Genomic DNA, 120,000 nt, shown 5'->3' with positions numbered 1-120,000 from the left:
CTATTCTCCTTTCACACTTTCCTGTAAAATGTCCACGCCAGTTTTTCTATACGGCGTGGTGTTCTTTCTGACTTTTTCCTGCCGGCTTCGGCTGGAGGGTTTGGAGGGCGGGGGAGAGCCTTCTTCTTTGCTATCCTTATCTCATTCTAGTAGTTCAGTTACTCTTCTAGGAGCTGCCTAGCATGGGCCAACCGGCCTACTGCAGTTATCCTCTCTTCTTATGTTCTTATATACGGGGTGAACAAGGTAATGCAGATTTCGTTTGAATTCGATTCAGTTTCTTTATAGAGGAAAGCTGTGGAGATATGTAGGAAAAATGAAGGGTTATATATTCCTCTCTTATCCAGCTCCAGCCACGTCTGTGTAATGGCTTTGGTCCTACACCCTAGCATGGCTAAGGCCTCATTTTTCTTATATTCAGTACAACTACGATGACTTAAAGCTTCTCACTGTACTCTCTACACTTTTATGATAATAATGAACAGAAAATAATGTACTTACCCTGCTGTTCCGATTTGGAGTGAACTGGTCGCGCTTAATGGCACGTAGCCACGTGGAGGCAAGTTCTTTTTCTTGCGGGAAGGACACTTACTTTTGGTCCATTTTTATAATTTCCCTTACATCTGGGAACACAACACATGTAAGGCATTATTACCTTAATAAAACATACAAATAATATAAATATCAATATATAATAGAATGTTTTTCCGTCCTTATTGTTATTGAACACACAGCGTGACCTCTCCCGACCATAGCTGACCCAACACTACCTAGACCGACCTATAAGTACGTCACGGCTTACCGTCCCCCCCCACCGACGAGGCCTAATTTTAGAAGGCCTTGACCCCACCGCTCCCCTCCCTGCGCTCTCCAACACGGCCTTGATCATCAAAATTCTCAGACTCAATTTCTGGTCCTTGTTTATCCTGTGAAGAGACGCCAGGCATTCACCCTTTATTATTTCCCGGCAAACACCACCTCCACCCAGTAGTCCGCTTTGCTGCCTTTATCACACCACCCAGTATTCCGCTTTGCTGCCTTTATCACTCCACCCAGTATTCCGCTTTGCTGCCTTTATCACTCCACCCAGTATTCCGCTTTGCTGCGTTTATCACTCCACCCAGTAGTCCGCTTTGCTGCCTTTATCACTCCACCCAGTATTCCGCTTTGCTGCGTTTATCACTCCACCCAGTATTCCGCTTTGCTGCGTTTATCACTCCACCCAGTATTCCGCTTTGCTGCCTTTATCACTCCACCCAGTATTCCGCTTTGCTGCGTTTATCACTCCACCCAGTATTCCGCTTTGCTGCGTTTATCACTCCACCCAGTATTCCGCTTTGCTGCGTTTATCACTCCACCCAGTATTCCGCTTTGCTGCGTTTATCACTCCACCCAGTATTCCACGTTGCTGCCTTGATCGCTCCACCCAGTATTCCACTTTGCTGCCTTTATCACTTCATCCAATATTCCACTTTGCTGCCTTTATCACTTCATCCAATATTCCACTTTGCTGCCTTTATCACTCCACCCAGTATTCCACTTTGTTGCCTTTATCACTTCATCCAATATTCCACTTTGCTGCCTTTATCACTTCATCCAATATTCCACTTTGCTGCCTTTATCACTTCATCCAGTATTCCACTTTGCTGCCTTTATCACTTCATCCAATATTCCACTTTGTTGCCTTTATCACTTCATCCAATATTCCGCTTTGCTGCCTTTATCGCTCCACCCCGCTGCCCTTCAGACTCCACCTCATATTTGCCCTCCATCGCCGTAATATTCAGTCATATATTATTGGTAATTGACTTCGCATGTCTTGGTACATGAGTTGGTAATTATTAACCTCACCTAACCCTTTGAGTCCAGGGAAGTTTTTGCTACGTTCTGCCCAGTCTCTGACGATTTAGTACAGCATAGGACAGACTTTTGAATTGAAGAGGTTATATATTGGATTGATAAACACCTTCAGTATAAGACGCCTTTGTGAAGTTAAGTTAAATTAATTGGTAGCAGCAGAAATAAACCACCAAGAGAGAGAGAGAGAGAGAGAGAGAGAGAGAGAGTGAGAAATACTCTTCAGCTTAGTTGGCATATGAATTAATTATATAAACTGCAGAAGCCACACCTATAATTTAGTTGCCTACCTGCCTGCTTGCTTACCCGCCAACCTACCCTTGTGGACTGTCTGTTTTTCCTACCTACACCCTTCCCACCCTGCCTGACTTAATTCTCTTCTGATAACTTACTCTCCTGTTCAGTACCTACTTTCTTCCCATCCTACCTACCTGCCTACCTACCTTTTTAATCTGTGTGCTTCCCTGCCTACACCTTTCTCATCCTGCCTTCCTCAAGTTTACTTCATGCTTTAATGATATCTTTCCTCTGTGCCTTCCTGCCTACAAGCCTGTGTGTCTGCCTGCCTACCTGCGTGCCCTCCCTTCAAGCATGTCTGTTTCCCTGCATTACCCCTTCCCTTCCTGCCTGTCATGATTTAATGTGTCTTCTTGTCTCCTTTCCTACCTACTACCTACTTACCTGCGTGTCTTCTTGTCTCCTTTCCTACCTGCCTACCTACCTACCTACCTACTTACCTGCGTGTCTTCTTGTCTCCTTTCCTACCTACCTACCTACCTACTTACCTGCGTGTCTTCTTGTCTCCTTTCCTACCTACCTACCTACCTACCTACCTACTCTTTCCTATGTGTGTGTGTGTGTGTGTAGCCACATACTGATAAAAAAAAAAAATAGGTTACACTTTGTGTTATGAATTTATAGAGGCATTGGTATGACGTATTACATATAGGGGCTTTATCTTTGGGTAGTGTTAATCGTTTCCTGCTATGTGTGATTTTTCGTTTTCCCAGTGGTATAGTGATAACAAGGGAGAAGTGATCACTTAGCAAGTCTGGTGCAATTTCACATTTTCCCTCTAGACCCTGATCATTTAGAATCACAGCGTAGTCTAATCTCCCTCCCTTGATATGTGTCGCCTCCTGTGTCCCCAGTATTTTGGATTCAGGGTAATCTAATATAAACTGTCTAAATCTCACGCCATTAGTATTGGTCTTTCCCTCTGTCTCCAAATCTTTGTGACGAGCATTAAGGTCTCCAGCTACTAAGGTCATTTCACTAAAAACAGTATCAGGCAGAGAGCTAACGGCAAAGCAATTTTTAGAAACATACAGGTTAATTACGTTCAGCACACCCTCACTCAGATAAATTTTGACGGAAACTGACTCCACACCTTCACTCCTGTGGGGACACTAACAGCTCCGATGGAATGGAATTTCTTACGTATGTAGATACACCCCGTATACCATCACCCGCCATAAGTTGATACTTTGTATATCCACCGAGTTTAAACAGATTGCCATCCCTATCCCCCGTCTCCTGAAGGAGTATCACATCTATACAGTGATTTAAAATATAATAGTGAAGGTCTGTAATTCTATTTTTCAATCCATTCACGTTCCAAGATATTACCCTAAGTTCGCAGGGACCCATGATCCATAGGTGTCTCTAATACCATATTTGATATTTCCTCTAATTCCTTGGAGAACTTATCCATATGTTTATGCAGTTCCAGCCAACCTTTAAACACCTTACACTTTTTCTCATCATCCTGGCACGTTTCCAAAACCCTTCCTATACCTGCAACACCATTGGTCAGAACCTTGTGAGTTTTGAGCGTTTTCTCTTTTCCCCTTATTACAATTTTACGCTCTGGAGACTTTTTGGCGTGTTCACTCTCACTGTTGCTGTTTACTGTGTTGTCTGTGCTCTCACTATTGTATTCAGCATTTTCTGTCGGGTTCATAAGTTTATTAACTTTCTTTTCTAGTGCTTCTAGTTTTCTGCCCAGTTCTTTTATGTATATGATTAACTCACCATTTCCCTGCTGAGTGTTGTTAGGCTGTGGTGTTGTGAGGGATGGGGTGACCACGTGACTAGGATGTGGGGGTGAGATGTGACCTGTGCTGCTGGCAGGTGGGGCTATGTCGCCATCACACAGCTCGTCCCTGGGACCCCTCGAGGCATTCCCCAGGGGCGGCCACTCTGCCTCACCACCATCCCCATACACGTGAGGCCTTCCCACCCACGCCTGCCTCCCTGGTGCAACCTGGACCTGGCAGGGCTGTTTCACGTGGCCAACACCTCCATTCATTGATTCTCTCCCTCCCCTTGTCCTCTGCTCTGCTGTCCTTTCTTCCTGCCCCTCGGACCCTCGCGCCAGATAATTTGGTCTTTTTGGACACAGAGGAGACCTTGCATTGTGGTTTCCACCACGGTTACAGCACCGAGGTTCGACACGTGTCCCCATCTTGATTTTTTCTCCGCATTCGCTGGACTCGTGCTTCCTAGCGCAGAATCTGCAGCGTGTGTCCTCTTGGCAGCGCCAGGCCCTGTGTCCCCACCTGCTGCAGCGAAGGCATAATGCTGGTTCCTCAATGTAGGGCCGTAAGCTTCTGTATCCAGCACCCGGAATAAAAACTTGCCATGGGATGTCCCCTTTCATTAGGGCAATCACTTGGTTCTTCTCCTGTCCCTTGTTCATGTGTCGCTTGGCCCAGATAAACCTAGGGTCGTTCAGGAGGAATTCTGGGTCTAGTATTATGGGATATCTAAACACGATGACCTTGGTGCATCTCTCACTCTCTTCCGGAACCTGCAGTGTCACACCCTCAAAACCAGTCGTGGTCAGCATCTCCACTGCCTCCTGACTTCCTACTGTGACGTAAGGTCTCTGCCTACCTTCCTTAAACAGGACCTCGAACCGTCGATATGCAAGTCCAAGCTTCACCGTCCAGAGTAGTTTTTGGTGATAATTTAGGTCAGTGTTGGTGGGGAAGAGAAGCCTCACTCTATTCCTTGGGGTGGCCTCGTCACGGTCCTGGCTAGGCATTGCTCCTGACCCACGTGGTGTAGTCGGCTGCACTCCAGCTGCCTTCCCTGTATCACATGGTATAGTAACACCTCCATCTACCCCACACGACTTATTCTTTACCTTTTTGTTGTCTCTGTCCTCTTCTTCATCACTCGCTTCCCTCTCGCTGCCGCGCATCATAAATACATAAAGCGCTACATACATTTACAAATCTAGCTGAAAGACTTAAACGCATTATTATTATTATTGTTATTATTATTATTAAAGTATTTGTTTAGATTTTACTGCTTAATTCTCTGTCTGTCTGTCTGTCTCTCTCTCTCTCTCTCTCTCTCTCTCTCTCACTTCCTGATAACCCACGTTCACCTGTGGCTTCGTCAGCAGGTTAACCCACGTTCACTTCTCTCTCTCTCTCTCTCTCTCTCTCTCTCTCTCTCTCTCTCTCTCACACACACACACACACACACACACACACACACACACACACACACACACACACACACACACACACACACACACACACACACACACACACACACACACACACACACACACACACACACACACACACAGATGAGGCCCCAGATAAGGTCCACCACTTCACACTCATTGTTTGTTTTCACGTCTACACCAATGACCTTCTCTCTCTCTCTCTCTCTCTCTCTCTCTCTCTCTCTCTCTCTCTCTCTCTCTCTCTCTCTCTCTCTCTCTCTCTCTCTCTGTTAACCCAGTATTTCTTTTATCTGTTTCGCTGAATTGGTCATGTTCTCTCTCTCTCTCTCTCTCTCTCTCTCTCTCTCTCTCTCTCTCTCTCTCTCTCTCTCAAAACTTTACAATCACAACACCTTCAGTCTTTTCACCTCCAAGTAATTTGTCTTCCCTAAGGTCATTTTCGCTTCACCCCCCCTATAAATCTTGCCCTCCTACAGCGTCCCCTTCAGCGTCTCAGGCGGAACAAAGGTCAGGGGAGGCGTAACAAAGGTCAAATGAGGTCTTATCTAGGGTGGTGGTTGTCGGGTCTAAAGTAATAATGAAATAGATCATCTAAAGTAATAATGAAATAGATCATCTAAAGTAATAATGAAACTTTATCTAGCATTAGTAAGGCCACATAGATCATCTAAAGTAATAATGAAACTTTATGTAGCATTAGTAAGGCCACATTTAGACTACGCAGTACAATTTTGGTGTCCTTACTATAGAATGGATATTAATTCGTTAGAAAATGTACTGAGAAGAATGACAAAAATGATACATGACGTCCGGAACCTGTCATATGAAGACAGACTGAAAAGACTAAGTCTTCATTCGCTAGAGAGGCGTAGAGTAAGGGGAGACTTAATTGAGGTGTTTAAGTGGATGAAGGGTATAAATAAGGGAGATATCAGCAAGGTACTTAAAGTGAGCATACAGGATAGAACTAGAAATAATGGCTTCAAACTAGAAAAATTCCGTTTCAGTAAGGAAACAGGTAGAAATTGGTTTGGTAATAGAGTAGTAGACGAATGGAATAAGCTACCTATAGTAAAGTAGTTGCTGCCTCTTCCATTGAGAGTTTCAAGCATAGGCTAGATAAGCATATGACTAATAAGGGGTGGATATAGAAAAAAGAAAATCTTATAACCAATACTAATTCATAATTTTCCCTTTTCAGGTTACACTGTGATAGTCTCTATTCTCCTTTCACACTTTCCTGTAAAATATCCACGCCAGTTTTTCCTTTTCATGTTACACTATGATAGTCTCTATTCTCCTTTCACACTTTCCTGTAAAATGTCCACGCCAGTTTTTCTATACGGCGTGGTGTTCTTTCTAACTTTTTCCTGCCGGCTTCGGCTGGAGGGTTTGGAGGGCGGGGGAGAGCCTTCTTCTTTGCTATCCTTATCTCATTCTAGTAGTTCAGTTACTCTTCTAGGAGCTGCCTAGCATGGGCCAACCGGCCTACTGCAGTTATCCTCTCTTCTTATGTTCTTATACGGCCTGGTGTTCTTTCTGACTTTTTCCTGCCGGCTTCGGCTGGAGGGTTTGGAGGGCTGGGGAGAGCCTTCTTCTTTGCTGTCCTTATCTCATTCTAGTAGTTCAGTTACTCTTCTAGGAGCTGCCTAGCATGGGCCAACCGGCCTACTGCAGTTATCCTCTCTTATGTTCTTTCTCTTCTCTCTTGTACTGATGACCTCCGTAAACCCGGTATCCATATCTATTTCTTCCTCGTTGTCACCCAAGGGGGCCTCCCTTCCCTCGTTCATGGCCATGGCACTAGCCATTTCAGGGGACGTTGGTTTTGTAATGCATCCGATCAGTTTCAACTCAGTTGTTAAATTACTGTGTGATGAAGCGCTCTGGGAAGCACGTCTGCCTGCCGCGGAGGTCAAGGACAGAATGGGGAAGGGAGAGGAAGAGGGAGATTAGAGGGGTAGAGGGAGAGGGAGGAAAGGAGATAGAGGGAGAATTGGGGACCATGATGCTGCACTCGATAACTGTTGTTGCTGTTGGGCCTACTGTCTTCCTTCTCTAACGATTTTTCTTCCTATTGTTGTAAACCCGTAATAAAAACAGCGGAATTTGTCGACCGTGTACCATTTTCGTGCCGACATAACCATGAACACTGATCTTCATCCCGCATAACATTCGATGAAATTTCCGGCATGAACGAGTTAGAAATATATGTTGGTTGAGATGTGTCGATTCAGATCTTACGGGATTGAATGAGGTGGGTGACTTGTGAGGGAAGCCAGTTTTACACCAGGATATTATTAATTGTACCTCCATAACGGTTGAGATTTGGACTCATGTTGATGTAGCCTTTTTTAACGTAAAGTTAGTTGAAGAATAACCTCATGAAATTTGGTCCACTTTTCGTGGGACACCCTGTGTATTACACTTTCCTTCATATTCATTTGTGTAGTAGTACATACAGCGTGACTTATACACTGCACCCCTCCTGACACTCACCTGGCGGTATATTGTATGTTGTGGGCACGGCTCAGTCTGCTGGTGTGAGCAGCACACGCATTTTGGTTGCTTCATAATATCAGTAATCAATCCTGCAATTACGGTGCGTAAAACAGACGCCATTAAGCATGAAATGGATATCGTTATGGGAAGTATAAAATGATGCAGGGCAGACTGATCCGTCCCAGCAACACAGGAGAACAGTGTGGGTGTTGGCAGTGGGTGGGCAATCCAGGAACCATCCTGTATATATACTGTAGCAACAAAGGTGATGCCTTGGCTTAACAGAACAACACGACCTAAGGCGGTGGTCAGGAAAAGGTCGGGGAAGGGATGTTTTATTTGGCCAGGGTTGTATTTGTTCTGTTTTTGGTGTTCAGGTGCAAGTATAGTCATTTTTAAGTGGAGCAAAAGAGCAGTTTATATGTCTGTAAATTGCATTAGTTTTATTCTGCTCCCACTGTACCATTTTACTTTGCGGACCGGTAGCTTTACTGTCCTCTCGTCACCCCTACCCCATTCTTTTCCTTCCTCTTCCTACCCTACCCACCCCGTCTCTCCTCCCCCATTTCCCCTCCCTTCCTTCTCTTCTCTTTCATTCTTGTTCCCATTTTCCTGTTCTCTTATCCCTTGCTTCTCCCTTCCCTTCATTTCATTTTCCCTTTCCCTCCTTTTTCTTCTGTGTTCGTCTCTTCCTCTCGTTTTTCACACTCATAATGTTCTCCTCATCTTTCCCTTTCTTCTTCCTTCTCTCTCCCTTGTCACCCTCCCTCTCTTTTCTCTTCCCTCTCATATCTTGTACTCTATCCCTTCCCATTTCTTCCTACCTTCCCTCACTTTCTCTGTCCCAAATATCCACCCTCCCTCTCTTCCCTCCTTTACCTCCCCCTCATTCTCTCCCTTTCTTCCCAAACACTTTCCTTCCTTTACCCCTTTTCTTCCCTTCATCTTACTGCCATCTTTCTTTCCTTTCCTTCGTCCCTCTTCTTTCCTTCACACTTCTTTTCTCTTTCTCACCCATTGCTTCCTTTCCTTCCTCCTTCATCTCTTTGCCACCATTTGCTCCCTTTCCTCCCTTCCTTTTCTCTTTCTCACTACTTGATCACATCTCTTCCTCCTTTCGTCTTCCTTTCAACTGAAGGCCTCGATAATAAGGTTGAGGGAAACATGTCGTACATTGCTCCGGCAGCGAATTTTAAAATATGGCCAAATTTGTGCATGAAAGCATTTCCTCATATATTTACCATGTTATAGTCCTACACCAATTATATGGGGTGTTTATTGAATGGTAAATTGTATGCAGAAGTTGATGCCATGGAGATGATGGCTCCTGTTTTACTTTTCTAATGTCAGTTACACACCAATAGCATGATTGTCAAAGGCATTTGAAAAATTTTGTGATTTGAGGAAACTACATGAAAGTGCATAGAAAAATTTATCTCCGAAACCCGGAAAACGTTTTTCTGGGAGAAGTTCACGGAATCCCACCAGATGGCAGGACCAGTCAGTGCACTGGCCCATTACCGTGGAAGTCTCTATAACCATCTTCTTTTTCTTTATTTTCAGTTGCCATGGAAACATCCCCCTTCCTGCATACCCTTCATCTCTCATTTTATTTATTTGTTTATTTTTTAACACTTCTTTGTTATAGTTTTTAGTCGTCATGGAAACCGCCCTCCCCATTCTCTCACGTCTGTTTTTATTTATTTTTGGCAATTTTTGGGTAGAGAAGAGGGCTTATATTATTTCGCTGTGTTTTTGGTTTCCTTAGCAACCCCCAGCCTCGTCACCCAAACCCCATTCACCCGACCCTACCTGCCGGTGTCGTACATGCAATTTTCTAAGCGTGATGATGATTTAGTCTGGGATTTTTAACTGGATATTATGGGATTTTTAACTGGATATTTTGTGGCTGCGAATAGTTAATGTGTGGTTGGGTCAGGGATGCTTATACACTTCATTAGGCCACGTGTATACATGTCAGCTTTGCTTATACACATCATTATGCCACGTGTATACATGTAGCTTTGCTTATACACTTCATTAGGCCACGTGTATACATGTCAGCTTTGCTTATACACCTCATTATGCCACGTGTATACGTGTCAGCTTTAACAGTATGTATATTTCTAGCATAGTTATCAGGAAAACACGTTTCATTAGTATTTAATAATTACGCCAGAAATTACATTAACATTCCTTTACTTTACCTTGGCCTAGATTTTCGTCCTTTTTGCAGCTTATTTCACGTAGCTCAGTGATAGGAAAAGACAATGCTACGGCTCAGTATCCATTCCATAGCACTTCTTCATGACAAGCATCATATTGCAATGTTAATCTACTGTTACAAATCAGCAACCAAGATGGGGATAACCAAAATAACAGCCAAATTTAAGGTCCGTTCGTTTCGAGATGCCTGAACACACTGCGTTTGAAAGACTGGAGATAATAGGCAGTAGGAAATACAGACAGAGGGAGACGGTTCCAGAGTTGACCTGTTCCATAAACACAAAAGGAAAGCAAACGAGAAGGATAAATGGAAAAGTAATGCCGCCATCTTTCTAATATACTGTAACAAACTGCTTCTTCCTTTATAACCATTGCATCTTCCTTGCTTGCTCCCTTCCTTCCTTCGCTGTTCCTTCATCTGGGTTTCCATTCGTTCCTGTCTTCATCTCCCCACCAGCATTGTCCTGCGAGGTGTCTGAGTGGCATGCAATTTGCCTGGTGAATGCTGACACGCCGGGCAGCAAGGAGCAGAAGGAACGGGGGGATGGAAGGAGAGAAAGGAAAGGAAAGAAGGGAGACAGGGAAGGAAAGAAGGATGGAAGGGAATGTTTGAGGTGAGGAAAGGTACCCACTAAGTGTGTGTGTGCTGATGGAAGGGAAGCAGAGAGGGACGGAAGGGAGGGAAGGAAGTGACAGTCTTCACTGAAGTAGGAAAGGAAGAAAGGGAGTGTATGAGATGAGAAGGAAGGGTGGAAGGAAGGAGGAGAGAGTTTAAAGTGAAGGAAGTAAGGAATGGAGTTAATGTCTTAGATGCGGAAAGGAACGGCAGGTGGATGGATGGACCCTACCCAGCTCCTACCCTCCTTCTACATCCTCTCCACCCCCACCCGTTTGCCTTACCCGCTGCCTCCCCCTCCTCCATCACCACCAACGCGCACTACTCGTCTGCGGTCCTTGCCCTTACACCTATCCCCATCCTACTTCCCCTCCTATAAAATTCCCTCCCCTATTTCCCTCCCACATCCCTTATCACCCCCTCCTACCACCCCCTCACCCCTACCGCTTCTTAAATCTCATCTTTTTACCACCCCCTATTTTTCCTCCCTTACCCCCTTCTACCTCCTCTATTCCTCTACCCCCACCTATCCCCTCTCCTACCTCCCATCTTTCCGCACGTCCCCATCCCTCCTCCTCCCACCCTTCTTCTTCATTGTGCCTGACGAAAAACGCCTCGCATTACCTGAAGACAATGGCCAAGTGGATCTCTGGTACCCTCCCACTCCCACACCACCCCATACCCCTACACCCACACCCTACTGACCCTCACCCTCCATCCTACAGTCTGTCTCACACTTACACCCTTCCACCTTTTCACACCCACGCCTCTCCTCACACCCACGCCTCTCCTCACACCCTCCACCCTCCAACACATTCCACCCACACAACCCAACCTCACACCCATACACCCTTCCTCTTAGTCCTCTTCACATCCAGCACCCCACACCCTCAACCACACCCTCCCAGAACCTTGCTCACACCTGCACCTTCCCCATGCCTCAGTTCCACTAAGATCACTACCCTTCAGCTTTGCCTTAAATCAACACTGGTTCTGACGTCATTTTTCCACACGTTCTCGTTTAGCGGGCAGGATGATAGAAAACGTCATGTTAGTACAACTAAAGTGATAGATATGGATATAGCAAGAATACGTATGAGTAATGAATTAAAACCTATCCAGATTGATGTGAACGAAAGTTAAATGGTTAATGTACAAAAATAGATTTTCAGTACTTGCTGAAAGTATCGAAATAAAAGACTAATAAATTCATCCTCACCTGTCAAATAATAGAGAGAAACTATCCATATAACTATTACATTCATTTGTCTATCCCTGCGCGATAAAAGTATGTATATACAGGTAACTAACCACAAATAGATTACATCAGTTTATCATCTAATCCGTGAAGTCATGCTGACCATCATACTATGCCAGACTCGTTGGCAGTTCATTTACACTCGATTTACTGCCAGAATTGCTTCTGCTTCCTGAACACTTTTAAGTAAATGTGACTGCAAGTGTCTGGCATTTGCCTTGTGAGCTAAATAATAAAGTTGCAACAATACTTCCGGCCGGGTGCAGGTAGACTGGTCCACGACGTATTCTTCCTTGTTTTACCTGAGTGTATTATACACAAACGATACATTTTCAACGACTTATCTATGATAGATATACAGAATAATACATGTTAATGCCTCCGAACCATGCCAAAATCTCCTTTATTGCACAAAATCAGCATAAATGGGTAGCGTGGAAATTTTCCACACTGATGTTGAAGGACGTCCGTCTCTTCCACGTGTAGGTACGTCGTTCATTTGTTTTTCCGCAATAACGGACGATTTCCACGAAACAACAACCCAACCACTCTTATTCGCACCTTGCATCCACATCCACACTCTTACACCCACACCCCGCCGTAACCCCGCCATCTTACACTCTTCCTCACATCCTCCATCCAACATCCACATCACTTAACTTCCCTTCTCTCACCCAATACCTACCTTCCTCGTGCGCTACACTTGGCACTTAATCTGCACCTTCCATTCTCTCCACAACCACCCACCACTCACACCCTACGCCACCCTCCTCTCACCTTACATTCATTGATACAGAAACCAAACTTACGGCTGTACGCTCAATAATTTAATTGCGAAAGGGAAGGAAACCCGTAACTCAGACTGACAGTTTTCTGGTTATTAGCCTCTATCAACCTCTGTTGCAAATTACTAAGTGTAGGTATAGAAATTGCCTAGTAACTATACTTTCGTTACAGAAATTGCCACAAAACCTGGGGTCTTGCCTTCACCTTTGCGATTTAAGTTTTAAGCATGCGGAAATTAGACCAACGATTAAAACCACGGAGGGAACATTTCCAAGAGATTTTGATTGAATTATCAAAGAGGAGCGTACGAATGGATATAATCCTGAACACAACATTTGAAAGGCCTTGATATTATGGATATTGACAAATACGTAAAACAGTTCTCGGCACCAGCGATGATGGTTTAAGAATTACTGACCAACATTTACAGGTAAATGAAACAATGAATTTCTCAGTAAAATAGACCTGTAAAAAAATCGACCACTGAACCAACTTTCGTTACAAAAACATTGGTTACTGAAATCTGGCAGTCAGTCAGTCCACCTGCTGCCTTGCATTCCCATTTTTCATCCAGTTTTTTTTAATCCCACTGGAAACAGTCCCCCCCCCCCTCCTACCCACTGTTCCTTACTTCCACCCTATATTTGTCACTCCTGCTGTCCACCATTTACTTTCTGCAACTTCCCTCCATTCACTGTTTGTTGCCTTCACTTTCCATCCTCTACCTCCCACCTTTACCCCTTGTGTCCGGGCTCTTACCTCCACTTTCCATCTCCCACATCCCTCTCCGCATTACCTCCAGTTCTTCTCTTGTTACCTCACCCATTTATCTCTCACGCTCACCCTTACGACTGGACAAGACGTGGGATGTCTAGTTGGAACAGTTACGTGAGAGAGTGACGATTAGCAGACACCTTCATTTGTTTCCACAGTCTCTCCCCTTTCCCATATGCCCCTCTCCCCCCCCATTGCCCTCCACATAATCATCTCCCGCTTTACTCATCGGATTATCCCCTACATTCACCTTTCTCATATATTTCCCTGTCCACCACATACATCCACTTCTGCGTTATTCACCTGACTCAGGCCAGTCATGCTTCATCTTCTCTCTTTTTCCATACATTTACCGGTTAATTTACAACATCCTTTAACTCTACCTTCCTGTTTGCCCAACTAGTGATTTACCTGTGTACTGTATTTAGTTACCTATCATCCTACTTACCTAGCTACTCACCTACCCACCTGCCTGCTTACCTACCTACTTACTTAGCTACTTATCACTCATTCCCCCGTACTACTCATTTTCCATATACTTTACCTATCTGCTAGTATATTTACCTACTTATCCCTTAACAACTCATTTACTCATTCACACTGCCCACCTACCTATACAGTCTACTCATTTATTAACTTCACGACATCCATCTACCCTACCACCTCTACCCACCTGCTGAATCGGTAGAGAGGCGATGGACCCAGGTTCGAATCCCGGCTGGGGCAGGGAACAGTTTAAGGATTTGAATTTCATAAAAGCAGACTTTCATGATCTACCAGATGACCCGCCGACATGTCATAAAAAGTACCCCCGCTAATACCAATACACCAGTCCTGTATGAGACAGCCCTAGCATGTATTCAATATGGACGGTGGGTGTTAGCGCCGAAGTGGTGACATGTAGAGAGGTGTATGGTATGTAGGAGGACTACTGGGCCTTGAGAGCAGGCTGTGAAGCCTATGCCCAGAAGTCAGACACATAAAAACACACACACACACACACACACACACACACACACACACACACACACACACACACACACACACACACACACACACACACACACACACACACACACACACACGCATCTACCGACCCTACCCAAGCATGGACCTTGTACATGCAAAACAATACAGCACATCCCTTCTCACACCTGACCCACACCATAACCCTTACCCACACCATACCTGTTACCCACATCTTACTTCTTACTCACACCTTACCCACACCACAACCTTTACCCACACCACACCTGTTACCTACACCATGACCCTTACCCACACCACACCTGTTACCCACACCTTATTTATTACTCATACCTTACCTACACCATAACCCTTACCAACACTACACCTGTTACCCACAACATAACCCTTACCCCCACCACAGCTGTTACCCACACATTACTCACACTTTACCCACATTTAATTCCTAACATTCATCCCACATTCACTCTTTACGCATAATTACTCTCGTTTTACTCATACCTGACTCATATTTACACCATTCTTACTCGTTACTAGCATTTCACCTATGCAAGCCCTGGCCAGTCCTACATACACCCACCCTGTCTACTGTATGTGTACGAGTTGTCACATTAACTCACTCACCCATCAGTTCATCCAGTACGTCGATCAAGTATTCATCTGACCACCAATCATCATCAGTTTATTCCTACCTAATTACTCGTTCAATCATCCAGACCCATCCATCCATCCTTGCATCCATCCATCAGTAAGATTTGCATAATTATTCATCTCTTCCTTCATCTGTCTTCACTACTCGAATGACTCTAATCTTATTCGAGTTTACATTCCTATCTACTCATCAGCCTACCTACCCACTTAGCTGTCTGTCTGTCCACCTACATACGTATCATCCTGCCTGCCATCCTGTCTACTTACCAACCAATCGTACTATCTACCACTAAACCTACTTTCCTGTGTATCTGCCTTGTAATGAGACAACAAACCACAAAATTAATAAAATTGGTACTTACGTATACCAACAAAGGTAACCGGATTATATTAAACTGCATTACTTAATTACACATGAATTACATAACAGTGATGAATAAAACTGATTAATAATTACATAAATCTTACTGATGCAAGCATTGATGGATGGATGGGTCTGGATGATTGAACGATTTTTTTTTTTTTCATCCACAATTGACTATAGTCTCACCAATCTAAAACCAAGGTTTGGGTGGTGTCTGGCGCTGGGTGCAGCCATGCCATACTTCCTAAACGAGCGATGAGTAGATTCTGTTATATATGTAATAGGCATCACAGATAGGTACACACATACTAATACAATATAAACGTAAGTATTCTAGCATATCAAAGGAAGGTAAACCTGTAATGCTTATGGCTCTTGTACATCAATAAAGAAACGTGGCATACATATTTTACAGTGTTGCTGAAAAAAAATGTAGTTACTTTTACCGACTTTCACGGTAGTTCTAAGTTGGGTAAGTAATGTAACAATTACGTGTATAATATAATTTGAAGGAATCAGTAGAACATACGCTATTTTCTTAATAGAAATAAATAAGTTAAAACACTCACGAGCGGCAACATCCAGGCCCATACTGGGAGTTAATCCATTGGAGGGAGATTTAAGCTTCTGCCAGGTGCTTCCACTATTCACTTTCTATGTTGATGTAGACACAATGGCAGCTACGCCAACTCGCTCGCATCTACATAGTCAAGCCAAAGAAATGGCCTTCAAAGTAAGCCAGTATTTTCTGCAGGAGAAGCAATACGGAGGATTTTTCGATGATGTTTCAAGGGCAATTCATCGAACAGATGCAGCAACAGGACTTAGCAATACGCAGAGAAGCAAGAGATAATGAAGAAAACAACTCTCCAGAATTTACGTCTCCCAAGAAAAGGCAACGTGTAAAACCAATTGCAGACTTTTTTGATAACTTCAATGAAGATGTGTTACGCAGAACTGTTTTAAATTTCTATGACAGAAAAGAAATCCCTACCCTTGAAAAAATCCACGCAGAAATGAAGAGTAACCTTTCTTACCCCGGCGGCCGTGAAACTTTAAGAAAAGTTATGAAGAAAATAGGATTTCGGTACGCAAGCGTTGATGGACGGAGATTTCTAATGGAACGCAGCGACGTAACCCCTGCCAGGTGCAAGTTTTTGAAAGAAATGAAGGCACTTACAAGCTCTGACAAGACTATCGTCTACTTAGATGAAACTTGGATAAATCAAAACCACACGGTTTCTAAGTGCTGGGTAGACAGCACCTCAGGAAAAGTCAGTGCGTGGTACCGGATAGGGAAAGGTGGCCGCTGGATTATTCTGCACGCCGGAACCAAAAATGGATTTGTTCCCGAAGCTGCCCTGATATTCCAAGCAAAAAATGTCGGTGATTACCACGATCAGATGAATGTCGAGACATTCGAGAAGTGGTTTCAGGTACAACTGTTACCTAACATTCCTCCCTCTTCAGTTATTGTGATGGATAATGAATGCATCCTATCACTCAAGGAAAAAGCATAAACCACCAACAGGTTCCAACAATAAAGCAACGATAATAGAATGGCTGGAGAAGAAGGGGATAACAGTACCAGAGGGTCTCCTGAAAGTGGAACTTATGGAACTTGTGACTCGCCACATCACTGCTGCCGATACAAATTACGTCATCGACAAGACTGCCTCAGAGCACGGCCATCGAGTTGTACGCCTGCCTCCTTATCACTGCCAGTATAACCCAATAGAACTCATATGGGCTCAGCTTAAAGGCTATGTATCAAAAAGGAATACATTCCGGAATGCCGATATGAAGCCACTTATTCATGAGGAAATTGAGAAAATTACACCAGAAAACTGGAGAAATGCTGTTATACACGCAGAACAAATTCAAACAGATGATGCAAAAAGAGATGTGGCAATTGAGAATTTCATTGATTCTTTCACTATCACTCTCACCTCTTCTGATGAGGAGGATTCATGCTAATATCTTACATGCTGTAAGAGAAGAGGAATAGGCCTATCGGGGAAACCTCTTAAAAAAAAAAAAAAAAAAAACGCGCCGTGACTTTTACCTCTTGGGTGGTGTGGAAAGCAAGTCTAAGTTTTAATATGTAGAGTGTAATTTAAAGGCTATAACCAGGTAAAAAATCATAAATTATATGAGAAAGAGAAAATGCGATTTTTAAATTCATTATTTTGGTTATATTTATAACTTAAATTAGTTTGTCTTTACACACACACACACACACACACACACACACACACACAGAAGTGGGTGAAGTCATGTCAGGCCAGGTGGCGAGATGTGAGCGGCGAACTCTAACGGTGTCAGGTCAGCCACTAGCCAATCAGAGTATAGGAAACAAGGCAACGCTGTACGCCGGGAAATCCCCGGCTGGACTCCACCCAAACCTTGGTTTTAGATTGGTGAGACTATAACAACCTTTATGATGGGGTGCGTAATGCATTAGACAAAGTAAATCGCAGGAGAATACGACCCCCAAATCCTGAGAAGCTAGACGTTACGTAGTCAGTGTCGACCAAGCTGTTGAACGGGGAGGGGGGTTGTGATTGTGTGCTACGTTTTCCACTGTATTTTATAAACTGAAGAGCATCATAACTGTCCAGAGGGGAGGGTGTAGGCTACTCTGTGTATTTCTCCACTTTTTTTCGTCGTCAGTGGTAGGGTGCAATATATTTTAATCTCCTCAGTACGATGACTTCTTGTTTTACCCATGCGTCCATGGATGCGAGGCCTGGGGGAGGGGGTGACTGGTTTACGATTGAAAATTGAGAGGAAGGATGGGACTGGAGTGTACAGGTGTTGTGATGAGGAGAAGTAGATTGAGATGGTTTGGGCATGTGGAGAGGATGGAGGATGACAGGTGTGGAGGGATGAGAGGTGTGAATGAAGAATTGAGAGGAAGGATGGGACTGGAGTGTATACGTGTTGTGATACTAAATTGTGATGAGGAGGGGTAGATTGAGATTGTTTGGGCATGTGGAGAGGATGGAGGATGACAGCTGGGTGTAGAAAATATAGTGCCCTGGTCCGCTGTGCAGCTTACGGATGCAAAAATGGGCACAGAAATTCATCGAAGAGATAGCATTCGTTTTAAAGGCAAGAAATATATCTTGTTGCTAAGTCTATAAGAGTACTGATGAACACTACACTTTTTACACTCGTGCAACATACGATATATTCGCATCGCGTTTAAAAAATTCCAAGGTGCAAAAAATAGGTGTTCAAAGACTAGAGAGAGAGAGAGAGTTGTAATATACAGTTACAGACATCGATGTCAGTGATTTATGTATATACCATCGACCTCAGATTTATCTTTGTTATCATAATTAAGCAGACAGTAGGTGAAGGAGGTTACAAAGAAAAAAGATTTAAAAAAAAAGTGTATTACAATGCAGTAACCTATGACGTTGTTTTATTGACACTCTTGACTAAATGTATCCCATACAGTTCGTAGGGCTTGGCAGAAGATATCATAATCTATATATATTTTTGTACTGGGATATGTATTTATACAAAGGAGCGGCATTGGGACAGCGAAAACAATAACGGTGGAGGCTGCAAGTGCTGGTGTTTCAATATGGCCACCGTAAATTACACACTCGCTGCGGAACCTCTCCATATTATAGAGGTCAGTGGTCGGCAGTGGGTCAAGTTCTGCTAATTTTAAATCTACCCATACATCGCATCATTAATATATTGCATGAAGAAGTAGCTAAAAATCGACAGTGTCCCCTAATAGATACAGTAATACATCTTTATTATTAAGTTATAATTAAATGATTGAAGATTTTATTGAACTCTATTTTCTTCCCCTCCCGTCCCAGAGCCATGTTTGAAGGTAAAGCTTCTCTCGTATTTACTGACTCCTTTTCCTGTTTTTGTGCATTTAAAGCTGATGTGAATGCTTGTAACTATTACAGGAATCATGGGCAACATACTGGTGTAATTGTATCCATATTTTCGGTATGATTTGAAGACTGGATGAAACATATGCCAGGCTTACACTAGGTAGGTAAGCTTATGGCGCTGTCAGGATGTACTTATATTTTTTGATGTTGGAGGGATGCCTTCATGTGGTAACACTGATATTACCGCGAAATGGATCTGCCATTATATAATTATACGCCCCACAGTCCTCTCCCTCACCCCCAAAAAGAGGATGGCGGACGGCAAGAGGTCAACTTTGGCTGGCTGATACCATAGTAGTTCTTTATCTATCTATCTGTCTATTGCCAGACGCCTCAATCCCGTTCGGGGTGGCCACAAACAAATCGCCTCCACGTCGCTCTGTCCCCCGCTATTTCACTGCCCCGCTCCCAACTCACACCCCCCTGTCTCATATACCTCTCCACCCCATCCCTCCATCTCATCCTCGGCCTCCCCCTCCCTCTCCCCCCCTCCACCTCACTCACATACACTCTCTTCGTCAGTCTTTCACCCTCCATCCTCTCCACGTGGCCAAACCACCTCAGTGTATTCCTCCTAACGCTTCCTATCACATCCACACCACAACGCTCCTTTATATCCTCATTTGTCAGCCTGTCTCTCCATGTGACTCCACAGGCTTCTCTTAAATGACTCATTTCCACTGCTCTCACTCTTGACTTGTGTCCTTCCAACAACGTCCAAGCTTTACTACCATATGTTAGAGTTGGTATCACAATACTGTCACGTAGTAACTTTTTCACTTCCATGCTCACTTCCCTGTTTCTTATCACTGCATTCAAGGAACCAGCAACCTTTCTCCCCTCCTGCACTCTTTCAAGCACTTCACCCTCCAAACCTCCATCCTTACTCATCACACTACCCAAGTACTTAAACGTACTCACATTTTCCAATTCCTCACCATCCAATCTCGCTGTACGTTCACTGACTTCACCTCTCTCAAAGACCATCACTTTACTCTTCCCTACATTCACCTTTAGATTCCGTTTCTTACACACTCTCCCAAACTCATCCACCAAGCCTTGCAGCTCTCTTTCGTCTTCACTCAACAACTCAGTATCATCTGCAAACAACAGTACAGGGAGTTTCCAAACACTACCCTCTCTCACCAGGGCCACTCCATCATCCACTACCCTACCTTGTACCTCTTTTATTACCCCATCCATGTACAGATTGAACAACCATGGAGACAAACATCCCTGTTTCAACCCAACCTTCAAAGAGAAAAATTCACTCAGTTCACCATCCACACGCACTGCAGCCTTAGCACCATCATACATACTTTTCACAGCATTCAACAACTTCCCATCTACTCCATATATTCTTAACACTTTCCACAATCCTTGTCTATCCACCCCGTCAAATGCTTTCTCCAAATCCATGAAAGCCGCGTACAACTTCTTTCTCTTCTCTAGAAACTTTTCCACTAAAGATCTGAGAATGAATATCTGATCTACACAACCTCTTCCCTTCCTAAAGCCTCCCTGTTCTTCTCCAACTAATTCCTCTGTTCTTTCTCTAACTCTGTCAATAAGTATCCTACCATACACTTTTCCTATTATACTAAGAAGACAAATGCCCCTATGATTACCACACACTTCTTTTTCCCCTTTTCCTTTGTACAAGGGAATAATTATACCTGACTTCCAATCCTCCTAGACTCTATCTTCCTCCCAGGCCAATCTGCACATCTTCCACATCCATTCTACTACTATTTCTCCCCCATGCTTCAGCATTTCACCACACACTCCATCAATTCCTGGGGCTTTCCCCAATTTAACTTTCTTCATTGCTTCCACAACTTCTGTCCTACTGATTTCTTCCTGTCTTCTCACCTCCCTCCTCCTCCCAGCCATTCCCCAGCCACTTATACTCGCATTACTTCCATCCTCTGTGTTTAACAATTCCTTAAAGTGTTCTCTCCATCTGCTCACTTTTTCTCCCTTCTCCACCAGAAATCTACCATTTTTATCTTTCACTCCCCTGCTAACTTCACTTCCACCCTGTCTTACTCTTTTCACCTCTTTCCAGAACAGTTTCTTACAGTCCCTCCACTCAAGTTCCTTCCAAATTCCTCATCCGCTCTCTTCTTACTCTCTCTTACTAATCTTTTCGCCTCTCTCTTCCTTCTTTATGACTAGTTTATATTCTACCGATGATCAGTTTCAGGAGCAAAATAAATACATCATTGGAGAGAAGTTAAATCTTAGGGGTGAGTGGGATTGAATGCTTCTGGCCTCTGGTTCCTTCTGGGAAAAAAAAAAAAAAAAAAAAAAAAAAAAGCTCATGGTGCATATTGGCTAGTGGATGATTATCCATTAATGACAGGACTGAATAATCTAGTCCAAAGCGTCTACACTCCTCTCCCTATGGCCAAACCATCTCAAAGTATTTATCTGAACACTTTCATTCACATCCATATCAATACCACAATGCCTGTTTGCTTCCTCTATTGTCATTCTGTTTTTCCTTGTAACTTGACATGCTCTTTTCAGATAACTGTTTTTTCACTATTTCCCACTGCACTCACCCTTGACATGTGTCCTTCCACCAGGTGTGAGACCAGCTTGGTAACCCTGGGGAGGAGTCAAGCACTACCCAAACTTGAATGAAAGCTCCATAGTGAGAGGGGAAGATCCTGCTGCATCAAAGGATCCCAAACAAATTGCCAAAGCATCAGGATCCTAGGGACCAGCAGCTTCTGTAAACAGGGCTGAAGCTGTTCAGCATCCTACCTAGATATCTCACAAACACATCAACCTACACTGTAGAAGCCCACAAGCCGAAATTGGACACCTTACTGCAGAAGATCAAAGACATCACCATTTCCTTCATACTACATCTGGTCTCACTACAACAGGCTGGAGTACATATGCAAGAACTGTGGTGGATGCAGTGGCACAACCTTTAACTGAGGCTGAGTGGCAGAGATCTCCACAGGATGTCACAAGGTAAGGTCCAAGCTTCACATGCATGTGTTAGAGTGAGGATCATAGTACAGTACTGTCATGCAACAATTATTTTTTCTCTCTTTTTTTTCTTTCTCTCCCCAGGCTTACTTCCTCATTCTCTTTGACTTTCTACTGCCTCTTATTCACCATCAGCTTTGTATAAACAATGTCGCTTATCAATGAAAATCCATGTAGGGTAATTTCCTTGGGTCTGTTTTGTTGCAGATCAACTGTGCTGCAACATGCTGTCACATATAAAGAAACAGACTGTCAGAAGTATAAAATAAATTGTATTTTTGCAAAGTATACGGATATTGTAATGCTGTATGGTAGTGAGACCTGGCCAGTATTGTATTGAAAGGCAGATTAATTCAGCATATGGTGAAAATTCTTTGTCTCCTTAATCATGTAAACTCTAGCCAGTGTATACTGTTGCTATGTGGATTTTGTTCTTGTCACGCCAGGTTCATCCAACATGTAAACCTGGTAGACTGCAGACTGGATTTTTATTATTATTATTATTATTATTATTATTAATATTATTAAGGACATCTAAATAATAATAATTATCATTATTATTGAAAACATCTTGCATTTGGTATTGCCAAGTTATTTAACTCATGTTGTCTCCAGATGATAATGTTCTTGCTGCCAACAAGCTACTTTTGTTAATCAAGGTTTGAAAGGAAAGAACTAATGTATAGTATATTTTCAGGTGTGTGAGTTGACTGAGCCATGGAAACCGCCTACAGAGAGGGAGCAGGGGGGGAGAAGAAAGCCAAATTAATACCAACCAGCTGCCACATAAATACCAGACAGCTGCCTGGACAGGAAACCAGAAGTTCCCTTTCTCCTACGGTCCACCATCCTCCTCATTTGGCATAGGGAGTTGAGGGAGAAGGAAGGGGAGACTGAGGATGGAGAAGTATATGAGAGGGGGGGGAGCAGTGAAATGGCAGGAGACAGGGTGACTTGGAGGCAATTTGTTTGTGGCCACCCCTTACAGGATTAAGGCGTCCTGCTATAGGTAGACAGGTAGTGTAGATTTATTCAAACCAGAGACCAGTATCTCATTTTGGTGTGTGTTTGATTTTTTGCTGAGCAGATAGATGATGATTGGATGACATTTGTATGGGGGAGTACATGATGAGGGTTGACAGCACTTCTTGCAGGATTGAGGAGTCTGGCAATAGAGAGATAGACAGATAGTTATTCGTTCTATCTATTTATCGCCAGACGCCATAATCCCGTACCTATTCATCTGACCATCTATCACCAGACGCCATAATCTCATATCTATCCATCTGTCTCCTATCTATTGCCAGACGCCATAATTCATTACCTATCAGTCTATCGCCAGACGCCATAATCCCGTATCTATCCATCTATCTATCTATCTATCTATCTATCACCAGACGCCAAAATCCCCTATCTATCCATCTGTCTATCTATCGCCAGACGCCATAATCCTATATCTATCTATATATCTATCTATCGCCAGACGGTATAATCCCTCATCTATCTATATATTTATCTATCTATATATCGCCAGACGCCATAATTCCGTATCTATCTATCTATCTATCACCAGACGCCTTAATACCATACCTATCTATCTATCTATCGCCAGACGCCATAATCCGGCAAGGGGTGGCCGTTCGTCTCTTGAGTTAGTTGTTTTACTGGGAGGGGCACTAACCCTTCGCCAACCCACTTGTTGACACTTAAGGAACACGTATGGGTTGGTTATGTGGTTACCACCCAGCGTTGTAAATGGTTTCCTGGCTTACAGGAAACCATTAGGCTTGTCACTCAATGTAAAGCCTCCTGAAAAGGAAAGAGGAGTAACAAAAAGTGACAGGAAAGATGGGAGAAATAGGAAGAGAGGAGGACAGACAAAGAAAAAGAATGATAAAGGTGAAGGAAGAAGTAGGCAGCACTACATCAAGTGAGTGGATGCTGGTGAGAAATAGAAAGAGAGGAGAGCAGACACAGAAAAAGAATGATAGAGATAAAGGAAGAAGTAGGCAGCACTACATCAAGTGAGTGGATGATGGTCGCCACCTTGGAATCATATCCATTAATCCTTGAAGTAGTCGGCCACCTCCGATATTTTGCTCAGTTGCCGCTGTGTTGGTCTCTTCATTACCGTATGTGTTGTGTGTTTGGCCTTCTCATGTTTACATTGAGTGCGGTAGGTTCCTCGTGCTCCATCACCTGTATGGTTTTGCTGAGTGACATGTCTTGGTGGTGTGGGGTAGCCAGATAATGTCACTCATCATATCATCAGTCATACCTTGCCCCGGTGTTCTTTTGGCCCCTTGCACTGGTACCCTAAGTGCACCAGTGAAGGGTGTTGCCAGGACTACCCTTCTTCATCACATCAATACACTCCAGTCCCATCCATTCTCCCAAACCATCTCAATCTATCCCTCCTCATCACCACACCAATACACTCCACTCCCATCCTTCCTACCAAAACCATCTCAATCTACCCCTCCTCATCACACCACCAGTACACTCCAGTCCAATCCTACCTCTCAACTCTTCCGTCACAAACTTAGCCCCCCGCCTCCCCCAGGCCTCACACTCAGGGACGCACTGCACATTCACCTAATCATTGTCATTTCTGTACGTTTGAGTCTGTGAATGTCCTCTCTCTTTACTGCCCAGGTCTCACTACCATACAGCATTACACTCCTAACACATGCCACATACAAAGACCCCTTAGCACGTAGGGAGAGACCTCTCAGTGTCAGGAGAGGCAACAACTTCCTGAACTTCTTCCAACCACTGCTCACTCTAGCCACAGAGCTGCTCCAGCCCCACCTCCAGCACATAACATATGTCCCAGATAACAAAACTCTTCCACACACTCAAAAAACTCACCAGAAAGTTCAGTTCTTTCACGCCTCACAATCTCCACATAATAATAATGATAATAATAATCATTATCATCATTATCATCATCATTATCATCATCATTATCATCATCATCATCATCATCATCCAGACCTCCTTTACCACCCTACGGCAGGGTGAGAAGTAGCAACGTCCAGACAACCTAAGTTTGCCCATTTCAATGGACCACGCTTCCATTCACTCATTAGTCAAGCCCCAGGAATCCTGGCTTCATCAGATAAACCAAAAAAACTTTCACCACGTTCTGTAGCTTCTCATATACCTATCTGATACAGTCAATCAGAACGCTGTCACGTTAAAATGGGGTGCCAAATTCCTGGTTATGCACTTCTCACAACATTCATCCAGCCAGGCTCACCGACTTCCATACCTCTCATCCCAGCACACTCATCCACCATATCTCTCCACCTTCTCCTTGGCCTACCTCTCCTCCTCCCTCCTTCAAATTAGCTCAGATATACCTTTTTCGCCAATCTATTGTTATCCATTCTCTCCACATGACCATACCATCTCAGTACACTCTCTTCGATTCTGGTGTCCACCGACTTCCTCACTCCACATCTTCCGCGAATCGTTATTTCGTATCCTATCCACTCTCTGTACTCCACATACATTCCTCAGCAGTCCCATCTCCACTGCTCTCACTCTTGACTTTTCATTTTCATGCCACACCATGCATCATCAGCATACAACAAATTTGAGATATTCCATCCATCACCATTCATTACCAACGCCATCCTTGTCCCCATTACTCGTGGTTTCACTTCTCTCATCACCCCATCCATATATATATTGAACAACCATGGGGACATCACACACACACACACACACACACACACACACACACACACACACACACACACACACACACACACACACACACACACACACACACACACACACACACACACACACACACACACACACACACACACACACACACACACACACACACACACACACACACACACACACACACACACACACACACACACACACACACACACACAGGTGAATGGACTCAGTGATGCTCGGAAAAAGATTAATGCACGCAAGCATTTACGTATGTGGACATGTAATTTCTCTCTCTCTCTCTCTCTCTCTCTCTCTCTCTCTCTCTCTCTCTCTCTCTCTCTCTCTCTCTATGACGCACCCCCCCACACACACACAGACCTGCACATAGCTGCACTTCCACACAGCCACACCTTACAATGTATCCAAAGTCACATGCAGTACAACATGGCATAGAAGACCCCGGTTGTGATATGATTACCCCAATGAATCCTACAACATACTTTTTTATTTTATTCTTACTGTCTCAAGACGATTTTATTTAATACTAAAGATCTGTGGCAGTGAAGGTTAACTAAGATATTATTCCTTTCGCAGGGGTAACGAACGGCCAGTAACAGGAGCAGCCAACAGAGAGCTATGTGGCATTTCTTTACTGCAGTGTGTCACCATATCCCGCCCCACACCACCACACATCCCCGCCAGTCCCTCTCTACTCACCAGTCTTCGAAACTACCTAACATTGTCTTTCCAAAGCCACGAAGTGTAGATGTTGATACAAATAAACGTGAAATCCATTTATGTCTAAGTTTCTCTCCTCATCAGGGCATGTCATCAAATAAATAACTGGTATCTTGTGTAATTACCTTTTTTTAATATTAACTAACAGGAAACTCCCAGCCCAAAAGCAGTCAAGATAGAGGGTTCTCAGCCTCTACATCACTTCAAAATCTCTTTACCTAAAATCTCGTGGCCAGTGACATGCAAGATTTTCGCATAATAATCTGTACGTAGAGCGAATAACATGCTAGTTTATGGAATACAGGAGTCTGCCACAACTCTCCATTTGGGGAAAAGAATGGTTAAAGGAAAAAACATAGACAGAGGCGAATGGGAGAAGGCTGTGGTATTAGACTAATGGGGGTACTGTTGATATTTTCACTGCCTTTTTTTCTTATATACAGAGTGAAACTAAAGCTTTATTAATCCTCAGATACGCACATCATTGTTAACTGACGTGATCTGGTACGAGTATGGCTGAAAACAAAATATGTAATCAGAAAAGCGATCAGAAAAAAAAAATCTTTGTTTCTGCTACTAGTGGATGTTATTACAGTCAACCGAGAGAGCCCGATGAAGCTATGTGTTTGGCCAGGTTTATATATCAATCTATCAGTCTGTCTGCCTGCCTGACCGCCTGCCTGTCTGCCTTTTCTGCCTCCCTGCCTGCCTGCCTGTCTGTTAGCAAGATTATAAGGAAAAGACAGCAGATTATCTTATTTCTTTATTTAGATTTTGAATTTACCGTTCTATACAAACTCATACGAACTTGGGAACGTTGTCGCTGGAATCCAAGCAGGAAGAGTCAGCGGACAGTGACTAATTTTTCGCAGTTGCCCATCCATTTTACTGCTTTCTCTGAATAGGCCCACCCCGACTTAATCTGTTGCGTCACAAAAGGTGCGCGGGGAAGTCAAGCGAGCAGATCATCTCTGTCATTAGACTTTGAGTTAGGTTAGGATGAAGTAATTTTTTTTTTATAGCATTCAGTAAAAGGTCAGGGGTACAAGACAAGGATAAAGGTTCAGTCAGTCGTCATGTCCGAGTGAGAGGCTCATCAATTTCGAAGCATTGTGATGAACAAGCAATAAACAGTAGGTCAGAAGTAGACTCCGTGGAGAGAGTGCATCAGTAGCCTACATAACGTCTACGCGATTATTTTATTTTCTGTTATCATACTTCAGAACCACAGGTGTTTAGTGATAAAGTGGACGGGTGTTTCAACCGATTGTGTGACGCGAGTGTTGTTGGCGTCACTTCATAAGCTGGTGGTTAGATTTTGCTGGATTTTCCCGCCATTGTCCTCCTGTCTGTGATCTGTCGCCTTGTTCCCACTGCACCCACCAAAGGTATGCTGTTTGACTTTATTAATTCTGTACCCATTTTACTCAAACTTGGCCTAAAATTATCATCTCTCCAACTTGAATACTGAGTTGTAGCAATAGATTAATATTAGAATATGTAAGTCACTAAAAAGTGCCATTGAAGAGGAGCCGTAGCGCTGCCCTTTTCTGTCAATGGCCCATGTGAAGTAAGCAGCAAAAGGACGAATATCTGGGTCAAGTTACCCTGAAAAAAAGTAGCATAATGCAGGATACTATGATATTCTAGGAAGTTGTCGACAGTTGAGAGTTGTTTGTGGTTTGCAATAGCGAGACAGACAGAAAGACACACAGACAGAAGACAGACAGACGCATGGCAAGGAGACAGGAAAGGGGAGAAGAAGCGTGGCGTTATTTTGAGTGAAGTTGACATCATTGCACATTAAAATATATTTGTGCCGCAACTTTAATAGCATGTCTTCTTATGTACTACCAAGGTCCTTTGACGAGTAGTGAGGTTACACACACACACACACACACACACACACACACACTGCAACCACATCAAACTATACAACCCCCACCCCCCCTCCACTCACAACACATTCACTTAGACACACACACACACACACACACACACACACACACACACACACACACACACACTGTACACCGCTCGCTGGCACAGTGGTAGCGTTCTCGCTTGCCATCTGGTAGACGGGAGTTTGCGCCTCGCTCAGGTTGCGAAAAGTTTCACTGACGAAGTGGGTGGTTACTGTCCCCCTTGAGCAAGGGGACGGGTGTGTGCTTGTGTGAAGGTCACAGCCTTGCCCTTAGATCGGACTATATGAGCTCTCAGCTCCCTTCCGGGAGGGTAAAAGCTGACGATCACGACCATCACGTGATCCTGACCGACCCGGTGAATTACATAAGGCCACACCGTCCCACACAGTACTGCACTTACACACATACAGATCCACGTTACATAGCCATATCCCCATGGACACACACACACACACACACACACACACACACACACACACACACACACACACACAATGCTCTCTAGTGGAACTTGCTAATGGGGTAATGTGTGTATGTAACTTTGGTGGTGTGAGAGGTTGCCATGGTAACACTCAGGCACCTCCCACTAGTGAAAGATTTTCTTAACGGTATATTTTTGCATAAGGCTGGTTAATATCGTTTTGTACACACACACACACACACACACACACACACACACACACGCACGCACACACAGTAAGTAAGTAAGTAAGTAAGTATTTATTGACCACAATATCCAGTTACACATACAGGATTTCAAGCAACAATAAACCTTAACATGATAAGCAGTACATCAGATATTAGCAAACAATTATGGTCCACAAAACAAGCGAAGTATTAAAGGGTTGATCAGTGCATCTATATAGCCTTAATGAAAGATGGAAATCATTACACTTCTGATTAGAAATGTAACTACAATGTCACCAATCACGTTTTTTACGAAAAAAATTTCCCAGTGATATATCATGGTTAGAATAAGAGCATACAAAATGAATTAAATACACTTTAAATAACATAGGTTATGGTAAACATTATAGTACACACTAGCCAAAACAGGAAAGGACCTTATACACTATCTCCTCAATAGGAAACTGAGCATCGTCACCAATGATTTGACTCCAGGAAGTAAAGTTATATCTTGTACGTATGTGCTGAGTCAGTGGACACACCTCCAGTACATGCAACTCTGTTTGCACAGCACCACATGGACAGAACCGCTCTGCTACGGGGAGACGTCCCCGTCCACGCCGATTCCAACAGCCCGTCTCAATAGCCAGATTGTGACTGATTACCCGCAGCCGACTAAATGCCATTCTGTGTACCTCACTAGTTTTACCACGACATTTATAAATCTCGTGAACTGTTAAGGTAGGGTTCAACACATTATAAATTAGGCTTCTAGAAGATGTAGAGTTAGAAATTGATTGCTATAAAGATTCAGTGCCGACTTTAACATCATCAACAGAATTATTAATTAAACTCTTAATTTGTTTACTTGTTGGTGTATTAGCCGCCATGGTCAGCCTGACGGCGTGCACCCACGGGTCATCAGGCATACCGCGCGTCTCCCCCCACAGTCGCTGGAAAAGCTTCCTCTGCCTTGCTAGTACTACCGTAAAGATTTCAGTGGCGGGCACCCGAGTTCCACGTAACAAACGTCCGTGCACGCCGTCATACGAGCTCCCAGCAACTGTTTAATACCCCAATACAATTTTTCCATTGGCCTCAAGTTCCCATTGAACCAGGACTCACAGCCATATAGGATGGTTGACATTAAGGCTGTTTCAAACATTTTCTTTTTAACATAAAATGATATGTCTATATTCTTTTCCAAAAATGACACAAATTTCAGAATGTGGCACATTTTTGCTTGTGCGTGGGCGGTAATGGCGGACGACAGAGTCCCGTCGCTTGTGAACAGACTGCCCAGATACACATACCTGTCACACCACTGCACGACCATATCACCAACGCAGAATGGCCCACGATCGCTCACTGACGCATGGATTGCAAAGAACTTGGTCTTAATATTATTCACAACCATGCCATTATTTACACAGAACTGATTCAGAAATGTAAGTTTATGTTCCGCCCCGCGTCGCGTTGTCGAGAGAAGAACAGTATCGTCCATAAGGACAAGGAGATAAAGCCACTGTAAAAAACCATCTGGCCCACAATTGGACTTATCAACATAATCATGCTGTTTACAAAAATGATAAACAATAAACAAGATGTTGGGGACCCCTGTCTGACGCCGACCCTGGATGTTACAATGGCTGTCCCAATAATGCTCAAAGTAACCCCGTATATCGCCACCAGCGCCGCTAACATTCGCGACCCCAACTCACGTAACATGCGAAACAATTTGGCGCGGGGGACCCGGTCGTAGGCCATTGAAAAATCGACAAAGCAAACAAATAACTTATGCTTTCTCCTGCAGGCCAAATCAATTAACAGTCTAAGTGCCACCACATGCTCAATGCAGCCCTGGCCCTCCTGACTCCCTGCCTGCTCCCGATACGGAACAAACCACATACTTAACCGAGTTGATAGCACCATGTCATACAGCTTTGCCAAACAATTTATAGTATTTATACTACGATAATTCTTGGGTAATGATCTGTTACCTTTCTTAAATATCGTAACCACACGGGCCAACTGCCAGGATGTGGGATAAGAGCCAGAGGAAAAGACTGCATTAAACAACGCTAAAATAAAGTGTATCCACTGGTCTGGTAAAAACTTTATAATTCCTGGGCTTATCCCATCAGGCCCACACGCTTTATCTTGCTTTAATCTATGTATTTCTCGCATTACCGCATCAAATTCTATGTCATCATCAAGAACTGGTTTGGTTACATTTGTATTAAACTCAGTAGGTACTATAGGTTCAGCATCATGTGGGTTATATACCTCCTCAAAAAAGGCTTTGGAATCCTCATTTGTGGGTTTTTTATTACCGTCGGAATCATCACTATCACCTCTATACTCCCCACGCCAGTCTATAGCTTTCCACATACGCCTGTCAGCCATATCATTTAAGAGTCTCTCCCACCTGCTCACTGTGACATCCTCTGGCACAGTCACCTGAGCACACCGACTGGCACTAGCACACCTGTACAAAATATCGGCCATTTGGCTCACATTAGTATCAATGTCAGGATCAAACTGGGGAATATCGAATCGAGAAAGGTCCCCAATAAAGTTTTCGATGTGAACATCACAAAACTTTATAGGACGTTTTAACCGAGATTTCTTCTTCTTACAACTTCAATACAAAACTGCATGATCACCAAGCGAACCCGCCCGCACACCAAGGCACACCCTATCCACCACAGGGGGGGACAGAGCAACCGCTATGAGGGCGTGATCCGATGGAATATCAAGACCATTATTCACAGTGAAACTTTAAATGCAGTTTAAAATATTGGTAGAAGCAATACACACATCTACTTCAGGAATCCATTCATTATGTTTCTGTGCGTGACAAAAATAAATGGAGAGAAATTGTGAATGAATAAATGATGACGCAGCCCTGAGGGGATATTCTCCCGCATTTGGTCTGATTAGCTAGTCAGGTCAGGTGCGAGTAAGGGGATGGGTCTATTATGATGTGAAAGGGGTAAACCAGCTCTGCTGTCGGGCCCTGCTGCGGATGTCACTGATTGCACTGTGCATTTGACCCATGTGTGGTGTGGTGTGGTGCGGTGAGGATCTGTCCCTTCTCCCCTTTGGGGCTAAGATGCGAATGACTCTGTTTGAATGGATGAGTAAATGTGGAGTGTGTCGTCCTGTCTCGGCTACCTCCCTTTCCATGGGGGAAGCAGCCTAGGTATATAGATAGATAGATGTTTCCTATACGTCAGATTGCTCTTATAATGTTTTTCACCATATTTCAAGTTATTTACCACCACTAAATTTTGTTCTACACATACAGTAGTCATAGTATTTGCATTCTCATTAGGCAAATTAATTTGCTCAGGAATCTCAGGGTAGGTGAAATAATCAGATCCAGGGACAAGTAAATTCACTAAATACTTTGAACACCAGTACCAAAACGTGTGTTCAGGTCTCCCATTCGTAGAACATTACAATTTTCCTCTTTTCCACATATGATTTTCTCTTGTATATAACTGAAACTGTTAGGATTAAAGTACTGCGAATCTATAGGGGGTATATACACAAACCCCAAGAGCACAGTGCTCAATAGGGACAATCTGAGCCAAACTTGGTCTTTCATTTTACAGTCTACACCCATCACAGATGACTGTAAACAACGCTTTACCAGTACCACTGTGCCCCCTCTATGTCCGTCTGACCTCACAGTGTCTCTATAACAAACATAGCCAGGTAGAGAGATACGATCACTAGTTTTCACTTCATTCAACCCTATCACATCGTAATTCATTAACAATGCCAGTACAGTACATTAGGCTTTTCTAACTTTACGAACCCCATTGATGTTCCACGACATGATTGCAACATGTCTTCTTTGTGGTTCACCTAGACAGGAGCCGGCCGCCAGCGGTCGATGACCACCTGATCGCGATAAAGTTTCCTCTCATTCGTGTTCAGCCTGATCGTGCAGCCGACGTTCTCTGGTTTAGTCCTCTCTGCCGGCTCAACATCCCGCGCGCGCGCACGCACGCACGCACGCACGCACGCACGCGCGCACACACACACACACACACACACACACACACACACACACACACACACACACACACACACACACACACACACACACACACACACACATACACACCTCACTTAGCAACTTGTCGGCAGACGCGAATACATGATTTAGGAAGCAGCAAAGACAGCAACAATATTAATACTCGAAGGAAGGCCAAAAGCAGAGTACAGGAACCAGTTTATGTCAACGTTTCGCCCACAAAGCTTCTCCAGGAACATCATTACTGGACAACACTCCACTCCTTAAACAGACCCAAGCCTGACTGGTAGTGCAGGATTGTGTACTTGTGTTCTGGTCACCATTCAGGCTTAGGTCAATTTAAATAGTGAAGCACTGTCTACTGGTGTTGTTCCTGAAGAAGTCTTGGGGCAGAATGTTGCAAGTGGGATTCTGTACTCTGCTTTTGGTCTTTCTCTATATACAGCAGCGAATACACCATAATTTTACTGTTTATCTTCCTTATGAAAGCTTTCCCAGAATCCAGCTAAATGAAACGAGTATTTCCCCATCCAATTTTTATCCCATACTTCACACTCGGGACGATTTGCATCAGTATATGACCGATTCCCGCCTCAGTGTTACGAGTCCTTTGACGGAAGGTAATCGAATATTGTTTTTGCTGGGTTTTATGGGCCGGCTAAATGCCTCACACATAGTAAAGCCTCTAGTCATACAAGCCTCCGCACGCAACATACTGGTGAAGCACAAATGGTGATGGATTTCTGTAGTGAGAATGACGCCAGATCTAATATTAACCCTCTGCAGTTCGGGACAGCTCTAGTATTACGCAAGTCTAATTGAATGTTGTTTTTGCTCAGTTACAGTATATGGACCAGGTTAATGTCTCTCACATTGGGAAGCCTTAAGTCTTACAAGGTTAGGCACGCAACACAGAAGCACAAATGGTGATGGGTGTCTGTAGTGAGAGTGATACGTAAATATGTTATAATGATTCATCCCGTCAGTCTGCATTATGAACCGACAGGGTGATCACATATGCAAGTATGTCCGTGAGCAAAAGGCCTCCAACACCTATCTGCCAGTTGAGGAAATGGAAGGGTGCCACATGAACTAGTTTCTTGTGATAGCAATATGAAACACACAAGAGAAAGGTATCAGAAGGAACGATACTCTCATTTGACAAGAGTGAGAAATACGGAAAGTAGGACGCAAGGCTGGCAGAGAATTTTGACTCCACATGAAAATACTTAATATCAGGATTCTCTTTAAATGGCCGCCTTGGTTTGAGTTACCCTCAAAACAGATCACGAGACAAAAACGCTTTCACTGAGCGACCGTGGATCTCCAGCTGAAAGTATATTGATGGTTAAATAGTAGTGATATGTACGTTGGTCTGCTGTAACATCACATATTAGTTCTGTAGTGTGTTTTTATGAGCAAATTGCAAACACCAGTAGATTACATGACCTCCCCCCGTTCCTTGCGCGCGCACCCCCCCCTACACACATCTACACGCAAGCTAATCAGTTTCCACATCTTAAAGTTGTACAAACCTAACTACGCGCAAGATATACAAGGAAAGTTTTTACGAAAATGGTTATGGTCATCATCTTGCTCGTTCACTGGCGAGTTTCCTTAATTGGCCTCTGTCTGTGGTTTATGGCTTCTCTCTAGACTTGAAGGACTTGTATCTCAGTACTTGAAGCTTATTGATTCCTTGTTTTTTATACTGTGATAATTATAGGTCTTTCACAATAACCTGGCCCATTATTTTCGTCCTTCATACATATATCTCCTGGTCCATTTTCTCGTCCTTCATACATACATCTGCCACCCATTTCTGTATTACCTTCACCTTCACTTGGTAGATTTTTGTCCAGTATACCTACTTCTCCCCTTGGGGCTAAGATGCGAATGAATGTGTTTGAATGGATGAGTAAATGGGGAGTGTGTCGTCCTGTCTCGGCTACCTCCCTTTCCTTGGGGGAAGCAGCCTAGGTATATAGATAGATAGATAGATAGATAGATACCTACTTCGACCATCCATTTCTACTGTACACTCACTTTAAGCTGGTCCAAATTTACGTCTTCCACACAAACTTCACTTATCAATCATTCAGTCAGTCAGACAATCAATCTAACTGTCTACCTGTCTATCACCAGATGCCTTAATCCCGTCAGGGGTGACCACAAATGAATCACCTCCATGTCACCCTTTCCTCCTCCATATGGCGACCTTCTCTGCAACTCACGCCCCCTTTTCTCACCTCAACCCTTCCTCTCTAACTTCACTCCCCTCCACAGTTTCTCGTATTGAAACAGATCATTTCCTGACCTGAAGTTTCCTTGTCTTGCTTCACTCCTATCCAAAGGCCTCTCGTATTGAAATAGTAATCCTCTCATCTCAAGCCCTCTCCTACTTCTCTCGTCTCCAAAGTCTCTCATATTAAAGGCGATACACTTTCTTAGTATTCTGGTCCACCTCGGTCTCTTAAATTGGTCTCGGGTCCTCAAGGCACAATCAAAAGCTGTAGGTGTTTCGTCTGGGCAATAAAACGATTTCTTTGAGACTTCCCTTCCAGTTTATTGGCTGTAAAATCTACCGTTCTTGAGTTTTCGATGATACAATACATTTTGTGTTCTGGCATGACATGTAAGTTAATTGTGCATCTTTTTTTTTCTTTTGAGAGAGAGAGAGAGTGGGTGAGTGAGTGTGTGCGTGCGTGCGTCCTTTACCGCAGCATTTTGTAAGCAGAAAATGGAAAACTTTGACCAGTTCCCTTTCGGTACCTCAGTCCATGTAATAAGGTGCTGGAATTTCCTATCAGCAAAAGGCATGGTATCACTTTTCTCTCATGTCATCTCAGTTTATATTTTTATTTTTATATTTTCCTTTTCCCTACTTTCATTTATTCTTTCCCCCATTTATATCCTCCACACTCCTACCTTCATTAATTCTTTTCCTCATTGTAATTTCCCTTATCAGGCAAATCACTTAGGATCCTCGCAAGCCTGTACTTAGAGCCGGTAGCATCAGTGGTTATAATCATTCCAAGCAGGAAAATTGTACACTTGAAATACACAGCCTCTTCGACTTATGGTCCTCCTCATTATAAAGGGTGAGGCATAAGTCTGTAGGCATATGGAAAGGACACATCTGAGGTTATACTGTGTGTGTGTGTGTGTGTGTGTGTGTGTGTGTGTGTGTGTGTGTGTGTGTGTGTTCGTTATCGTGTTCGTGTTCTTGAGGCAGTTCTGCTTCATCACCAAACTAGCTCCCGTAACATCACTAACCAACACCGATGACTGGCACCTCAAATCACTACCTCCCTCTACCAGTGCCCAGTTATCAAGCCTCTTCCCGTGTATGTTGCTGAGAGGAGAATTGGGTGATATTTTTATAGCCTCGTGACTGACTTGAGATGGCACAGTACTCGTTATCAACAGTGTATCAGGCGCCTTGGTCATAATTCTTAGTTCTTTCGAAGAGATTACATTTAAACGATTCAGTTTAGGTTTAGGATGGACTAACTTGCCTACCTGCTTACCTGCCTGTGTGCCTGCCTGTCTGCCTACCTAATTACCTACCCACTTACCTGTGTCCCTGCGTGCTTGCCTGTCTTCCTAACTACCTACCTACCTGTCTACACACACACACACACACACACACACACACACACACACACACACACACACACACACAAAGGCTAGGGAGACATGTTTAAGGCTATTTAGTGATGAGATGAACCCCGTGATAAAACTAGCAAGGTTTTGTTTGGTGTGTCCTGCCCTCTGTTTCTCCAACCCACAAACCTGTTTATTTATTTCCATGTTAAGACAAACCCCCCATTTACCATATAATTATCGAAGTTCCTATTTATTCTCTTACTTATTATTTATCTTCTATCTTAATTATCCATAGACTACCCCAAAGCTGTCTCATTATTACCATACTAATCAGATCCACCTCTTTCTCAGACACTCTTTCTCAGTGTAATTATTTCTAGACTATCCCAAAACCAATTTATTCTCAAGCTCAGCTAAACCCATCCTTTATGTGTTAGTTTTATGTTTTTCCTTTTTAATATTAACTTGCCTTATTGTGAAACGTTTGGTGGTTATATAAGTGAAGACAAAGGATTAAGTAAGCAGTCCTAAACTCTGGTTGAGACAGAGAACGTTGATAAGGCAAAAGAATGATTATAAATGTATGTCGACCCAGCATCCTAGCCGTCAATTCTCCAAGTCTAGAGAGAGGGCCGAGGGAGCGCAGTGGTGAATGGAGTAAGTGTGGACCGCGAGTGAGCTAAGAGAGGACGGACGCCCCTGTCACTCCCTCCAGGGACAGAGTGTCGCGGCTGTGTTAATGGTTCGGTTCCTTACTCTCCTGCAGAAGTCTCACCTCGAAGCCTCCTTCCCCTCGTTCACAAGTCTCAAAAGCCTCCTTGAGCACCTACAGCAGTATTTTTCCCCTCCTGCAAAAGTCTCAAAAGCTTCCTTGAGCACCTACAAGTCTCATTCAGTGGCCTACTCCTCCTCCAGAAGTCTCAAAAACCTCCTTCACCCCCTGAAGAAGTCTCACCCAGTCCCCTTCCCTCCTGCAGAGGTCCCAGCTCAAAGCCTTATGGTTTACATGCAGTGTATTTTTCTGGAATAGAACAGTGAATTTACCTAACATTCTCTGAGTGTCGATGATCCTGTTAGCTCCGTGATAATGAGGGACGGCATCAGTGCTTAGGACGATTGTGTGATACCATTCCGGCAGAAGTAACTAAAACTCCATTAGTATATTTCTTTACAACGAAGCATCTTTAGGCTGGTTGAGAAGGTTGCAGAGAACCTTCAAGACACAGGAGGTTCACCTGAAAGGATAATGATACGATTCCGGCAGATATAAGGACAAGACACAATTTTTTCGCTACGACAAGAGTACAAGCCTTCAAGCTGGTTGAGAAGGTAGCAGAGAACCTTCCAAATAGAGGAGGTTCAAGTCCAAGGATGATGGTGGAAGAGATGAGACTTGGCGACGGAGGTAAGACTGAGGGAGATGGTGGCGGTGGCGGGGGTCTACAGGCAGGCCAGTGGAGCGCCGACCCCGAGACTGGGCTGGTGACACTGACGGAGGCGGCTCTGGCCAGGCTAATCAACGCTGACCCCATTGACAAGTGGTCTCAACTCGACCCACAGCCAATTGCAAGGTAGTGTGCTTTGAAATTGTCGATGATAGTATGATGATGGTGATGATGATGATGATGATGATGATAATGATGATGTGGACCTATAGCAATGACTAGTAACCAAGGAGACTCATTTCTATCTCTTAACTGAGGCCCACTGAATTTCACGCAACCACGACTTAGCACTCTCTTTGTGGGAGTGGTCTGGTTCCATCAGATGAAAACAAACAGACTATAATAACAAGAATAAACTTAAAAAAAAGAATGGACATCACCGGGATTCAAGGCATTAACCCGGGAAGATTTCATTCAGTAGCGGGAAATTCGCACGTGTAGTAACAACGTGACTGAATCTGGCACCTCCCCGGACTCCCAGATACGCTAGGATCACGTCTTTTCCGTTTTATTCTCGCTGGGCAGAAGAGAGCGAGGTGGAGGGGTGCTGTCAGGTGAACCCGTCTGACCTACGCTGAATACGTGGTTAGAAAGTCTCCATTAACCCCTTCTATATGCAAGCGTTTTTCAGTGTCGGTATATCGACCAGAAAGTCTCTATTAATCCCATCTACATGCAAACGTTATTCGGTATCTGTAAATTTGTTAGAAGGCCCCCATTAATCCTTTCTATATACAAACGTTTCTCGGCATCGGTATCTTCTTATCACCCACACGTTTTCATTCAGCTTAGACCAGGCCTCTTCTAATTTGTCTTCGAGTATTATAGTAAGATACCTGGATCTAGGAAAGGGTGGCTACAAATCTATCGTCTCCAGGTCATTCTATCCTTTGCCATCCCGCTTCCTTCTATCCAGTTTACACCCTCCTCACTCATCTACCTCTCCACCCAGCCCCTCCATCTCATCCTCGGTTTCTCCCACACCCCCTCCACCCTCACCCCACTCACATACTCTCCTAGTCAGTCTCGCATTCTCCATTCTCTCTAAAAACACCAGCACATCCACAGCGCCACCACAACGTTCCATATCTTCTTTTTTGTGCCACTCTGTCTGCAGTAGTGAAGGAAATAATGCTCAGACTGATGGGATTAAGGCCTGTATTCTCGTCGGTTAAGGTGGCTCCCTGACACCTTATCCATAGCGAATTATTTTCCATAGTGTGCCTTACTACTCTCCTGTATATTGCGTATATCTTTTAAACACCATCATGGAAGGCAAAAATAACATGCAAGGAATTATTAATGAGATGCAAGCAAAAATAAACCGGTAAGGAAAAGGTGTTAGGGAGCTTACTTACCTGACGAGAATACGCGACTAAAAAGATTATTCCGAATCCCAACTGATGCCAAACTCGAGGATGGACAGATGAACCCCCTGACTGCGATATGTTCCCTCCGCTAAGTATAAGGGTATGATGTTTGCCTCAGTGGAATACCTAGGTGAGTCCATGGCAGCGAGAAAAAGATACACACACACACACACACACACACACACACACACACACACACACACACACACACACTTAGGTCTGCTTGATCAACTCTCTGACCCTGGGGATGCCTTCTTCATTCCTTAATATTTTCTTCCAGTTTTATTCAACACAGGACAGACTTATAGAACAGGAAGAGATGACCCCTCCAGTACGACAGACCTTTCCTATGCTGAATAAAATCGTCTGGTAACAACAAGAATAAACAGGACGTCACCTGGATGCTGCAGCCAGGATTCAGTATTAAAATTGAAAGCGCAAATGTAAAGACAAGCTCCCTATTGGTTACGACAATTTTTGAAATACCTGATGAGGATAGGACACGTCTCACCTTTCCGTACCTGCAGTGAGGGATGTGGGCTAATCACCTTTAATTACAGGTGTCCCTTTAATTACCGTCAAATCATAGGACAGTACTTGACTTCCCCTTCGCGTTCCCAATTACAATACAATGGTCATGATCCTCTTTAACCAGAATTTACGTTTTTTACGCTGCTTTATTTTCTAACATAAAGCCTCTCCTACTGAAGGGATTATTCCAGCTGAAAAAAGCGAGAAACAAACAACAACTTTCCTAATAACATCCAGTAAGAGGCCGAGGTGCAATACACGCAATAAATCGCTGAGAAAAGGGAGCTCCGAAGTCTACACTGCAACCTGTAATATGGAACAAAAGGCGACACCACACTTACAAGCACACCAGGGAAATATACCGTAACAAGGGCTATACTGTAGACTAATGATGGTGGATTTTGGCTCGTACGCTACCACTGTCATTCAGAGTACCGTGAACTGGAATGTAGGTGACCGCGAAAAGCTTTTATTCGAGGTCATCCTTCCTAAGCTGAATAAAATCGTCTGGCGGTAACAAGAAGGAAAATTGAAGTGATGTTCTCGGAATGGTTATGACGGAGACTATATTGCTCTAGGGTAGAAGGGGCAAACTAATCTTTGCTCATCTATCTATCTTTCAATCTATCTAGGGTATAAGGAGAGATAGAGATTACCTTCCACTTTACGATGTGAGAAATGGAGCCTTCTCTCTCTCTCTCTCTCTCTCTCTCTCTCTCCACCAGCCAGATAATATGATGTACTCGTCCGTGCCAAGTAAAGACAAACAGCCGGGAGAAGGCCGGCCACCTGCATCACTAGGGTACTTTTTACGAGTTATTTTTAGAAGTTTAATTTATAGTTACCTTAAATCTCTCTGCTTCACATATTTAAACTGTGGTGAAAGCTGTTTTCCAGTGGTACTAGATATCTGCCAAAACAACGACAAATGCTGCAGAAAATAAGGGCCACAAATTTACCCTTGCCCTCTCGGATACGTTGTACGCCTAGTGACTGGACACTATAACTCGATCACGCTATCTCAGTCATCTCTCCTTTACTACCTTTTAAAGTTACAGACCGAGGAGAAAAGTTGACTTTTTTGCCTTGCAACAGGTTGCCGTCATCACCAAGAACTAACACAAGCACTAACGAACCCTTATCATCAGTAGTTCTGGCCAGTACTAGCAAAATCAAAGTGGTTCCGTGCAAGTCTCACCGTTCCCATCATCACCCAAGGACAGTACTAACACAGTACCTTGCTTTAAGCTCACATCATCAATATACTACGTTGCAATACAGGAAGGTTAAAATCTCAGAGTGGTGTGGTACGGGACAGCTAAAGTTTGCCCACATTCCCTACCGGTTGTGGCAATGTGGGCTGTTACATGAACTATTTCTATGTGATAGCAATAGGAAGTACACAAGAAAAGAGTATGGGAAGGAAGGATATTCCCTGTCTCTGGGGAGGAAAGAGAAATACGCAAGATACGACGTAATGCTGGCTGAGAAATTCCGATGAACTCTTGGTCATGGCTGTGCAGAACAAAATCATCAGTCATTATCATCATCATACACACGACCAGATTAAAGTGCTATGGCCAAATACCTTGCAACTAGCTATGGGTCCACTTAATGGGGGCCTTCTAACAAATTTACAGATACCGAATAACGTTTGCATATAGATGGGATTAATAGAGACTTTCTGGTCGATATACCGACACTGAAAAACGCTTGCATATAGAAGGGGTTAATGGAGACTTTCTAACCACGTATTCAGCGTAGGTCAGACGGGTTCACCTGACAGCACCCCTCCACCTCGCTTTCTTCTGCCCAGCGAGAATAAAACGGAAAAGACGTGATCCTACCGTATCTGGGAGTCCGGGGAGGTGCCAGATTCAGTCACGTTGTTACTACACGTGCGAATTTCCCGCTACTGAGTGAAATCTTCCCGGGTTAATGCCTTGAATCCCGGTGATGTCCATTCTTTTTTTTAAGTTTATTCTTGTTATTATAGTCTTTGTTTTCATCTGACGGAACCAGACCACTCCCATAAAGAGAATGCTAAGTCGTGGTTGCGTGAAATTCAGTGGGCCTCAGTTAAGAGATAGAAATGAGTCTCCTTGGTTACTAGTCAAATCTGCTCTCCAGCACGAATGCATAAAAAAATACCCCGCCGAAATGAAAGGGTTAAATTTGTTATCACGGAAAAGGAAAAAAAAAGTTTATAAGAGATAGTTTTCCACCGTTTAGCCGCAGTTCCTTCTTCCATGCTTAAAAAAATAAAAAAAAAGAATTGTCCCTCGGCTGAATAAAATCGTCTGGCGTTGGTCATAGAAACTGGTTAACTCCTTCAGTCCGATGACACAGTTTTATTTTAATTCTGTCTGTCTATTTCTGTCTCTCTGTGTCTGTCTTTCTGTCTCTCTCTCTCTCTCTCAAGACGATTTTAAACTTGGAAAAGACCCTTAGTGGCGAAGGGGTTAATGAAGGCTAGATATAACCCCTCCAGTTCGACAAATCCCCTTTAAGCTGGATAAAATCGTCTGGAGATTGCACGAATAAGATTACAGTACTCGTAGTGAAAGGGTTGTGTACCACATTAGCCACACCGCACACCCTCAATCCTCGAATTCTAGGACAGTGAATGAAACGAGCACTCCTCTTGCATAGCTTGGCCTGGCCAGTCGTCACTATGCCCGAGACTTCCAGCGACTCTGCTCGTGCCTGCGACCCGTTGAGGGGGGCACCAAACAGCAGATCCGTGCCGCCAGGAGCCACTTCCATCCAGGGAACCGTGAATTGGTTCAACGTGAGATCGTGTTACGGTTTCATCAAACGCCGGGACACTGGCGCTGATGTTTTCGTGTACGCTTCTGGGATCGTTGCACCAAATCCACGGCAATTCCAGCGCTCACTTGCCGAGGGAGAGACGGTGGAGTTTCGTGTTGTACAGGCTTCCAAGGGTCCCGAGGCTAAGGACGTCACTGGGCCGGGTGGTGTTGCTGTGCAGGGCTCTGCCCGTGCACGGCGGCGTCACCCTGCCCAGAGACGCCAGCCAAAGGGTCCTGAAAGTGCTGGCGACACAAACACACTCGTTGCGATGTGTATCGCGACGGCTGAGGCTTATAGTGGGGGTAGCAAGGCGGTTCTGGCTGTTCTCCTTCCTCAGATCTTTGAGGAGAACGGCCTTCCACGCCTTGCTATTCCCTGAAGCTTCACCCGCGATCCTCGTCTCCCCCCTCGTCAGGAGCGTCAGGCCCGGCGACAGCAACCACCACCACCTTGCACGACACCGCGAAAACGGCTGTGTTTGGATGCCCCTCTCAACCGGACGACTGGCGCCACCACCATTGAACCTTCGATCACCGACCCGGAACCGTCACAGGCCATGGATATTGAGCATGGGGAGACTGTCGTGGAGGTCCGCCTTCCTTCGTCAGGAGCTGAGGAGGAGCGTGTCTCGTCCCCCGTCCCTCTAGTACATCTGGAAGCAGCGGAGCCCTCCTCCGTGCCCTCTCCATCTGCTCCTGACGAAGTGGAGGAGCCTCTTCCACCTTCACCACCGCCTGCCGCCATCGCTCTCTCTTCTTCTCCCCCTCCACCTAAGGAGAAGAGGAAGAAACAAAAGAAGAAAGGGGGAAAGACCAAGAGCGACCCCTCCTCCGTTGCTCGCCGGATCGAGGCCCTCCTTCCACCACTCTCAGGGACTCATGATCTCGATGCCCGCACGGATGCGGACCTGGAAGAGCTACTCTTCTGCCTCACGGATCCAATCAACGACGAAGATACACTGCCTCTCGTCTACCAGACTTTGTATCAGAAGATCCGTGAGGCATACATCTCCAACTCCCTCTCTCCATCTGAGGAAGCCGCCATCCGTGAGGGCATCGGGTTTGATCCACCACGTGCTGCCCTCGTCAACTATATCGCCACCAGACTGCTCTCGTAACTGCTGAGCCACGCCTGATCTTGTCCTGCCTTGCTGCTTCGTCTTGCAGTTTTTGTCACCGCTATGCTCTCGTTTGAGAGCTACTTTATGCCACTTCTCTGATGGGCTCTATGTTTGCCCGTGTCCTCACCATGTTGTGAGGCAAATATCACAACAACAACAATGAAACGAGGTACACTTAAGATACATAAAAGTTCTGCCTGGTATTCTGCTGCTCCCACTTAACACTTAGAGAGAGAGAGAGAGAGAGAGAGAGAGAGAGAGAGAGAGGAGGGGGGGTGCGGGGGAAATCCGTCACTTTCCTGTATTGTATCAGAGGGAATGATTAGGGGGAGAAGCATACGAAGCCTCTCCCAGCTTAGGAGTATTAGGCAACAGAGGGAAGTAAAAAGTAGAAGAGATGAGGTGAAATATTGGGTGAAGTTTTTGTGTCTGGCTGTATAGTACTGTTACACAACTACACTTTCACACACACACACACACACACACACACACACACACACACACACACACACACACACACACACACACACACCTCAACCCCAGTGCCCTTTTATGCTCAGTGACCCGTACTTAGGCTATGGTGTCATGTGTTTACTTCTTTCCAGAGCTGAAAATATAGTCTGAGTATTAACCCTCTTATTCCCTGACATATTATTATTCTAGCTATTTCCAGACGATTTTATTTAGTTAAGAGGGTCTGCTTGAAGTGGCAGGTCTTGATATAACCCTTAAGAAAGCCACGACATGCCATGACCGGCACAACAGCTGAGCAGAGAAAAAATAATGATGCTCTGTTCTTGTCTAGCGGAAAAGTTTTGGGTGTTTCTCGGCTATACTTGGCTCTATGGGAAAAGAGAGAGAGAGAGAGAGAGAGAGAGAGAGAGAGAGAGGATACGAGGATGCAGTCAGAAATAGGAACAAAACACATCCAGTCACTTAAACCTCAGACAGAGTACCAAGTGGAAGGGACTCAAGTTTTAGGCCACATTACAAAACACACACCAAAGCAATGTACAGGAAAAAGCACCACTGGGCCAGAAAAACACTATACGAAAAACAGTAGGGCCTTAAAAACAAAAGACAACAAGGAGGGCAGGAGATCAGGCTGTGTTGATTGCCTTGATTGTCTCCTCTATCTGACAGAGCGTTGGACACTACGGGAGTCATTTCTGGTCATTGTCTTTTGTTTTGACTGTAACAGTGGGCCAAAACAATAGAAAAAACAACAGAGGATTATAAACAGGAGGCAGGAAGGAGGGCGGGAGGGAGGGCTGTTATGTACTGTCTCTTCCATTCAACACAACACTAGCAGTTGGACCTAATTATCTACGGGAGGATTCTCTCTCTCTCTCTCTCTCTCTCTCTCTCTCTCTCTCTCTCTCTCTCGTTTTTTGTCTGTACTACATTAGAAGGAAGCATCGTGCCGATTGTGTACCCAATTTTTTAACACGAGAGAGAGAGAGAGAGAGAGAGAGAGAGAGAGAGAGAGAGAGAGAGAGAGAGAGAGAGAGAGAGAAAGTGTAAATTTTTCCCTGTAGTACACATCTCAGACACTCCTAAATAAACACACACACAAACACACAAACTTATGTACACAGAACAGGCGAAACTTGGACTGTTACACCCGTAGACTTTCAGAGAGCATAATTTCTTATAAAGCGATTTCATGGGCGACCGAAAGTTAGGTTAGGTCACTTTGGGCAGGGTTTGGTCTGATTAGATAATTTTTGGTTGGGTTGGCTTCAGTTCGACTAGATATAGACGGATGAGGTTAGATTGCTTTAGAATACGTCGGTTTTTATAGGTTTTGGGTTGGGTTTTATTTGGTTGGGTTAGGCTGGGTTAGGTTCGGTTGGATTAGGTCATTTTAGGCTTGACTGGGTTGGGTTAGGTCAGGTATGGTATGGTTAAGTGAGACTGGGTAGGATTAGGTAGGGTTAGATGCGGTTAGGCTGTCAGAATTGGTTAGGTTAGGTATAGGGAGGTTAGGGGAAATTATGAGGTTAAATACAATTAGACTGGGTTAGGTGAGGTTAATTTAGATTAGGTTGGGTTAATTTAGGTTGGATTAGGTCATTCGAGGTTTGGCAGGGTTCAATTCGAGCAAATATTGATAATTTAGGTGAGACTGGGCTAAATTAAATCGGTTTAGATGTGATTAGGTTGATTTGGGTTGGTGAAGGTGAAATAGGTTAATTATGGGTAGGATTAGTGAGATTAGTACAGATTAGATATGGTTAAGAGGGATCCGTGCACCATAGCATTGTCCTTCTCTGGTCAACCTACATTTTCCTTTCACTTTTCTATACATATCTCAATTTCTTTTTTCGACTCATCTTTCCTTGTAGCCTCACTTCATCGTCTCGTTTCTGATTCCCATATTCCAGTCAAGTTTCATATCCTTTTCCTTTTCCCTTTACGTATTTTCATATTTTCATCATTTTTTTTTTTTACTCGTCTACGGATTATTTATATTAAACTTCAGTTCCTCACGGTAATTTCTTTCTCTTTCTCGTTCAGCCAGCCTTGTCGTCCCTCTGTTTTTATACTCACAGTTATACAAACGTTCCTGACTTTCTTCCCTCTCCCCCGAGAGGAGAATGGTGGACTGCTGGAGAAGCGCTACGTAAGCCTGTAATCCATCAGGAGCTGAGGAGGAGCGTGTCTCGTCCCCCGTCCCTCTAGTACACCTGGACGCGCGGATCCCTCCTCCTTGCCCCCTCCATCTGCTCCTGACGAAGTGGAGGAGCCTCTTCCACCTTCACCACCGCGTGCCGCCATCGCTCTCTCTTCTTCTCCCCCTCCACCTAAGGAGAAGAGGAAGAAACAAAAGAAGAAAGGGGGAAAGACCAAGAGCGACCCCTCCTCCGTTGCTCGCCGGATCGAGGCCCTCCTTCCACCACTCTCAGGGACTCGTGATCTCGATGCCCGCACGGATGCGGACCTGGAAGAGCTACTCTGCTGCCTCACGGATCCGATCAACGACGCTGATACACTGCCTCTCGTCTATCAGACTTTGTATCAGAAGATCCGTGAGGCATACATTTCCAACTCCATCTCTCCATCTGAGGAAGCCGCCATCCGTGAGGGCATCGAGTTAGATCCACCACGTGCTGCCCTCGTCAACTACATCGCCACCAGACTGCTCTCTTAACTGCTGAGCCACGCCTGATCCTGTCCTGCCTTGCTGCTTCGTCTTGCAGTTTTTTGTCACCGCTATGCTCTCGTTTGAGAGCTTTTTTTTTGCCATTCCTCTGACGGGCTCTCTGTTTGCCCGTGTCCTCACCTTATTGTGAGGCAAATATCACAAAAAAAAAAAAAAAAAGATCCGCCTTAGATATAACCATATCTCCATACACACACACACACACACACACACACACACACACACACACACACACACACACAAAATACTCTCTAACGGATCTTGCTGGTGAGGAAATGTCTTGATGTAAATGTGGTGGTGTGGGAGGTTGCCATGGTAACACAGTCACCTACAACCAGTCAAGTAAGGATCTTCTTAACGATATATTTTGGATAAGGCTGGTTAATATCCCTTTGAACACACACACACACACACACACACCTGCACATAGCTGCACTTCCACATATCCACACCTCACAATGTCTCCAAAGTCACATGCAGTAGAATATGGCATAGAAGACCCTGGTTGTGATATGATTACCCCAGTGAATCCTGGATCATAAGTCTTTTATTTTATTCTTACTATCTCAAGGCGGTTTTATTTAATACGGTAAATCAGTGGCAGTGACGGTTAACTAAGATATTAATCCATGCGCAGGGGAGACGAACGGCCAGTAACAGGAGTAGCCAACAGAGAGCTATGTGGCATTTCTTTACTGCAGTGTGTCACCATATCCCGCCCCACACCACCACACATCCCCGCCAGTCCCTCTCTACTCACCAGTCTTCGAAACGATCTAACATAATCTTTCCAGAGTCAGGAAATGTAGATGTTGATACAAATTAACTTGAAATACAATTATGCCTGAGTTTCTCTCCTCATCTGAGCATGACATCCAATAACTGGTATTTTGTGTAATTACCCTTTTCGTTATTAACTAACAGTAAACTCCCAGCCCAAAAGCAGTCAAGATAGAGAGTTCCCACACCCAACATCACTTCAAAATCTCTTTACCCAAAATCTCGTGGCGAATGACGTGCAAGATTTTCGCATAATTCTCTGTACGTAGAGCGAATAACATGCTAGTTTATGGAATACAGGAGTCTGCCACAACTCTCCATTGAGGATAAGAATGGTTAAAGGAAAAAAACGTAGACAGAGGCCAGTGGGAGAAGGCTGTGGTATTGGACTGTTGGGGGTACTATCGATGTTTTCACTGCCTTTTTTTCTCATATACTGAGTGAAACTAAAGCTTTATTAATCCTCAGATACGCACATCATTGTTAACTGACGTGATCTGGTACGAGTATGGCTGAAAACAAAATATGTAATCAGAAAAGCGACCAGAAAAAAAAAAAATCGTTGTTTCTGCTACTAGTGGATGTTATTAGTCAACCGAGAAAGCCCGATGAAGGTATGTGTTTGGCCAGGTTTATCTATCTATCTATCAGTCTGTCTACCTGACCGCCTGCCTCTCTGCCTTTTCTGCCTCCCTGCCTGCCAGCCTGTCTGTTAGCAAGATTACAAGGAAAAGTCAGCAGATTATCTTATTTCTTTATTTAGATTTTGAATTTACCATTCTATACAAACTCTTACGAACTTGGGAACGTTGTCGCTGGAATCCAAGCAGGAAGAGTCAGCGGACAGTGACTAATTTTTCGCAGTTACCCATCCATTTTACTGCTTTCTCTGAATAGGGCCACCCCGACTTAATCTGTTGCGTCAGAAAAGGTGCGCGAGGAAGTCAAGCGAGCAGATCATCTCTGTCATTAGACTTTGAGTTAGGTTTGGATGAAGTAATTCGTTTTTCTTATAGCATTCAGTAAAAGGTCAAGGGTAAAAGACAAGGATAAAGGTTCAGTCAGTCGTCATGTCCGAGTGAGAGGCTCATCAATTTCGAAGCATTGTGATGAACAAGCAATAAACAGAACGTCAGAAGCAGACTCCGTGGAGAGAGTGCATCAGTAGGCTACATAACGTCTACGCGATTATTTTATTTTCTGTTATCATACTTCAGAACCACAGGTGTTTAGTGATAAAGTGGACGGGTGTTTCAACCGATTGTGTGGCGCGAGTGTTGTTGGCGTCACTTCATATGCTGGTGGTTAGATTTTGCTGCATTATCCCGCCATTGTCCTCCTGTCTGTGATCTGTCGCCTTGTTCCCACTGCACCCACCAAAGGTATGCTGTTTGACTTTATTAATTCTGTACCCATTTTACTCAAACTTGGCCTAAAATTTTCCTCTCTCCAACTTGAATACTGAGTTGTAGCAATAGATTAATACTAGAATATGTAAGTCACTAAAAAGTGCCATTGAAGAGGAGCCGTAGCGCTGCCCTTTTCTGTCAATGGCCCATGTGAAGTAAGCGGCAAAAGGACGAAAATCTGGGTCAAGTTACCCTGAAAAAAAGTAGTATAATGCAGGATACTATGATATTCTAGGAAGTTGTCGACAGTTGAGAGTTGTTTGTGGTTTGCAATAGCGAGACAGGCAGAAAGACACACAGACAGAAGACAGACAGACGCATGGCAAGGAGACAGGAAAGGGGAGACGAAGCGTGGCGTTATTATTAGTGTAGTTGACTTCATAGCACATTATACTTGTGCCCTAACTTTAAAAGCATGTCTTCTCATATACAGCCAAGGTCCTTTGACGAGTAGTGAACTAACAGACAGACAGAAATACAGACACACACACACACACACACACACACACACACACACACACACACACACACACACACACACTGCAACCACATCAAACCATACACCCCCCCACCCCACCTACACACAACACATCCACACACACACACACACACACACACACACACACACACACACACACACACACACACACACACACACACACACACACACACACACACACACACACACTGCAACCACATCAAACCATACACCCCCCCACCCCACCTACACACAACACATCCATACACACACACACACACACACGCATTCTGGTATGGAGCTTGGTAGCAGGGAAATGTGTGTATGTCTGCGATGGTGTGGTAAGGTGGGCAGGTTGCCATGGTAACACAGACTCCCTGCACCAGCCAAGCTAACACCACGAGTATTGCCCACTGAGTCTCACACTTTATATAAAACATTTTGTACTCATATTTAATGCCAATATTGCCGTTTGTTCATCACAGTTTGGTAGAACATACTCGGATCTAATTTGTAAAAACGATCAATGAATATCAATGTTTTCTGTGGCAAGAAATGAAGTGAAAAAGGTGTTTGGTGGTGGGGTGGAGTGGGTGTCTAGCGGTGCATTGTGGTGAGACACAGATGCACTCACAGGCACATATTTACACACACACACACACACACACACACACACACACACACACACACACACACACACACAGTACTCTCTAATGGAACTTGCTGGTGGGAAATGTGTTTATGTTACTGTGGTGGTGTGGGAGGTTGTCATGGTAACACACAGACTTCCTTTGCAATTTATTTTTTAATCGGGCTGGTAAAGAGAGCTGTATAATCATGAGAGTTAATAGCGACAGCATTAACACTCTCAGAGTAGTATGACTCACTCTCAACTTAATGCTGTCGCCAAGAAGTACCTGGAATAGAATGCCAGAGTTACCCCTACCATGGAAGGGCCCTGGTACCATCTAGTGGTTGTAAAAGTAGCTGGACAAGTTTCTCGTCTTGGTAGGCGTCGCTGCTTGGCTACTTTTGCTAGTGGCCGTATGACAGTGGAAGGACGAGGGTGTGTGTGTGTTGCTGTTGCATCATTCCCCTGAGGTAAGTGTTGGCTATTTGCTGTTTTTAGCCATTAAGGTGACTACATTAGGACACAAGGATATCGCACTGACAGCCAGGAAGTATCATGGCCAAAAGAAATAATACCTATGAGGCTACTAGACGTAATTCTGATGAGACAAGGGGGATGTTAGTGTGAGGGAGATGAGGAGGCCTTGTAGTCCAGTGCTGTCGTTTTGTGGAAAATCGTCTGCTAATGTGGAAAAACAAATGAACGACGAGCATGGATGTGGGCAGGCGGACGTCATTCCACACTAATTGTTCACGTTATTTTGTAGGAATAAGGGGGATTTTGTCATGATTGGGAGGAACTAACATGTATTGTTATTCAGACCCTTCACGGTTAAACCAACGAATATGTAGCGTTTGTCTATAATACTGTCAATTAAAACAAGGAAGAATACGTCGTGGAACAGTCTACCTCTACCCACCCGGCGATATCATTAAGAAAAAAAATAATTATTATTTACAAGACACGTTGGGTCTGGTTAGTACTTGGATGGGTGACCGCCTGGGAACACCAGATGCTGTTGGCATCCCTACGTGTCAAGTGGGGTTGGTGGAGGATTAGTGCCCCTCCCTGTAAAACAATTAACTCTAAGCCCTTGGCCACCCCGTTTGGGATACATGGCGTCTGGCAATGAATGAATGAATGAAGACACGTGCCAACCATTAGCAGTGCACACTTACTTTGTAATATTAAAGAAATACCGAAACAATGTTGTAAATCGTGTACAGTTGATATACTAGAAAACTTGGATGTGGATAAACTTACTTGTCTCTTGGCTGGTTATTAATCAACATTTGCTGACTTATTAACTCTCTTAATCATTTAACGTCCTTACACTTGAATCATAATAGGTCTGACATCATTAATTATACCCTATCTTCCAGTATTCACAGTATACCAAATTTTCTGGTAGTTATACCAACAATACATCCTCTGTCATCCTGGTTACTAAACGAGACCGTGTGCAATAATGACGTCACAACCAGTGTGCAATTGACGGCAACTCTGCCTTGTACCGCCTCAATGTTGGTGTCTCAGCACCAGTGAAATAGCAGTGTGAGTGTCGTCCTGTTGATTCTCATGCCGATCAGACTGGTGGACCAGGTTTGCCTGCCCCCTTGTCCCTGTCCACCCAACAGTACAGTTTGGCACCTGAATGTAAACTGATAAGTGCGATTCAGATTTCAGAGGGACAGTGTGATGGAAAAAAAATATTGTATGTAAGTTATTTTGTTCTGAAGCGCGCTCATGCACACACACACACACACACACACACACACACACACACACACACACACACACACACACACACACACACACACACGTACACACACACACGTACACACACACACGTACACACACACACGTACGCGTATATTGTGGTGGTGTTCCTTCATTTTACCAAGGCCGAGATAGTCGTTTTTTTTGCAGCTTATTTGTGGTAGTTCAGTGAAAGAAATAGACAAACTTACAGCTCTACATCATTTCCATACCACTTCTTCATGACTAGCACCATTCTAGTGTTAACCCATTGTCACAACACAAAATTTAAGAAAGAGATTGCAATTTTACGTCAAGTTAGAGTGAACAGGGTATAGTAGTGATGCTGCAACACACGTATATTTGTCCTCTTGTTTACAGGTCAGTCCACACGCAGTCCTTAGGTCACGTCTTCCACAGAACAGGTAACGGATGGACAGCCAGCGCAACTAAATGGTAGACCAGAGATGGAGTGAGAGGATGAGGCACACAGAGAACAAGATAGAGATGATACTCGCAGATCCACCGAGCTGGGACGGAACGAGTTAACAACCAAAGGATCGGAGTGGAGACAGGTGAGAGGGGTCCTTATCCTGCAGTGGTGTGTCACAGGCTGATGATGATAATGATAATGATGCTGATGATTATAATACAGCTACTACTGGCGATAGCGGTGAGGATTTAACCTATGTACGAACTAACAGAAATGGGATGAATATGGTGATGATGATGATGATAACTGTGATGTTGAAACTCCTGTACCAATTAACTAAGCTGGGATTATTGTGATGATGATGATGATGATGATGAAACTATATACTCGATGAAACAGCTGGGATGATGACAGTTATGATGATGATGACAGTGATGATGACGATGATGACGATGATGTGACTCCTGTACAAATTGTTCAATTAGATTAGAAGGCAGTGATGAATATAATGATAAAGGTGATGACTGATGTAACATCTGTTCCACATCTTTAACAGTGTTGGCATGACAATAACATGCTGCTGATGATGATGATGATGATTAGGACGACGAGGAAGATGATGATGATGATTACCACAACGAAGATGAAGACGACAACGACGATGATGACGACGACGACGACGATCTTCAAGTCACTGGCTGTCACATCCTCCTTTCCTTTTCGTTTAACCTCAAATGTTTTGGTGACTGGGCATGTGTGTGTGTGTGTGTAATTCACCGGGTCGGTCAGGATCACTTGATGGTCGTGATCGTCAGCTTTTACCCTCGCGGAAGGGAGCTGAGAGCTCATAGTGTCCGATCTAAGAGCAAGGCTGTGACCTTCACACACGCACACACCCGTCCCCTTGCTCTAGGGGGACAGTAACCACCCACTTCGTCAGTGAAACTTTTCGCAACCTGAGCGAGGCGCGAACTCCCGTCCACCAGTTGGCAAGCGAGAATGTTACCACTGCACCAGCGAGCTGTGTGTGTGTGTGTGTGTGTGTGTGTGTGTGTGTGTGTGTGTGTGTGTGTGTGTGTGTGTGTGTGTGTGTGTGTGTGTGTGTGTGTGTGTGTGTGTGTGTGTGTGTGTGTGTGTGTGTGTGTGTGTGTGTGTGTGTGTGTGTGTGTGTGTGTGTTGTTGTGTGTGTGTTGTTGTGTGTGTGTTGTTGTGTGTGTGTGTGTTCATGCTTGTTTATGTACGAGTAAATCTTGGATGATGAATCTATAGTCAGTTACATGGCATAATTATTTTCACACATTCAATCTTTAATTTCAAGGTTGAATTTTAGGTCAAAATATAGGACCTTTTACCCATAGAGTTACGAGACACTTAAGCAATATTCTGAAAAGCTTATTACATCCCATAGATCACATAACAGGGTTTGATAAGTCACTGATCACCGTCTCTTTATGTATCGTTAGGAAGTGGATGAATATGAGTGTTTGATATAATACGTATATATTGGCCTTAATTTAAATGAAAGAATTAACCTCACAGAATTATGCTCTTTTAATTTTAAGGATACAACACATGATTTTCTACATTTTATCACAGTAGCTCTAGGACCGGCCCTGCCCGTCTGCTTCTCACTAACCATTTTCGGATGAGAGGTGTTGTACTCATATAGGCTTTAGTGATTATAGTGAAGCCAAGTTACGTTCTACCAGTCCCACACATTGTCACACACCATCACCCTCTCACACCACACCATACCATACCACCCTCCCACACCGTATCACACCACACCATACCATACCACCCTCCCACACCGTATCACACCACACCATACCATACCACCCTCCCACACCGTATCACACCACACCATACCATACCACCCTCCCACACCGTATCACACCACACCATACCAGTCTCTCACACTACACGACACGAAATCACACTCTCACACCACACAAAACCACCCTCCCACACCATACCACACCACAAAAAATCATCCTCCCACACCACACCACATATAAGCACCCTCCCACACCACACCACACCTCACTACACAACTCTCCCAACACCATAGCACACAACCCCCCCCCACCACACCACACCACACCACACCACACCACACCAAAGAGATTAACCTGAGGGGCCTGGAGCTCCCGCATCTATTAATTCTGAGCTTGTTTCCAGGTAACTCCACACACACACACACACACCTCAGGTGACGTCTTTCACAGAAGAGATAACAGAAGGACAGCGAGCGTAACTGAATGGCAAGCCAGAGATGGAGTGAGAAGAAGAGGTGCACAGAGAACAAGATGGAGAGATCATATGATGCATATCTACCGAGCAAGGACGGAACAAGCTAATAATCAATGGATCAGAGTGGAGAAAGGTGAGAGGGTCCTTATCATGCAGTGGTGTGTCACAGGCTGATGGTGATGATATTGATGATGATAATGATGTTGATGCTGATGGTGGTGATGCTTTAACATCTCAACGTATGAAGTTACAGAATGCACAGTGAGGCTGCATAGCCAGGAAATGGAGAATATGAATGCATTTAAATATTTATGTAATGTGATGAATATGGATGGAAGATTAGAGGATGACGTGACTGGAATGATACGTCAGGGAAGGAGGGTTGCTTATTCTCTAAAAAGCAGTGGTTAGGAAGAGGGAACTGAAGATGAAAGTATGAAAAAAAAAAGGGCACTGCATGCTGTGATTCCCACTTTAAAGTATGGAAGTGAAGCTTGGATCTTGTTGAAAGGACGCAAGTCAAGAGTGAGAGCGGTGGAAAAGAGCTACTTGAGAGGAGCATGTGGAATTTCATAGAGAGACAGACAGACAAATGGGCAGATGAAGGAGCGTTGTGATGCTGATGTGGATGAGACTGAAAGCGTTAAGAGAAACACTCCGAGATGGTTTGGCCATGTGGAGAAGATGGCGAATAAGAAAATGACTAGAAGAGTGCACATGAGTTAGCTGGAAGGATAGAGGGGGATGGAGAGACCGACGATGAGATGGAGGGAAAGAGTAGAAACATATGACTGGGATACTTGAGCTAAATGGTAGAGGACAGTACATCATGAAGGCGATTTGCTTGTGGTCACCCCTTACGGGATTAAGGCGTCTGGCTATAGATAAACAGATAAAGATAAATACAGTAGGCTAGATAGATAGGTAGGTGATGATGATAATATGATAATGATGATGATGATGAGAATGGTAATGATAATGAGAATGACGGTGTAAATAATGATGATGATGATAATGACGACGACAGCTATGATGATGATGAGGAGGAGGATATTGATGATGATTTTTGTCGGCAGGTGGAAGGACGAAACAGCAGGAACTCTACCATCGGTCCAAGCATCCACGATTCCACATCCATCCATCCATCCATCCATCTTGCTTGATGTTAAAAGCTAAGTCTATTTAACCTAAGTAGTACCAATTGCTTCTTCATAAGCTTTCCAGCTGTCTGAACAGATCTGCAGTAGCTTTTAACTTCTAGAATAACTCGGTTCTGGTGCTCAGTTTGGTGCTTTTATTTTCATTTTATCAGAACTGGCGCGGTAAATTTTGAGAAAAGTCCCTCAAGTAACTCCTGTTATTTTTTTACTAGGTTTCTAATGCTGTCCATAGATCCGTTGTTGCTTTAATAGTTTCCTAGACAACATAGTCTTGGCGCTGTTCTCTGCCACCCTATTATACCATGTCCTATAGTGTTCTCATTCGCTTGCTCTCTACGCTCACTCGCTTGAACAATAAGTCACTGAAGAAAAGGTGGCATAAAGCCCCCTAAGCCGCCACAGTATTATTACCCTCGGTATGCAGTCCGTTCCCTGCGGCCTTGTAACTTTGTGTACCCGAAGCACTTACAAAATAACTTGCAGTAATTTTCCTTTCGTAACTATACTCGTTTTACTTTAACTTGGCCTGAGTTATTGTTGTTGTTCTTGTTACATCTTAGGCTCCTCTGGATGTGAACCCAGTGCTATGTTGAAGGACTGTATGTGTTGTGGTAGTGTGGTGCAGGGAGTGAGTGGGTGTGCTGTGGTGTGGGGATGCCACTTTGCAGTATGAGCACAGGGGATTGTATGTGTGTTATATTTTGTGTTAGTATTGTAGCAGGGAAGGTTGGTGTGCTCGTGTCTCTGGGTTCGGTAGTGTCTGAAGGGTGTATGGCTGGTGGTGGCACATGAAGGATGCTGTTTGGTAGAAAGTTTTGGCTGGCTGGGGTGTCTGCCTGTTTATGTATGTGTTTGGTATAGAAAGTTTTGGCTGGCTGGGGTGTCTGTGTGTTTATGTATGTGTTTGGCAGAAAGTTTTGGCTGACTGGGGTGTCTGTGTGTTTATGTATGTGTCTGGGAAGTGTAGAGTCGGGTGGAGGAGGGGATATGTTGCTAAGATAATCTGTGTAGTGTTGGGTGGTTGTTCGATTTTGTTTCTTTGTGGAGAGGATGATGCAACATAAGGTTACAAAGGTGGGACGGATCTTGAGCTGAAGTGATGAACTGTGTGCCTCTCATATTCACTTGGTCTCTGACTGAAATTAGTTATGTTTCTTGGTGTAGGCTGTCAGTACATGTGGTCTTAGTGTCTTCTGCTATCAAGGTATTGTTTTCTGTTCTTTAAAGCTCCTTCGTGTTTGTGTTGGGTAAGATTAGGGCTCAGCTTGTGCAACAGCAATTCACGGTTCTTTTAATGTATTACTTATAAGTGGAGGATGGAGTTGGGATGTATATGAGAGAGGGTGTGTGTGAATTAGGGGGAGTGATGCAGAATGACAGGGGACAGGGTGGCATAGAGGAGACTTGTTTGTGGCCACCTCTTACGGGATTAAGTCGTCTGGCTATAGATAGATGGATAGACAGATAGCTTATAGTTTCCATACAGTTTGCCGAGTAGTAGCGATAGTTATCACTAGAATATGATGTTAGTCACGAATGAGTGCTGTGGAAAGAATGTGGGGCTGTAGTATTGTCTACTTCTGCTACTGATCTACCTGATATTCTGGTATGCTTTAAATAAAACTCTGTGCCAAGTTAAAGTGAAAGGCGTGTATGTTTGTGTAGCAGGAACAAGAGACAAGGAGGTATTCTGTGGCCTGTTTTCTTTGTGCTTCCTACAAGACACAGTAATAGTTATGACGGGGCATTGGTGGCAAGTTTGTGAGTCAGCACACACTTACGGCCTCTCATTATACAAGGTGGTCCATATATTACGCCACCCAGTTCTTGTGTGTTGCGGTCACGGCTCAGTGAACATTACCAGTGTCTACCCTGCATCATTATCTATTTCCCACAACCCTCTTCAGGCTTAGCTTTATAATATAGGCTTTAATTTAGGTCCACTGATTGCATGGTGGAGAATTCCCATAACCTTTTTTATGCTTACCTGTATATCATTGTATTGTATAATCTTTTATGTCCACGATCACAAGGTTGAGTAGTAATTTGGTGAAGCGATCAGAATGTCTTAGCTCATCACAAAAGCCGTCCCCAGAGCACACAAGGCTGCAGAGCGCAATATACTTATCACCTATATTAAGTCAAAGCCACAGTTTAAAAGGTAATGAAACAAGACAGAAAATTTAAGTTTTCATTATTAACACTTCAGTATAGAATACATTAACAGAGACAGCAATATAAAATATGCATTCAAAAGTAGCATTTGTCCACAGAACATCCTGGAGGGGAGCGACCCGACTTGCAAGGCAGATCACACCATCACCACCAGGCTTCTCTTGGTAGGTCAGGGCAGATCACCAGCAGCAGCAGCAAGTCATCTCACGGCTGGGAAAGACACGACACCCTGCCGCCGCCGCTGCCGCTGCCGCCGCCGCCACCACCACCACCACCACCACCACCACCACCACCAGGCATCTCAGAGTAGGGGAAGACACCACACCACCGTCAGGCTTCTCACGGCAGGGCAGATCAAACTTCAGCAGGGTATGACAAGGGTGGCAAGGAAGCAGGGTCAAGGCAGCAGACTCCAGCACGACCTGTGGACCAGATGTGTATTAGTTCAAATCAGTGTTAGCTTTAGTTATTTAATTTTCTATCTATCTCTATCTATTGCCAGACGCCTCAATCCCGTTTGGGGTGGCCACAAACAAATCGCCTCCAAGTCGCCCTGTCCCCCGCCATTTCACTGCCCTGCTCCCAACTCACACCCCCGTCTTTCATATACCTCTCCACCCCATCCCTCCATCTCATCCTCGGCCTCCCCCTCCCTCTTCCCCCCTCCACCTCACTCACATACACTCTCTTCGTCAGTCTTTCACCCTCCATCCTCTCCACATAGCCAAACCACCTCAGTGTGTTCTCATAACGCTTCCTATCACATCCACATCCACACCACAACGCTCCTTTATATCCTCATTCGTCAGCCTGTCTCTCCATGTGACTTCACAGGCTCCTCTTAAATAACTCATTTCCACTGCTCTCACTCTTGACTTGTGTCCTTTAAACAACGTCCAAGCTTCACTTGCATACGTTAGAGTTGGTATCACAATACTGTCATGTAGTAACTTTTTCACTTCCATGCTCACTTCCCTGTTTCTTATCACTGCTTTCAAAGAACCAGCAACCTTTCTTCCCTGCTGTACCCTTTCAAGCACTTCACCCTCCAAACCTCCATCCTTACTCATCACACTGCCCAAGTACTTAAACGTACTCACATTTTCCAATTCCTCACCATCCAACCTCGCTGTACATTCACTGACTTCACCTCTCTCAAAGACTATCACTTTACTCTTCCCTACATTCACCTTTAGATTCCGTTTCTTGCACACTCTCCCAAACTCATCCACCAAGCCTTGCAGCTCCCCTTTGTCTTCACCCAACAACACAGTATCATTTGCAAACAACAGTACAGGGAGTTTCCAAACACTACCCTCTCTCACCATGGCCACTCCAACATCCACTACCCTACCTTGTACCTCTTTTATTACCCCATCCATGTACAGATTGAACAACCATGGAGACATGACACATCCCTGTTTCAACCCAACTTTCAAAGAGAAAAATTCACTTAGTTCACCATCCACACGCACTGCAGCCTTCGCACCATCGTACATACTCTTCACAGCATTCAACAACTTCCCATCTACTCCATATATTCTTAACACTTTCTACAATGCTTGTCTATCCACCCTGTCATATGCTTTCTCCAAATCCATGAAAGCCGCATACAACTTCTTTCCCTTCTCTAGAAACTTTTCCACTCAAGATCTAAGAATGAATATCTGATCTACACAACCTCTTCCCTTCCTAAAGCCTCTCTGTTCTTCTCCAACTAATTTCTCTGTTCTTTCTCTAACTCTGTCAATAAGTATCCTACCATACACTTTTCCTATTATACTAAGAAGACAAATGCCCCTTTGATTACCACACACTTCTTTTTCCCCTTTTCCTTTGTACAAGGGAATAATTATACCTGACTTCCAATCCTCCAGGACTCTACCTTCCTCCCAGGCCAATCTGCACATCTTCCACATCCATTCTACTACTATCTCTCCCCCATGCTTCAGCATTTCACCACACTCTCCATCAATTCCTGAGGCTTTCCCCGATTTAACTTTCTTCATTGCTTCCACAACTTCTATCCTACTGATTTCTTCCTGTCTTCTCACCTCCCTCCTCCTCCCAGCCATTCCCCAGCCACTTATACTCGCATTACTTCCATCCTCTATGTTCAACAATTCCTTAAAGTGTTCTCTCCATCTGCTCATTTTTTCTCCCTTCTCCACTAGTAATCTACCATTTTTATCTTTCACTCCCCTGGTAACTTCACTTCCACCCTGTCTTACTCTTTTCACCTCTTTCCAGAACGTTTTCTTACAGTCCCTCCACTTTACACTCAAATTCCTTCCAAATTCCTCATCCACTCTCTTCTTACTCTCTCTTACTAATCTTTTAACCTCTTTCTTTCTTTCTACATATAACTCTCTCTTCCGCCTCTCAACTTCTTCCACGCCCCTATTTCTCATCCATTCATTGTATGCTTTCTTATTTTGTGCCACAGCCTGTCTCACCTCTTCAGTCCACCACGCCGTTCCTTGCACCCCCCTCCGTCTTCTCTTCCTTCCACACACCACATCACATGCTGCACATATTTCTTCTGTAAATATCCTACACACACCTTCCACGTCTCCCATCTGCTCCAATTCATATTTGCCCAATCGTTCCTCTACTTCTCTCTTATACTCTGCCTTTTTCTCATCCTCTTGTAACCTTTCCACTCTCCTTGCAACTACTCCTTCCTCTCGTCTTTCCCTTCTTCTGTTCCTCCATCTTACTTGAATCCTAATTCTGGCCACCACCAAGTAGTGGTCAGAAAGTCCACTCCCCCAACCTCTATACACTCTTGCATCCTTTACACATCTTCGCATCCTTTCATCCACACACACATAATCAATCATTGCCTTCCTTTCATTCAGTTCACCACCCACCCTTCTCATCACTCGCCATGTATACCTGTGGATCATTTTATGCCTGAAGAGGGTATTGGCTATCACCAACCCCCTCCCAGCACAAATGTCCACTAACGCACTCCCATTCTCATCTATCTCAGCAGGCACACCCCACTCACCAACTATTCCATCCACCTTCACATTCCCAACTTTACCATTCATATCACCAATCAAAAACACTCTCTCATTCCTTCCAAACTTTTCCATGCACACTTCCACATTTGTCTAGAACTCTTCTCTCACTCTTATAGCACGATCTTGCGTTGGTGCATACACACACACAATCGCCCACATTTGTATTCCAACTTTCAACTTTACCCACACAATCCTTGACGCAACTGATCCATACTGTCTTATGCTACTCTTCCATCTTTTACTCACAACTATACATACTCCTTCCTTTGCCCTCTCATTCTCACCTACTGCACATATACCCCATCCATACTCCCATTCTCTCACACTTTCTCCTCACCATTTTGTTTCAGTTATTCCACATACATCCACTTTCGCACCCTCAAGCACCTGGACAATCTCTCTCTCTTTCACCAATATTTTATCCAAATTTCCCATACAGGGTGTTGCATGAAATGTTTGACAATCTTCAGAAAGTTGTTCTTGGGGCAATTTTGAGTTAAAAATTGCTGCATCAACCTGGGCTAATTTCTCGTCTATTATGCTCAGGTTCTGTAGGGAATGGCAGCAGATTAGAGACTGGTATCGCAAAATTTTATCCCCTGCCACCACCACCAGGCCGTTTATTTTTAAATCCCCTTGTAAAACTGTAGAGATATATCGGCAGGACAGTAAATAGTGATCCTACTCTGGTACTCTGTATGGAATTTCAGAGAGAGAGATGATGATGCCACTGATTCATGGGGTTATCTTTAATTTAACAAGAAACACTTTACTTACCTCTCTATTCAGTTTGCACGAAAATTAATGTTTAAAAGACTGATAATATATTCACGAAATTTTCTTCTTAAAATTTAATAAGTCTATCTATCTATCTATTGCCAGACGCCTCAATCCCGTTTGGGGTGGCCACAAACAAATCGCCTCCAAGTCGCCCTGTCCCCCGCCATTTCACTGCCCTGCTCCCAACTCACATCCCCCTCTCTCATATACCTCTCCACCCCATCCCTCCATCTCATCCTCGGCCTCCCCTCCCTCTTCCCCCTCCACCTCACTCACATACACTCTCTTCGTCAGTCTTTCACCCTCCATCCTCTCCACATGGCCAAACCACCTCAGTGTGTTCCTCATAACGCTTCCTATCACATCCACACCACAACGCTCCTTTATATCCTCATTCGTCAGCCTGTCTCTCCATGTGACTCCACAGGCTCCTCTTAAATAACTCATTTCCACTGCTCTCACTCTTGACTTGTGTCCTTCCAACAACGTCCAAGCTTCACTTGCATACGTTAGAGTTGGTATCACAATACTGTCATGTAGTAACTTTTTCACTTCCATGCTCACTTCCCTGTTTCTTATCACTGCTTTCAAAGAACCAGCAACCTTTCTTCCCTGCTGTACCCTTTCAAGCACTTCACCCTCCAAACCTCCACCCTTACTCATCACACTACCCAAGTACTTAAACGTACTCACATTTTCCAATTCCTCACCATCCAACCTCGCTGTCCATTCACTGACTTCACCTCTCTCAGAGACCATCACTTTACTCTTCGCTACATTCACCTTTAGATTCCGTTTCTTACACACTCTCCCAAACTCATCCACCAAGCCTTGGAGCTCCCCTTCGTCTTCACTCAACAACACAGTATCATCTGCAAACAACAGTACAGGGAGTTTCCAAACACTATCCTCTCTTACCAGGGCCACTCCAACATCCACTACCCTACCTTGTACCTCTTTTATTACCCCATCCATGTACAGATTGAACAACCATGGAGACATGACACATCCCTGTTTCAACCCAACCTTCAAAGAGAAAAATTCACTTAGTTCACCATCCACACGCACTGCAGCCTTTGCACAATCGTACATACTCTTCACAGCATTCAACAACTTCCCATCTACTTCATATATTCTTAACACTTTCCACAATCCTTGTCTATCCACCCTGTCATGTGCTTTCTCCAAATCCATGAAAGCCGCATACAACTTCTTTCCCTTCTCTAGAAACTTTTCCACTAAAGATCTAAGAATGAATATCTGATCTACACAACCTCTTCCCTTCCTAAAGCCTCCCTGTTCTTCTCCAACTAATTTCTCTGTTCTTTCTCTAACTCTGTCAATAAGTATCCTACCATACACTTTTCCTATTATACTAAGAAGACAGATGCCCCTATGATTACCACACACTTCTTTTTCCCCTTTTCCTTTGTACAAGGGAATAATTATACCTGACTTCCAATCCTCTGGGACTCTACCTTCCTCGCAGGCCAATCTGCACATCTTCCACATCCATTCTACTACTATCTCTACCCCATGGTTCAGCATTTCACCACACATTCCATCAATTCCTGGGGCTTTCCCCGATTTAACTTTCTTCATTGCTTCCACAACTTCTATCCTACTGATTTCTTCCTGTCTTCTCACCTCTCTCCTTCTCCCAGCCATTCCCCAGCCACTTATACTCGCATTACTTCCATCCTCTATGTTCTCTATGTTAATAAGTAAATGTTTAATTTGAAGTGTGACGTCACTGGTGCATTGTGGGAGCAACGTTGAGAGATGCTGGAGATGAGTGAAGATTTTATTCTTTACGGTGTTAGTCTACTTCTTATTATGGTAATTCTTATGCCCATGTGTTTATCAGTGTTTGCTGTCATTATCGAGAGGTGTAGTCGGTTGATGTAAGTTGTAATTATTAGCTATAAGGATGATATACGGCGGTGTGTATCTCCAGGTGACCAAGATGTCCCTTTAAACTCGAGTAAGCAGTGCTACTTAAATCCCCCGATATTCACACCATCTGTTTAGGTTTTAAGGTCGAATGTGATCCTGTACATGGGCAGGCATAGTAGGTTAATTGGCTGGAAAAAATAAATAATTGGCTGGAAAAAATGAGGGGATGTGTGTAAAAACTAATGGGTAGTTTGTTTACATCGGGGATATAAACTCCATGAGTCCCTTTAACTCTTGCAATCCCTGTGATGCCCTTTTCAGTTTATTCATAGTGCCAGAATGCAATTTTATTCAACTTATGCAAAGTCTCTGCTATTGCAGGAGTTCAGTGAGGCTGTGCCTAACCCCTACACTTCCAGAAGTCTATACAAAGCTAAATATAATCATGAGATGGCATGAAAAAAAAAAAATCCCTGCTCTGTGAGTTAAACTAGTGAAGACTGAAGGTATTAACATGTGTAGGAGAGAGACTGGATAAAGCCTGATTGGAGATATAGTATATTGAACTGGAAGGACTGCATACCTTACATCCTTCATTAGCCATTGCTGCTACCTTTAAATAAGAATTATCATACTGAAGGTAATTACTAGCAGCCTTCATTAACATATTACTGTACTGTAATTAGGAGAGAGGTTTCATAAGTTGATTGGAAGTCAGGAGACAGCAGGAATATACCATTACTGTTGAGGGGGATGAATTTGTGTTTAGGCTATGATATAGGAAGCATATCTCAGAATATGGATGTACAAGGTTAATCATATCTTGTATAGTACTTACACTTTCAGATTTGATAGCTTTTCCTTTTGTAATCTTTACTGAATGATGCAATCAGTTCATGATTACACATTATATAATCTCAGACTTCATCTGTGTCATTGTAGTTGGCTCACCTTGACAAATTTTAGTCCTTCTGCTGCTTAGTTCCTGTATCTAAGTGGCAGAATAAGACGGTATTATGGTTTTGCATCCTCCCCATAGATCTTCATTGTGATTTGCATGATAATCTAGTCTTTATCTCTAGAAACAGCTCAGCATTCAAGGTGGAGAGATGCCAGGTTTTTGTCAGTTTAGGGTGGACATGTAGTCCATATGGTTTGTCTTTATTGTTTTATGTCTTCATTATTATTATTATTATTTTTTTTTTACTGTGGATCAAATTTAGCGATTCATCTCTTCCGTTTATAAATCGGTACAACAGATAGGCTTTCATTCTCAGAGTATGACCACAGAGTACTGTACTGTCTTCCTGTGCAGTGTATATTTTGTCATTTGTACTCTCATTATACGTTTCATTAAAGAATTTGTATCATATGTTTAGTTTCTGTGTCACTCAGTGTGTTAAGTTTATGTAATATATGGTTAATCGTTTAAGTCCTGCCGTTGGATAGCAGTCTAAGTTGCAGTTTTTACTTTTTCCCTTTATATAAGTAGCAACTGCTCTATATTCTTTCCATAGCACTTGTTCATGATTAGCATTAAACTGCAGGCTTAGGTATTCCAAGTAGCTTAGGAAATTTCGAGATATCTCCTCCTAAAGCGACATTAAACTCAATTGTCATGTACCTATTAGTCTGTGCATGTTGTTCAATTTCCCATTTTTTGTAACATGTAAAGAAATAAAATACAGTAGAAGTTTTAGCCAATATACTAGTGGGGCCGCGGTAGCATGGTCAGCATGGTGCTGGCCTGCTGATCAGGAGGACCCGGGTTCAAGTCCCGGTGTGATAGAGGTTTCTTTAAAATGTGGCTGAGGGAAGTTTGTGTAGCAGGCTTTCCTTAAAACCACAAGGCCCCATACTTACACTTCAGCTCACACACACCAAGACACTTACACACACTACTACATACACACACCAAGACACACATACACACACTGCTACATACACACATCAAGACACACACACAAAACCCGTACATAACCACAGCCACCTTCACACAGTAGACACACACTACTACATACATACACACATCAAGGCACACATGACACGTACACAGCTACCTTCACACAGCAGACACACCACACACACACACAGAGGGAGGGACAGACACACCACAGGCAGACAGAGAAGGGTATATACAAAACACAGGGAGTGAGAGAGGAGGGGGTTTTATTAAAAAGTCCAATTTTGGTATACCTCCTGTGGCAAAATTGATATAGCCCCCCCTTTAATATTTTTTGGATATTTTCATTTAGTGCCCCCCAGGCCCCAGACCCACTCGGTTGAACCAAATTGTCTGGCGTCAGCTGGAACATGATGCTAGAGTTATGTCGGTCATGCGGGGGTTAATGGTGACAGTGTAGTAACTGTCAGGCTCCTATGACTCACTTAGCCGAACAAAATCGTCTGTCAGCTGGAATGGAATACTAGAGTTGTCCCAAGCACCAGAGGGTTAAGAATCTTAACTCTTTGGTGCTTGGGACAACTCTAGTACCCCATTTCAGCTGACTCAGACGATTTTATTCGACTGAGTGAGTCATAGGAGCCTGACAGTGTCAATACCGTCACCATTAACCCCATCACGACCGAAATAACTCTAGCATCATGTTCCAGCTGACGCCAGACAATTTGGTTCAGCCGAGAGAGGATCCTAGGATCCTGAGAGACATTATAACATCACAAACAAAATACAAAATGCCTTCCCTCCATCTTGAACGTACTATAATTCATTTACATTAAGTAAGCTCGTATTTTCGTATTTTTGCAGCGTATTTCATGTATCTTAGTTAAAAGAAAAAAATACTACGAGCCGGTGAATAAAACCAACACTTGTAGACGAAGACTATAATTACCAAACCGTTTCGGTGGACACTGCCACCATCGTCAGTGGTCAAGATAGTGAGAGGGAGTGACATACTGACACTACAAGGGTTCCTTTTTATTCGTGTGTGTGTGTGGAAGGGTGGGGTAAAGGTGAGGTAGAGTGGGGTAGATTGTAAGCGGGGATTAACCCAAGGGGGATTTTGGGGGGGACATTACCGGACAGGTCAGGTGTAATTCCTATCTGACCTTACCTGGGTCGTAGCAGGAAGGGACATGCCTCTTCCTGCTACGACACAGGTAAGGTCAGATAGGAATTACGCCTGACCTGTCCGGTAATGTCCCCCCAAAAATCCCCCTTGGGTTAATCCCCGCTTACAATCTACCCCACCCCACCTCACCTTTACCCCACCCTTCCACACACACAGGCATAAAAAGGAACCCTTGTAGAGTCAGTATGTCACTCCCTCTCACTATCTTGACCACTGAAGATGGTGGCAGTGTCCACCGAAACTGTTTGGTAATTATATTCTTCGTCTACAAGTGTGGGTTTTATTCACCGTCTTTGATTATCACGCAAGAGTGATTCATCCAGCCAATACTACGAGCTCTGTATCTTTTTATAGCCCTTCTTCGTGACTAGCATCGTATTCTAGTTATCAATAGTTACAACTGAGCATTCAAGTTGGAGGGATCACTACTTTAAGCAATTACAGTAAACAAACAAACAAAAAGCAAGTGTCGTCCTCTTGACCTCTCGTCTTCGCAGGAATGCAGCGGTGGCGCCATCTTGTGCGTGGAATGCGTGAAGTGCAGGCTCTTGAGTGGAAGGAGCACGGAGCCACGGGAGACTTAATAATATTCGCTTGTCAGCCAGTCTAGAAGCCTGGGACATTTGCCTGAAATAATAATAATAATAATAATAGAAATAACAACATAACCAGTCATATACATAATTCAATATCTTAGTCACTCGATCTGTCCATTCCGCCCCTTTAGTACGAGACGCATTTCTCTAAGCTATTTTTTCTAACATGGGAGGTTCGATACGTTTGATTGAGCCTATCCATAAGACTCCTAAAACTGAGTAAATGCCTCTGAAAGTTGCAAAATATAAAATATAAAACGTCTATATGATATAAAAACCTTTGTTCACCTCCGGGACTCGATCTGTGGCGCCTAGACCAAGTGCTGACGTCATGTTTACACTTTGCTACCTTTAGACGATTTCCTGGAGCTTAAAGAAACCCTCTCGGGATGATGGGACAGACACAATAACCCCTTCAGACAGAGAATGACTTAGTTACTTTGTTCTAGGTAACCGGACGATTTTATTCAGCTTAGGAGATCCCCTCGTAGTGAAGGGGTTGATGGTGACTGTATCTAACCCTCCAGTACGAAATTTCTCTCCAGAGTTGAAGAAAATCGTCTGGAAGGAAGAAAGATGAAAATGGAAAAAAGTGTTAATGTGGACAATGAGTTAGATAAGACTGGTTTGGTTAAGGTACGGTAGGGATGGGATTGTTGTCGCAGGGTGGGGTAGCGTTGGGTCGGTTATGGCCAGGTGGGGTAAGGTTGGGTTAGTTTTGGCAGGACGGCGTAGGATTGGGCCGGTTTTGGCAGGGTAGGGTAGGACTGGGTCGGTTTTGGCAGGGTGGGGTAGGATTGGGTCAGTTTTGGCAGGATGGGGAAGGGTTGGTCGTGTTTGGCAGGGTGGAGTAGGACAGGGTTGGTTTTGGCAGGGTGGGGTAGGATCGGGTCGGTTTTGACACAGTGAGGTTAGATTGGGCTGATTATGCCGAGGTAGGGTAGGGATGGGTCGGTTATGGCAGGGTTGAATAGAGTTGGGTCGATTAGGGCAGGCGAGGGTAAGCATGGGTAGGTTATGGTTGCGTTGGGGAGGGTAGGTTATGGTTGCGTTGGGGAGGGTAGGTTATGGTTGCGTTGGGGAGGGTAGGATAGGTTATGGCAGGGTAGGATAGGGCTGGGTGGTGGTGGGTTGGGCTGGGTAAGGTAGGGTAGGGTAGGCTGAATCAGGGTAGTGTAGGGTACAGAAGAGAGGTGGGTATAACTGCCGTTTAGTTCCGTCATATCCAACGCCTATTTCACTCAGTTATACTACACTGTCTCATCATATTTGGGGCGATCTTCTCTACGATTTTTGTTCTTCCCCGCTTAGTTCAGTCCTTTAGTTCATTCATGACCCTTGGCTTTCCTTTTTATTTTTTTTCTTTTGTGGTGGAGCGCAGGTGCACGAGGCTAGACCACCATAAGTCCAGAATATTTAAGGGTAGGCCACCAAACTACGCCCTGGTAACGTCTACACGTCAAAACATCTGTCCACCTCTGGGACTTGAACTGCGGAGCGCTGGACACAGAGCTCTCGGTTTGCGGATGTCACTTTTACACTTTGCTAGCTTCTGACGATATCCTACAGCTTCAGAAAACCCTCTTAGGATGACGGGACAGAATCATGTAACCCTTCAGACCAAGAACGATTTATTTACATTGTCCTAGCTGACCGCACGATTTTATTCAACTTAGGAGATCCCCTGACAAAGAAGGGGTTGATGCTGGCTGTATCTAATCCCTCAAATTCAAAATTCATCTCCAGAGCTGAAGAAAATCGTCTGGAGAAAGAATGAAGAAAACTGAAGAAAGTGTTAGAGTGAAAAATGAGTTAGATAAGATTGGTTTGGTTAGGGCAGGGTAGGGTTGGGTCGGTTATGCCAGGGTGGGGGTAGGGTTGGGTCGGTTTTGGCAGGGTGAGGTAGGACTGGGATAGTTTTGGCAGGGTGGGGAAGGGACGGGTCGGTCTTGGCAGGATGGGGCAGGATTGGGTCGGATATGGCAGGGTAGGGTAAGATCGGGTCGGTTTTGGCAGGGTGGGAAAGGATTGGTCGGGTTTGGCAGGGTGGAGTAGGACTGGGTTGGTTTTGGCAGGGTGGGGTAGGATTGTGTCGGTCTTGACAGGGTGGGGTAAGGTTGGGTTGGTTTTGGCAGTATGGGGTAGGGATGGGTCGAGTTGCGTTTGGGAGGGTAGGATAGGTTATGGCAGGGTAGGATAGGGCTGGGTCGTGGTGGGTTGGGTAGGGTAGGGCTGGGTAGGGTAGTGTAGGGCTGGGTAGGGTAGGGTAGGCTGAATCAGGGTAGTGTAGGGTACAGAAGAGAGGTGGGTATAACTGCCGTTTAGTTCCGTCATATCGAACGCCTATTTCACTCAGTTATACTACACTGTCTCATCAAATTTGGAGCGATCTTCTCTACGATTTTTGTTCTTCTCCGCTTAGTTCAGTCCTTTAGTTCATTCATGACCCTTGGCTTTCCTTTTTATTTTTTTTTTTTATGTGGTGGAGCGCAGGTGCACGAGGCTAGACCACCATTAGTCCAGAATATTAAAGGGTAGGCCACCAAGCTACGCCCTGGTAACGTCTACACGTCAAAACATATGTCCACCTCTGGGACTTGAACCGCGGAGCGCTGGACGCAGAGCTCTCGGTTTGCGGATGTCACTTTTACTCTTTGCTAGCTTCTGACGATATCCTACAGCTTCAGAAAACCCTCTTAGGATGACGGGACAGAATCATATTTTAATCTTTCAAGCCGAGAACAACTTATTTACATTGTCCTAGCTGACCGCATGATTTTATTCAGCTTAGGAGATCCCCTGATAGAGATGGGGTTGATGATGGCAGTATTTAACCCTTCCAGTTCGAAATTTCTTTCTACTGTAGAGGTGAAGAAAATCATCCGAAGGTAGAGAGAAGAAAACAGGAAAAGTAATGTAGTGGTGAAAGGGCTGTACAGGGGAGGGTAGGTTAAAGTAGGGTAGAGTTGGGTCGGCAATGGCAGGGTAGGGTAGGGTAGGCTGAGGTAGGCTAGTGTAGGGTTGAGAAGAGTAGGGTAGGGTAAATTGAACTGAATAAGTATATACAATAAAATCTGGCGATACAACAACCAGGGTCATATGCCGCCGGACGACAGCGAGAATAAAAGCACTCGAAAAGATGAAATACACACACACACACACACAAACAAACAAACAAAATACAATTCATAATTAAAACAAGAAAAACACTAAAACACTAAGAACACTAAAACCACTGTATACTAAATTTTACACGGTAGTGCAGCTGCCTACACCAAGCAAAGGTTTCCCCCTCCACCACAACAAGCATCCTCTCCAAGTACCAACAGAAGACTACAATCCCTCTCCTGCCCGGTGCTCAGAGAGGTAACGATGGCGCAATTCCCCAACAGTGGACACCATCAGCAAAAGCCGAAGAGTCAGGGGGACGAAGCATTCCACACAGAAAGTAGGGGGAGAGTCCTCCATTAAAAATCAATGAGAGAACCAGGAATGGCCCATTCGGAGCCAGCATAAAGCCGTCTCCCACCTGCATTCAGACCTCGGCAAATGAAGGGGCCCGTTTACCCACAAATATCACACATTTTGTTGGCCCCCACCGCATCCCACCTACTCTGCCAGTGGGAGCAAACAGTGAGTGGTTTGATGAATATCGCTGAGCGAGGCAGGGGAGAGGTGAGGATGGGCGAGAGGCAGCAGCCTTTGCCAGAGCGTCAGTATGCTCATTGCCCACAATGGTACAAAACCACAAAGCAGTCCCTAGCAAGCACAGCCATTCTAAAACACTGTAGACAACAAAAGAGGATTGGACGGGAAAACACAAAATGGAGATCGGCAGAGTCGCTAAAAACTGTATAACAAACAGGAGGGAAGCTAAATATCAATTTGACTGCGAGTAAAATAGCAGTAAGTTCTGCGATAAAAGTAGATACGATGGGGGGAAGACTCCTACCACGAATGAAATCGGGAAATATAACACCCAAGCCTGTCCCCTCACGGGATTTCAATCCATCAGTACATACGAGAATCGTGACACTGTGAGAGGAAGCATGTTCTAAAAAAATAGCAAAGAGCCGCCTGTGAGGAAAGAAAGGCCCCTCTCTCAGGAAAGTAAACACACGGTTGCACCCCTGAGAGGAGCCAGGGAGCCATCCTTGGTACACGCACAGGACAAACGAGAAAGGTTGGAACATCCACATCCCCCTTGGCAGCCTTCACCCTGTACCCAAACGGATGTGGATAGCGAGGATACGGCGAGGCAGACACTCCCTCCGGAACAGAGCCAACAAAATCTTCCTGAACTTTAGCAAAGACGGTGACACTAAGGACACTAGTTTGAGGCACTCCCTCCTCTTGAGGATATGAGGGAAACAAGGTGGCACCAATACGGAAAAATTCCATAATCAGTAAAGGCAACCTACCACGCAAACCAAGATGGTGACCTGCAATACCTGGCTTGTGAAACGGTAGGACAACAGCCCCCCGCCAAGAAGCAGGAGTGGACGAATCTCTCCAAATTCTATTAATAAGACTCAGGAGGAAGGACACTGCTTCATCATCCAGGTACATCAGCACTGCATGGGGAATATTATCGACTCCGGAGAAGTGTCATGACAGGGAAAGGGTAGACCAAAGTTTACACCAAGACAAAGGAATGTTGTAAGTCTCTCCGCCCCCAGAACGGATGTCCAACACCTTAATCTCCTCCACCTCCCTAAGCCTGGCAAAAACCGAAGAACAAGTATCCCTACAGGAGACCTCAGCGGTAGGATAGGGTAGGGAACGCTAGGGCAGGGTAGGCTGGGGTAGGGCAGGGTAGGGCAGAGAAAAGTAGGTTAGGATGGGTTGGTTTAGGCTAAAGTAGGACAGAATAGGAGAGGGGTAGAATGTGCCTAGTCCAGGAACGAAAAATATATCAGTTATCCATGTAACTAGCGTTTTCTATTTCGGTAGATTATTTTCTTGTCTGCCTAAAGTATCGTGATGTACGAACAATGAGATTAGATATCGAAACTGTAAGATGCGAATTAGTTACAAAGACGGTATTTTGTTTTGGCTAACGTTACATCGATACGTTCAGCTAAGAGCAACTCGGCAGAACTGAACAGTATATGACGTGCTAGATGAACGCTGTGACCGGAAAATAAATATATATGTATATATACTTCAGCATACAGTAAGCGATTTTATGTTAACTGAAGAGAAGCCACCACAGCTAATGGGTTAAGTTTACACACACACACACACACACACACACACACACACACACGTTGCGAAAAGTTTCACTGACGAAGTGGGTGGTTACTGTCCCCCTAGAGCAAGGGGACTGGTGTGTGCGTGTGTGGTCACAGCCTTGCCCTTAGATCGGACTATATGAGCTCTCAGCTCCCTTCCGGGAGGGTAAAAGCTGACGATCACGACCATCAAGTGATCCTGACCGACCCGGTGAATTACACACACACACACACACACACACACACACACACACACACACACCATTACTTGCAACTGGCTGGCCTATCATACAGCCATATCCTATATTCATGAAGTACAACACATCTTACATTTATGTAGTATGTAAAAAAAAAAAAAAAAAAAAAAAATGGTTATATAATACAGAACTGGGAAATATGATGATGATGATGATGATGATGATGATGATGATGAGAGGGGAGTAAACAGGGTGAGATGAGGAGAATGAGAGAGGTGGATGGACATAACAGTGAACGTATTATGTATATTAACATGACAAATGCCGAAGTAAGCTGGTAAGGGTGAGGTAATATGGAGCCTGACCCTACCGTGACACCATATAATTATTGATTTATCCACCGATAGATCTATCTATCTATCTATAGCCCGACGCCCTAATCCAGCAAAGAGTGGCCGCAGACAAAACGCCTCCAAGTCGCTCTGTCACCCACCATTTGACTACCCTCCCTCCAACTCACCCCCCCCCCCATATACCTCTCAACTCCGTCCCTCCACCTCATCCTCGGTCTACCCCTCCCTCTCCCTCCCTCCACTTCACCTACATACACCCTCTTAGTCAGTCTTTCATTCTCCATTCTCTCCACATGTCCAAACCACCTCAGTGTATTTCTCCTAATCTTGTCAACCACATCCACATCCACCCCACAACGTTCCTTCACTTCTTCATTCGTCAACCTGTCCCACCATGTCACTCCACATGCTCCTCTCAAGTAACTCATTTCCACTGCTCCCACTCTTGACTTGTTCCCCTCTTGCAAGGTCCACGCCTCGCTTCCATACATCAGGGTAGGGATCACAATACTATCATGCAGTGACTTCTTAACTTCCATACTCAACTCCCTATTTCTCATCACTGCTTTCAGTGAACCAACAACCTTCCTTCCCTGCTGTACCCTTTCACGCACTTCATCCCCCAAAGTTCCATCCTTACTCAAGACACTACCCAAGTAATTGAATATATATATATATATATATATATATATATATATATATATAATATATATATATATATATAATATATACATATATATATATATATATATATATATATATATATATATATATATATACCTCTCCAGTCCTTCCTTCCATCTCATCCTCAGCCTCCCCCATCCCCTTCCACCTCACCTACACTCTGCTAGTCAGTGTCTCTTCTCCATTCCCTCCAAATGGCCAGACCTTCTCAAGGTATTTCTCATAATACTTTCCATCACATGATACATTGCATAATAATTACCTTAAGCCATGCAAAGGAAGGCATGTTGCCTCGTGTTGTGGCCCCGTGTAGATAGATTAGTATGTAGTCCTCTGCAATTAACTGGTCTAGTGTTGTCAGCACATACCTGTACAAGTAATATATAAGTTTCATATACCTTTGTGCCATTAATGTATTAGGTGGTCCATCTATTGTGCTCTCCAGTCTTGTCTGTTGCAGGAAGGACTGTCTACTAATGTGAGGAACAAAGTCATTTTGGCTGCCTCATGAAATTATTAATTAACTGTACAGTCAGTGAACATAATAGAATAAACAGTAAAAGGCATGAAAAAGGCTATGGGAAGTAGAAAATGATGCAGGGTATGCACTATACTATTTTTACTATAACATGGCTCAGATTTTTGTCCCTTAAGTGACTTATTTCATGTTGCTAGTGGGAGAAAAAGACAATACTACACCTGAACATCCTTTTCATAGCATATCTTTATAGGTGACATCATATTCTAGTGTTAATTTATTGTTACAACTCATCATTAATGATGTTGACATGGTAGTTTTAGGCCAAGTTAGAGTAAAAAGGATATAGTATTGCTGACTGAGCTGTCCCAGCAACACATGAACTTTGGTTGCATAATACATGGATCACCCTTGATAAGTTTCAATTATACATTTTATTAAGACTTTATATAAGTTTCATATACTGTACTTGTATTTCCATTGTGTAAGTTAGCAGTACCAGTCATATATAAGTAGCTGATACTTTATTTATATTTCCATATAAATCACTGTTCCAGCATTAGGCCTACATTATTATAAAATACAGTAATTTCATTCAAGCTGGAAGAAAACTTACATGAAGAGGTTGTCCATGACATAATCATAGTCTTTGCGTGACCTGTCAGGGAGGAAGCAGGCAGAAAAGACGATGATGGCCTCATTAGCCCCTGGATAGTAACCCCCGTGGCTCAACACTTTCTTGTACGGCTCAATCACCTGCAACATTATCATCACCATCATCATCATCATCATCCCAACCTCTTTTCCCATACAAGGGTGGGGTGAGGTAGGGTTTAAGAGAGCAATAAAAAACACTACTGTAATAAACTAGAGGGAGAACTATCTAATTTCTGCCTAGTTAACTAGGCTGCACTCTCATTCACTCACCATTCATGCTCCTGGGATTCTGACTCCACCTTGCAGTCACAATCCTTACAGTGAGAGTGATGGCCTTGGGAGAGGGGGGGAGAACCAACAAATCATCCATTTTGGGACGAGATACTCTAGGAAATATGAGTATGAAACGTATTGAAGACGAGGAAAATTTATATAATTAATGCTGAACGTAAGTAAGCTACAGCGACATACAGTTAACAAATTAGAAAATTGCCAAATTTCGCAACATCAAAAGCGGTGTTTTGGTGATGAGACTTACGGCAGTGTCTGAGGGGCAGGACTCCCATCGGATGGCATGGATTTCTAATTTTGAGCATCCTGTAAGTTTTTTTAAATTTGCCTCCATTTGCTGTGACAGATAATGATGCATTCTAGAAGATGTGGCAGCACATACAAGAGAGTTTGCTGTATATGCATAATATATTGTATATATATATATATAGAGAGAGAGAGAGAGAGAGGACGTGAGGAGTGTGTGGTGCAGCACAAGCTATTGATTTGTGATATGGTGTTTAAAGAACAAGTGATGAAAAAGAGGACTTATGTACCTAGGAGGAAAATATGGAAGCTGGAAAATCAAGTAGTAAGGGATGTCTTCTATAGCGAGTTGAGGAGAGTGGTGGCTGAACAAGGAGTCGTAGACCGAGGCGTTAATGAACAGTACAGAGCCCTTAAGAACAATCTCTTGAAAGTTACTGATGTAATGTGTGGTTGGACAAGAGGACCACCAAGACATAAAGTAGCTTGGTGGTGGGATGAGGGTGTAGAAGCTGCAATTAAGATGAAAAGACTTTTCTGGGAATGGAAGAAGGATGATAACAAGGAGGAATACTTGGCTGCCAAGCGTAGGGCTAGAAGAGAGGTATACAGGGTGAAGTCTGAGTCACAGAGACTTTTTCTTGATAACCTAAACCAAGGGTCTATCATTAATTTTAGTATTTGCCCCAAGTAACTGTACTCCTTGACTACTTCAAGAATTTCTTCTGGTATACTGATGATGCTCTTTGGTGTGTGAAGATTACACATTACAGTAGTTTTAGTCCAGTTCATCTTTAGCCCTACTTTGAGCCTTTCTCTGTTCAGGTCATTTAACATTTCTTGCAATAAATGTACCATCATGCAATCCCATTTTGCCCATATAAAAAGGAGCCCTGAGGCCCAGGCATAGGCTACCCATTCCTAATATTTATAGGCAATGGTGACCAGCCCCACTTTCCCGTGAGTGGCATTGTGCAAGCAAAGAGCCCCCAACTCCCTCCTCAGATGAAACCCATAGAGGCTCCATCTGGTAACAGTGCCTTAACCCACTAAGCCACCAAAAACCATTTGGTTATACAGATATACTGACTGAAAGTATCCAAGCAGATGTTGCTCATAAAGGTGTACAGTGCGTATTATGGGTGGATGGGGTTTACTGCTCACACAATACCATTCTGGGACAATAGATTGGTCATTCTCACTTCAAAAATCAGGAATTAAGTAGACCAACCCAGGGTCCCTATGTTCCTGGTGGGGCAATAAAAGATTGGATGATGGATAAATGATGATGTACTGACCTTCATGTCAATCCTCCGTTCAATTCCAGATATGACAACTGATCGCCATGACCGTTCCTCACTGGTTTCCTGCACTGCTGTGTACTCAGGTAGTGGCTCTATCCTTGGCTGAGGACCCAGACCTGAATCAAGATAGAAGGGTCTTGTTATCTATTCTTTTTTCTTCTTCTTTTTTTTTTTTTTTTTTTTTGGAGAAGGGATGTCTTCATGTTGTGTCACTGATATAACCAGGCAACTCCACTGCCTGATAATGCTAATGCCCCTGAACTCTCATCCTATCCCCTGAAAAGAGGTTGATGGACTGCAGGGGAAGGACAATGTACACCTGCAGTCCACTGGGTTCATGTTTCAGATGAGCATGATGGCACAACAACACCAGTTTTTTTTTTTTTTTTTTTTTTTTCCAAATAAAGCCACTGTAAGTTACAGAAAGATTGAGTGTTAAAGTTCTTTTGTCACCTGTAAAGCTCACTTGCCAATTTCCCTATTTCGGTAGTAGATGGATGGCTACCATCAACTCGGGAGATACTACCATGAGAGTGGTATGTGATTACAAGCTCTGTAACAAGGCACATAATCATCATTCTCAGGCATGAAACTTTGACAAATTGTTAGAGTCCAGGTTGAGACATTTATATTGTTACAAAGCTTACCGAACATCTCTGATATCTTTTTTCAGCAGTTATCAGCAACTGTAGGAAAGTAATTAGCTAGTTTTGGCACTTAATTTAGTTGCCAGTTCATATAAAACATAAGTAATACCCTGATCAACCCTGTATGGTATGACGATTCCACGAGAGGAAACATGGCATCATTTTGCTTGTGCATGTACCTTATATATCCTACTGGCTGCATGGAAAAAACTGTGATATTATGGAACTTATCACTGTAGTGCATTTATTTTAGGTGAATAACCAAGGGGACGCATTCCTGCCTAATAACTATAGATTCATGAAATTCATGCAAGGTCACATGCTATAAAACTGCTTCAAAGAAACTTGGATTTTCATACAAAATCCATAATGTCTACCCTAATGAGCAGTTAGCTGTAATTTGCAAGTCATGTGCAGTCTCAGCATAAATAATGCTTTCCCATGTGGAGTGGATGTGGAGATGTTCCACTAAAACAACTGGACAAAATTCAGAGCAAAGCTATAAGAATAATTAATAATCCTGCAATTATAAATTAACTACCTCTCTTACAAGTAAGACAAAGTATTGCCTCCCTTGAATTATTTTACAGATACTTTTATGGCAAATTCTCAGACAAAGTTGCATCCATTGTGCCACCTCTCCATACATTCCCCTGTGCTACATGGGCATCTGGTAGCACCATGATTTGACTGTCACACTGCCATATTGTAGAACTTCTGCATATCAGAATTCCTTTATTCTCCAAACTACTTCTCTCTGGAACTTGATTCCCCAGATTTTTCCCCAAGACTTCAGCCTTCAGCAGTTTAAGTCAAACTGTTGCAGAGTTTTTATGAATGGAGGATACCTGTAATTTGGTGTATGATATTTTGTTTTGTTTGGTTTTTCCTTCCTCTGTTTGTCTTTTGTTTAGAAAAAAAAAAAAAAAAAAAGGACAAGAACCCAGTAAATTGCAGGTTGAAGTTGCCCTTGCATTCAATCATCCTCCTTTCAGGGGATAGGAAGACTGGGAGGGCTTGTACAACTGGGCAGTAGTATCACCCCATTACACTGGTGTCACCTTGTGAAGTCATCCCTATCCAGAACCATGCAACCTTTTGATACTGCCAGACCAATTGTCAGTCAGCAATACTCACACCCCATGATGGATTTCACCATGGGTGTCTGGAGAGGGGGGCAAGGGGGGCAGTTGCCCCACCTTAGAATTCCAAAGTGTGTCTGGAACTTTTCCGGACGTCACGTATATTTTCGTTCCTTTGAGTTATAGCACATCAGCATATGAAGACTTTTCGCCTGCAATTTAAGTACATCTTGATACTATATTTTATAGTGAATTATATGTTCGGTCGGCACATATATGTATAATTTCTTTTATTTTGCCCCCACTTACAAAAATCCTGCAGATGCCCCTGGATTTCACAGTTCATCCAGTGTATCTGTGTCAACACGGGTGAGCACATTGGTGAACTCGCCACATGAAAGCATCTGTGTATCATCTTCATCACTGTCACATAGGTTCTTTTCATGTAACCTTTTGTTGTAACCAAACAGCTCTTAGCAATACTTACATTCCATAATGGATTCCTGCCGTACATCTAGTGTGTCTGCATCATCAATGAACTTGTCTTGTGAAAGCACCTGTGCGTGATTGTCATTATTTCATATAACCCTTTGATATATTCAGACCAGGTGATGACATAATTATGGAGGTATGCAAAATGTAGGAGGACTGCTTGATGTAACAGAATGGGTTAAGGTAAGCCTGTGCCCATGGTCAGACACGATGAAATGGCTGTTAATCCTTTGCCCAGAGTTAACACATAAAGAAAAAGAGAAAAAAAAACTCACGCTCCATGATGGATTCCTCTAGTTCATCCGGTGTGTCTATGTCATCTGGCATAAGCATATCAGTGAACTCATCATGTGAGAGCATCTGTGCGTCATCGTCGTCGTCGTCATCATCGTCATTGGTGTGTTGGCTGAGGGAGGAGAGGGAGTGTTGGTCGTCCTCCACCGCCACTGTCAGAAGCTCCTCTGTCACTGTTAAACGTTTCTTCCGGGTCACCTCCAAGCTTGACGGACGCTCTGTAGAAGAGATGCTCAAAAATAAGAAACTGGGAGTGAGATTCTTGAACATAACTGTATTTATGATCAAGGCCCTGTTGTAACTGTGATATGTATTCCCAGGAAGGACAAAGAAAGGACAGTACAGTGTCTTCCCATGTCTCTTGTTCTTCCCAGAAAAAGAAATCTTGGTTATGAGAGATATTATCATAGGTTAATATATATATTTTTTGAGGGAAGAACAAGAAAAGGGCAGTACAGAATCTCTCATATCTCTGGTTCTTCCTGTAAAATACATATAAGTTATAACAGGGAATTGATTGCAAATGTGTTTGAGAATCCCACCTTGGGATTGGATTCATAAATACACATAGCCCTGTATTTTCTTTGGTTAAGTAGGCCCCCCTAGATTTTATGTGTGTGTCTGATATAATGTACCATTGTATCTCTGTTTCTAATATACTGTTGATATATACAGTTAACTTTTGTGGTAGATGGGGGGGGACAATCATCCTGTCACTCAGTGTAGGGATGCCCTATGGTCTCTACACTGAGTGACAAGCCTAAAGGTTTCCTGTACCCTGGAAACCATTTACTACACTGGGTGGTAACCATATAACTGGGGTTTTTGGCAAGGTTAAGTATACCCCAGATTCCCCTATCAAAAATCACTTATCATGGCAAATGTTTTGGAGAGCCTCAGAGGACCCAATACCAGCCAAGGACCCCAACCAAATGGACAGGTTTCATGGCCATGTGGAATGTGAGAGGTGTGAATCAGGACAGCAAGAGGGCGGAAGTGGTGAATGTGTTCAAGAGTGCGAGATATGCCATGATGACATTGTGTGAAACAAAGATGAAAGGGTGTGCAGTGGAGGAGTGGGAGGGTGTAAAGTGTGTGAGGTCAGGCATGAATGGGCGAGGAAGATGCAAGGAAGGAGTTGCTTTGTTGATGAATGAGGTGTGGCAGAATGGAATGAGAGATTACAAATGTGTCACCTTGAGATGTATGTATGTCATGTTCAAGTTTGAGAAGGTGAAAGTGGCTGCCGCTGTGATTCTAGCATATGCACAGTGTGATGACAGGAGTGAGAGAGAGAAAGACAGGTTTTGGAATGAGCTGGATGAAGCAGTGGGAGAAATGCCTAGGAGCTAGAAAGTGATTGTAATGGGCAATATGAATGGAAGAGTAGGCACTGGTCCTGAGGATGACATAATGGGTTGTAATGGAGTACCAGGAGAAATTGATAACGGGAAGCAACTGAAGGATATATGTCAGGAAAGGAGGTCCTGCATTTGTAACTCGTATTTCAAACACAGAGATGCACATAAATATACATGGTATAGAGGGAATGGGGATCAAGTTGAATGAAGCCTGACTGATTATGTGCTTGTGGAGGTCGATGCTGGGAATGGTTGCTGATACGAAGGCAGTAAGAGGACGATGTGGTCTGTCAGATCATATGATTGTGGTATGCAAGATCAAGCTGAAAGGAGTGAGGTGGACCAGGAGAGAGAGGAGCAGTCAGGGAGAAAGTCTGAAAGTCGAGAATCTGAGGATCAAAGAAATGGATGAATACAGGACCAAAGTAGGGGAGGAGTTAGAATCAGTATATTGGAATGAAATGGATCTGGACAGCCTGTAGAATGCATATAGGGATTGCTTAGTTAGGAATGCTGAAGTGGTGTGTGGTGTGGCAAGAGTAACAACAAAGAAGAAAGGTACAGCATGGTGACGTGAAGAGATTAAGAGAGCAGTGAAGGAAAAGAGAATAAAGTGGCTGGAGTGGTTAAAGGACAGGGGTTCAATTGAAATAAGAACTGAATATATTGAGTGCAAGAAGCATGAAAAGAGACTAGTGAAGAGGAAAAGGAGATAAATGATGATCAAGGAAGAAAAATGAATGCAAATTCCTCTGAAAATAGGAAGTTATACTGGAAAGAGGTGCAGAAATGTAGAAGTGACAGTGGAAAGATATGTGAAAGAGTGAAGGATGTAAGTGGTAGATTTTTAACCCATGGGGATGAAGTAGGGACAAGAGGGAGAGAATATTTTGAAAGCTTGGTGAATAAATATAGAGAGAGCAGAGCCACTGTAAACATGATTGAGGATGCGCAGAGGAATGCAGTGATAGGAAACGTGACACTTGCACAGGTGAAGAATGCTGTGAAGTGGCTGAAACATGGGAAAGTAGTTGAGGTGTATGCAGAGATAATTAAGTGTAGTGGAGAGAGCAGAATGAAGTGCTTTTTGGAGATATGTAAGAAGGCATGGATGAGTGAAACTGTGCCAGCAGATTGGAAAAAGGCTGTGACTGTACCCCGGTAGTTGAGCAAAGTGGGTACAAGGATTATTGTGGCATAAGTTTATTAAGTGTGGTAGGGGAGGTATTTGGAAGAATTATTATAGAGAAAGTAAGAAAGATATCAGAAGTCCTAGTGAGTGGTGAACGGGTGGCTTTAGGAGTGCCAGAGAATGTGTGGATCAAATATTTGCTGTGAGACAAATAGTGGAGAAGGCTTGTGAGAAGGACTTTAAGGTGTTTATGGCATTCAAGGATCTGGAAAAAGCATACAGCAAAGTAGATAGAGAAGGATTGTGGAAGATTTTGCACATGTACGATGTAGTTGGGAAACTGCTAGGTGCCATCAAGAGTTTTTATGATAGCAAATGAAGCATGTGTAAGGGTAAATGGGCATCTAAGTGAATGGTTCATGATCGGTGTGGGTGTGTGACAAGGTTGTGTGATGTCCCCATGGTTGTTCAGTATATATATGGATGGGGTGATGAGAGAAGTAAAAACATGAGTAATGGAGAGAGGGATGGCATTGGTACTGAATGGTGATGGATGGAATATCTCAAATTTGTTGTATGCTGATGATGGAGTACTGCTTGCAAATACTGGACAAGAACTTAGTAGACTAGTGCAGAGTTTTGCAGATGTCTGTGACTGTCGTGCCTTGAAAGTAAATGTAGAAAAGAGTAAAGTGATGGTTATTGAGAAAGAAGGTGACTCCCAGTGTGATGTTACAGTGAATGGAGAAAGACTGCAATTGGTGAGAGAGTTCAAGTACCTGGGTACAGTGATAGAAAAGAGAGGAAAATGTGCAAAAAAGTGGAAAGTCAAGTGACACAAGGAAGTAAAGAAGCTGGTGCTATTAAGACCTTGATAACAAACAGAGGCTTGAGTGTTGCAGCTGTGCGAGGCTAACATGAAGAAGTGTTCGTGCCAACTTTAACATATGGATGTGAGAGTATGGTGTGGCATGAAAATGAAAAGTCAAGAGTGAGAGCGGTAGAGATGGGACTGCTGAGGATTGTATGTGGAGTACAGAGAGTGGATAGGATACAAAATAATGATTCGTGAACGATGTGGAGTGAAGAAGTCTGTGGACACCAGAGTCAGAGAGAGTGCACTGAGATGGTATGGTCATATGGTGAGAATGGATAACAATAGAGTGGTGCAAAAGGTATATCTGAGCAAATCTGAAGAAGGGAGGAGGCGAGGTAGGCCAAGGAGAAGGTGGAGGGGTATGGTGGATGAGTGTATGAGGAAGAAAGGTATGGAAGTCAGTGAGGCTAGGTAACTGACAAGAGAACGAGCTGGCTTGATGAATGTTGTGAGAAGAAGCTCATGATCAGGGATTTGGCACCCCTTTTTAACGTGACAGCATCCAGAGTGATTATATCGGATACGTTTTTGTGAAAGTACAGAGTGTGATGAATGTTTTTAACGTATCAGATAGATCCAGGATTCTGGAGGCTTGAATGATGAGTGAATGGAAGCATGGACCATTGTACTGGGCAAATTTGGGCTGTCTAGACATTGCTGCTCCTCACTCTGCCCTAGGGTGGGAAAAGAGGTCCAGATGATACTGACTTTCAGTTATCTGTCATCACAATATACGGCTGAAGGCAGTATCTGGTGCTGCTGGCTCAGCTCTGTTAAAGCAATATCATTCATGGGAAAGTTTTTAGGATAGAGGGTCGACAGGGATAGTAACACAGTATCCTGCTCGACGCTGAATGTCGAGCCGATGGAGGGTATTATGCAATATCTGGTGTTTCACTTTATTTGGCATAGGGCTTGGCTGAATTACGCAGGATAATTGAAAGTTTACTGTACACATTTACAGTCACACTCTTCAGCCAGTCATCTGGAACAACACACTGATATATAATTGAGTTTTTCAAATCAGCAACTAAACCCACTCATATATATCTCCTGAGGCCTTCAGCTTTTCAGCAGTAAATCCAGAAACACCCACCACCTTCCCCAACTGCATATTGCCTATCGCTCTGCTCCCAGTATCAGCATCAATCAAAGTTCAAGGGCCAAACTTTGGATCTGCTGACTCTAAACTTTCCCTGTTCCAGTCAGACTCCTCATTCAGCAAACAGTTATAATGCTCTCTCCAGGGATCTTTAATATCTTCACTGTCTACCATTACCATTTTTTCATCATTCTTCATATACTGCTTACCTATGATATCCCTGTTTTCCCTTTTTGTCTGATTTTCTACCTTAAATACCACGTTCTTCCTTTTCAGATGAATAATGTTGGCAGTGATGATGATGATGATGGTCCTTTATGTATTATAAGTTGATGATGATGATGGTCTTTTATGTATTATAAGTTGATTATGATGATGGTGGTGGTGGATCCTTTATGCTTCCTAAGTTTATAGTGATGATGATGACAATGAGAGTGATGATGTTGATGAAGATTCTTTACATATCCTAAGTTGATGATGAGAATAATGATGATCCTTTACCTTTCCTAAGGGTGACCTGGCCAGTTGGGGGTGAGACAACAGCGGTGTAGAGAGAATAATCGTCCTCTGTAGGGGTGACAGGTGGCTGTGAGGTTTCTTCCCTCTCTGCAAGTCGCACTGCCCCACACTCCTCACTGCCAGGCTCCACCAGGTATCGGAGGGTTGTCGGGGAGCTTGGGAAGTCCACTGGGGGTTGACAAGAAGGGAAATTGACAGATAGACTGATGCTTTAGTTTACTGGATGAATAAGTAGATTAGACAGATTGGTAGTTAGAATTATTGACTGTTTTTTACAATTGACTTATATGATCAAATGCTTTTATGACTAACATTTAGCACATTTTTTTCATTGGTGTTTTTCACTGCTACATTGCCCATTTTTCTCATTATACCTGTATGTTCATTTCCTTACTTATATCATTGCTAGAACACTAAATTCATTAAAAAATCATTTGTTATACAATCCATCCACCCATCCATCATCCAATCCTACATTGCCCCTTGAGGAGTGTAAGAGCCCAGGGCTAGGCAGTTGGTCCTGACATTTAAGATAAGAGTGACCAGCCTCACTCATCCCTGAATAGCACTACATGAGCAATCAACCCCAACCATCCCCTGGATATAAACCTTCAATGCTCAACCCCAATCACCCCTTGGATATAAACCTTCACCGGCTCAATCTGATTGGAGTGCAATAATTACCCACAAAACCACCAGGAGCACCCAGTGTAGTAAATGATTTCCTGGTGTACAGGAAACCATCTGGCTTGTCACTCAGTGTAGAGTCACCCACAGGCAGAAGGAAGAGGAAAGAATGAAGGAAAGAAAGACAGAAGAAGGAGTGTAAAGTTACCCATAAGCAGCAAGACAAGGAAAGAATGAAGGAATGGAAGACAGAAGAGGATGGAAGGAAAGAAGGATGGAGGAGAGGAAAGGGCAGACACCCAACAGCAGCACTACACTGAGTGAGTGGATGGTGAGCATTCCCACCCACTTTCAAAAATGCATCCCATTCATATAATGATGGCATGCTGTTGATAAATAAGTAGACATTTTGTTGACCACAGTAACATTCCTCTGTAGGCATAAATTTATAAAACTGCATTTTTCTTTTCTCCATCCAGTTGACACTACATCAAACTCAGTCTGTAACTTGCTTAACATCATACATGTACCATGTCCACTAACATTTACAGAATATATAGAAGAGTATGTACAATGCATGAATATTATAACCTCTCTCATGTTGTCTCTATATCAGAAAGGGTGTACTCAGGGTGTGTGTGAAGCTGAAGGGTATTATTATTATTATTAAGAAACGGAACCTAAAGGTGAATGTAGGGAAGAGTAAAGTGATGGTCTTTGAGAGAGGTGAAGTTAATGAATGTACAGCAAGGTTAGATGGTGAGGAATTGGAAAATGTGAGTACGTTTAAGTATTTGGGTAGTGTGATGAGTAAGGATGGAGGTTTGGAGTGTGAAGTGCTTGAAAGGGTACAGCAGGGAAGAAAGGTTGCTGGTTCCTTGAAAGCAGTGATAAGAAACAGGGAAGTGAGCATGGAAGTGAAAAAGTTACTACATGACAGTATTGTGATACCAACTCTAACGTACGGAAGTGAAGCTTGGACATTGTTGGAAGGACACAAGTCAAGAGTGAGAGCAGTGGAAATGAGTTATTTAAGAGGAGCCTGTGGAGTCACGTGGAGAGACAGGCTGACGAATGAGGATATAAAGGAGCGTTGTGGTGTGGATGTGGATGTGATAGGAAGCGTTATGAGGAACACACTGAGGTGGTTTGGCCATGTGGAGAGGATGGAGGGCGAAAGACTGACGAAGAGAGTGTATGTGAGTGAGGTGGAGGGGGGAAGAGGGAGGGGGAGGCCGAGGATGAGATGGAGGGATGGGGTGGAGAGGTATATGAGAGAGGGGGGTGTGAGTTGGGAGCAGGGCAGTGAAATGGCGGGGGACAGGGAGACTTGGAGGCGATTTGTTTGTGGCCACCCCAAACGGGATTGAGGCGTCTGGCAATAGATAGATAGATAGATTATTCTGTGGTAGGTGGGGGCACTCACCATCCACTCATTCAGTGTAATGCTGCTCGCGGGTGCCAGCCCTTTCCTCTCCTCCTTCCTTCTTTCCATCCTTCCTCTTCTGTCCTTCTTTCTTTCCTCTTCCTTCAGTCTGCGGGTGACTCTACATTGAGTGACAAGCCAAATGATTTCCTGTACACCAGGAAGCCAAATGCTGCACTTGGTGGTAACTATATAACCAGATTATGGCACCTGTGGTTTAGTTGGTAATTAAGGCACTCCAATCGGATTGAGCCGATGGAAATTTATATCCAAGGGATGGTTGGGGTTTATTGCTCATGTAATGCCACTCAGGGATGAGTGCGACCAGTCACATTCATCATCAATGTCAGGACCAACCTGCCTTGCCCCGGGCTCCTACTCTCCTCGTGGGGAAACACAGGATTAGATGATGGATGGATGGATGGATGGATGATTATTATTATTGTTATTATTACATGATTGGATGATGGATGGATGGATTATTATTATTATTATTATTATTATTATCATGATAGAGAAGTTAGAAGGAGAGTGGAAGATAAAAATGGTAGATTGATGGTGGAGAGGGGAGAAAAAGTGAGTAGACGGAGAGAACGCTTTAAGGAACTGTTAAACATAGAGAATGAAAGTAATGTGAGTATAAGTGGCTTGGGAGTGGCTGGGAGCAGGAGGTAGGTGAGAAGGGAGGAAGAGATCAGTAGGATGGAAGTTGTGGAAGCAATGAAGTAAGTAAAAATGGGGAAAGCTCTAGGAATTGATGAGGTGTGTGGTGAAATGCTAAAGCATGGGGAAGAGATAGTAGTGAAATGGATATGGAAGATGTGAAGATTGGCTTGGTAGGAAGATAGAATCCTAGAGGATTGTAAGTCATGTATAATTTTTCCCCTGTACAAAGGAAAAGGTGAAAAAGAAGTGTGTATCAATCATAGGGGTATTTGTGTAATAGGAACAGTATATGGTAGGATGCTTACTGACAGAGTTAGAGAAATAACAGAGGAATAAGTTGGAGAAGAAGAGGGAGATTTTAGGAAGGGAAGAGGTTGTGTAAATCAGGTACTCATCCTTAGGTCTTTAGTGGAAAAGTTTCTAGAGAAGGGAAAGAAGTTGTATGCAGCCTTCATGGATTTGGAGAAGGTATATGACAGAATGGATAAACATAGCATGTGGAAAATATTAAAAATATACAGTAAAAGTCCTGTAATCTGAATGACAGGGGACTGAGAGTCTTTTGAACACCTTTTTTTTTTTTTTTTTTTGAGAGAGAGGGACCTCAGAAAACATTAGAAATATGTACATGATCATTAAATAAACACTTAATATAATATGGGTCATTGTTTTACTCGCTGGAAATGCATAAAGGTGTAGCTGAATAGTTGCAGGCAGTTATTCCAAGTCCAAGAGCAAGTCCAAGCCAGATAAATCCTTTGATAAAGCCCAGACAAAGCCTAGAGAAAAAATCCACTTGATAACTTAGTTTTCACTCAGTTAACTAAACAGTAACTTACTGTAATTCACTTAATTTTCACTTAATACACTTATATTTATTACTGCATTTAAAATTATCTGCCAGCTCAAAAAATTTGGAGTATTGGGATATTCAGATTATTGGTGGTTGGATTGAAGGACTTTTACTTAATAGAGTAAATGGGAAGCTGCTGAATGCTGTGAAGAATATGTATGAGGGTGCTAAGGCTGCAGTGCGTGTGGATGGTGAACTAAGTGAATTTTTCTATCTGAATGTTGGATTCAAACAGGGATGTGTCATGACTCCATCATTGTTCAATCTGTATATGGATAGGATTATAAAAGAGATGCAAGGTAGGGAAGTGAATACTGGTGCAGCCCTAATGAGAGAGAGCAGCATTTGGAAACTTCCTGTTCTGTTGTTTGCAGATAATACCGGTACTGTATTGTTAAGAAAAGACAAAGGGGAACTGCAAGGCTTGGTGAAAGAGTTTGGGAAAGCGTATAAGAAATGGAATCTAAAGGTGAACATAGGGAAAAGTAAAGTTTTGGTATTGGAGAGAAATGAAGTCACTGAATGGTCTGTGAGGTTGGATGATGTGGAAATGGAAAATGTGAGTCTGTTTAAGTACAGTACTTGGGTAGTGTGATGAGTAACGGTGGAAATTTGGAGGATGAAGTACTTCAAAGGGTACAACAGGGAAGAAAGGTTGCTGGTGCTTTGAAAAAGGTGATAAAAAATAGAGAAGTGAGCATGGAAGTAAAAAAGCCGCTCCATGAGAGTATTGTGAAACCTGCTGTAACATATGGAAGCAAAGCTTGTGCCTTGTTGGAAGGACACAAGTCAAGTGTGACAGCAGTGGAAATGAGTTATCTGAGAGGAGCATGTGGAGTTACATGGAGAGACAGACAAATGAGGAAGTGAAGAAGCATTGTGGTGTGGTACACTGGCCATGTGGAAACAATGGAGAGTGAGAGACTAATGAGGAGAGTGTATGTGAGTGAGGTGGAGGAGGGGAGAGGGAGGAGGAGGCCAAGAATGAGATGGAGGGATGGAATAGAGAGGTATGTGAGAGGGGTGTGTGAGCTGAGGGGAGGGCAGTGAAATGGCAAGGGACAGGGTGACGTGGAAGTGATTTGTTTGTGGCTACCCTTTACAGGATCAAGGCGACTGGGAGCTGATAGATAGGAAGATAGATAGTAGTAGTAGTAGTAGTAGTATTAGGATTAGTATCAGTATTGTTATTACTATTATTACAGTACAGTAAATGTCCTCTAATACGAATCACATGGAACTGAGGGTCTTTTGATTGTTTTTTTTAGGACTATTAAGAGGGGCCTTTGAAAACATTTCAAATATGTACATGATCTTTAAATAAACACATAAATGATATGAATTATTGTTTCACTCACTGGAAATGCATAGAAGTGTAGATGAATAGATGAAGGCACGTATATCCAAGTCCATGGGCAAGTCCAAACCAGATAAATCCTTAGATATAGCCCAGAAGAATTGGAAAAACACCAGAAAAAATAGAAAATTTTTGCCTTGGCAAATTCTGAATATTGGGATTTTCGGATTATTGGTGGTCGGATTGGAGGACTTTTACTGTATTATTATTACTATTCTATCTATCCATCTATCTATCTATTGCCAGATGGCTCAATCCCATAAGGGGTGACCACAAACAAATGGCCTCTGTGTCGCCCAGTCCCCCGCCATTTCACTGCCCTCCTCCTAGCTCAAAACCTCCTCTCTCATATACCTCTCCACTCCATCCCTCCATCTCATCCTCAGCTGCCCCCTCCCTCTCCCCTTCACTCACATACACTCTCCTCATTAGTCTCTCACTCTCCATCCTCTCCACATGGCCAAACCACCCCAGTGTATTTCTCCTAATGCTCTCTATCACATCCACATCCACACCACAGTGCTCTTTTACTTTCTTATTTGTCAGACTGTCTCTCCATGTAACCTCACATGCTCCTCTCAAATAACTCATTTCCATTGCCATCACTCATGACTTGTGTCCTTCCAACAAGGTCCAAGCTTCACTTCCATATGTTAGAGTTGGCATCACAATACAGTACTATCATGCACGCACTTTTTTAAAATATCATGCTCAGTTCCCTATTTCATATCGCTGCTTTCAAAGAACCAGCAACCTCTCTTCCTTGCTGCCCCTTTTCAAGCACTTCATCCTCCAGACTCGCACCCTTACTCATCACACTACCCAAGTACTCGTGCTTAAATGCACTCACATTTTCCATTTCCTCGTCATCCTACCTCACTGTACATTCATTGACTTCATTCCTCTTGAAGACCATAAATTTATTCTTTCCTACATTATTATTATGGAGAATGTGAGTACATTCAAGTACTTGGGTAGTGTGATGAGTAAGAATGGAACTTTGGGGGATGAAGTATGTGAAAGGGTACAGCAGGGAAGGAAGGTTGTTGGTTCACTGAAAGCAGTGATGAGAAATAGGAAGGTGAGTGTGTAAGTTAAGAAGTCACTGCATGATAGTATTGTGATCCCTACCCTGACGTATGGAAGTGAGGTGTGGACCTTGCAAGAGGGAAACAAGTCAAGAGTGAGAGCAGTGGAAATGAGTTACTTGAGAGGAGCATGTGGAGTGACATGGAGGGACAGATTGATGAATGAAGAGAAGGAACATTGTGGGGTAGATGTGGATGTGGTTGAGAAGATTAGGGGAAATACACTGAGGTGGTTTGGACATGTGGAGAGAATGGAGAGTGAAAGACTAAGAGGGTGTATGTAGGTGAGGTGGAGGGAGGAAGAGGGAGGGTTAGACCGAGGATGAGGTGGAGGGATGAAGTTGAGAGGTACCGGTATATGAGGGAGGAAGGGGTGAGTTGGGGGCGGGTAGTCAAATGGTGGGTGACAGAGCGACTTGGAGGCGTTTTGTCTGCGGCCACCCTTTGCGGAATTAGGGCGTCGGGCTATAGATAGATAGATAGATAGATGATATGGGAGGAAATATTGTACTGAACAGCAGAATTATTATGACTCCTATGCCCACAAACGTCAGCTGTGTTTACAGCCACAGCCCTTGCATCTACTTCTTCCCCATCTGACCACTGTCACTCCATCCCTCACTCACCACTCAGCTGTTTTGCAGAAAATAAAATAAATATGTAGGAATTGCAGGCACAGTAATTTTGTCTGGCAAAACAAACATTTATTCCTGTCAACTAGATTTCTCTTCTTTGCCAGAGCAAATGCAATGACGAGTGAGTGCCCTGGAACACCACTTATCCCCCAGCCTCAAAGAGACCCATGATGATGGCTCAACAGGACCTGGTACTCAATAATTTTAGTTACACCTGTTTGGTTAGTGTGTTACATCTACTCAACCTCTGATCACTCTTTCAGTCATACTCATAGGTGATACGGTGATGGAAAGTAGTCAGCTAAGGCATTAAAGGAGGTCTAGGGACCAGTCTAAGGTTCTATCTATCTATAGCCCGACGCCCAAATCCCGCAAAGGGTGGCCGCAGACAAAACGCCTCCAAGTCGCTCTGTCACCCACCATTTGACTACCCTCCCCCCAACTCACTCTCCCCTCCTTCATATACCTCTCAACTCCATCCCTCCACCTCATCCTTGGTCTACCCCTCCCTCACCCTCCCTCCACCTCACCTACATACACCCTCTTAGTCAGTCTTTCATTCTCCATTCTCTCCACATGTCTAAGGTTGCTGTTGTTACTTTTACAGAGGGGGAAGGGTGTGGGTTCCACTTGGCCTCAAACATAGCCTTATTAAACCCATGTTTTAATTGTCCCGGTATCCCATAAATCATTATCCGATCCACTTTCCATTATTTAACCCCATTGGATAATGGTGGTGTGCTGTACTGGCATTATTCTTAGGCATCAGAGTATTGAATCACCCTGTAGAAACTTGAAGCCTGCTTTTAAATGCAGAACTTGGGGAGGCAGGAGGGAGGGTTGTACCTTACCTGTCACTGGTTCACAGATCGCTGTCTCTGTCTGTCTGTACCTCATAAATGTTCATTTAAAAAAAAGATCAGTATTACTGTCAGGAACTGTGCATTACTTGTCTCTGGCCGACAGATTTCTCTGTTAGGCACGGTGTACTGCGGGTGTGTGATGCTGAGGACAGGAGTGAGAATTGCAGATGGATGCTGCAGATGATTAGATGTAAAGTTTTGCAAATGGCTGTACACAACCTGTCTGGGAATACATTACCTGTCTAACTGTACCTTACCTGTTTCTGGCTCATAGATCTCTGTGTCAGGTAGGGTGTACTCTGGATGTGTGAGGTTGAGAGGTGTGCCCCTGTGTGCGATGGGGGCCTCCGCTCCACTGAGGGCAAACATCTCCTCCTCCTCCTCCATCGCAGCGCCCACCAGGCGCCCATTCTGCTTGAACACAGCATTAATGTCTGCAGTTCACTGAGATGGTTAACCCTGTTGAAAATATGGAGAATGACAGACTGACCAGGAGAGGGAATGTCAGTGAGGCAGAGGGTAGGGGGAGTGGGAGACCATGCATGAGATGAAGGAATGGGGTGGAAAGGTATATGAGAGAGGGGATATGAGCTGGAGAAAGAGAGAGCAGCCTCTTGGCAGAGGACAGGATGACATGGAGATGATTCATTTGTGATTATGTTTTCCATGATTAAGGTGTCTTGCTATAGGAAGATTGATGGTGAATTGTTTAGCAACGAAGATTAGCATTAGAATAGTTTAAAAGAAAGAAAAAACCTGTCTGACACTATACTGCTTTACTGTACACAACAAGTTCAAGAGTTGTATAAGAAACTTTAATTTCTTACTCCTTATTTTAATTTTTTACTCTTTATTTTGAATGTTTACCAGGAGTAGACTGTAGCACCAGTTGAACAGGGCGGCACTTCTGAGGTGGAGGGCAAGCTTGTGCCAGGGAGAGCTGAAGCCCTCATTTCACCAGCCCTCAGGAATTGATCCTTACCATCCCCCTTTGCTGAACATTTTCAGTGCTTTCATTTACACAGAGAGTAGGCCAGCATATTCTCTTAATACCAGTACCTTCAACTGTCTACACCATACTATATGCACGTAAAATATCACACCTCCTATTTCCATTCCCTTTACCACTGGCCGCTACATTAACATCAGCAAACGAGGTGATATCTCTGATTGCCACCACCGGCAAGGTAGGGCTGGCAGCACAGGGTCCTCCTGGTTGCCATGAAGCGACTGTACCAGCAGCAACTGTTGCAAATTCTGTTCTTGCTTGTCAGCGGAGAAGAGCAGGTGCAGCCTTATTCTTCGCCAGTGTCCGTGCTTTCGGTACCAATTAGAATTCAGTTCATTTTTTCCTACAGTCCATATCCTCTCTAGCCTTGTTCCTCACAGAACCCCAAATTTCTCCCTCTACTGAATTTCCCCATTTTGTTTTCCTGGTTACCATCTCCTCACAAACTTCTGTAACAAGGGCGGCACCTGTTGTTATACCAAATCTGAATATGCAGTTGACACTGTTTTAAACTTCACCTCAACTAATTTTGATTACTCACTGTGTAAACTAAATTATCTAAATAGTACCAAATGTGTCTGTGTAGTCTATCACTCCCCCAATGCTTCTTCAGAACCCAGTGTATTTGACTCCATATCCACACAGTTGAGTAACTTTAACTTTGTTCTTAGCACCAAGATTACCATTTTGGGTGATTTTAACGTACTTAATGTTGAATGGTTATTGCATTCTGCCAGGATTGACGATGCTGGTCTATAGTGCGAGCCGTTTGCAGAATCATTTAATCTCACACAGTTGGTAAAGCAACTAACCAGAATACCAGATAATCCTGGCCATAAGGCCCATCTCTTGGATCTGTTCCAGACAAATAATCCAGATCAATACAGGATAGAAGTACTGTCACCACTTGGATCCTCTGACCACAGTCTCATCAAAGCCTCATTAGTCAGCCCCCCCAGACCTCCCTATTCTGAACCTGTCAAGGTGACCCAATGGCACATTGATTATCTTGCTGACATTCCATGGCAGGCTATCTTCTCTAGTGATGTCAATTCTGTCCAGTCCCACATTAATGACTTAATACTGCCTGGTATAGATTTATTCATACCAGGTCAACAGTTAAGTAAAAGATCAAACTCTCCAAAATGGTTTGATAACAACTGTGCCAGAGCAATGGCCCAAAAGTCATTACCATTTTTTTTTTTTTTTTACGTGTCCGACTCTGAGCAGAGGTTCAGGGCCTATTTCTTGGGGGCAGTGGCCTATCTCAAGGCCCAGTAGTCCTCCTACACCTCCACATGTCACCACTTTGGCACTAACACCCACTGTCCATATTGAATACATGCTAGGGCTGTCTCATACAGGACTGGTGTACTGGTATTAGCGGGGGTACTTTTATGACATGTCGGCGGGTCATCTGGTAGATCAGGAAAGTCTGCTTTTTAGGAAATTCAAATCCTTAAACTGTTCCCTGCCCCAGCCGGGATTCAATCCTGGGTCCATCAGGACTGCAAGCCGCCTCTCTACCGATTCAGCCACCGCATATAACTCTTACGTGTACGAAAAGTGTTAAGGATATGTATGATAAAAATGGTTTAATATATGGGACAGTACAAGTTTGACTCATTCCTGTGAAGATACAATTAGGTAAGAACACACACACACACACACACACACACACACACAAACACACACACACACAATGTATACATTATTATTACCTCAGTGCAGTCTGTATCACTAAAGTCTTACCTGCATGGGGAACCTGAGAGGGTCTCGAACAGACTGCTGGTAGGAGTAAATAGGAGGTGGGATGGATGTGTGATCTGAGAGGGGAGACTGGTTGGCAAGGGTACCACTGCTGCTGCTGCCACCTTCAGACAAGTCCATGCTCTCTTCACTGCCTGGCTCTCCTGCACCCTCACCCTCCCACCTGAAGAAACGTGAAGCTGTAAGAGTTACTCCCCTCTTTGGAGTGTAGGGATTCAAGACCATGTTATCATAGTCCAAAACATTTAGAGATAGGAGAGAGTAAATGGTAATAGTCAATCCCATGTTGCCCCCTTTAGAATGTATGGGTCTGAGTCTTGGCTACCTTTTTGTATTGTATGATACTGATTACAAAGACATCGACATGCTTGCATTCATTGTCTTCGGTCGCCTAATGACAACTCTAGACACTACTTGATCTCATGCAGCCACTTTGTTGTATGCTTTTTCCAGATCCATGAAAGCCATAAACACCTTATGGTCCTTCTCACAAGTTTTCTTTGTTATCTGTCTCACTGCAAATATTTGATCCACACATCCTCTGGCACTCCTAAAGCCACCCTGTTTATCACTTACTAGGACTTCTGATTTCTCTCTTACTTTCTCTGTAATAATTCTTCCATACACCTTCCCTACCACACTCAGTGAACTTATGCCATGATAATTCATGCACTCACTGTTATTTTTTTACAGGGGTACAATCACAGCCATTTTCCACTCTGCAGGCACAGTTTCACTCATCCATGCCTTCTTATTTATCTCCAACAAGCATTTAATTCCTCTCTCACCACTACACTTAATCATCTCTGCATACACGTCATCAACCCCAGCTGCTTTCCCATTTTTCAGCCGCTTCACAGCACTCTTCACCTGTGCGAGTGTCATGTCTCCTGGCACTGCATTCCTTCTCTGCACACCCCTAAAACCAATCATGTTCACAGCCACTCTGCTCCCTCTATTCCCATTTATCAGGCTTTCAAAATATTCTTTCCATCTCGTCCTTGCTTCATCCCCATGGGTTAATAATCTACCACCTACATCCTTCACACCATCACACTGTCTTTCTTTTTTTCACTTCTACATTCCTGCATCGTTCCAGAAGGAGAGTTAATGAGACAAAAAGCCTTTGACTCCACCTTGTTGAGAAGAGTGTATGTGAGGAGCCTCCCCACACAAGAGAGTTATACTCTACACAGGGGCGAATAAAACATTGTGTGTGTGTGTGTGTGTGTGTGTGTGTGTGTGTGTAATACTCACACGTGTGGCCGCTACTCACGTGTCGTTCATCTTCACCTAGAAAGAAAAAAAAGAACAGGTTAGAGATAACTCTCTAAGTACAAACTCATTATGGGATCTGGCTATAGATAGATGGATAGACAATTTTTTGTTGTTTCCTTTTTGTCATTTTTTTGCTTACCTTTTGGGGTTCTCTTTTTATCAACTTTATTTTGCCATTTCCATTTTTCTTGTCTGTCTATTTTGTTTAATTTTCTCTATAAAGGCTCCAACATGCTTGCATGAGTCAGACTTAGTCACTTAATTACGGCTGTCTGTGCTGCTCAGTCCCTGGCAGCCTCCCTATTCAGTCCTTTATCCCAGAGGTCACACTCTATGACCTCATCCCAGGTCTTTTTTTGGTCTGCCTTTCACAACCCTACCCCCATCGTTCATACTTGTCACTTTCTACACCCAGTTGTCATCCCCCATCCTCTCCAGATACCCAGACCATCTCAGTATACCCCTCCTCACCACAACACCAATACACCTTTTATGTTTTCTCTTTATTTCGTATCATATATTTTTTCTCAATTTTCTTCATTTGTCTTATAATAATTTAGCATTGGTTAAGAAGAGGTACATGATTGGATAATAAGGTGAAAGTCTTAGTGTTTTCTTGGTGGTAGGTAGGGGCACCCATCATCCACTCACTCATTGCAGGGATGCCTTATGGTCTCTAAACTGAGTGACAAGCCAAATGGTTTCATGTTTCGAGGAAACCATTTACTGCACTGGGTGGTAACCATATAATCAGGATTTTTGGCCAGGTTAAATGTCCTTCAGATTCCCCTATCTAAAATCACTTAATCATGGCAAATGTTTCAGAGAGCCTTAGTGGGCCCAATACCTGCCCAGGACCCCAACCAAATGAGTAGATTCGCGTGGCCATGTGGAATGTGAGAGGTGTGAATGAGGAGAGCAAGAGGGTGGAAGTGGCGAATGTGTTCAGGAGTGCAAGATATTCCTTGATGGTACTGTGTGAAACAAAAATGAAAGGATGTGAGCTGGAGGAGTGGGAGGGTGTGAAATAAGTAAGATCGGGCATGAATGGGTAAGGAAGATGCAGGGAAGGAGTTGCTTTTGATGAATGAAATGTGGCAGAACTGAATAAGAGATTACAAATGTGTCAGCTGGAGATCTATGTATGTCAACTTCAAGTTTCAGTAGGTGAAAGTGGCAGTAATTGTAGCTTATGCACCGTGTGATGACGAGTGAGAGAGAGAAAGACAGGTTTTGGGATGAGCTGGATGAAGCAATGGGAGAAATGCCCAGGAGCTATAAAGTGATTGTAACGGGCGATATGAATAGATGGAACGGGGATCATGTTGAAAGGAGCATGATTGATTGCGTGCTCGTGGAGAGGTCGATGATGGGAATGGTTGATGATACGAGGGCAGCGAGAGGACGATGTGGAGTTTCTGTCAGATCATATGACAGTGGTGTGCAAGATCAAGCTGAAACAAGTGAGGTGGACCAGGTGAGAGAGGAGCAGTCAGGGAGAAAGACTGAATGTCGAGACGCTGAGGATCAAAGAAATGGCAGATGAATACAGGACCAAAGTAGGGGAGGAGTTAGAATAAGTGAATTGGAATGAAATGGATCTAGACAGCTTGTGGAATGCATATAGGGATTGCAATGTTAGGAATGCAAGGATCTAGACAGCTTGTGGAATGAATATAGGGATTGCATAGTTAGGAATGCAAAAGCAGTGTGTGGTGTGGCAAGGGTAACAAACAAACAAGAAAGGTATGGCGTGGTGGTTTGAAAAGGTTAAGAGAGCAGTGGAGGAAAAGAGGAAGAAGTGGCTAGAGAGGTTACAGAACAGGAGTCCAGTTGAAATAAGAACTGAATGTACTGAGAGAAGAAGCACATAAAGAGACTAGTGAAGAGGAAAAAGGAGAAGGTAAATGATGATCTAAGAAGAAAAATGAATGAAAATTACTCTGAAAATAGGAAGTTATTCTGGAAAGAGGTGCAGAAATGTAGAAGTGAAAGCGGAAAGAAATGTGAAAGTGTGAAGGACGTAAGTGGTATATTATTGACCCACTGGGATGAAGTAAGGACCAGGAGGGAAGAGTATTTTGTAAGTCTGATGAATGTGAATGGAGAGAGAGAGAGAGAGAGAGAGAGAGAGAGAGAACTAAAGGACACGTATTGTTGACACCCAGACCCGGTACACAACACTGTACCCAGTCCGCGGTGCAACACACACACACACACACACACACACACACACACACACTGTAAAAAACTGCATAAAAATAGAGACGACAAAGACGTAAGGAAATTTAGTTTCCCAAATAGGGCATTTGATCAGTGGAATGCACTACCGAAGGAAATAGTGTGTGCCAAAACAATTCATAAATTTAAGGATATGTACGATAAATATGGTTTAAGACACGGGACAGTACGAGCTTGACTCATTCCTGTAAAGATACAATTAGGTAAGAACAAACATATACTTGTATACAGAACAGGAGAAACTTGGAATGTGACATCCGTAGACTGTCAGGCAGCAAGATTTTCTCATAGCGAATTTATAGCCGATCGAAAGTTAGGTTAGGTCACTTTGGGCAGGGTTTGGTCTGATTAGGTAATTTTTGGTTGGGTTGGGTTCAGTTCGACTAGATATAGACGGATTAGGTTAGATTGCTTTAGAATACGTCCGTTTTGATAGGTTTTGGGTTGGGTTTTATTTGGTTGGGTTAGGCTGGGTTAGGTTCGGTTGGATTAGGTCATTTTAGGCTTGACTGGGTTGGGCTAGGTCAGGTATGGTATGGTTAAGTGAGACTGGGTAGGATTAGGCAGTGTTACATGCGGTTAGGCTGCGTCAGAATTAGTTAGCTTAGGTAGGGAGGTTACGTGAGATAGTGAGGTTAAATACAATTAGACTGGGTTAGGTGAGGTTAAGTTAGATTAGTTTGGGTTATTTTAGGTTGAATTAGGTCACTCGAGGTTAGGCCAGGTTCAGTTCGAGCAAATATAGATAGGTTAGGCAAGACTGGCCTAAAATAAGATTCAGACAACGTTATAAACACAACCCCCTCCTCCCATCTGATTCTGTGACCTACGTCTTGGCTTCAGTCTTTCTCTCCCTATTTCACTCTCTCGTAAAAGTCTTGGTCCCTGTCGAAACGCCTAAATTTACTGCATTGTCAAAGTGGTTTATGCATTGCGGTCTTTTGTTGGTCGGTCCTTCCAAAGTCAAATATCGCACGAGGTGGACGTGGTTTTGTGTGTGTGTGTGTGTGTGTGTGTGTGTGTGTGTGTGTGTGTGTGTGTGTGTGTGTGTGTGTGTGTGCACTTGAAGCTGTGTGTACTTGAGTAATGCCCACATGCACACACAAAGGCCAGGACAGTAGTGTGTGTGTGTGTATGTGTGTGTGTGTGTGTGTGTGTGTATGTGTGTGTGTGTGTGTGTGTGTGTGTGTGTGTGTGTGTGCAAACGTGTGTACTTGACTGATATCCACATGCATACACACAAAGGCCAGGACACATAGAGTAGTTATGTGTGTGGGTTTATGAATAGACTACACTTACACTCAGGCCAGGACAGACATAGGGTAGTGTGTGTGTGCGTATGTGTTTGTATGTGTTAACAGAATACACATACAGAGTACCATGTGTGTGAACAGAATATGTAGAGTAGCATGTGTGTGTGTACGTGTGAATAGAATACACATGTAGACGTGTGTGCTACCCACACTAACACCCTCTAATTCTTTCAGCCAGGATTGGAGACGTAGCGTGTATATGTCAGGACTCCATATTATAATTACAAATCATAATAGATAGCATGATGGATAGATAGATAGACAGATAGACAGACAGCTAGAAGCAGCAAGTACGTGTGGACATTCAAGTGCATATACATACATACCAGTTCTCACAAACCACTTACTAAAGTCAGTGAATAATATCTTTACAAACACTCCCGACGCAGTGCCAAGAGCCATAGGTTTCATAGCAACTTTTTTATTTTTTTTTTTAGGGATTTGTGTGTATTAAACCTTAAGGATTCTTTAGTATGTTGCGTTTATTGTTTTGATATAGACACAATTTCCATCAGTAACCTTCAGAATGACACCAAGGTGTAATGTACAAAATAATTCGCTATGGAAAACGTGTTAGGAAATCTCAAGTCACATATAATATGGGCCAAAACCTTATGACATCTAACCTTCAATCCGATGACCTAACAGTAATGAGGGGGAAGTGAAGACTAAAGCTCACCCTTTCAATTAGGAAAGGTTGCTTCCTAAATGAATAAAATTGCTTGTCGGTATCCACACTATAATGAACCCCTTCAATACGATGTCTACTAGATTTAATTATTGCAATTACCACGAGATTTTATTCAACTTATGACATCTCAAAACTCTTCACCTTAAGTGGAACTGCCGAGACAGACAAAGAAAGAGACAGACGGAAGCAGAGACTAACAGAGAGACAGAGGCACAGGCAGAGGAAGATTTAGAGAGAGAGAGATTGGATCAGTTACAAGGACAGGGAAAACTGAGGAGAGGAAATCAGGTAAGGAGAAGGGTAGAAAGACCGAGAGAGAGACTGAGACAGAGAGAAGGAGGCAGAGACAGAGAACATGATGCAGAGGTGAGTGCATGCAACTGAATGAGGTAAACGTGAGAGGATGCGGGGTTTGGAAGTGGAGGAAATGGAACGATTCTTTCAGTCCAAAATGGAAGAGGCTGAAAGAGTGCGCACATATTCATTCACGCAAACACTGATACAAGCACTGATCAGCGCATGCACGCACACTAATACACGCATGCACTAATAGGCACTGATACACACAGGCACTGATACACACAGGCACTGATACACTATCTATCTATCCATCTATATACCTAGGCTGCTTACCCCAAGGCGTATGGTCTCAATTAATTATGGTTCATTAGAGCCAGGACAATAAAGTAATTAACTCAGTATTCAATATGTATTCGTATATAGTTATTCAATAAATCGCTCCTCAGCTACCCTAAGGTATTCTTCCATACAACAATATAAACAAATAATTCAATCCCTCTAATATTATGCTACATATAAAAAACTTCAGGAGAGAAAATTAATCTGCTTATGACTGTACAATGAATGTGAATATGATCATTTGTATTAAGGTATGTGTATCATCAATGCAAGTATGCATTTGTGTGTGTGTGTGCATGTGTGTGTGCATGCATGTATTGTGAATACAGGCATGCGTGCATGCAAGTGTACGAGTGTGCATATATTGTGAATGTACAGTGAGCAACAGTAGTAGTGTTGCGGTTTTGTCCGAATATTAAATGTAACTCGTGAAACATTATGAACCGTCTGTATGACAGACGGCCGAATGTATCAGACGCTTAGCCCGTTAGCTTATGTTTTCACCAAATTTCACGACACGATTATTGTTGCTTACTGTAGGTGTGAATGTTTGTTTTGGTGAGTGTTCTTGCCTATATACTTATTTGTGTTACGTTTGCTTGTCTTTTTCATTTATTAAATACTTTTGAAATAGCCAAAACAGAGAGCAGCAACCCAAGAGTGTTGCAAATCAGGTGCCTTTTACGAGAGTTTTTCCCTCAAAAGGCTCAGCCAATGAAATATTCACGTTTTTTATTGTTCTTAATGTATACATGTTTTTGGCTAAATAAAACATTTTCAGTTTCAGTTTCAGTGAGTAGATACAGGAAGGTGGTTCGAAACAGCTCTTAAAAACATCCACACACAGCTGGGCCAGGCTGTTTCCTGCAGTCTCATATTTATAAACTCGTTCACAGAATGCTACGCATGATACTAATAAATGAATATTAAAGATTCTGAATATTACATATGAATATAAGCACTGTGTATCGGCCACACGTAACAAACCATATTGAAGGGGTTCACCTGAGAGAAACAATGGCGGCAACAACACAAACAAAATAAGCTGAACGTCATCGTACCGAAAGGATTTAATGTCAGGGAAATGTAATAATGCACTTAGAATATTAGGACTACGCGTCACAATATATCCTCAATCAAGTGGATTACACATGGAATACTAACACACAGTACCGTGAAAGGCCTTAATCCCGTCACTACGATGATCTCTATTCATTTTATGCTGGCTAACTCCGGATAATTTTATTCAGAAGAGTTCTCATATTCAGGGTGTTGTATTCTACCTCAATTACCCCATTACCTACGATGTCAATATATACATCAGCCTCTAATGGAGGTGACGTCTCGTGTTTATCTTACCTACGCTACTGACTGATATTCTTCGGCTTAGGGGAGGCAATTTCCATAACCTCTTCCCAATGATGACGTCCTTCATATTTTACTTGTTATTCACACATAATTATACTTTAGGTTTGGGGAGCTCTCACGTAGAAAAGGTGTTAAATTCGGTCTGGCTCTCTCCTGTCGACTTTATTCGGCTTGCTAAGAACTAGTTGATTCCAAGAACTTAACCGCACTCCCTGCTCCTCAAGTGCTCCTTCCTCTCCTCAGCAAACTCCTTGGCATCACTTCTTCCCTTCCCTCAGTTCACCTCCCATTCCTCCTAACTCCCCTTTCCTCTCTCCACTAGCTCTTCTTTCCTCCTTCCACTCAAACCATTTCCCTTCCTCCTCCTACCATCACCAAAGACGACTGTGAAGCCAACCAAAAGGGCCGAAGTACGTTAATAAAGGGAAGTGAGTGTTAACTGACAGAATTACCATCATATTAGGCTAACTCTCTTGCACAAATACATGGGACGGGAGGGATCCAGAGACAGGAACAGGATAGTAAAAGGTAGGAAATCTATCAACAGAGTCCCTTCAAAATCTGCATTATTTTCAGGAAACATTTCGTTTTGTATTTTTCTTTCGAAATGAGAAATAAGGAAAACAAAGGAAAAGGAAGAAAGACGAAAGAAAAAAGAAAGAATGAAGAATATAGGAGAAAGATGAACGAAGAAATGAGAGAAGAAAGGAAAGAAGAATGAAGAATGGAGAGAAAAGAGAAGAAAAAGAAGGTAAGGAAGATGAATGAAGGAAAAGGAAGAAAGGACGACGAAAGGAGAAAAAAGAAGAAAGGAGGGAAGAAAGGGGAGGTAAGGAAGAAGAATGATGGAGCAGGAAGAAAAAAGAAAGAACATGAGAAGAAAGGAGAGAAGAAATAAATGAGAAGGAAGGAGACAACGGAAGTAAGAAGAGAAGAAAAAATGGAGAGAAGAGGAACGAAAGGAGAAAGAATGGAGAAGAAAAAGGGAGCCAAAGAGAAAGAGGAAAGAAGAGGAGAAGAAAGTAGGAGAAAATACAAAGAAATGAGATGAATGAAAAAGAGAAAGAGAAAAAAAAAGACGGAAAGACAGGAAGAGAAGGAAGGTCAGGAAGAGGAGGAAGATTAGGAAGAGGAGGAAGATTAGGAAGAGGATGAGGAAGAACAGGAGGAAGAAGAGGAGGAAGGAGAGGCAGAAGGAGGAAGAGAAGGAAGAGGTGTAAGATGAGGAAGAATAGCAGGAAGACGTGGAGGAAGAGGAGGAAAAGGAACAGGATGAAGGAGAGGAAGAGGTAAAAGCAGAGGAGGAAGGAAAGGAAGAGGAGGAAGAGGATGACGAGAAACGAGAAGAGGAGGAGAAAAAAAAATGGAAGAAGGGGAAGAGAAAGAGGAGGAGGAAGGACGAAATGAAGGAAGAGAAAAGGGAGAGGAAAAGGAAGAGGAAGAACAAGAGGAAGAGGAACAGGAAGACGAACAAATGGAAAGGGAAGAGAAAGATGGGGTAGAGGAAATGAAAGAGGAAGAGGAAAGGGAAGAGGAAGAAGAGGAAGGAGAAAGAGGAAGAAGAGGAACAGAAAGACCGAGGAAAAAATGGAAGCAGAAGAGGATGAGACAGAGGGAGAAGGGGAAGAGGGAAGAGGGAGAAGAAAGATGAAGAGGAGGAAGAACAGGTAGAGGAAGAGGAAGAGGAAAAGGATGAAGAGGAAGAATAGGAAGAAGAGGAAGAGGGAGAAGAAGAGGAAGAGGGGGAAGAGAAAGAGGAGAAGAGGAAGAAACAGGAAGAGATGGAAGAGGAAGATGAGGAAGAGGAAGACGAAGAAGAAGAGGAAGAAAGTGAATAAAGGGAGGGGGAAGAAAATATATAAAATCCAGCTAATCATTTCTAAACTGTCATTATCACATTTAGAAAATAACATGCACGACACAAGCCGGCAGGTAGGTAAGCGTTAACTATCGTAAATGATTTAACTGTACAGCAATAATAATATACCTCCCCTATTCCATAGAACATCCAGATAATAACGACATGATGAATGCAATCAGTTTAAACCGGTAAGGAAGTTACAGTAAGAGGTAATTATCAAGAAGCCTGCGCTTACAAAATGTAGGACGATCAAAATGGCTGACCTTGCCGGTGGTGTCGGGGTGGCGGCCGGGCAGTTCACCTTAGAGTCTTCGGGACCTCAGTCAGGCCCCGTCTCTTCACACCAGAGCGAGGCTATCAGGTCCACAGTCACTCTTGTTCTCGGAGATCACGACAAGACGCATATCCCACACAAATTAGAGAATACTTTCTTCTGCAACGCCACCTGCGGGAAGAGACGGGAACTAGTGTTTTGGAGCAGGGCAGCTGGCACGTGGTGGGCAACGCAGGTGTGCCAACCGTCTCGTGTCACAAGTCAGTAACCTCACCTACCACAATCCAACGTGCTACGTAATCCACAAGCATCAAACACAACCACACAAACTACTGACTAATCTATCTGCATTTCGGGATTAATACAAAGTGGTTCTGAGAGTTTCACAAGCCTAGACAACTAATATTAGAAAATAAAATTAAATATCACCTCTCAATCACTGAGTGCATCGGAAGCATTGGTACACTTGATGCTACAGACATGCGCGATGCACAAGCTCAACTGAAGTTGCTACCGATCAGATTTACAGCACGACTAATAACAGTCAATAAGCCACTTTTTACGGCTCAGTTATCTATAGTTTTTAGCTATATTTAATTACAACACGATGAGTTTGTTAAGAAATGATGATAAGAATTACTAGAATACAATATTTAATCGCACTAAGCAACAGCACTTCTTCATTCCGCCTTTGAAAGAATAGACAGGAGGAGGGGCAGGGGCTGGGGGGAAATGTGGGGGGATGTGGGGGGCTGTGGCAGGGGAGAGAGGTTGGGGATGTCTTCGTCTTGTTTCACTATTCATAGTACAAAAGATACACCCTTAGTTATCGGGGATGTGAATGATAGAAACAGCCTCAGGACAATATGATGGAAATGAATGACAAAGAGGAAGGCGAGCTGCAGAGATGAACGATCAGTGTGCAGATCCGAACACTGTTTAAGATAAAGAACGTCTAATTTCTATCCCGTGTGTTATTTTCCATTACGGTTCGCACTCGGTGAAACTAGGTTTGAAAATAATGCGGTTATGGTTTACTATCTATCTATCTATAGCCCGACGCCCTAATCCCGCAAAGGGTGGCCGCAGACAAAACGCCTCCAAGTCACTGTCACCCACCATTTGACTCCCCTCCCCCCAAATCACCCCCCCCCTCCCTCATATACCTCTCAACTCCATCCCTCCACCTCATCCTCGGTCTACCTCTCCCTCTCCCTCCCTCCACCTCACCTACATACACCCTCTTAGTCAGTCTTTCATTCTCCATTCTCTCCACATGTCCAAACCACCTCAGTGTATTTCTCCTAATCTTTTCAACCACATCCACATCTACCCCACAACGTTCCTTCACTTCTTCATTCGTCAACCTGTCCCTCCACGTCACTCCACATGCTCCTCTCAAGTAACTCATTTCCACTGCTCTCACCAATTTAACAAGATATTAATGTGTTCAAGTGATACATCGATTAATGTGTGTGTGTGTGTGTGTGTGTGTGTGTGTGTGTGTGAGGAGATGGAGGGAATATGAAGGAAGGAGGGATGACGGAGAGAGGGTGAGAATGCCAGTGACACAGAGAGAGAGTGGAGGAAAGTTGGAAAATGGATTGATGAAGGTGGTGGAAGGAAAGAGGGAAGTCGGTGGTAAGGGAAGAGGAGGAGAAAGAAACAAATTATGGGAAAATGGGGAGAAGGAAGAGAGGGAAGGAATGGAGAGGGAGGGAGTAGTAGAATGGGTGGTTGGTTGAGGAGAGATGGAGGAAAGTTGGAGGTGAAGGAGAGGGAAAGGAATGAAGAAGGTAGAGGAGGAGGAATGGTTAGAGGTGAAGAGAAGATAGGAGGTTCGAGAGGTGAAAGAGAACGGAGGGAGGGAGGGGGTCACTTCAATATACACACCACGACTGGTCTCGGTGTTCCCATTTTCTCTCTTTTTTTTCCCTCAGCATTTGTGGTGGGAATCGTGTGCGTTTGTGATATCCAGCACCTCAAACCTTCCCCTCAATGTGACTTTATGGCCGAGAAATATGGCCAGAGGAGAAAGGTAAGGTGAGAGGGATAACATGGCATGCTAATATGTGTGGAAGGTGGTGTGGAGGGGTAGCGCCCATGTAACTACTTTAGTATCGGTATTGGTGGTGGAGAGGGACGCCTGCACGTGGTGGCACTGATATCACAACTGGAAAGGTTGGGTGGCAGGGAGACAGGTTAGAGCTGGCATTCTTTATTTTCCCTAACGTTTTGGGCTACACAGGACCCATCTTAGAGAAACTGAGGAGAGAAAATTAAGCCTTAAGTTGTACCCTGTGTCTCTCCCACTCAACATTTCCACTTGTCGCAATGGACCAGCTGCCTACTTCATCTTAGGGAAGGTGTTAAGCTCTTCAGTACGATGACCCTCTTTGCTTTTTTATTCCTGCTACCTCCAGGCGTCTGTAATCAACTCCAGGGAGGACCTAATTTAGCCTTAAAGAATACATGATGCCAATATTTAACCCATCCACTGCGGTAAATCTCTCCTGAACTGAATAAAATCGTCTGGAGGCAGCAAGAATAAATGGAAAAATAAGTCACCGAACTGAAGGTGTTACTGGACAGCCTCTCCCTCCTTCTCCTCCATGTTGGTTGTCTCTCTTGCTGAATAAAATCGTCTGCCGCTACCAAGATTGCCTAAACCCCTTCCCCCCAGGACGTATCTCAGCTTTATTCTTGCTACCTCCAGACGATTCTGGAGAGAGAGAGAGAGAGAGAGAGAGAGAGACCTAGTAGTGACGTAAATGTAGGTTGTATCTGTTGCCTGCAGTACAACATAATCAAGTGAAGGCAGCGATAACACAATGAATAAAGGTGTTGTTGTTGTGGCATCGGGTTTATCTGACACAAGAGACAGCTGAACTGCAGGATGAAGTTGTCCTTTTTTTTTGCAGTTCACCAGCATTTTTTTTTTTTCCCAGGGTAATGAAGTTGAACGTTTGCGTAACCGGGCAGTGGAGCCGCCTGATCATATTGGTGACACCGAGTGAAGGCGTCCTATTCCAGCACCAGAAATCCGTCACTGAACTGTACCGTTGCATTGCAGGAACTGATGCAACTTAACACTCTTTTACTGTATTTCCTATTACGTAAATACTGATGGCTAGTTTAAATGTGCGACTTTGAAATTTTGAATTAAATTTTGTATAACAGGTGAACATCAGCGGCAAGTAAAGGGTTAAGCTGTTCCCACACTACGGTACTGTTCTTCTCTCGTTGTCCCTCTTCCTGATCCTCACGCTTCCAGCTCTATTGCCTTTTTTCTTCTTTCCCACCCACTCTCTTCCACCCCCTCCTTCCCCAGTCACGCCCGCCTCTTCCCCTCCTTCCCCACCCCCATTCCCCCACGACCCTGACCTTTCTTGGCTCCAAGCGTGACAGCCCCTGCCCCCATCCCCTCCCCCTCTCCTACCAGTCCCCCTCCCCCTCAATCGTGTGCTCCGGTAATGTACAGAACATATATACTGACCCTCCTCCTCCTTTCCTCCCCTTCCCCCTCCTTCCCTTCCCCACTTTTATTCCTCCATGTTCTACAAACTCTCCCCCCCAACCCCCTCGCCCCCTCTACGTTTCCTCTCTTTTTGCCCCCACTTTCCAGTCTACCCTTCTCCTTTCCTTCCTTCTTCTGTTCTCTTCTTCCTACCTTTCACCCCACCTTCCTTTCCCCAACCCCACTCCACAAACCGTCTCCCCAACCCCAAACCTTCCCCTCTCCCCCTCTCCCCCCGCCCCGCCAGGTTCATCTACATATACGCTCGATTGTCTCTGGCTGGGGTCGGGGTGGTCGAGAGTGAGTCGGGAGTTATATGGCGAGAGAGAGAGAGAGAGAGGTACACACAAGTTATCGTACGTAGTTACACGGATACACCGAACACACAGACTTTACTACCCTTTTTTTTTTCACATAACTTGGCCTTAAACTTAAATGAACAACTTACTTTTCAATTTAAGCTTAAGAATGGGAGAGCAAAGCAGATGAAAGGAGGAAAATGGAGCAAGGAGACGAGAAGAGAGAAGGGAAGAAGACAGGACAACACATGAAAAGAAGAGGGAAAGACATAAAGGAAAAGAAGAGGAAGAGGGAGACAGAGGACTAGAAGAGAGACAGGAAGAAGAGAGGACAACAGAAGAAAGGAAGATGGAATGACAAAGAGGAAAAGAAAAGGAGGGAAACAGAAGAGAAACAGAGAAATAGCAAGGAGATAGGACAAAGGAAGAAGGAGAAGGCAGTAAAAAGAGAAAGAGGAAGAAGAAGAGGGGACAAGGAGCAAGCAGGGGTGAGACAGGGAATGGCCAGTTCAAGTAGTTTATGGCGCAGTGAGGAGAGAGGAAGGACGAGGAAGTGGCGAAGAAGTGGATAAAAGGTGAAGGAAGAGAGAAAGAAAGAAGGACAAGAATTATGAAAGACGAAATAAGAGAGACAGAGAGAGAGAAGAAGATGAAAGATGAAGGAAGGGATGAGGATAAGACAGAAGAAGAGGAGGGAAAGTGAAGGAAAAGAGACACAGGGAGTGAAATGAAGAGGATGAAAGGTAAGGGACGGGTTGATGATAAAGGAGAGTAAGAGGACGGACGATGAAGGAAGATATGAGGATAAAGGAGAAGAGGGGAGGATAATGGGCGATACACTGGCTTGCATATCCAGCTCGAAATTACAAGAATCTCTCTCTCTCTCTCTCTCTCTCTCTCTCTCTCTGTCTCTCTCACACACACACACACACACACATACAATTTATATACCATTCTCGGCATAAAAATTGCATATATCCTTCAGTATTTAATCAGTCAGCATTTCACAACACACATAACTTGGTGAATCAGGTATATAATGTTTGAGATGCACTTTTCCCAACCCTGTCCATTGCCAACACAATTAACATTATTAGGTGTCAGAGCTGCACATGTAATTGCACATTTTACACATGTCGCATTACACCAACAACCATGCCCTTGAAAAACTTGTGATATTTGGGGGATCACACACACACACACACACACACACACACACACACACACACACACAGAATACTACTGCTTTAATGTATATCTTCAGTATTTCCTTTTCCCTCATCCTTCCACCCTTTATGCATTTTTCCAACTAATTTACCACTATTTTCTCCTTCATTCTTGTTGCCTACGGACGATTTTATTTATCTTCCATGACTCTTTTCTGTCTGGCTGGGTTTGATACAGCCTTCATTAACCCCTTCACTACCAAAGGCCTCTCATGTACTGAATATAATCGTGTGAAGGCAGCGAGAATACACCCAAACAACACGGCATTGTAGTGAATGGGTTGGGTGTATTCATTATCTGTACTACTTTATCTAACCTTTCATTCTTCCCTACACTTTGTCGTTCTTTTATTCTTCCCTGCATTTTGTCCTTCTTCCATTCTTCCCTTCACTTTGACGTTCTTTCATCCTTCCCTTCATTTTCATTCTTCCCTCCAGTCTGTCCTTTTATTTTTCCATTCATTTTGTCAATACATTCTCCCCTTCATTCATTTTCCCCTTTATTCTTTCACTCTTCCCTTCAGTACATGTCAGGGTCTCTCCCAGTAACATTCTAAGGGGTCTAACACTCACTCTTACTGAATAAAATCCCGTGAAGTCAGCTGGGGTGAAACACCGGAAATGCCCCACGTTGTTATGTTTACATCATCTCATTTCTTAACACATACTAAATTCCTTAAATTCTACCAGATTATATTCCACCATATAAGTTCAGCAGTAAAAATATTAATACATGTTGATCAAAGGTCCAGAGGGATAACAATGATTAGTATTCATTTTCTGCTAAAAAATATGGTTAAGAAATTCTTTCGGCAGAGGTCGATTCCTTTACACCATAATACAAGCTTTGATAATCTGGTTCACTGGGAGGGAATATCTGATGTCGTTATTTATCACAACACTTTTAAAAATATCTTGAAACAGAAATGTGGTGTAATGTGTGAAAATTCACTTGATCTAATGGAAAAAATATATATAAACATCAACACAAGGAGGCCATCCGAACACTGTCCATAAATCACAGAGTTGTTCGTCGGGAAGAATGTGTTTATGTGCCGTCTGAAAATTACCACAAAAACCTCTAGGAATAAGCTATTTTCACCATTAAAAGTGTACGCTATAACGAAACATTAGTATCTAGAGTACCCGAACGAAGACTGATAAGGAAATAAATGTATAAACACTGATTTAGAAGTTTGTTTACGTTCTAATTTGTCAACCTGCTCCTTTAAATGCCTCATCATAACATGTGAGTAAAGGACTGCAGCTGCTAGTGACTTAACTCTGGCCGTGTCCACCTCTTCACCAAGTTATCTACCATCCATGACTGAACTGCTACACATTCTTGTGGCTGGGACTCTCGGCAGTACACATTAACATGCCACAGTGGAATCAAGGTTGGTACTGCTGTTTTTTTTTTTTTGTTTTTTTTTAGTACACATTAAACTTAAGCCATAGTGGAATCAGGGTTGGTATTGCTGTGGTTTTTCATTAATTCATTACCAAACACGCGCGGCCTTTTCATATTTTCCATCGAAATGAGTCTTTCACAGGTTATTTGTTATTTTTCCTGGAGTACCGTGCCATAGCTACTGGGTATTTTTATAAAGACAATGAATGCTGAGGATTTAAAATGAATAATTATTCCACTGACGTCTACCAGTAGCTGGCCATATCTTGCGTCCCCAACACTTGCTTTTAAAATTGAGAGATTGCTGTCATAGGTTGGATTAGGATTGGTGGTAGGTGGTGGCGACCGTCATTCGCTCACTTGATCTTTCCTCTCACTTTTCATTACTCATTCCATTTTAGGCGACTTTACATTGATTGTCAGCCTAATGGTTTCCTGTAAGCCAGGAAACAATTTACAGCGCTGGGTGGTAACCATATACCCAGCCTTTACGTGTTCCCTATGTGTTAACAGGTGGGTCGGCGTAAGATTAGTGTTCCTCCTCGTAAAACCGCTAACTTAGAGACAAACGGCTACCCTTTACGGAATTATGGCGTCTGGCTATAGATAAACAGATTAACTCTGCTAATATCAATCAGTATTTAAATATGCACTAATACGTACTAATTCTGCCCTTACTGTATCATGTCACGCCTTTATTTACCCAATTTAGTGCAATTATGTTGTATGTATATATAAAGCAGTGAATTAGTGACGATTACCGTAGATTTAAAATCTCTCTCTCTCTCTCTCTCTCTCTCTCTCTCTCTCTCTCTCTCTCTCATCAGTAATTCCTTGTAATCTTGTGAATCCATCTAAATTCTTTCTTCCCTCCTTCCTCCTCTGTTCCTCCTCATATTCCTCATTCCCTTGTCTGCAGTGTCCCTTCCCTTCCCTGTATATTTCACTTTCGTCCTGATTTCATTCTCTCTCTCTCTCTCATCCCAAGCTCATTAAAGCGCCCAGAGAATTCATAAAGGCCTAAGAGTACAAGAGAATGAGAAGGTACTCGTGCGTAGGTGGGAGGCGTAGAAGGGTACCTGGCGTATGACACTGTAGAGGAGGAGGAGAAGGAGGAGGAAGAGAAGTAGAAGAAGAAGGAGAAGGAGGAGGAGGGGATGAAGAAGGAGGAAGAGGAGGGAATTAGTTAGCTAATGATGAAAGGAAATGATGATGATGATGATGATGATGATGATGATGATGATAATTATGATGATGATGGGAGGGGGAGAAAATCCAAAAGAGGTTCAGGAAGAGGAGGTGGGAGGAAATACTGAAGAGTGGAAAGGTATGAGTGGGAGGAGGAGGAGCGGGGGAAAATAAGTAAGTAAGAGCAGAGAAGGGTGGAATAAGTACGTACGAGGAGGAAAGGTATAAAAGTACTCATGATACGTAAATCACCTGAGCGTAAATGAGAAGCGTAGGAGAAAGACGAAGAGGAGGATGCCTAAAGGGTGAAAATGAATGAGGCACTGCTTGTGATGGAGAGACGGCAACTTTACGCCTAGCTGAAGTGAACAGGGTGTTGTGTTGGTTAAGGGTAAAGACAGGGATAATATCAGGTAATCGGTATTGTGTAAAGTGTAGGGAAGTGTAGTGTGGTGGTGTGAGGCGGGCAGGGAGACGCATGGTGTGGTGTAAAGTGTAGTGTGGTGTTGTGAGGCGGGCAGGGAGACGCGTGGTGTGGTGTAAAGGTGTAGTGTGGTGGTGTGAGGCGGGCAGGGAGACGCATACGTCAACCTCAGGACGCACGCTAAGACGCACACCATAAATCCTCGTACAGTCATGGACAGAGAAACCTGGACAGGTGAGGCGAGGCAAATGTCATATTTTCTCTTTTCCCCCGGCTTGTCCGTCACTCTTCGTTCACGACTCCTTTCCTCCATCCCCCCCACCCCCCATCCCGTTTACCTTCTCTTCATTAGAACCTGCCAGGCTACACTCCCCATACCCCCTTCCCTGCCCCCATACACACCAGTTCGCTAATCCGCCGACCTTGAACCGTGTGTGTGTGTGTGTGTGTGTGTGTGTGTGTGTGTGTGTGTGTGTGTGTGTGTGTGTGTGTGTGTGTGTGTGTGTGTGTGTGTGTGTGCATCCTTGACACAAGCAACTCTCTACATTTTTCCGATCACAACCCATCCCTCCCTCTTCCCTACGGCTACTCTGCTAACACACACACACACACACACACACACACACACACACACACATATGAGAAGCTCATCTTCAGCTGCTCTCTCTCTCTCTCTCTCTCTCTCTCTCTCTCTGTTTTTCAAGATTCTGTAAGAGTAAATAGTAATGTCAGTGCAAAGTATGCCTTTATTATTGTGATATAAGTATTATAAAATAAAACTTACGAATATATTTAAAGAAAACAACTGCAGTAGGCTGGTCGGCCCATGCGAGGCGACTCCTGATTTTGGATCTGCATACGAGAGAGAGAGAGAGAGAGAGAGAGAGAGAGAGAGAGAGAGAGAGAGAGAGAGAGAGAGGTGAGAAGTGTCCACGTGTCCCCTGGGAATGGCCAGCCTTCCCGGGTCATATGGATAGGACGGAGAGGAGGTGAGGGAAGGAAGGGGATGGGGGGGTACGGTTCATATGGACGAAGATTTAGTGGAAAAATCGAAAAGGATGGAGTGAAGGGTTATTAAAAAAAAAAAATGAAAAAGAGGTTACAAGATTAAGGAGGTTGAAAGAGGGGCTGAGGAGGAGAGAAAGAGACTGAGAGATAAAGGAAGTGCTGAAATCTGGACGGGTGAGTTGAAATTTGGCCGAAAGGAGATTGAGAGATTGGTCATTAGGGGATTGAGAGAGGAGTTATTTTGGGGATTTTAGAGAGAGAGAGAGAGAGAGAGAGAGAGGTGGGGGGGGGGTATACGTCTTGATGGTGAGTGTGTATCAAGTAAGCAGATTGCATACCGTGGGAGTGGCATCCTTCCCTAAGTGTATGGCACCACCAACACAAAAATGCCGACCAGATTTCAATAACCTAAGTGCTCGGGCTGGGGGGAGAGGGGGGAGGATATAATAGGGAGAGGGAGAGAGAACGGAGTGTGGGGAGGGGAGAGGGGTGTGGGAGGTTGTGATGGTGATGCGAGGGGGTGTAAGGGTAGGGGAGAGGATAGGGCAAGGAGACGAGGAAGACTGAGGGATTAAAAAGAATGTGAGGTGGGGGAATGACGAGGAAGGAAGGAGAAGCAGGATGAGGATGAGAGAGGAAAAAGAGAGGGGAGGCTGTGGGGGAGCAAAAAAGGGAAAGGGGTGTGGGGGAAGGAGTCGAGAAGGGAAAGGGAGGAGGAAGCTGAGGGAGCGATAGGAGGGAGAGAAGGAATAGGGAAGAGAGGGGAGTGGGGAAGTTAAAAAAGTTGAGAGAGGATGAAGAAGGAAGAGGGAAGAGAGGTGGAGAGAGGGAGATGAGTATAGGGGAAGGGAGAGGGGGAGAGGAGGGGGACAAAGACAGGTGATACAGAGATAGAGGAAATTAGTTGACATGGCAAAATAAAAACAGGGGTGAGAAAATAAAAATATGCAGATGAGATGGATTGTCATTACGTGGAGTGACTACTGGTGGAGAGAGAGGCGAAGTACAAGAGGAGGGATGGAGGGCAGGAAGGAAAGGAGGAGAGGAAAAGTGCAGGAGGAAGAAAGAAGGGTGGGAGTCTTTACGTGGGAATTTTGTAAGAAGGTAGGCAGGGGAAAATACTGCTGGTTGATGGGCCTGTGAAAAGTAGGTAGTTAGGTTGGCCAGTAGGTAAGTAGGCTGGTAGGTAAAGAATCACTATGTATATGCATGAAGGAAGGTAGGTAAGTAGTAGACAGAAAGGCAAGTAATCTAGTAGACAGGTAGATGGTTAAATCGATATAAACAAAAGTGTGGGAGACAAAGGGAGACGTGGGAGGTCAAGGCCTTCTAAAATTAGAAGGCCTTTCCAATCCTCTTGTGACGTCAGTCGCGTAGGTCAGGGGCAAGGTGCGTGGTCAGGCAGCGGTCTCTTTGTTGTGTGTGTGTGTGTGTGTGTGTGTGTGTGTGTGTGTGTGTGTGTGTGTGTGTGTGTGTGTGTGTTGTTTAAATATTATATATTAATAGACTTATTGGTACTCAATAATTTGATTCACGTGAAAAATTTACAATGGTAAAAGAAGAGTTACTACAAAAGAAACGTATGTAGTGACATCTGAAATCTGGCATAATTTATTATATATATATATTATATATATATATATATATATATATATATATATATATATATATATATATATATATCATATACGTATTGGGGCTGTTATATTGGAGGTATATTGGGGTTGTTATATTGGTGGTATATTGGGGCTGTTATATTGGTGGTATATTGGGGCTGTTATATTGGTGGTATATTGGGGCTGTTATATTGGTGGTATATTGGGGCTGTTATATTGGTGGTATATTGGGGCTGTTATATTGGTGGTATATTGGGGCTGTTATATTGGTGGTATATTGGGGCTGTTATATTGGTGGTATATTGGTGCTGTTATATTGGTGGTATATTGCGATGTTATATTGGTGGTATATTGGGGCTGTTATGTTGGGGCTGTTATACTGGTGGTATATTGGGGCTGTTTTATTGGTGGTATATTGTAATGTTATATTGGTGGTATATTGTAATGTTATATTGGTGGTATACTGCGATATTATATTGGTGGTATATTGGGGATGTTATATTGCTGGTATTACATTGGGATGTTATATTGCTGGTATTACATTGGGGTGTTATATTGGTGGTATATTGGGGTGTTACATTGGTGGTATATTGGGGCTGTAATATTGGTAGTATATTGGGGTGTTACACTTAGAATCTTACTGTGTATTGGGGTGTTATATTGATGGTATACTGGAGGTATTATATTGGGCCTCTTATATACGGGGTGAACAAGGTAATGCAGATTTCGTTTGAATTCGATTCAGTTTCTTTATAGAGGAAAGCTGTGGAGATATGTAGGAAAAATGAAGGGTTATATATTCCTCTCTTATCCAGCTCCAGCCACGTCTGTGTAATGGCTTTGGTCCTACACCCTAGCATGGCTAAGGCCTCATTTTTCTTATATTCAGTACAACTACGATGACTTAAAGCTTCTCACTGTACTCTCTACACTTTTCTGATAATAATGAACGGAAAATAATGTTGTACTTACCCTGCTGTTGCGATTTGGAGTGAACTGGTCGCGCTTAATGGCACGTAGCCACGTGGAGGCAAGTTCTTTATCTTGCGGGAAGATACACTTGCTTTTGTTCCATTTTTATAATTTCCCTTACATCTGGGAACACAACACATGTAAGGCATTATTACCTTAATAAAACATACAAATAATGTAAATATCAATATAAAATACAATGTTTTTCCGTCCTTATTGTTATTGAACACACAGCGTGACCTCTCCCGACCATAGCTGACCCAACACTACCTGGACCTACCTTTAAGTACGTCACGGCTTACCGTCCCCCCCACCACGAGGCCTTCTAATTTTAGAAGGCCTTGGTCCGACTCTCCTCTCCACACCGCGCTCTCAGCCCGCTGAACCTTTACTTGTATCGTCTATGTACTCCCTAAAAGTATTTGCTCGCCACATACAACTTGTGTAGACATTTGGCTATGAATTTAAACTAGACATACATCATTAAATAAAATCTCTTGCTTAAGTAGGAATATCATAATTCAGCAGTTAAATGAGTCCTTTATTTACACATATCATCACCATCAACAATTGGTTTACATGTATTATTAAACTGCCCACTTCACTTCTCACAGAAACAAAACCATTACATGTTACTATTCACATTACTATCAACCGCATCACTCCACCGACGTCCACTTTCTCATTATATTGCACTTAAAACATTACACTCACACTCTCTTCCATCACCACACTACAGTGCTGTCCCGGGCGATAAAATGCAGTACATCATTGTTTATGAGCAATGATGAAATTGTGACTATAAGTTAACAGGAGTATGATGGTAATTGAGCCACCTGGGATAATATTTACAGGCTGTCTGGTTTTTGTTACCTACCCTAACCTAACTTTACCTTACGTCAGTGTCTGTAGCTTCCTTTTTCTCCCTGTCTTTTTATTTTGATTTATGAGATCATTTAATTTTGCACAGAAATTATTTAGCAACGCATTTGTGGAAGCCCACAGTAGCATTCTTTGAATTTTTTCTGTTATGACCTTCATTACAGTTGTTCATAGGAAGGAAGGCATCTTCATCCATCAATACATTAAGTGTTATCTCTGTGCCTATATTTCTTTGATTTACGGATTTTGCACCTTCTTCCTTTCTGCATCTCCTTGTATCTGGAGATTCTCTCAAGGAAGTAGTTGTTGAAAGATAGGAGGGACAGTTAGGCAACTTTGAAGGAACTGCCCCCTTCCTAAGTCTTGGCCTGCCTAATTTTGCTCTAAGTCTCCTCCCTGTTTTCTCATCAAAGTATGATGTTTCCCTCTCTATCTTCTCTGGCCGAAAGTGTAGTTCACACACCTGTACAAAGGTGGCTGCTGTAATTTATATATTTATTTTTTCATGCATGTATACGTTTGAGTAAAAAATAATAATGAGTGTAATTATATAACATCTCCAACATTAGGGAATATTGAACAATTTATAGTTCTAAAAAATTCTGTTGCTATCTTTAATACTACATCAGTCTGGTCATACGACTATTATAGGTATGCTATAACAAGAAACATCTGACACGTTCATCAAATAAAAAAAATATATATATCGTTTTTAGGAGAACGCGCATTAGAGAAAATGGGAAATTAAAATGGGGGAACTATCGTTTTTTTTTAGTTGACATAATTACTGTGGCTAACGTTGGTTATAATGCATTATGCTGGTATTACAAATAGCAGAGGCAACATCCTGCATGCTATAACAAATACTACATTACTCAGATAAAGAAATGAAAAGCTTTTTATTAAACGGAGAGTGCACTTTACAGAAAATGGAAAATTAGGCTATTTTAGTTCCTTGTTTACTAATGCAGTAAACTGATAATAATACGATTGTGATATGTATCAATGTCCATGTTATAACAAAGAACACCTGGAACATTCCTCAACTACTTGTATATCGGTGCATATATTATCTAATTTCTTTGAGTCGTCTAAAATGCGCTATAGGCTACTGTGACCCCGCGACCTCCGCCATTAAGGCTACCAAGGTCACCTCACTAACCCACCGCATGTTCACTTCGGGTCACCAAGTTTTTAACCCTTTCGTCAATATCTGGCAATCAACATATTATCTAAAGGTTAATAATCTTAGAATGTAATCATGGGACTATAAAAATAATACATTTACTTACCCTGCTGTACTGATGAGGTGACAAATTATCCCGTTTTATTGCCCTTGTCCACTCGTCCATAAGTTCCTTGTCTTTAGGAAACGAGAAAATACACACCGAGGGGCCATTTTCATAGTTTCCTTTGCAGAATGGCACACAACACTTGCTTGGCATTATTGCAGATAGCAGTTAACAAGCCTGGGAGTCAAAGAAACCATGAATAATTCTAATGAATAAAGATACACAGGTGTGGTGTGCTACCGTCACGCTCCAATAAATCACACTGACGAGTTGCCAATTAGACTCGTGGTCGAGTTGCCAATACGGCATTGGAACTTGGAAGGACCTAAGGTCGTGACGTAGTGCTGACGTAGCAGAACATCTATCAGGCCTTCTCTCTCGGTGGCCTTGGATGGCCACGATAAATGCCAAATGCTGGAAGCGGCAGAGTGGATTAATTCCTCTCACTTCCTGCAGTTTATGACGCTGATATTAAGCCCGTGCCAGATCTATGAGAGAGAGAGAGGGGGGGGTCATAGCTTCGTCTCTTCATACCTATATTTGCTATTAAAAAATTATCTTCAGGTTTGGAGGCCCATCTAGTAGTGAGGGAGGGGGGGTGGTAGTGGAGTACAATATATATAAACCCCCTCCAGTTAACTGTAAAAAATTGTCTGTTGGTAACACACATCACCGTAGTGAAGATCAACATCCCACTCGACTCACAGCTCTTAGTCACTGCACACTTCACCATTAAATTTAACTCTTGTCCTTCATCAATATCCTGTTTGTGTTCGAGTGGCAGCCTCCCTTGATCACCAATATTAAGGCCATATTATTTACTGACTGCCTCATTAAGTGGTGTAGTAATAAAGGATATGATTAATGTAGGTTTGGTGGTGACATTTGTTGGTGGATTTGGAAATGAGGAAGTGATTTTGGAGTGACTTAATGTTGTGTCTTAATGGGTAATGGTATAATCTTGCTGTCTGCACTCGTTTTTATTCTGCTTAGGATTTTTTATGCCACCTAAGGGGCTGGGTATATTGTATCGGTCCATATGACGATCACTGCATCACCGGGCCTTCTACTCATAGGGAGAGTGATAACCAGAAATAATCCTCCACCATATTGGCGAAGTATTAATGTGGACGATTTGTGTGTGTGTGTGTGTGTGTGTGTGTGTGTGTGTGTGTGTGTGTGTGTGTGTGCGCGCGTGTGTGTGTGTGTGTGACATTCATTCCCTCTTCCTTCCACTCTCCTTTCCTCAAACTGTCA

The 120,000-nt window shown here is 43.5% G+C and overlaps 1 protein-coding gene across 1 annotated transcript; it reads right to left on the bottom strand.

Annotated features, from left to right (window-relative positions):
- Nucleotides 1-4,361: 4,361 nt before the first annotated feature.
- On the bottom strand, nt 4,362-96,535 carry LOC145390047 (uncharacterized). The gene is made up of 9 exons (XM_080265125.1): nt 96,520-96,535; nt 95,226-95,406; nt 92,722-92,875; nt 84,932-85,117; nt 79,940-80,176; nt 77,438-77,559; nt 75,562-75,701; nt 74,730-74,835; nt 4,362-4,421 (listed from the first exon to the last, which is right to left on the bottom strand). Exons 1-9 carry the CDS (start codon nt 96,528-96,530, stop codon nt 4,362-4,364), a joined length of 1,197 nt encoding a protein of 398 aa, XP_080121251.1. The 5' UTR covers nt 96,531-96,535.
- Nucleotides 96,536-120,000: the final 23,465 nt, after the last annotated feature.

The sequence above is a fragment of the Coenobita brevimanus genome, unplaced genomic scaffold (assembly GCF_032717465.1).
Source record: "Coenobita brevimanus isolate Jiangsu-jjx unplaced genomic scaffold, ASM3271746v2 jjx.HiC_scaffold_2773, whole genome shotgun sequence".
NCBI lineage: Eukaryota > Metazoa > Arthropoda > Malacostraca > Decapoda > Coenobitidae > Coenobita > Coenobita brevimanus.
The sequence above is the reverse complement of the archived record's forward strand: the minus strand, read 5'-3'. Positions and strand labels throughout refer to the sequence as shown.

Coding starts and splice junctions, on each gene's coding strand:
- LOC145390047 (XM_080265125.1), bottom strand. Junction 75,702..77,437: donor AACGGAGGATTGACATGAAG/GTCAGTACATCA, acceptor ATAATGTTGCAG/GTGATTGAGCCGTACAAGAA. Junction 74,836..75,561: donor GTCATGGACAACCTCTTCAT/GTAAGTTTTCTT, acceptor TTACTTGTACAG/GTATGTGCTGACAACACTAG.